The sequence below is a fragment of the Dasypus novemcinctus genome, chromosome X (genome assembly GCF_030445035.2).
Source record: "Dasypus novemcinctus isolate mDasNov1 chromosome X, mDasNov1.1.hap2, whole genome shotgun sequence".
In the NCBI taxonomy this organism is placed as follows: Eukaryota; Metazoa; Chordata; class Mammalia; order Cingulata; family Dasypodidae; genus Dasypus; species Dasypus novemcinctus.
This window is the reverse complement of record NC_080704.1, coordinates 153488315-153632493: the sequence shown is the minus strand read 5'-3', so window position 1 is coordinate 153632493 and position 144179 is coordinate 153488315. Positions and strand designations below refer to the sequence as shown.

Here is a 144179-nt window from a genome sequence, read left to right as displayed (position 1 = left end):
GCTGCCTTTTCACCCATTTGACAAAGTCCTGTGACATGCAAAAGTGATTACTTTTGAGGAGGTCCCCTTTATCTGTATTTTCTTTTATTGCATGTGTTTTGGGTGTAAGGTCCAAGAAACCACCACCTACTACAAAGTCTTGAAGATGTGTCCCTACAATTTCTTCTAGTAGTTTTATGGTCCTGGCTTTTATATTAAGGTCTTTGATCCATTTTGAGTTGATTCTTGTATAGGGAGTGAGATAGGGGTCCTCTTTCATTCTTTTGGTTATAGATATCCAGTTGTCCCAGCACCATTTGTTGAAGAGACTGTTTTGTCCCGTTAACATTAACTTTGTAGGTTTGGAAAAAAACAGTTGACTCTATAGATGAGGGTTTAATTCTGAATTCTCAATTTTATTCCACTGATTGATGTGTCTATCTTTATGCCAGTACCATGCTGTTTTGACCAAGGTAGCTTTGTAATATGTTTCAAGGTCAGGCAGTGAAATTCCTCTCACATCACTTTTCTTTTTTAGAATGCTTTTGGCTATTTGGGTGCATTTTCCCTTTCAAATGAATTTGGTAATTACATTTTCTCATTCTGTAAAGCAAGCTGTTGGGATTTTGATTGGTATTGCATTGAAATTATAAATCAGTTTGGGTAAGATTGACATTGTCACAATATTTATTCTTCAAATCCCTGAACATGGAATGTCTTTCCACTTGTTTTGGTCTTTTTAAATTTCTTTTTAGCATTGTTTTGTACTTTTCTGTATATAGGTCCTGTACTTCTTTGCTGAAATTAATTCCTAGATATTTGAGTCTTTTTGTTGCTATTGTAAATGGAATTTTCCCCATGATTTCCTTCTTAGATTGTTCAGTACTAGTGTACAAAAACATTACTGATTTTTGCTTGTCAATCTTGTATCCTGCCACTTTGCTCAAGTCATTTATTAGTTCAAATAGCTTTGTTATGGATATTCCAGAATTTTCTAATTACAGGATCATGTCATGCACAGACAGTGAGAATTTTACTTCCTCTTTTTCTATTTGGATGCCTTTAATTTTTTTTTCTTGTCTAATTGCTCTAGCTAGAACTTCTTGTGCAATAATGAATAACAATGGTAACAGTGGGCAACCTTGTCTTGTTCCTGATCTTAGAGGGAAAGCTTTCAACTTTCCCCATTGAGTATGATGTTGGCTGTGGGTTTTTCATATATGCCTTTTATCATATTGTGGAATTTTCCTTCTATTCCTAACTTTTGAAGTGTTTTTATCAAAAAAGGATGCTGGATTTTGTTGAATGCCTTTTCTGTGTCAATTGAGATTATCATGTGTTTTTTTTCCCTTCAATTTGTTAATGTGGTGTATTATGTTGATTGATTTTTTATGTTGACCCAACCTTCCATGCCAGGAATAAATCCCACTTGTTTGTGATATATAAGCCTTTTGATTTGCTGTTGAATTCTATTTGTAAATATTTTGTTGAGAACTTTTGCATCTATGTTCATTAGACAGATTGGTCTCTAGTTTTCTAGTAGCACTTTTATCTGACTTTGGTGTTAGCATGATGTTGGCTTCACAAAATGTGTTGGGTAATTTTCCCTCCTCTTCAGTTTTTGGGAAGAGTTTAAACAGGATTTGGTGTTAATTTTCTTCAAAATTCTTGGTAGAATTCACCTGTGAAGCCATCTGGTCCTGGACTTTTATTTGCTGTAAGATTTTTGATGGCAGATTCAATTTCTGTAAATGTGACTGGTTAAGTTCTTGTATTTCTTATAGTGTCAGTGTAGGTTCTTTGTGCATTTCTAGGAATTTGTCCATTTCATTTAGATTGTCTAGTTTGGCATACAGTTTCTTATAATATCCTCATATGATTCTTTTTATTTCTGTGGAGTCAGTTGTAACTTCCCCCTTTTCATTTCTGATTGTACTTATTTGCATCTTATCTCTTTTTTTCTTTGTTAGTCTAGCTAGGGGTTTGTCAATTTTATTGAAGTTCTCAAAGAACCAGCTTTTGTGTTTTTTTAATTTTCTCTATTGTTTTTTCTTCTCAATTTCACTTCTTTCTGCTGTAATCTTAATTAATTCTTTCTTACTGCTTGCTTTGGGATTGGTTTGCTGTTCTTTTTCCAGTTTTTCTAGTTGTTCAGTTAAATATTTCTTCTTTTTTAATATAGACATTTATGACTATAAAGTTCCCTCTCAAGCCTACCTTCACTGTATCCCATAAGTTTTTTATTATCTCTTTTCTCTCTTCATTTTTTTAAGTGTTACATTCAAAAAAGATAAGAAGTACCCATATAGCCCCCACCCCCCTCACTCCACTCCTCCCACATCAACAAACTCTTTCATCATCATGGGATATTCATTGCATTTTGTGAATACATTTTTAAAAAGATACATAGCTCACACAAAATGTTACATTAAAAAATATAAGCAGTTCCCATATACCCATTCCCCACACCCCCCACTCCTCCCACATCAACATCTTTCACGAGGGTGGTACATTCATTGTGTTTGATGAAGACATTTTGGAGCACTGCTACACAGCATGGATTATAGTTTATGATGTACTTTACACTCTCCCTCAGTCCATTCGGGGGGTTATGACAGGATATATAATGTCCTGCATCTGTCTCTGCAATATCATTCAGGACTACTCCAAGTCCCTAAAATGCCCCCATATCACACTTTTTTCCCTCTCCCTGCCTTCAGCAACTCCCACGGCCATTGTCTCTACATCAATGATATAATTTCTTCCATTGCTAGAGTCACAATAATTCTATAGTAGAATACCAGTAAGTCCACTCTAATCCATATTTTATTCCTCCATCCTGAGGATCCTGGGATGGTGATGCCCACTCTACCTCTAAATTCAGAGGGGGCTTAGATCCCACATGGCTGATGGATGTGATTCTCCCACCTGCAGTTGTGGACTCTCTAGGTTCCTTGGTGTGGTGGTTGATCATCCTCACCTCCTTGTTAGCAGACCTGGGTAAGTCTAATGAACTGGAGAGTACATTTTGCACCTCTGCTGAGGCTCCGGTCCCAACTGGCACATGGACAGTCCAGACTTTCAAGTGTCCTGGGCATACACCAACCCCAGCACCAACCACCAGTTCAGTAAAAGTGACAGAAGAGCAGAAGAGGTATGTGTAGAGAAGTCACATCTGAGTCCAATTCCATCACACTCAGGAGCACAAATTCCAAATTAGGGTACACTGGCAAGGCACTGAGCTCCAGAGCTATCTGCCATTACCATAGGACCTACGTGTCTCTGTAGCCCTCAGGAGTACCACTACCTTGGGTTGTATCTGCTTTGGTTGTCTCTGAGTTCCTGCTGAGATGTGCATAAGTGCGACTCCTCTGATAACCTCTCAACTCATTTTGAAGTCTTTTAGCCATATAAGTTCGTTTGTCTTTACCACTTCCCCCTTTTATTCAAGATCTTTTTATAGTTGCATCACCAGCTGGTGCTTGGTTGTAATCCCTTGGCACCAGGGAGGCTCATCCCCAGGAGTCATGTCCCATGCTGGGGGGAAAGTGATGCATTTATTTGCTGAGTTTGGCTTAGAGAGTGGCCACATTTGAGCAACATGGAGGCTCTCAGGAGGTAACTCTTAGGCACCCTGAAGCTCTAGGCCAAGTTGAAATTTTAAGCACACAGGCTCATAAGCACAGTCATCAGTATCAAGGGCCCATCATTGGACCATCCTTCTTCACTGGTCTTTGCCCTTACACTTGGGGATTCTTGCTGTTCCATATGGGAATGCTACAGAGCTATGCAGGATGGGACCTCAGCACTCCCTCAGTTGTCATGTGAAACTCTACTCACTATGTCAATACCCAATGAACATACGAGCATGGATGCCATGGAAAACTCCTACCCATGCATCCCCCATCAATGACAACCCACACCAATGTTCTTCCCCTGCCATAATGAACCCTGCTGTGATCTGAAACTTCTTAAAAAATGAAGCCTAATATATTATCAAATGCAATTAATGGGAAAATGAAATAGTAATGATAGGTTTAAAGATTAGAAATAAAATATGAAATAATTTAGAAAAGTTAAAATAAAGCAAAAAATAAATTGGGGTATTAAAAAATGAAAAATATCATAAATTTTTTGATGTTTTGCCTTTCATTACTGTAATAGGTGTTGCCCCGTATGTACAGTGGCAAAGCAATCTCTTCCATTTCTTCCTCAGTGTCTTACATCTTTCTTTTTATGTCTTCAAAAAAGTTTTGTTCACAGTAAAGTCACATGTAGAATACAGGGTCTCCCATACACCCAACATCCTCCCCCTCCTCCCCACTCCCCAGCAATGATCTTTTTACATGTGGATGTTACATTTGCTACAGCCAATGTACAAATATTGAAACATAGCTACCAACCATGGTTACATTATGGTTTACGTTATGGTTTACATTTTAGACTGTACACCTTTATAAATTTTGTTAGTACATTATGGTTTACATTTTAGACCATCCATAAGTTTTGGTAAGCTGTGTTCTCGTTTTCATCTGTCTCAATATATTTACTGATTTCACTTGCAATTTTTTCTTTGACCCACTGATTATTTAGGAGTGTATTGTTCACTCTCCACACAGTTGTGCATTTACTTTTTTCCTGTCTATTATTGATTTACAGTTTCATTCCATTATGATCTGAGAAGGTGCTTTGTATAATTTCAATCTTTTTATATTTATTGAGAGCTGCATTGTGCCTTTTCATGTAGTTTATCTTGAAAAAGATCCATGGGCACTTGAGAAGAACATATAATCCACTGAGTTTGGATGCAGTGTTCTGTGTATGTCTGTTAGGTCTAACTCATTTATCATATTGTTCAAGTTCTCTGTTTCCTTGTTGATCTTCTGTCTAGCTGTTCTATCTAATGATGTGAGTGGGGTGTTGAATTCTCCAATGATTATTGCAGAGATATCTATTTCTCTCTTCAGTTTTCCCAGAGTTTGTGTCATGTATTTTGGGGCAACCTCTTTAGGTACACAGGCATTTATGATTGTTGTATCTTCCTGGTGGATTGTCCCTTTTATTTATATATGGCTTTCTGTATCTCTCATAACTTTTTTGCATTTAAAGTCTATTTTGGGAAGTGGAAGTGGCTCAAGCAATTGGGATCCCATGTATCATATAGGAGGTCCAGGGTTGGATAACCAGGGCCTCTGGTGATGGCAAGCTGGCCTGTGTGATGAGCTGGCCCATGCCGAGTGCTGCCCCATGCAGGAGTGCTGCCCCATCCAGGGAGAGCTGTCCCATGCAGGACTGCTGGCTCACTCAGATAGCTGATGATGCAAAAAAAAAGAGAGACACGGAGGAGAGATAATAAGAGATGCAGCAGACCAGGGAGCTGAGGTGGTGCAAGAGAATTAAAACTGCTCTCCCACTCTTTTTTTTTTAAAGATTTATTTTTATTTACTTCTCTCCCTTCCCCCCACTGTCTGCTCTCTGTTTCCTTTCACTGTGTGTTCTGTGTCTGCCTGCACCCTCGGTGGCACTTGGTGTCTCCTTTTTGTTGTGTCATTTTGGTGCGTCAGCTCTCCATGTGTGCGGTGCTATTATTGGGCTGGCTGCACTTTCTTTGGGCAGGGTGGCTCTCTTGAAGGGCGCACTCCTCATTCATGGGGCACCCCCATGTGGGGATGCCCTGCTTGGCACAGCACTCCGTGCGTGTGGCAGCTCTGAGCATGGATCAGCTCACCACACAGGTCAGGAGGCCCTGGGTCTCTAACCCTGGACCCTCCCATATGGTAAGCAGACACTCTACCAGTTGAGCCATGTCCACTTCCCACTCTCCCACTCTAGAAGGTCCCAGGATCGGTTCCAGGAGCCTCCCACTGAGAATAAAAGCAGACATAGAAGAACACACAGAGAACAGACAATAGAGGGAGTGGGGAGAAATAAATAAATTAATTAAATCTTTTTTTAAAAGTCTGTTTTGTCTGATATTAGTATAGCTACCCCTGCTCTCTTTTGGTTATTATTTGTGCTGAGTAACTTTGTCCAACCTTTCACTTTAAGCTGTATTGTATCCTTGGGTCTAAGGTGAGTTTCTCATAAGCAGCATGTGGATGGCTCATGTTTTTAAAATCCATTCTCTCATCCTATATCTTTTGATGGGGAAGTTTAATCCATTCACATTCAATGCTATTACATTAAATGCACTGTTAACTTCCTCTATTTTATTCTTTGGCTTTCATATGTTGAATTATATTTTTGTATGTTTTTTACTATTTTTTAAAAAATTTTGATTGTCTTTTTTTAAAGAAACATAGATCACAAAAGCGTTACATTAAAAAATATAAGATATTCCCATATATGGCACACCCCACCCCATCCCATTCCTCCCACATCAACACCTCTTTCATCAGTGTGGCACATTCATTGCATTTGGTGAATACATTTTGGAGCACTGCTGCACCACATGGATTATACTTTGCATTGCAGTTTACACTCTCCCCCAGTCCATTCAGGGGGTTATGGCAGGATATATAATGTTCAGCATCTGTCCCTGTAATATCATTTAGGACAGTTCCAAGTCCTGAAAATGCCCCCACATCACATCTTTTCTTCCCTCTTCTGCCCTCAGCAACTATTGTGGCCACTGTTTCCATATCAATAATTCAATTTCTTCCACTGCTAGAGTCACAATAGCTCTATAGTAGAATACCAATAAGAACACTCTAATCCATATTTTATTCCTCCATCCTATGGACCCTGGGATGGTGATGTCCACTCCACCTCTAAATTGAAAGGGGGCCTAGATCCCACATGGCTGATGGATGTGATTCTCCTGCTTGCAGTTGTAGGCACACTAAGTTCTCTGGTGTGGTGGTTGAACCATCTTCTCCTCCCTGTTAGCTGACCTGGGTAAGTCCAATGAACCGGCGAGTAGGTGTTGCAACTCTGCTGAGGCTCAGGGCCCAGCTGTCACATGGCCAGTCCAGAGATTCAAGTCTCCTGAGTATACACCAACCCCAGCACCAACCACAGGCTCAGTAAAAGTGACAGAAGAGGCATATATAGAAGGTAACATCTGAGTCCAACTCCATCACACTCAGGAACACAAATTCCAAAGTAGGGCTCACTGACAAGGCACTGAGCTCCAGAGCCACCTGCCATGACCGTAGAACCTGTGTGTCTCTGTAGCCCTCAGGAGCACCAGTATCTGGTATTGTATCTACTTTGGCTGTCTCTGGGATCCCGCTGAGGCATGCATAAACGGAACCCCTCTGATGACCTCCCACCTCATTTTGAAGTCTTTTAGCCATATAAACTCATTTTTCTTTACCATTTCCCCCTTTTATTCAATATATTTTTATAGTTGCATCAACAGCTGGTAATTGGTAATAACCCCTCAGCACCAGAGAGGCTTATCCCTGGAAGTCATGTCCCACACTGGGAGGAAGCTAATGCATTTACATTTTGAGTTTGTCTTAGAGAGTGGCCACATTTGAGCAACATGGAGGCTTTCAAGAGGTAACTGTTAAGCACCTTGCATCTCTAGGCCTAGTTGAAACTTCAGGCACACAGGCTCATAAGCATAGTCATCAGTATCAAGGGCACATCATTGGACCATCCTTCTTCACTGGTCTTTGCCCTTGCACTTGGGGGATTTTTGCTGTTCCATTGGGAAATGTGACAGAGCTCCCCTGGCTAGTAACTCAGCACTGCCTCAGTTGTCATTTGTAACTCTACCTACTATAACAATACCCAACGAATATCTGAAAATTTTCATATACCCTATATGCATGCCCTGGAGAACTCCCTGCCAACCATGTGTCCCCCATCAATGGTTATCATTATTGCTATTCTTTCTTCTATATGCTCCTGCAAGACTCTGTCTCCTGTCTTTTTATTTCTGGTTTTAAGGCTTCCTTTAATATTTCCTGCAAAGGTGGATTCTTTTTTGCAAACTCTCTTAGTTTCTGTTTGTTTGTGAATATTTTAAACTCATCTGCATATTTGAAGGATAATTTTGCTGGATAAAGAATTCTTGGCTGGCAGTTTTTCTGTTTCAGTATCCTAATTATTTCATATCACTGTCTTCTCACCACCATGGTTTCTGAAGAGAAATCTGTATTAAGTCTTACTGGGCATTCCTTGTATGTGATGGTTTGCTTCTACCTTGCTGCTCTGAGAATTTTCTCCTTATCTTTGACATTTGTCATTCTGAGCAGTATGTGTCTTGGAGTAGGTCTATTTGCATTTATTCTGATTGGGGTACAGTGTCCTTTTTGTACATGTAAGTTCATTTCTTTTGTGAGAGTTGGGAATTTTCTGCTATTATTTCCTCAAATAGTCTTTCTGCTCCTTTTCCCTTGTCTTCTCCTTCGGGAACTCCCATAACAAATACATTGTTGTGTTTCAACTCTCTGAGTCCCTGCAATTTTTTACATTCTGTTCTCTCTCCAATTTCAGCTGTTCTGTTTTCTGTACCACTTATTCTTTCTTCTATCATTTTGAGTTTGCTCTTATATTCTTCTAATGAGTTTTTGCTCTCATCTACTGTGTCTTTCTTTCCCATGTGCTCTGTTATTTTTCTGTTCAGGATTTTAAATTCTTCCTTGCACTCATTCAGTGTCTTCTAGATGTCATTGATCTCTTTTTTTTCCCTTTTCTGTCCTTTTTTTTAATGTTACAATTAAAAAAATATGAGGTCCCCATATACCCCCCACCCCCTCACTCCACTCCTCCCCTCATAACAACAACCTCCTCAATCATCATGAGACATTCATTGATCTCTTTAACCATAATGTCTTTCAACTCATTTCTTTGATGTTGGAAATTTGTGCACATCTCACTGATTAGTTCCTGCATCTTTTCTGGGGTTTTGATATATTCCTTTTCTTGGGTCATGTCTTCTATTTTCTTAGTATGGGTCATAATACTAGGCATCTGATTAGGATGTAGTTTACTCAGAAGCTCAATTTATTTTTCTTTTCCAGGGATTTAGTGGAAGGAGGCTGTGTGTTGCCACTACTCAGTGATTCTTGGCTCGAACTGGATCGTTAGGATTGTCCCTTCTAATTGCACAAAACAGGCACTGGACCCAGGAATTGGTTGTAGACTCACTTCATAGGGTCTTGGAGAGGGGGACTATGGTGCTCCTTGGCAGCTCTCAGCCCAATGTCCGGTCTAGTGTATTAGTTGCAACACAGACCAGATCAATGTGATAGAGCCTCCTCCTGGATTCTAGGAGCCTTGTAATTCAAACTTTCTCTGAGACAGCTCTCCAACCTTCTCTGGCAGCCCCCTCCCTTATCCTGGCTAGGAAATGTTTCCATTCCCCTCTGAGTCCTCAACCATTAGTCTAGGTTAGTAAAGAAGGAAATTGGGAGGGTCATGTATCTTTTTTTCCCTTATTTTTTGTTGGTTTTATATCTTTAGCTCCTTGCAGGCTCCCAAAGCAAACAATGGTGTGGCCCCACCTGGCCCCACCAGGCCTGGAAGGGCTCCTGGGACACAGCAGACCAAATATGTGAGTCAAACGTTGAATCAGCCTTGGGCTGTGTTCCTCTATCTCCCCTTTCCTGGGGTGGTAGATCCCTTGAGCCCCCTTTGTCTGTAGTTGCAGTCCCAGAAGCCTGAGAATTTTAATGAATCTTTAGTGTGGGGGATGGTGCCAGTAGCAGCAGCCACTGATTTCAACTCAGAGTTCTGTTGTTGGGACTCCTCTCCTTTGTCCCTCTCTCCTCTGGGTGGTGTCCAACCTTCACCTGGTGTCCTAAACCCTAGAAGATATTTTTCTGGGCCATTTCAGCCTGTTCTCTAGCTATTTTTCTGGAGTGGAGAGGCCCATGTCTTTCTAGTCTGCCATCCTTGCGGAAGTTCAGCACTTGTATTTTAAAGAACAAAGAACAAAAAGTCATTCTTCAAAGGGGGATATGTAAATATTCCCTCTGCAAATACACCTTGTTAAATCATCATCTTTGGGATGATTTAACAGCTTTCTTAAAATAATGACAAATTTTAGGATAGATTCTGATGCCTTCTTAGCAGATTGGGTTTTCTGGTTTTCATGTGGTCAGTGATATCATTATGCCCCCTGTGTGGATGCTAAAAGTCAGTGAATGGGAAGCGGATTTGGCTCAACTGATAGAGCATCTGCCTACCATATGGGAGGTCCAGGGTTCAAACCCAGAGCCTCCTGACCTGTGTGGTGAGCTGGCCCATGTGCAGTTCTGATGCACTCAAGGAGTGCCATGCCACGCAGGGGTGTCCCCTGCATAGGAGTGCCCCACGTGCAAGGAGTGTGCCCTGCAAGGACAACCACCCCACGCAAAAAAAGCGCTGCCTGCCCAGGAGTGGCGCTGCCCACACAGAGAGCTGATGCAGCAAGATGACGCAACAAAAAGAGACAGATTCCCAGTGCTGCTGACAAGAATGCAAGAGGACCAAGAAGAACACACAGGGAATGCACACAGAGAGCAGACAACTGGGGAGGGGGAGGGGGAAAGGGAGAGAAATAAAAAATAAAATAAAATAAATCTTAAAAAAAAATCAATGAATGCTTTGTGCATATTACACATTCATTGACTTTTTTTTAAAGATTTATTTTTCATTTATTTCTCTCTCTTCCGCCCCCCCCCCCCGCCAGTTGTCTGCTCTCTGTGTCCATTTGCTGTGTGTTTTTCTGTGACCGCTTCTATCCTTATCAGCAGCACCGGGAATCTGTGTTTCTTTTTGTTGCATCATCTTGTTGTGTCAGCTCTCCATGTGTGTGGTGCCATTCTTGGGCAGGCTGCACTTTCTTCTGTGCTGGGCAGCTCTCCTTATGGGGTGCACTTCTTGCGCATGGGGCTCCCCTACGCGGGGGACACGCACTCCATGCGCGCATCAGCACTGCACATGGGCCAGCTCCACACAGGTCAAAGAGGCCCGGGGTTTGAACCATGGACCTCCCATGTGGTAGGTGGACGCCCTATCCCTTGGGCCAAGTCCGCTTCCTTCATTGACTTTCATGAGAACCAAATTTGGTATTTAATTTTTCATTATTTATGTACTTTTTTGGGGAACTTATGCCAAAAGTATTGATAACCAAATTTTAAAAAGTAATACTAAAAATAAGAAAGAAAGAAAAAATGCAATACCAGGGAATGGATGTGGCTCAGGCAATTGGGTGCCCTCCTCTCACATGGGAGGTCCCGGGCTTGGTTCTCCATGCTCTCTAAAGAAGACAAACAACAAGCAGACAACAAGCAAAAACTAATGAGCAAGAAAATGAGCAAACAAGCAGTGAGCAAAAATGAAACAAGAAGAGAGCAGATGTGGCTCAAGCAGTTGGGTGCCCACCTCCCACAAGGGAGGTCTTGGGTTTGGTTTCTGGTGCCTCCTAAAGAAGAAACAGACAATGAGCAAAAATGACTCAGCAGACAACAAGCAAAAAAAAGCAATGAGCAAATAGATGAGGGAGTCATCTCAGGGCAAGGGACAAGGAGCAAATGTCCTTTATTATGAGCTCCTTTTGAAAAAAAAAAAAGCAATACCAGAGGAGTAGATGTAGCTCAAGTGGTTGAGTGCCTGCTTCCCACGTACAAGGTCCCAGATTCGATCCCTAATACCTTCTAAAAAACAAACAAAGCAAACAAAAAAACCTGCTCTCATTAGGGAGTGGATGTAGCTCAGTGGTTGAGAGCCTGCTTCCCATGTACGAGGTCCTGGGTTCAACCCCTGGTCCTTCTAAAAACATAAACATAAAAAGCATTACCAAATAATAAAATACATGTAGGGTTGTAGACTTGTACAATATAATGACATAACCACTGTAGCAAGGACATCCTGACAACCCACCATATGTTCTATGACAGAACCAACTATTCAGCCTCTATTTCTTGAATATAGGTTACATGCATGAAAATACATAATTTCCTAAATCCACTGCCCTATGCACTGGTGGTATAGCAGTTTCAGGTCTCTTGCAGGCTGTGACGTGGGTACAACTTGGCTCACATGCTGAGTGTCCACAAGGGATACAGTGGTGACTACCCCTCCCCCTCCCCACCGGGGATTGGAATGAGTTAGCTTAGCTGCTCCTAATCCCTAGTGTCTGAGTATACTTCTTTGGTTATCAGTGAATGTCCTGCACGCCATTCTTGAGAGGGAGGTGTTAGGTACTTTGCATCTGGAAAAGATTAGGGAGAAAGAGAAGGGTTGGTACTGGTTGTCTTTTAGATTTAACCCAGTGTGTTAATGTGACAACTTGGTTCTCTGTACATGAATCTCACGAGCTGGTAGATGAGACTAAGGAAGACAGGGGAATTCTAAAATGGTGCTCTAACAGGCCAACCCAGTTTATTTCAATGCAGCTATTAGCACATATGTTTTATTTGATAGCAAAAAATCTGGGACAAATGCTGAATTAGACAGAATTCCAGGACAACAGACATAAACAGGGACTGTCCAGGGCAAACTGGGCTGTCTAGTCCCCTACAATGGTATAAGGCCAGGCTGGGGGACTCTTTCCAACGCTGCTCATGGCAGGTTTTAAACTGTAGCTTTTAAACTTCCAATCTTTCACCACGATTTTCTTCCTCTCTAGGTCTGGCCAGCCATTCTGCCAGTGGAAATGAATAATTAAATGAAGGAATGAAAATGTTTAAAGCCCTCCCTTGACACTGCATCTCCCTCTTGCTACAGCCCTAGATTCTTGAGTTGTCCATACTGGTTCTCTCTATTTCCTCACTTCCCCTTTCCTCATCAAACTCATTGTAGTCTGACTTCTACACTCCCCACTGCACTGAAGTAATTTTGACAAAGGACACCATTGACTGTCATTTTGTAAAATCCAATGGATACTTTTTTGGCCTTGTATGACTAGCCTTTCTATTGCATTTGATACTATTTATCACTTGGTTCTTGAATCGATGTCTTTGCCTTCTGAGACACAGCCCTCCTGATTTCGCTTTCTTTTGCTTCTTCTTGGTGTCTTTCTCTTGTAAACTTTTTAGTATACCCTTCCTAGATTCCTCAAATGTTAACATCAAAATGTAACCCACAGTACAATGTTCAAAATCAGAAGATTAACATTGATACAACTGTATTAACTAATCTAGATCCCTTATTCAAACTTCACCAATTGTCCCATTAATGTCCTTTTCCTGGACCAGGATCTAAGTTCACATTTTGCATTTCATTTTCAAGTCTCCTTAGTCTCTTTATTCTGGAATAGTTCCTCACGATCTTGACATTTTTTGAAGTGTCCTGGCAAGTTATTCTGTAGAATGTCGCTCAGTTTAGGTTTGTCTGATGTTCCATGTGACTACATTTCAGGAGTTCCATTTTGGGCAGAAATACCACAGTTGTAACAGTGTTTCCTTCACAGTGCTTCATAAGAGGAGGTACATTATGTTGATTTTTTGCATTATTGGTAATGTCAATTTTGATCCCTTGGTTACAGCAGTTTCTGCCAGGTTTCTTCACTGTAAAGTTACTATTTTTCCCTTTGTGATTAATACGTAATTTGAGGAATGACCCTTTGAGACTAAGTGAATTTGTTCATCTGAATATTAATATAAGTCAAAGCTGAGGCTACTTTGGGTTCTCAGGCATATGTATTCTGATCTGACATCTTGTTTTGTTTGCTCTTTTCCAGGATCAGGCCCCAAATCCAGAAACTGGCCAAGTGTCGTATACCCATAACCATTTTTAGGGCTCTCCTAAAATGGCCACTAGCACCAAAGCCTTGCTCCCTCATCTCCTGACCCACAATGTGGCATCGCAAGCAAAGGGGGAGGATGTTTGAAATAATTAAATATGATAGGTATACTTTATATGTTCTTTTTTTTTAAGATATATTTATTTATCCCCCCCCCCCCCCGTTGTCTGTTCTCTGTCTATTTGCTGCGTCTTGTTTCTTTGTCCTCTTCTGTTGTTGTCAGTGGCACAGGAAGTATGGGCGGCACCATTCCTAGGCAGGCTGCACTTTCTTTCGCGCTGGGAGGCTCTCCTTACGGGGTGCACTCCTTGTGCGTGGGGCTCCCCTACGTGGGGGACACCCCTGTGTGGCAGGGCACTCCTTGCGCGCATCAGCACTGCGCATGGGCCAGCTCCACACAGGTCAAGGAGGCCCGGGGTTTGAAACGTGGACCTTCCATGTGGTAGATAGACGCCCTAACCACTGGGCCAAGTCCGTTTCCCTCTAATTTTATTTATTGCATTTTCTCTTTTTTTTTCTTTGTTAGTCTAGCTAGGGATTTGTCAATTTTATTGATCTCGAAGAGCAAGCTTTTGGTTTTGTTGATTTTCTCTATTTTTTTTATTATCAATTTCATTTATTTCTGCTCTAACTTTTTTGTTTTGTTTTGTTTTGTACTTTGTGTCTTATTTCTTTCACCTAGCACAATGGGGTTTTTTGGCCTGATATTAACATCTTGTAATATTAACATATATAACATTTGTTCAGTTTCAAAGAAAAACAGTCGTATATATGCAATATTACCCATTTTCATATTTCAGATGAGGTTTCATGATGCTATATAATCCCATGTTATGTTTTTTAACTTTCCTTTTAATAATATACATGACTTTAGACTTTCTCTTTCAATAGCACTGCCTTGTTACAAACATTATGTTCCTCTTTCACCTTTTCTATTCATTTCCAAAGATTAACATACAAACTTTTTACCAGTTCTGCACAGGTTAACCCTAAGCTTTCCATTCTCTAACCTCATTCTAATTTCTGGTGAACCATATTCTAATTATTAATAACATGAGTTTACACAATGTATTTAGTTCATAATAGAACGCTTATACAGTACTTACTCTTAAAAATTTCAACATGTATTTTCTTAAAACAAGGATATTCTCTTACATAATTACATTACACTTATCAAAATCAGGAAATTAACACTGACACAATGTTTTCTAATATTCAGTCCATATTTACATTTATTCAATAGTCCCTAAAATGTCCTTCATAGCAAGATTTTTTTCTGAACCAGGATCCAATTCACAATTATGCATTACTTTTAGTTGTCATGTATCTTTAGTGACCTTTGATGTGAAATAGTTCCTCAAGCCTTTGTTTGGAAGACATTGACGTTTTTGAGCCAGTTGTTCTGTAGAATATCCTTCAATTTCGGATTCCCTGCTGTTTCTCAATGATTAGATCGGCATTGTTTGTAATGGCAAAATAATAGCAACAACAAAATCTGGAAACAATGTAACTTGTGATTGTTGGGGTCCCAGTTGGGCCCTTTAGTCAGAGTAGGTGAGTCACAGCAAAGAAGGCACATGGAGCTGCAGGGAGTTTATGCATATTGAGTTTTTGTTTGTTTTGTTTTGTTTTTGTTTGTTTTTACACTTTTTAAATTAAAGTTAATATATCATAAAGAATGTTACATTAAAAAACATAAAAAAAACATAAAAGACATAAGAGGTTCCCATATACCCCACTCCCCACCCCCCACCCCATCATTTCTGTAAATTGTATTTTTTTGAAGATATATACATCACACACAAATAGTTACATTTAAAAATATGAGGTTCCCGCATATTGAGTTTATTCTATGCTCTTGTTCTACTTTCCTCTGCTCTTTCTCTCTCTGCTCCTGCTCCTTTAAGCTTTCTTTGTTCTCTCTGTTCCTGTTAACATGGAAGCTGCTTTTATGTTTATATCAGAATATATGATTGACGCTTAAAGTGGCATACTTATCATATTACATATACTGATTAGCTGGCATATGCATCAGTTGGACCAAGTTCCCCGGAAGCTGAGTGCAGTTATGCTGTGTCACTGCATCCTAGATGTAGCAAAGAAGTATCCAGGAAACTTGGACTGTTTAACTATTGGGCTCTAGCTACCCCTACATTCCATTCCTTAAAGGGCTGGTGTTTTAGGGGCTTGTCGCTATAGGGCTGCACCTTAGATCTAAAGGCCATAGCAACAATATAAGGCACAACAAAACATAACTAAGAAAATTACAAAGCCAATGTTGATTAACACAACTCATTTCTAAGTGGATTTCAGATGTTCCTACTAATACCCTGTTCGACTATTGGCTACAGTACAATTACAAAGAAACTGGGGGGGAGGCTCCATTCCACTATTCTCTGGGAATCATTGGCACATTGCTCAACACAATGGGGTACTATTTCCCTTAATGTTACATGTTCATCTAGAAGCCACCCCCACCCATTATAGATAGCATAACCCACTGGGTGGCAGGTATTGTCCATATCTCTGTGGAGTAGTGCTTCTACTTGTCTTTGTGCTGTTTTCCATTCTGGGGTAGACTGGTCGGGTGTCTGAAACCATGTCCAATTAGCCTCAGTCGCCAGGGCAATGGTCCATGGAAGGCATTCTCCTTCTGCTGGCAGGTCAGCATGTACCCAGCACTGGGTCATGTTGTGAACATGGGCATAGGTATGAGCCCATAACAGTACAGTGTTGGCTGCTGACAACCTGGGTAGAAAGACAGTAGGACCAAAGATACCACGAGAGGTAAATTACATTCCTCAGGCAATAAACATGCAACCTGCTCATCTTGGGACAGAATGGTGGCAGGCACTGACGGCCGCCCTGGTCTGGAATACCATACCTTGTCTCCCTGCACTAAAGTCGACTACAAAGGGGATAGCTCCACTGGGAGCAATGGTATGGGCCACATTTGTAGACAAAACTTCCCCTTAGAAGGGTTCCCCCTGAGTTTTCATGCAGTGCAACTCGTACTTCAGACAGCCATTTACAGATCCATCATGTCACCGTCACTCCCCTCTTCACACTGTCTCCATATGGTAACAGGACAGCTCTCCAAGTGGGGACTTCAGTTACAACAGTCCATGGCCATGTCCACACCGCTGTTTGTCCTGATCCCAAGGCAGTGGGGGCAGGCAATACCAAAGTTCCATCTAAAACTTTAGGAAATGCAAGAGAGTCTGAGGTAGTCATTATTACACGTAAGGGTAAAGCACATCCCTGTACAATCAAGTCTAGGGGTGACTGCCCTGTTCGCTGTGGCTGCTCATTTAGAGGGCATACTGCCCATGGCAGACAGGTAGCCCACCCCTGCAAGGTTGGCTCCTTTGGAGATGTCATGAGTAATTTGTCCTTTAATAAACCATTCTACCATTCAATCATGCCTGCAGCCTGCGGTCGATATGGAACATGTGTCAATCAATGTCTTCATTTTTTGCACAGGTTTGCACTTTGGAACCTGTGAAATAGGTGCCTCTGTCATTCCACACTTCAAGGGGATGCCCATACTGGGCACTTAAAATATTCAATGCCACAATAGTACTCTTTAGGGGGCTATTCGGAATGGAAGGACAAAAACTAAACCTGTAATAGTATCCACTGCTGTGAATAGGAACTTTCATCCTTTATTAGAGGGCAGGGGTCTACTGTAATCTACCTGCCATACCTGTAGGAGTCTATCTCCTTGCTTTATGACCCCTTCTTTCATGGGCACCTGACATTTATGTGGGTATTGTTTAGCACATAATCCACAAGCTGTTACCATGTTCACTGAATTTGTAGTTGCTAATGGGATACTATATCACCTGGCTATCTGCAGGAGGGTTTGAGTCCCCATATGGTCCATGTGCCTATGTGACCAGGAAGCCCATCTGTCCATCAGGTGGTATAAAGCTCTTGTACTAGACTGGCTGCAGTGTCATTTCTTGGGCTTATGAGAGGTTTATGCCCTGTGACATGATAAACAGTTATACTGCACTCTTGTTCTTTGGACTACAAGTCTTTTCACAAACTTTGTCTTCAGAGAGGTCTTTTACAAATCATCTATTCTTGCTTCTCCCACTGGGCAGCCATAAAGTTAGTCTTTCGTACACAGCCTAACTGCCTGTACATACAGTAAGGGGGCCAGGTTCATGCATTATCACTAGCCACACGGCTCTCAGTTCACCCCACTGACTACTTTAATCAAATCTGGTTTCAAACCAGCTATCTTCTATATCCACTCAGATACCTACAGTGGTCCAAGACATCACCATGCTTTTACTGGATCTATCAGTATACCAGGCATCACCTGGTATAGTGCCTGTTCCATCTGTTTATGGGCTAAGCTCTAAAGTCTGGAACCAGGAAGCCCTCTGGCCGTGGGGTCAACTCGACACTCAACTGGTCCTAACACTTTCTGCAACTGGGCAGACAGGGGGCTAGTATTCAACATTGCCCACTGTTTCAGATATGCATCCCACTTAGCCAATGTGGGTGTCTGAGCCACCCCAGTCCTGAGTGCATTGTACTACAAATGTACCCATCCTGCCACAGGGAGGGAGGTTTGTATTAGGACTCGTTGTGGTCCTGTAAGCATTTCACATGCCTGAAGGGTAGCATACACTGCCGCTAAGTGGCGCTCAATGAGAGAATAGCAGTGTTCTGCCCTTTTCCATAGTTGAGACCAGAACACTATGGGCACCCTGTGTTTCCCATGTGTTTGCCAGAGGCCCCAGCCGTACCCAGCATCATGGCAAGTGACAGCAAGTTGGAAAGTGAGGAAATGGCCTGAGCCTGACCAACTGCCCACTGCAGCTTGAAAAGTATGTTCACGGGCACCAGTCCAATCCCAAACACTTTCCTTCTTCTGGAGGGCATGCAAGGGGCGGAGTATCTGTGCTAAATGAGGTATAAACACCCTCCAGTCTATCCTAATAGGCCAGTAAATGCCTGTAACTGTTTCACAGTAGTAGGTCGGGGGGTATGCTTGTACCTTATCTATGACTGCTTCAGGGATAACTTTTGTCTTACCCAACCAAACAACTCCCAAGAATTTGACAGATACTCCAGGCCCCTGGACCTTTGCTTCGTTGACTGCCCAACTTCATATTGTCAGCCTATCTCATAGGTCTTTGGCTGCTTCTTCTAAATCTGAAAGAGAATCAGAGGTTAGCATAACATAACAGAGGATTTATGCACCCAAGTAGAGAGATCCTGTGCAATCAAACCATGACAGTTGGTGGGATTATGAATATACTTTTGAGAAGCACCAGAAAAGTACACTGGCATCTTTACTACATAAAAGCAAATTGTTCTTGACTCTCTGGTACAATATCTACAGAGAAAAAAAAGCATTAGCCAAATCTAATACATAATGATATTGTCCCAACACATGTGATAGCTGAACCATGATCTCAGTTACTGATGGGACTGCTGCATGTAACGGTGGAGTCACTATTCAGTTCACAGTAATCTACCATCATGTGCCACATTCTGCCAGATTTCTGGGAAGGCCACTCAGGGGACTATGTGTGGCCTCTGGTCCTCTGACCTCCCTAATTGGGTTCCTTGGCCTACTTGTCAGTTTTCATGCTCATTGTCCTCTGGTTCTGCCTACAAAACATCTTGTAAATGAAGATGCCGCATTAGTGGGAGCTTCCCCGCCCCCCCACCGCCGCTGCAACTTTGTGTACTGCTGTTCTGGCATCAGCTCCTTCCAGAGAGCAAGCAGCACTTTATTAAGTTGCTCCTTTATCTTATCTGGATTCCCACTGGCAGCAATTAGGTCTGCCCACATTTGCAGCCAAGACACTTTCAGTGGCTTCAAGGACATGTTCTCCTGGGCCTGTGTTGGGCCAGTCCCTTGCCCCCCATATGGCCTCCTCCTCATGCTGCTCCAGAAGGGAACTCCATGGTCCCGCTTTATCCACATATGGGCTAAGAAGGCTGCTAAGGAACAAAAAGTACTTAGCGGAGCTGTAGCCAGAATCACGTCCTTCATACGGATAGAAGAGAGTTCACTGTCCGGGCCCATGTAATTTGCCTGGAACATCATTCAGTGCATTCTCATCTCACGTACAATCTGAACCAGGTCCATATAAGTGGCCCATTTACTAACAGTCTGTATTAGTCATCCAAAGGGGTGCTGATGCAAAATACCAGAAATTGGTTGGTTTTTATAAAGGGTATTTATTTGGGGTAGGACCTTACAGATACCAGGCCATAAAGTATAAGCTACTTTCCTCACCAAACTCTATTTTCACGTGTTGGAGCAAGACGGCTGCTGACATCTATGAGGGTTCAGGCTTCCCGGATTCCTCCCTTCCAGGGTCTTGCTTCTCTCTGGGTTCAGTGTTCCTCTTTTCCCAGGGCTTGCTTCTTTCTGGGCTCAGGGTTCCTCTCCTCCTGGGGCTGGCTTCTCTTTCCTCTGTGAGCTTACTTTCTGGGGCTCCAGTCTAAGGCTTCAGCATCAAACTCCAACATCAAAAGCTCTCAGCTCTGTTCTTTGCCATGCCTCTTTTTTTTTTTTCTTTTTTTTTATTGACTTTGTAATAATATTACATTAAAAATATATATGTGAGGTCCCATTCATCCCCACCCCCCCACCCCACCTCTCCCCCCCCCCCCCCCAGCAACACTCCCTCCCATCATCATGACACATCCATTGCATTTGGTAAGTACATCTTTGGGCACCTCTGCACCTCATAGTCAATGGTCCACATCATGGCCCATACTCTCCCCCATTCCATCCAGTGGGCCCTGTGAGGATATACAATGTCCAGTGATTGCCTCTGAAGCACCATCCAGGGCAGCTCCATGTCCCAAAGACGCCTCCACCTCTCATCTCTTCCTGCCTTTCCCCATACCCATCAGCCACCATGTCCACTTTTCCCAATCCAATGCCACCTCTTCTATGTGGACATTGGATTGGTTGTATCCATTGCACCTCTATGTCAAGAGGAGGCTCAGATTCCACATGGATGCTGGATGCAATCCTCCCGCTTTCAGTTGTAATCACTCTAGGCTCCATGGTGTGGTGGTTGTCCTTCTTCAACTCCATCTTAGCTGAGTGTGGTAAGTCCAATAAATCAGATTGTAGGTGCTGGAGTATGTTGAGGCTCAGGACCTATTTGCCATGCCTCTTATCTCCACCCCTTGGTGGGTGGGGACTCAATGCCCTAATGATGGGGCCCAATCAAAGCCCTAATCATAACTTAACCATGCCCAGGGACAGACCAGATTACAAACATAATCCAGTATCTATTTTTGGAATTCATAACCATGTCAAACTGCTACACAGTCTTTGGGATCTCCCCAGCATTGTGCCACATCATCCAAAACAGAGTCCTGGGGGTGGAGTGGGGACCCAGTCCGGGGCTCATCTTGAGTACTCATAGCACCATTGGCCTCCCCAAGAGCCATCTCTTCCTCCAACGCACTCAAGTGGGCCTCCAGTCCCTCCTGCCACCCTGTAAGTCTCTGAACATGGGCTTACACAGCCAAAATTTCCTTGTGCTGTTCCTGCAGCATCATCAGGAACAACCAGGGCACCTTCCCAGCCCATTCCTTCTGGGAAAGGGTTAGCATAGCTCCCAAAGATGCCAGTGCCTTTGCAATAAACTCTGGAGTGGGATGAACTATATCCCAGCTTTCCAGAGGGGCCCATTACTGAGAATCACTGCCACTGGATACCAAAATTCTGAAGGGGGCCACAGCCTGCCCCCAGCATGCACTGCTGGGTCCACCAGGGCTGGAGATACACTCACCATGCTTGGAAAATCTTGCCGACTATGCCAAATGTTGGGGTCCCAGCTGGGCCCCTCAGTCAGAGTGGGCTATTCAGGGCCATTAGCACAGTAGGCTCATGGAGCCGTGGGGAGTTTATACATACTGCTTTTATTCTACGCTCTTGTTTCACCTTTCTCTACTCTCTCTTTCTGCTCCTGCTTCTTTAAGCTTTCTTCATTCTCTCTGCTCCTGTTTATATGGGAACTGCTTTTATGTTACTACTATCAGTATATATGATTGGCTCTTATATTGGCATACCTATCATGTTATATATACTGATTAACTGGTGTATGGGTCAGTTGGACCAAGTTCATCCCCCAGAAACTGAGCGCAGTTATGCTGTGTCACTGTATCCTCGAAGATATTGGTTCCTTTGAGGGCTAAAGAGACCCATGGGAGTTATGGTCATGGCCGATGGGGTTAACTACCAGGGCAGATGGCCCCTCTTTGGAAATGGTGTTTATGTGGGATGAATCTGGACTCAGATGGGATCTCCCTTCATAAGACTTTCATGCTAATGTGCTGGAGGTGCAGTTAATGTTGGGGTTTAAGATATATTTAGGGGATTTGAATCTCTGGACTGACAATGTAATAGCCAGATCCTGAGCCTCAACAGACTCCAGCACCTACAATCTGATTTATTGGACTTACCACACTCAGCTAAGATGGAGGTGAAGAAGGACAACCACCACACCATGGAGCCTAGAGTGATTACAACTGAAAATGGGAGGATTGCATCCAGCATCCAGGTGGAATCTGAGCCTCCTCTCGACATAAAGGTGCAATGGACACAACCAATCCAGTGTCCACATAGAAGAGGTGGCATTGGATTGGGAAAAGTGGACATAATGGACAAAGGGTATGGGGAAAGGCAGGAAGAGATGAGAGGTGGAGGCGTCTTCGGGACATGGAGCTGCCCTGGATGGTGCTTCAGAGGTAATCACCGGACATTGTAAATCCTCACAGGGCCTACATGATGGAATAGAGGAGAGTATGGGCCATGATGTGAACCAATGTATATGAGGTGCAGAGGTGCCCAAAGATGTACTTACCAAATCCAATGGATGTGTCATGATGATGGGAACGAGTGTTGTTGGGGGGGGGGGAGAGGGGGGGTGGCGGGGTGGGGTTGAATGGGACCTCACATATATATTTTTAATGTAATATTATTACAAAGTCAATAAAAAATAAAAAAATTAAAAAAAAAAAAAAAAAAAAAGAAGTATCCAGGATGCTTAGGCCATTTAACTATTGGGCTCTGGCTACCCCTACAGTAATACATCCTCAAAATGGACTACTATGCAGCCAACAAGAATGATAGAGGGAAGCATCTGTGGCTCAAGCAATTGAGCTCCCATTTATCATATGGAGGACCCAGGTTTGATCCCTGGGACCTCCTGGTAAAAAAACAAACAAACAAAAAAATGGCATCCCAAACCTGCACAATGAAGCCCAGGCCCCTGCTCAGTGAAGTGACGCACCAAAAAGATGACACAACCAGATTTTTTTAAAAAGAATGATAGAATAGCCTGCCCAAGCAATATGGTGGAGTGAGCAATTTCAGAGTTCCATTCCCCCACAGAATCTTTGAATAATCAACAAGAACTAGTAGAAACATCTTTTCAGAATCCAGGAAACAGGTAAAGGACTGCAGTAACAGGGCAAAATTTGAATCAAGAAAAACAGTACTTACAAGTGGTAGGATCAGGATTAGTGAGGCAGAGCGCTCACTTCTTACCCAGAAAAAATAGCAAGTTGACAGGCAGAAACTGTCCAGAAAACTGTTCTAGGGCTTAGCACACCAGGGGAAGGCTAGACACCACCCAGAAGAGATTGGGGTGAAGGAAAGGAGACTCGGATGACTGGAACGATCCCATGAGTAAAGCTGCAGCAGCAGCTGCTGGCACCCATTCCTCCACACTTGGAATAGACAGCACTGGGTCCTGTGGCCCCTGGTCAGCAGCTACAGACTGAAAGGGTTGCAGGGGTCTTTTTCCCCAGGAAAGGAGAAAGGGAGGGACACAGCCTACAGCAAATTCAGGTTTTGGCCAGTGAACTTGATCTGCTATGTCCCAGGGGTCACATACTTCCAGGTTGGGTGGGGCCATGACATTGCCCTAAAAGCTAGCAGGGAGCTAAAGAGAAATGTCTTCTCAAGCTTCCTCCCTACTGACCTGGACTGATTGCTGATAAAACAGAGGGAGAGGCTGTGGTTGGCCAAGGATGGAGAGCAACTTCAGAGAAAGTTTGAATTTGGAGGCTTGGCATGCACTGAGTACACTGCTTTTTTTTTTTATTGATTTTGTAATAATATTACATTAAAAATATATATGTAAGGTCCCATTCAACCCCACCCCCCCACCCCACCTCTCCCCCCCCCCCCCCCAGCAACACTCGTTCCCATCATCATGACACATCCATTGGATTTGGTAGGTACATCTTTGGGCACCACTGCACCTCATAGTCAATGGTCCACATCATGGCCCATACTCTCCTCCAGTATACACTGCTTTTGCAGGCCGGGTTAAGGTGATTGATTGCATTCCCCCCTAATGTCTGGGATCTGAGCTGAGATGTCTGCCAAAGACTGCCATCTGATGGCAGACCAGGAAAGTGCACACAAAGGGAAAATACTAAATGAAAGAGGCAACTGGAGACTTTACTATCCCCCTCTCCAAGGTCCTTGGAAACTGGGCTGTACCTTATTACTGGCATGGCACACTGATGCAATAAGATGACACAACAAAGAGCCACAACAAGGAAACACAATAAGAGACACAACAATTGGGAGCAGAGGTGGCTCAATCCATTGGTTGCCACACCCCCAGATGGGAGGTCCTGGGTTCAGTTCCCAGTGCCTCCTTACAAAAAAAGAATACAAGCACACAACAAACAGACACAGAAAACAGACAGCAAGTGCAAAAAAACAAGGGGGGGGCAGATAAATAAATTAATAAACATTTTTTAAAAAGTACAATGGTAGGAGAGCAGATGTGGTTCAGTCCCCAGTACTTCCTAAAAACAAACTACATAAGGTACTCAAGATTCATCCATGTTATCACGTGTGTTTGTAGTGTATTTGTTCTTAAAGCTGATTAGTATTCCATTGTATGTATATATCACATTTTATTGATCCACTCATCTGTTGATGGGCATTTGGGTTGATTCCAACTTTTGGCGATAGTGAACAATGCTGCTATGAACATTGATGTGCATATATTGGTTTGTGTCCTTGTTTTCAGTTCTGCTGGGTATATACCAAGCAGTGGTATTGCTGGGTCATATGGCAAATCTATGGTTAGTTTTTTGAGAAACCACCAAACTGTCCTCCAGAATGGTTGGATCCTTCTGCATTCCCACCATCAGTGGATGAGTGTTCCCATTTCTTCACACCCTCTCCAGCGTTTGTATTCTTCTGTTTTTTTCATAGCTGCCAATCTTATGGGAGTAAGATGGTATCTCATTGTAGTTTTGATTTGCATTTCCCTGACAGCTAGAGATTTGGATCATTTTTTCATGTGCTTTTTAGCCATTTGTATTTCTTCTTTGGAGAAGTGTCTGTTTAAATCTTTTTCCCATTTTTTAAATGGGTTGTTTATCTTTTTATTTTCAAGATATAGGAGTTCTTTATATATGCAAGTTATAAGTCTCTTATCAGATATATGGTTGCCAAATATTTTCTCCCATTGTGTAGGTTCCCTTTTTACTTTCTTGACAAACTCCTTTGAGGTGCAGAAGGCTTTACTTTTGAGGAAGTTCCATTTATCTATTTGTTCTTTTGTTGGTCGTGCTTTTGGTGTGATATTCATGAAGCCATTTCCTATTACGAGGTCCTGTAGATGTTTCCCTACACTGTTTTCCAAGGTCTTTATGATCTTGGCTCTTATATTTAGGTCTTTGATCCATCTTGAGTTGATCTTTGTATAAGGTGTGAGATGGTAATCCTCTTTCATTCTTCTACATATGGATCTCCAGTTCTCCAGGCACCATTTGTTGGAATAGGCCATTCTCTCCCAGTTGAGAGGGTTTGGTGGCTTTATCGAATATTATATGGCTATATATATGAGGTTCTATATCAGAACTTTCAATTCGATTCCATTGGTCTGTGTGTCTCTCCTTATGCCAATACCATGCTGTTTTCACTACTGTAGCTTTGTGGTATGTGTCCAGGGTGCATGGAAATGTTTGGATATACTCATAGTGGAAACAATTAAAAACAACAGCTGGGGGGGTACTGGGTTACTGGCCGGGGGGAGGCTCTGTCATGGTCCCTAGGGGAGCAGCGGCAGTCCTCCAGGTGCAGCGGTAAGGACCAGGAAGGAAAGAGGGTCCAACAGTGAGCCCCTGATACTAATGACTATGCTTGTGAGCCTATACACCTGAAATAAGAACAAGGCCTAGAGCAGCACTGTGCCTAAGAGTTCCCTCCTGACAGCCTCCGTGTTACTCAAATGTGGCCAGTCTCGAAGCCAAACTCAGCATGTAAATGCAATGCCTTCCCCCCAGCGTGGGACATGACACCCAGGGTTGAGCCTCCCTGGCACAGAGGGATCACTACCAAGTACCAGCTGATGACGTAACTAGAAAATGACCTTAAATTAAAGGTTCAACGCGGACCAGCAGAATATCCCTGTCTACATATAATAATAGGAGTTAAAAATGCTGTTTGACCTAAAGTAAGGGGGAAATGGAAAAGACAAATGAGTTCATATGGCTATGAGTTTCTGAAAAAGGAGTCTGGAGGTTGTCAAAAGGATTGCCCTTATGCACACTTGAGCAGAGTCTCAGAGACAGATAAAGTAGATACAACCCCAGGTATTGGTCCTTTCGAGGGCTAAAGAGACCCACAGGTTATATGGTCATGGCAGATGGGGTTCACTGCCATGCCAGTTGGCCCTTCTTTGGAGCTGGTGTTTCTGCGTGAAGGAGCTGGACTCAGATGGATCTCTTTTCACAAGACTTTCATGCTACTTTATTGGAATTGTAGTTGGTGCTGGGGCTTAAGATATATCTAGGGGATTTGAATCTCTGGACTGACAATATGATAGCCAGGCCCTGAGCCTCAACAAACTTCAGCTCCTACACTCTGATTTATTGGACTTACTCCACTCAGCTAACATGGAGTTGAAGAATGTCAACCACCACACCATGGAGCCTAGAGTGCCTACAACTGAAAGCAGAAGGATTGCATCCAATATCCATGTGGAATCTAAACCCCCTCTTGACATAGATGTGGAATGGACACAACCAAGCCAAGGTCAACAGGAATGAGGAATACAGTAAGGATCAGAGTGGACTTAATGATATTCTATTCATGAACTATTGTGGTTAATAATCGAGAAAATGTGGCATTGATGTGGAAAAAGTGGCTATGGTGGCTGCTGGGTGTGGGTAAGGGGAGGAAGAGAAGAGATGTGGAGGCATTCTCGGGACTTGGAGTTGTCCTGGGTGGTGCCCCAGGGACAATTGCCAGATGTTGTATGTCCTCCCATGGCCCATTGGATGGAACATGGGAAAGTGTGGGCTATGGTGTGGAAAGCGGGACATGGGGTGCAGCGATGCCCGGAGATGTACTCACCAGACACAAAGGATGTGACATGATGATGGGGGAGAGTGTTACTGGGGGGGAGTGGTGGGGTGGGGGTGGTGGGGGCGAATGGGGACCTCATATATTTTTAATGTAATATCTTTTTAAAAAAATGAATAAATTGAGTAGAATTTGGAAAAACAAAACAAAACAAAACAAAAAACCACACAAACTACAACAACAAAAACAAACAACAAGCAAATGAAAAAACCAACTCAGAGGAGCTGATGTGACTCAGTGGTTGAGTGCTGGCTTCCCACAAACAAGGTCCTGGGTTCAACCCCTAGCCTTGGTACCTCAAAAAATATAAAATTTTAAAAATAAAGAAAGAAAATAAAAAGAACAGTGGTAGCACACAACTACTTAACAGTAAATCCCTAGGCAAAAAAGAAAAATTGACCATCAGAATAAACTGACCATTGTGATCAGATGCCTAGAAATCAGCAAAAATTTATAAGCCATTCTCAGAAAAAGGAAGATATGGCTCAGGCAAAGGAATAAATAAAAGTTTCAGATGAGACATAGGACTTGAAACAACTAATGATGTTCACACAAATCTCCTAAATCAAATCATGGAGTTGAAGGGCATGTCTAAAGAAATAAAAGACATTAAGAAGATACTGGGTGAGCACAAAGAAGAATTTGAACACTTGAATAGAAAAAAAACAGAGCTTATAGGAAATGAAAAACACAATAAATAAGATTAAAAATACAGTAGAGGCATATAACAGCAGATTTGAAACCACAGAACAAAGAATCAATGCTGTAGAGGACAGAACAGTTGAAATTGAAAAGAAAGAGAGAAAGAAAAGAATGGAAAAAGTTGAGCAGGGGCTCAGGGAGTTGAATGATAGCATGAAGTGCACCAACATATATGTCATGGGAGTTCCAGAAGGAGAAGAGAATGGAAAGGAGCAGAAAGAGTATTTGAGGAAATAATGGCTGAAAAATTTCCCAGCTCTCATGAACAATGTGAACATACATGTCCAAGAAGCACAGCATACTCCAATGAGAATAAATCTGAATAGACCTACTCCAAGACATATAGTACTCAGAATGTCAAATGACAAAAATAAAGAGAAAATTCTGAAAGCAGCAAGGGAGAACTGAAACATGACATACAAGGTACACCTAGTAAGACTTAGTGTGGATTTCACTTCAGAAACCATTGAGGTGAGAAGGCAGTGATATGATATAATTAAGATACTGGAAAAGAAAAATTGCCAGTCAAGAATTCCTTATCTGGCAAACTGTCTTTCAAATATGATGTTGAGTTTAAAACACTCACAGATAAAAAGAAACTAAGAGAATTCATAAATAAGAATCTGTCCTGGCAGGAAATACTAAAGGGAGTTCTGCTGCCAAAAAAGGAAAAGACACTAGACAGTGGTTTGGAGGAGTGTGGAAGTGAAGACTAACAGAAAGGACAACCAAAGGGTAAAAAGGGAGGCAAAAATAAGATATGACATATGAAAGCCAAAGAATAAAATGGTTGAAGTAACTAATGTCTTATAGTAATAACAATGCATGTTATGGGATTAAATTTCCCCAATCAAAAGACATAGGCTAATAGAATGGATAAAAAACATGAGCTATCCATATGCTGTCTGTAGGAGACTTACCTTAGGCCCAAGGATGTAAATAGGCTCAAATTGAATAGCTAGAATTTAAGTCACCAGAAAATAGAACATGGTTAGAGAATGGAAAACTGAGGGTTAATCTGTTCAGAATTGGTAAAAAGGTTGTAAATGTTTGGAAATGAAAAGAAATGGTGAAAGTACTGTATAGGGTTTGTAATTAGTGTAATTAGTATTGCTAATATGATAATTGTAAGTCTAAGGATATATATATACCTCTAGAAGGAAAGCTAAAAAATGAAACATGGGACTGTATAGGATAGCAAACCCTCTTGTGAAAAATAAGTATGGTTAATAGTAAATATATAAGAATACTTTTCCCTGAAACAGAACAAATGTACAGCAGTGTTACAAGAAGTTAATACCAGGGTGATATTTGGGGGAAAAAAATCCCAAAACAAGCATGGACAGTAATGTATAGTAATATAATAATAATCTTCCATCAATGGTTAAAAAAAAAAAAGGAAATATGCTAAGTGAAAGAAACTAGAAAAAAAGAGCTACATATTGTTTGACTCCATCCATGCAAAATGTAAATACAAATATATTACAGAGATGGAAATAGATTAGCAGTTATATATAGCAGGGGATGGATAGAGATATTGAGACATGATTAAGGGGTAGGATTTTTTTTAGTGGTTTTTTTTTGGTTTGTGTTGTTTTTCTTTGTAATTTTTGTTTTCTTTTGTTGTTTTTTTGTCTTTTTGTTTTTCTCCTTTTTGTGTGTATGTTTTTGTTTTTTATCTTTTCCTTTTTTTTTTTGGAGTAATGAAAATGCTCTAATGTTGATTGAATTGATAAATGCACACTGCTGTGATTATACCAAATGCCAATGATTGTGCACTCTAGATGAATTGTATGGTTTATGAATGTTTCAATAAAATTGTTTTTTTTAAAAAAAAGTGGTAGGATCTCTTGGTGTCTAGGCTGATCCCTCCCCCACCCTCTCACTGGCTCAATGTAAAGCCAGCCTGGGCTCCCAAAGTGAATCTCTTGTTCCAGAACTGGAGGGAGCAGAGTAACACTTGTGCACATTTTGGGAGCCTATATATCTGGCCTACTCTCTGGTGGTGACCTGACAGACTTAACCAGGATGATCATTGCAGGCTTGTTCCAGAACTTGCCCTGTACACATAAAGTACTACAAAGAGCTCTCTTATAGAACACTGTGGAAGAGCAGTCAGGTCATGGCATCCTGAGGCAAGGGATTGCTGGCTGTAGGACATATAATGCAGTACCTGGGACAGTGAGGAAACTTTTTACTAAAGATGAGGGGCCATTATATCCCTGTAAAAGGAAAAATCCCTAGGGTTACATATGCATTCCCAAGAAAAGATACAGGCCAGAAGGGATCAGGAAGGCCCCTACACTTTGGCTTGGAGCTATTCCCTAACTATATAGGTAAACTCTGAAGGAGAGCACTTACATAGGTCAATTTGCAAAGACTTGGAAAAGTATTTTCTTCCTTCTTTTCCTCTTTTTTTTTTTTAGCTCCTGACATTCAAAGAAAGCTCTGTCACAGCACTAGTTGGATACAAGTTTAAGGACCAGACACCCAGAGTATAAATTCCTGTGATAACAAAAACAGCAAAATGACCAGGTTCCAACAAAATATTACAAAACATACAAAGAAACAAGAAGTGATGGCCCAGGCAAAGGAGACAATTAAAGCATTAGAAACCATCAATGAGTTGAGCAGACCTAGGACATACTAGGCAATGACTTTTTTAAAAGGTCCTAAACATGCTCAAAGAGCTAAAGGAAAAATGTGGAGAAAGAACTAAAAGAAATGAGGAGTACAATAGATGGACATAAGGAGAATATGAATAGAGAGATGAAAATTTGAAAAGGAACTAAACAGAGTTGAAGACCATAGTAACAGAAATTTAAAATTCCCTAGAGAGGTACAACAGAGAGGAGCTGGCAGAAGAATCAGTGAACATGAGGAGTAGAAAGAATGCCTGAGGAGCAGAAAGAAAGAGTGAAGAAAAGTGAACAGAGCCTGAGCAACCTGTGAGACACCATCAAACATACAAATACACACATTGTGGGAGTACCAGAAGGAGAAGAGAGAATGGAACAGAGAGAATATTCAAAGAAATAATAGCTAAAAACATCCTAAATTTAATGAAGACATGAATATACACATCTAAGACGCTCAACAAACTCCAAACAGGATAAACTCAAATAGACCCATGCCACTGCATATTATAATAAAACTGTCAGATGCCAAAGAAAGAGAATTCTGAAAGCCTGGAAACAAACAACATGTCATTGTATAAGGGGCCCTCAATCTAGATTAAGTGTTGATCTCTCACTGGAAACCATGGAGTCAGGAAGGCAGTAGGATGACATACTTGAAGTGCTGAAAGCAAAAAAGTGCCAACCAAGAATTCTATCTTTGGCAAAATTGCCTTTCAAAAATGAGGGACATAGATGGCGGCTGAGTGAACTTCCCGGTTACTAGCTCCTGGAGGGAATCGGCTGGGAGGCATCGGAGACTCTTTGGGACCGGGCTGTTTCGGGATTTTTCCTGGTCCCAAGGTGTTTGGACATCGATTTGGAGGGAAGGTAACAGAGAGGATCTGTCTGTGAGGAGGATTCCCTCCTTGGGTAGGCAGAGCCGAGGCAGCTAGCACCGCGCCGAGCCCCGGCAGGTGGCGGCCAGGGTAGCCTAGCTGGGCCGCAGTGGGCAGCGGGCGGGGGATCCGAGCCACGCCGCGGTGGGCGGTGGGCGGGAGAGCCGAGCCGCGCTGTGCCGCGGCGGGCGGCGGGCAGGAGAGCCGAGCCGCGCTGTGCCGTAGCGGGCGGTGGGCAAGGGAGCTGAGCCCAGCCGAGCCTAGCCGCGCCGCGGCGGGCGGCGGGTGGCAGGCGGGGAAGCCGAGCCCAGCTGAGCCCAGCTGAGCCGCGGAGGGCGAGGGGGCTGAGCCCAGCCGAGCTCAGTCGAGCCCAGCCGCGCCGCGGAGGGCGGCGAGTGGGAGAGCCGAGTCGCGCTGCGCCACGGCGGGTGGCGGGCGGGGAAGCCGAACCCAGCCGGGCCCGGCCGAGCCCAGCCGAGCCGCGGCGGGCGAGGGAGCCAAGCCCAGACGAGCTCGGCCGAGCCCAGCCGTGCCGTGCCGGGCGGGAGAGCTGAGCCGCGCTGCGCCGAGGTGGCGGCGGGCGGGAAAGCCGAGCCCAGCCGAGCCCAGCCGAGCCGCGACGGGTGGGGGACCCGAGCCCAGCCGAGCCTAGCCAAGCCCAGCCGAGACGCGGAGGGCGGGGGACCGGAGCCCAGCCGAGCCCAGCTGAGTCCAGCCGAGCCTGGCAGCGGGGTTTCTGTTCTTTGTTTTATGTTTTTTTTTTTAATTTTTAATTTAATTTTATTTTTCTTGTTGTTGTTGTTGTTTTTAATCCTCTCTTTCCTGTCCCCAATATGCTTCTTATACTATTTTATCTTAACAATGCAATAGGTCCTACAGGAAATACCTCACATTTGCTGGGTTTCCTCACCCTCCACTGCCTCATTTCTCTGTGAATAGATTTAGCCTATCTACACTATCCCCTTTCCCCTACAACTTGATATCCTCCACCATCTGCTATCTCTCCTATATTCCATCTCCCTTTCTTTGATCCACAAAGTGTCTAACTCTTAATTTCTAATACCTTTGTTTAGTTTTCCATCTGGTATTCGTCCCTGAAACTATTACCTTTCTTTTCTCTTTCTCTCTCTCACGAAAACAATAGCCTCTTAGTACGTACCACATTCCTCCCATATTCAGTCGTCTACCTCATTATAGGTACTTTCCTACTACTATAACTCTACACAATTTACATGATCTAACCTCCATCCTCCCAGAACTCATATTGTTGCTTTGTTAACATATATCACCAATACTACTTCACACTTTTTCCTCCCTTACACAATTGCCTTTCCCCAGCACTAATACTTTCCTTTAAAATGAGCTTAACTAGCAATAAGAAATTGGAATAAGAAGAACAAAGTGACAAAGAGAAGATATAACACTTACGCAAAAACAACAGCTAATTAATCTCCAAGACTAGACAAAGAAGCTAAGGAACTGATTAAACCCATCAGGAAAAAATGTTGACAAGACAGCAACAAAAATCTACAAACCAAACCAGTAATCAGGAAAACATGGCTGAATCCAATCAGGAAGGGGGGCAGGACTTCGCACAAGCAATGAAAGATCTCAGAACATTTATCACCGAGAAATTTGATGAAGTAATGAAAGAGGTTAACAGCATGAAGACAACACTTGGAGGGGAAATTGCAGACATGCGCAAAAAAATAACAGATATGATGGAAATGAACACCACAATTCAAGAAATCAAAAATACACTTGCAGCAAATATCAGCAGACTAGAAGAGGCAGAGCAGAGAATTAGTGATGTGGAAGACAGTGCATTGGAAATCAAACAGATAGTAGAAGTGGTCAATAAAAAGGTAGAAAAAATCCAGATAGGACTTAGGGACCTGAATGATAACGCAAAACGCTCAAACATACGTATTATAGGCAATCCAGAAGGAGAAGAGAAGGGAAAGGGGTCAGAAGGAGTGTTGCAGGAAATAATGAATGAAAACTTCCCAAATCTACTGAAAGAGACAGATGTACATATCCAAGAAGCACAGCGCACTCCACTGGTCATAAACCCCAACAGGCCCACCCCAAGACATATACTTGTCAAATTATCCAATGCTCAAGACAAAGAAAAAATTCTAAAAGCAGCAAGAGAAAAGAAAACCATCACATACAAGGGAAACTCCATAAGATTAAGTGCTGATTTCTCATCTGAAACGATGGAGGCAAGAAGGCAGTGGTATGATATAGTCAAGGTACTAAAGGAAAAAAATTTCCAACCAAGAATACTCTATCCAGCTAAACTAGCATTCAAAAATGATGGAGAGTTCAAAATATTCACAGATAAACAGAAACTGAAAGAGTATATCAACAAGAAACCTCCCCTTCAAGAAATTCTTAAGGGAGTTCTGCAGGAAGAAAGGAAAAAACAGGACAGTCAGAGATGGAGGAGAGTGTAAAAGCAACAAGAAAGACAAAAATAGAAGGGGAAAATAAAATAATACAAACAAAATATAACAAACACAAATCCAACCAAAATATGGCTACCATAAATAACTCTCTAAACGTAATAACACTGAATGTCAACGGATTAAACTCACCTATCAAAAGATTCAGACTGGGACACTGGATAAGGAAATACGACCCATCTATATGCTGCCTACAAGAGACACATCTTAGACCCAGAGACTCAGGGAGGTTGAAAGTGAATGGCTGGAAAACAATCATACAAGCAAACAACAACCAAAAAAAGGCAGGAGTAGCTATATTAATATCAGACAAAATAGACTTTAAATGCGAAACAATTGTGAGAGACAAAGAAGGATACTATATTTTAGTGAAAGGGACAATCTGTCAAGAAGATCGAACAATCATAAATATTTATGCTCCTAACCAGGGCGCCTCTAAATATGTGAGGCAAATGCTGGAAAAACTAAGGGAAAGAATAGATGCATCTACAATTATAGTGGGGGATTTTAATACACCACTATCAACTCTGGACAGAACATCTCAAAAGAGAATCACTAAAGAAACAAAACATTTGAACAGTATATTAGAAGAGCTGGATCTAATAGACATATATAGATCATTACACCCAAACACAGCAGGATATACATTTTTCTCAAGCGCACATGGAACATTCTCCAAGATTGACCATATGCTAGGCCACAAAGAAAGGCTTAATGAATTCAGAAAGATCGAAATCATACAAAACAATATCTCTGACCACAGTGGAGTGAAGCTCGAAATTTGCAAGGGACAGAGACCCAGACTCCACACGACAATTTGGAAATTAAACAGCACACTCTTAGAAAAACAGTGGGTCAAAGAGGAAATCTCAAAAGAAATCAATGACTACCTTAAAACAAATGATAATGATAACACAATATACCAAAATTTATGGGATGCAGCAAAAGCAGTACTGAGAGGGAAATTTATAGCCATAAATTCATATATCAAAAAAGAAGAGCAAAAATTGGAGAACTAACTGCACTTTTGACAGAATTAGAAAAACAACAACAAAGTAACCCAACAGGAAGAAGAAGGAAGGAAATAACAAAGATAAGAGCAGAACTAAATGAAATAGAAAATAAGAAAGCACTTGAAAAAATAAACAAGACCAAGAGCTGGTTTTATGAGAAGATCAACAAAATTGACAAACCTTTAGCGAGACTAACAAAGAAAAAAAGAGAAAAGATGCAAATACACAAAATAAGAAATGAGAAAGGTGATATCACCACTGACCCCACAGAAATAAAGACCATCATAAGAGGATACTTTGAAAAACTATATTCCAACAAAAATGACAATTTAGAGGAAATGGACAAATTCCTAGAAACTCATAAGCAGCCCATACTGACGAAAGAAGAAATTGATGATCTTAACAAACCAATCACAAGCAAAGAGATAGAATCAGTCATTAAAAATCTCCCAACTAAGAAGAGCCCAGGGCCAGATGGCTTCACAGGTGAATTCTACAAAACATTCCGGAAAGAACTAACACCAATCCTGTTGAAACTATTCCAAAAAATCGAAACAGAAGGAACACTGCCTAATTCCTTCTATGATGCCAACATTACCCTAGTACCAAAGCCAAACAAAGACACCACAAAAAAGGAAAATTACAGACCAATTTCTCTAATGAACCTAGACGCAAAAATACTTAACAAAATACTTGCTAATCGTATTCAACAACACATTAAACGAATTATACACCATGACCAAGTGGGATTTATTCCAGGTATGAAAGGATGGTTCAACATAAGAAAATCAATCAATGTAATACACCATATAAACAGATTGAGAGAAAAAAACCACATGATTATATCTATAGATGCAGAAAAGGCATTTGACAAAATACAGCACCCCTTCCTGATAAAAACACTCCAAAAGATCGGAATACAAGGAAACTTTTTGAACATGATAAAGAGTATATATGAAAAACCGAAAGCCAATATTGTTTACAATGGCGAAATCCTGAAATCCTTCCCTCTAAACTCAGAAACAAGACAAGGATGCCCATTGTCTCCGCTCCTATTTAACATTGTCTTGGAAGTACTTGCTCGAGCACTGAGACAAGAACCAGATATAAAAGGCATTCAAATTGGAAGGGAAGAAGTAAAAATTTCATTATTTGCAGATGACAGGATCCTATATATAGAAAACCCTGAGAGATCTACAACAAAGCTCCTAGAACTCATAAATGAGTTTAGCAAAGTCGCAGGTTATAAGATCAATGCGCAAAAATCAGTAGCATTTCTGTACACCAATAATGAGCAAGATCAGGAGGAAATCAAGAAACAAATACCATCCACAATAGTAAATAAAAAAATCAAATACTTAGGAATAAATTTAACTAAAGAGGTAAAAAACTTATACATCGAGAACTATACAAGATTGTTCAAGGAAATCAAAGAAGACCTAAATAAATGGAAGAATATTCCCTGTTCATGGATAGGAAGACTGAATATTATTAAGATGTCTATCCTACCAAAACTGATCTACACATTCAATGCAATCCCAATAAAAATCAACACAGCCTTCTTTAAGGAACTAGGAAAACTAACTATGAAATTTATTTGGAATAGAAAGAGGCCCCGAATAGCCAAAGACATATTGAAAAAGAAAAACGAAATAGGAGGAATCACACTTCCTGACTTCAAAACATACTACAAAGCTACAGTAGTGAAAACAGCATGGTACTGGCATAAGGAGAGACACACAGACCAATGGAATCAAATTGAAAGTTCAGATATAGAACCTCATGTATATAGCCATATAATATTCAATAAAGCCACCAAACCCTCTCAACTGGGAGAGAATGGCCTATTCAACAAATGGTGCCTGGAGAACTGGATAGCCATATGTAGAAGAATGAAAGAGGATTACCATCTCACACCTTATACAAAGATCAACTCAAGATGGATCAAAGACCTAAATATAAGAGCCAAGACCATAAAGACCTTAGAAAGCAGTGTAGGGAAACATCTACAGGACCTTGTAATAGGAAATGGCTTCATGAATATTACACCAAAAGCACGAGCAGCAAAAGAACAAATAGATAAATGGGACTACCTCAAAATTAAAGCCTTCTGCACCTCAAAGGAGTTTGTCAAGAAAGTAAAAAGGGAACCCACACAATGGGAGAAAATATTTGGCAACCATATATCTGATAAGAGACTTATAACTTGCATATATAAAGAACTCATATATCTTGAAAACAAAAAGATAAACAACCCATTTAAAAAATGGGAAAAAGATTTAAACAGTCACTTCTCCAAAGAAGAAATACAAATGGCTAAAAAGCACATGAAAAAATGCTCCAAATCTCTAGCTATCAGGGAAATGCAAATCAAAACTACAATGAGATACCATCTTACTCCCATAAGATTGGCAGCCATGAAAAAAACAGTAGAATACAAATGCTGGAGAGGATGTGAAGAAAGGGGAACACTCATCCACTGCTGGTGGGAATGCAGAAGGATCCAACCATTCTGGAGGACAGTTTGGTGGTTTCTCAAAAAATTATCCATAGATTTGCCATATGACCCAGCAATACCACTGCTGGGTATATACCCATCAGATCTGAAAACAAGGACACAAACCAATATATGTACACCAATGTCCATAGCAGCATTGTTCACTATCGCCAAAAGATGGAATCAATCCAAATGTCCATCAACAGATGAGTGGATCAATAAAATGTGGTATATACACACAATGGAATACTACTCAGCTATAAGAACCAATACACTAAATTCGCACGTGATAACATGGATGAACCTTGAGAATCTTATGTTGAGTGAAGCAACCCAGGCATTGAAGGACAAATACTATATGACCTCAATGATATGAAATAAGTTAACTGCCTCAGAGAGCTAGAGTCTGGAAAAGTGGCTTACAGGAAATCGGGGGGTGGAGGAAGGATGTGAGTTAATGTCTGCAGGGGTGGAATCTGTGATGAGCTGGCGGTAAGTATGAGCACAAAGAAGGGACAAAATGGGGGCAAGGGGTTACCTTCGGGTGGGGTTTTCTGGGTTTGAGGGGGGCTGGGGATGGGAAGAGGGGTAATATTGTCCAAGAAATAGGTGGGAGGGAGGGGCAACATACAAATATGGGAGATTGTCAGAAGTTCGTTGAGAACTAAATGTTGAGTAAAACGTATCAAAGTATAAGTAGGAGGGTTACCTGGTTAGGACGCTCAGGGGGTATGGTCTGATGCGTGACGGACTCTGGAGGGAATAGCTGAAGGCTCATTTTGCCAAGGTGGGTTCTACCATTGGGTGGGGTGGACCCATATCCTGGGGAAGACTAATGCCGTCGAATAGAGAGAACTGTATCTCTCATGAGAAAGGACGGCTCCCAGGGTATTAGATTGGCAGGCATTGTGGGCCCTAAGGGGAGGGGAAAATGGATGTGGAATGGATGGAACAAAGGTAAATAAGGGGGCAAAAGAGGAGTTATGTGAGAGTACACGAGGATGAATATAAAACAGCTAATATTACACCAAAAACATATAGGGGACGACAGACTAATAATGAAAACCATAAGACAAAACATAGGATAACTAAAAAATTTAGAAAACTGTACAGCCTAAAATATGGACCACATAGTAAGCACAAATGTCACCTTGTTTGAAAACTATAGTTTTGGAATCTGTACATCAGTTTCAGGAAATATGATATGAATAAGTTAAAAGATTATTGCTGTGCAAGGGAAAAGGTTTTATGGTGAATCTGGGGAAATACTGTATATTGTATATATGAATTTTGGTGATCTAAGACTCTTCTGAAGCTGACATTATGTTGGGATTCACTTTACGGGAAGTTTTGGATCACAGAGTGGTTCAACAATGGCAGCGGAGGAATACTGATATGGGACGTTATTGACAGGATATATATGGTTGACAGGGAGTTATACAGGGCATATGCCCAGGGTATATGGTAATGTCTATATATACTCATAGTGGAAACAAAAACAACAGCTGGGGGGGTACTGGGCTCCTGTCCGGGGGGTCACTGTTGTGGGCCGTGGGAGCGCAGCGGCAATCCTCCAGGTGCAACGGCAAGAACCAGGAAGGAAGGAGGGCCCAACAGTGGGCTCGTGATACTAATGGTTACACTTTTGAGCCTATACACCTGCAATAAGAACAAGGCCTAGAGTAGCATTGTGCCTGGGGGTTTCCTCCTGACAGCCTTTATGTTACTCAAATGTGGCCACTCTCACAGCCAAACTCAGCGTGTAGATGCGATGCATTCCCCCCAGCGTGGGACACAATACCCGGGGATGAGCCTCCCTGGCACCGAGGGATCACTACCACATACCAGCTGAAGAAGCAACTAGAAAATGACCTTGAATTAAAGATTCAATGCGGAACAGCAGAATATACCTGTCTACATATAATAACATGACTTCGGGAAGCTGTTTGACCTAATGTAAGGGAGAAATGGAAAGGAGAAATGAGAATATAAGGCTGTGAGTCTCTAAAAAAGAGTCTGGAGGTTGTCAGAAGGAATACCCCTATGTACAACTGAACAGAGTCTAAGAGACAGATAAGGTAGATACAACCCCAGGTATTGGTTCTTTTGAGGGATAAAGAGACCCACGGGTTCTACGGTCATGGCAGAAGGGGTTCACTGCCATGACAGATAGCCCTTCTTTGGAGCTGGTGTTTCTGCGTGATGGAATTGGACTCAGAGGGGATCTCTTTTCACAAGACTTGCATGCTACTTTATTGGAATTGTAGTTGGTGCTGGGTTTAAGATATATGTAGGGGATTTGAATCTCTGGACTGATAATATGACACCCAGGCCCAGAGCCTCAACAGACTTCAGCTCCTACACTTTGATTTATTGGACTTACTCCACTCAGCTAACATGGAGTTGAAGAAGGTCAACCACCACAACATGGAGCCTAGAGTGTCTACAACTGGAAGCGGGAGGAGTGCATCCAGTACTCATGTGGAATCTAAGCCCTCACTTGACATTGATGTGCAATGGACACAACCAATCCAATGTCCACAGAGAAAATGTGGAATGGGTGTGGGAACGGTAGCCATGGTGGCTGCTGGGTGTGGGGAACGGGAGGAAGAGATGAGATGTGGAGGTGTTTTCGGGACGTGGAGTTGTCCTGGATAGTGCTTCACGGACAATTACGGGACATTATAGATCCCCCCAGGGCCCACCGGATGGAACGTGAGAGAGTCTGGGCTATGATGTGGACCCCATTGACTATGGGGTGCAGTGATGCTCAGAGATGAACTTACCAGGTGCAATGGATGTGTCATGATGATGGGAGAGAGTGTTGCTGTGGGGGGAGTGGGGGGCGGGGGCGGTGGGGTTGAATGGGACCTCATATTTTTCATAATGTAATTTTTAAAAAAAATAATAATTAAAAAAAATAAAGTATGGGATTGCCACTGAAACTGATAATGTTACAAAGCAAAATATGCATGACATTTGGGGTCAGTAAATCTGAGTTCAAATTGGAGTACTGTCACTTAATAAATGTATGACTTAATGTCACTTGAAAAAAAAAATGAGGGACAGATTAAGGCATCTCCAGATAAACAAAAGCTGAGGGACTGTGTCACTGCTAGACAGGTCATACAAGTGATGCTAAAGAGTGTTCTGAAGTTTGAAAGGAAAGGACAAATGAAATAAGGGTCACCAGTAAGAGTGGCAAAGGGTAAATATGAATGCCAGTACTATTATATTTTTGGTTTGTAACTCCATTTTTCACTTCCTACTTCTAAAATGCAAATGCATACAATATAATGATAAAGGAGAAACTTCAGGAATATGGCATCAGAGCAGGCAGGCAGGGCTCAATTCCTTCACACACACACACACACACACACACACACACACACACACACACACACACAGTGGAGAAAGGGCAAAAAGCTGTCTGAGGGATGTGCTTTGAGGGTCAGTAGACCAGGACAGTGCTATGCAACCTCCAGGAGGGCAGGGACAGAGAGACAAAGAACCCCAAACAAGAAACTGAATTACTAAAACCCCATGGCAGCCAGGAAGGGCATTCATTCACCACCCTCAAGATATGCAACCTGGATAAAACCCTTGGCTCACTGTAGCCAACTGAGAGGGGAACAGACATCTTCCTCCCCAGGAAGAGGGAGGGTGTGTCAGAGGGTGAGAGTGTTTTCTCTGCAGTGAATTAGGCCAGCAGAACCTGCTTTGAATCTTGGCTTGGCACAGATCAGAAACACCAGCAAAGAGGGTGAAAGAAACACCTCCGAGGAAAGTTTTGCCAACAAGCATCATCTGCTGGCCAGCCAGGAAACTACAAGGTCTCTCAGAACCCAAACCCCATGGGAGAAAATCTATGCCGTATTAGTGAGTCCATGGACCAATTTTCTTTTTGAGGTACCAGGGGCCCAGGATTGAATCTGGGACCTCACATGTGGGAAGCCGGTGCTCAATCACTGAGTCACATTGGCTCCCGTGAGTTGGTTTTTTGTTTGCTTTGCTTATTTTTTTTTTTTTTCAGAAGTCACAGGGAACTGAACCTGGGGTTTCTCATGTGGAAGGTGGGAGCTCAACTGCTTGAGCCACATCCATTCCCTGTGGTGCAATTTTGATAATTTAAGCTGGGCAATTTTAAAGACACAGAATATGCTGAACCAAAAGTTAAAGAAGAGCCATGAAAAAAAAAAAACCCACAAGGCAAAGAAGAGTAACTGACCATCAGAGTAAATTCAACAACATATTAAGATGCTAGACATCAGCAAAAAATTACAAACCATACTAGGAAACAGGAAAAGATGGTCCAGCCAAAGGAATAAGCCAAATAACCTGTTGAGATACAGGATTTAAGACAACTAATCAATGATAATCCCACAAATTTCATAAGTCAATTCAAGAATTGAAAGAAAATATGGTTAAAGATAAAAAGGATATTATAAAAACAGTGGGTGGAATAAGAAAAATTTGAAAGCCTGTAAAGAAAAGTAAAGGAGATATGGGAATAAAAGACACAATGGATGAGATTAAAAATACACTAGAGGCACATAATAGCAGATTTGAATTGTTAAAAGACAGAATTAGTGATTTCAAGGACAGAACATCTGAACTAGAAGACAGGATAAAAGAAGGAGAAAAGAATGGAAAAAATCACTATTATACCCACTATATATATTAATTATACTCATTATATTACCATTTTAGCAGTTTGATCTTATTGATGAATTCCAAAAAGAAATATTGGACTATGTTTGTAAACTGATCTTTTCCTCTGAGCATATTAGATTATATTGGATTCATAGGTTTACTTGATTAAGTAATTATGTAAACCTCTTGTGCCAGTAGGATGTTGAGTCTCCACCCTTTGGTGGGTGGGGGCTCACAGATAAAAGGCATGGCAAAGGACAGAGTTAAGGGTTTTTGATGTTGGAGTTTTGATATTGGAGTTTGATGCTGAAGCCTTAAGCTGGAACCCCAGGAAGAGGGGAACCCTGAACCCAGAGAAAAGCAAGACCCAGGAAGAGAGGAACCCAGGAAGCCTGAACCCTCGCAGATGTCAGCAGCCATCTTGTTCCAATATGCAAAAATAGACTTTGGTGAGGGAAGTAACTTATGCTTTATGGTCTGGTATCTGTAAGCTCCTATCCCAAATAAATACCCTTTATAAAAACCAACCTATTTTGCATCAGCACCCCTTTGGCTGACTAATACAACCATCAATTCTATTCATTTCCACACATTTACAATAAACACTGTTAAAATTTTACATACATTAAGCTTCAGCTCCCATTCTCAATCCATATTCTATTTCCTAGGGGTGTATAAGTGGATATGGGATTTCTCTTTTTGGAGTAATGAAAATCTAAAACTGAGGTGATGACAGCACATCTCTGTGATGAATATGAGAGCTACTCAAACTCAGCATGCAAATGCATTACCTTCCCCCCAGTGTGGGATTTGACTCCCAGGGATGAGCCTCCCTGGTGCTGAGGGATTACTACCAATCACTAACTGGTGATGCAACTAGAAAGAGACCTTGAATAACAGGGTCAACTCAGACAAGCAGAATATCTCAGCCTACATGTAGGATCATGTGTTAAAAACTCCTTTTTGACCTTGAATAAAAGGGGGAAATGGCAAAGACAAAGAGTTTATATGGCTAACAGTCTTCAAAAAAGAGTCAGGAGGTCATCAGAGGGGTCGTGCTTACACACGCCTCAGCAGGACCCCAGAAACATCCAAAGTAGATACAACCCTAGGTACTGGTTCTCCTGAAGGCTACAGAGACCCACAGGGCATATGGTCATGGCAGATGGATTTGGAGTTCTATGCCATGTCAGTGGGTCCTACTTTGGAATTCGTGCTCCTGAGTGTGGTGATGGAGCTGGGCTCAGATGTGACCTTTCTACACATGCCTCTTCTCTCACTTTTACTGAACCTGTGGTTGGTGCTAGGGATGGTGTATACTCTGGGGACTTGAATCTCTGGACTGACCATGTGCCAGCTGGGCCCTGAGCCTCAGCAGAGTTGCACCTGCTACTCTCTGCTTCGTTGGACTTACCCAGGTCAGCTAACAGGGAGGTGAAGATGGTCAACCACCACACCAGGGAATCAAGAGTGCCTACAACTGCAAACAGAAGAACTGCATCCATCATCCATGGGGAATCAAAGCCCCCTCTTGATCTAGAGGTGGAGAGGACATCACCCTCCCAGGGTCCAGAGAATGGAGGAATAAAATGTGGATTAGAGTGGACTTACTGATATTCTACTATAAAACTATTGTGACTAGTAATAGAAGAAATTGTAGCATTGATGTGGAGAAATTTGCCATGGTAGTTGCTGAGGGCAGGGAGAGGGAAGAAGAGATGTGATTTGGGGGCATTTTTGGGACTTGGAGTTGTCCTAAATGATATCACAGCCTCAAATCCTGTACTTTATATATCCTGCCATAACCCATTGAATGTACTGGCGGAGAGTGTGAACTACAGAGTAAACTATTATCCATGTGGTGCAGCAGTGCTCCAAAATGTGTTTGCTGAGTGCAATGAGTGTGCCACAATGATGGGGAAGGGTTGTTGGTGAGGGAGGAGTGAGGTGGGGGAGGGGGGTATATGGGAACCTCATGTTTTTTAATATAACATTTTTTGTGATGTACATATCTTCAAAAAATACAATTTACAAAAATGATGGGAATGGAGGGTGGGGAGTGGGTTATATGGGAACTTTTTATGTTTTTCAATGTAATGTTCTGTGTGATCTGTTACCTTTAATTTTTTAAATGTGTAAAAAATATGAGAGCTACTGAGTGTTCATTTTGAATGGATTTTGCAAACCATGAGACTGTATAACTAAATGAATCATTTAGTGGAAGATAGACTGTGGTTAAATAAATAAATATTAGAATATTCTTTCATGAACTATAGCAAGTATATAATATTATACAGGGTGTCAGTTTAACCAGGTAGTTTGGGGAAAAATACACCTAATGTAAGATATTGGCTATAGGTAGTAGTAATGTTTTGATGATGATCTTTCATACTTTGTAACAATTGTTTCACAATAGTGCAAGGTATTGGTGGTGGGGTAATGTATGGTAGGCCTGTATGATGGTATGCATGTTTGTTTTGTAGGTTAATAACTTTTACTATACACTTATTGTTTATGGATGATAAACTTCAATTTTAAAAAGTTAAAAAAAATGTAACAGGGTCTCATGGATTTCAATGACAATGTGAAATGCACAAACATATGCTTTTTTGGTGTCCCAGAAGGAGAAGAGATTGGAAAGGGGGCAGAGAGAATATTTAAGGAAATAATGACTGAAAACTTCCCAGCGCTTATGAAAGACATAAATATCAATCTCCAAGAAGGACAATGCACCTCAAACAGAATAAATCCAAATAGGACCCACTCCAAGACTCATATTACTCAGAATGTCAAGTATCAGAGAGAAAAAGAGGATTCTGAAAGTAGCAAGAGAAAAGCAAAGCATCACATACAAGGGAAACTCGATAAGATTAAGTGCCGACCTCTTATCAGAAACCATGAAGGAGAGAAGAAAGTGGTATGATGTATATAAGGTACTGACTGAAAGAGAAAAACTGCCAGCCAAGAAGTCTGTATCCAGCAAAACTGTCTTTCAAAAATGAGCATGAGTTTAAAGTCTTCACAGACAAAGAAAAACTGAGAGTATGTCACCAAAAGATCAGAATTTCAAGAGACACTAAAGGGAATGTGCAACCTGAAAAGAAAAAACAAGAGCAAGAGACTTGGAGAAGAGTGTAGAAATGAAGACTATTAGGAAGAGTAAATTGAAGGGTAAAAAAGACAGACAATAGTAAGATATGACAACGGATAGTCAAAGGATAAAATGGACAAAGCAATGCCTTTACAGTAATAACATTGAATGATAATGGCTTGAACTCCCCAATCAAAAGCCATAGACTAATAGAATGGATAAAAAATATGAGCCATCTATATGCTGTCAACAAGAAACTCACCTCAGATATAAGGACACAACCAGATTGAAAGTGAAAGTTTGGAAAAAGAATTTCCATGCAAATAGTAATCAAAAAAGATCTGGTGTAGTGATAATATATTGGACAAAATAGATTTCAAATGCAAAACTGTTACAAGGGATGAAGAAGGTCATTATATATTAATAAAAGGGGCACTTCTCCAAAAGGAAATAACTAAATAAATATTTATGCACCTAACCTGGGTGCCCCAAGATAGATGAGGCACACACTGGCAAAACTAAAGTTTCTACAATAATATTTGGAGGCTTCAATACACCATTCTCAGTATTAGATAAAACATCTGGATAGGGGATAAATAAACAGAGAAATTGAATGATATGATAAATAAACTAGACCTAACAGACATTTTAAAAAGTATTACACCCCAAAACAGCAGGATATACATTCTTTTCAAGTGCCCATGGACCTTTCTCCAGGATAGACCATATGTTGGGTTACAAGACAGGTCTCAATAAATTTTAAAAGAATGAAATTACACAATACACTCTCTTTTATCATAATAGAATGAGGCTGGAAATAATGGACAGAAAAAATAAAAATTCATAAATGTATGGCGATTAAACAACAAACTCCTAAATAATCAGTGGGTAAAAGAAGAAATTGCAAGAGAATTCAGTAAATATCTTGAGACAAATGAAAATGAGAACACAATATATCAAAACCTATGGGAAACCATAAAGGCAGTGCTGAGGGGGTAATTTGTAGCCTTCAATGGTTACATTTTAAAAAACCCAGAAAGAGTTAAAATTCAATATCTAATGGCACACCTGGAGGAACTAGAAAAAGAATAGCAAATTAATCCCTAACCAAGCCAAAGGAAAGAAATAGTAGAGATCAGAGCAGAAATAAATGAAATCAAGAACAAAAAACCAATAGAGAGAATCAACAAAACCAAAAGTTAGCCTTTTGAGAGGATCAGAAAAACCGACAAATCCTTAGCTAGATTGACAAAGAAAAAAAGAGAGAAGATGCAAATAAATGAAATCAGAAATGAGAAGGATGACATTACCACTGATCCCACAGAAATAAGAGAGATCATAAAAGGATACTAGGAACAACTGTACCCCAAAAAGCTAGACAGTGTAGACAAGATGCACAAATTTCTAGAATGACACAAAAAATCTACACTGACCATAGAAGAAATAGAAGACTTAAGCAAACCAATCACAAATAAAGAGATTGAAAGAGTCATCCAAAACCAATCACAAATAAAGAGATTGAAAGAGTCATCCAAAAGCTCTTGACCAGATGGCCTCCAGGGGAATTCTACCAATCATTCAAAGACGATCTAATACCAATCTTGCCCAAGCTCTTCCAAAAACTGACATGAAAGAATGCTACCAACCTCATTCTCTGAAGCCAACATCACCATAATACCAAAGCCAGATAAAGATATTATGAAAATAAGAAAATTACAGACCAATTTCTTTAATGAATATAGATCCAAAAATCCTCAAAAAATACCTGCAAACTGAATCAAAAAGCACATTAAAAGAACTATATACCATAATCAAGTGGGTTTTATCCCAGGTATGAAAGGGTGGTTCAACACAAGAAAATTAGTGTTAAAAACCACATTAATTGAAGAAGAAAAATCACATGGTCCTCTTAATTGGTTCAGAAAAGGCATTTGACAAAATACCACATGCTTTTTGGGTAAAAAAAAAAAAACACTCCAAAAAGTAGGAATAGAAGGAAGCTTTCTCAATATAGTAAAGTGCATATATGAACAGCCTATAGCTAGCATTGTACTCAACAGTGAAAGACTGAAAGATTTCCTGCTGAGATCAGGAAAAAGACAAAGCTGCTTGCAGTACCACTGTTATTCAATATTGTGCTGGAAGGTCTAGCTAGAGCAATTAGGTTAGATAAAGAAATAAAAGGCACCCAAATAGTAAAGTAAGAAGTAAAACTTGCACTATTCACTGATGACATGATTTTTAAAAAAGATTTATTTATTTCTCCCCCACCCCTCTTGTCTGCTCTCTGTCCATTCGCTGTGTGTTCTTCTGTGTCTGCTTGTCTTCTCTTTAGGTGGCACTGGGAACCAATCCTGGGACCTTCTGGGGCAGGAGAGAGGCGCTCAATTGCTTGTACCACCTCAGATCCCTGCTCTGTTGTGTCTCTTATTGTCTCTCCTCTGTGTCTCTTTTTTTGTTGCATCATCTTGCTGCACCACCTCTCCACTTGGGCCAGCTTGCCACATAGGCCAGTAGTCCTTCATGGGCCAGCTCTCCACTCGGGCCCACTTGCAGTATGGACCAGACTGCCTTCACTAGGAGGCCCCAGGAATTGAGCCCTGGACCTCCCATATGGTAGATAGGAACCCAATTGCTTGAGCCATATCTGCTTCCCTGATATGATCTTATATCTAGAATCTCCTGAAAAATCCACATCAAAGCTATTAGAACTAATAGATGAGTTCAGCAACGTGGCGGGATACAAGATTAATACACAAAAATCAATAGCTTTTCTATACATTACTGATGAACATTCTGAGGAGATCAGAAAAAAAATTCCATTTACAATAGTGACTAAAAAATCAAATATTTAGGAATAAACTTAAACAGAACATAAAGGCCTATATTCAGAAAATGACAAAACATTGCTAAAAGAAATAAAAGACTTAAATAAATGGAAGGACATTCTGTGTTCATGGACTGGAAGACTAAATATCATTAATATGTCAATTATACCCCAACTGATTTACAAATTCAATGCAATCCCAATAAAAATCCTAACAACTTTTCTGGTAGAAATGGAAAAGTCAATTTTCAAATTTATTTGGAAGGGTAAGTGGCCCTGAATAGACAAAATGACTTTAAAAAGAATGAAGTTGTAGGAATCTCACTTCCTGACTTTAAATCACATTACTTAGCTACAGTGGTAAAAACAGCATTGTACTGGCATAAAGACAGATTGAGCAATGGAGTTCAATCAAGAACTCAGAAATAGACCCTCACATCTATGATCAAGTGGTCTTTGACAAGGCTTTCAAGCCCTCCCAGTTGGGCCAGAAGAGTCTATTCAATAAATGGTGCTGGGAGAACTGTATATCCATATCCAAAAGAAAGAGGACCCCTATCTCACACCTTATACAAAAATTAACTCAAAATGGATTAAGGAACTAAATATAAGAGCTACAAACAAAACCCCTAGTAGAAAATGTAGGAAAACATTTTAAAGATCTTGAGGTAGGTGGTAGTTTCTTAAAACTTACATCCAAGTCTTGAGCAGCAACAGAAAAAATGGATAAATGGGTCCTTGTCAAAATTAAACTATTTTGTACCTCAAAGGACTTTGTTAAAAGGGTTAAAAGGCAGCCAACTTAAAGGGAGAAAATATTTGGAAATCACATATCTGTAAAGGTTTAATATCCATGATATATAGAGATACTACAGTACACAATAAAAAGACCAATGACCTTACTAAAAAATGGGCAAAAGGCTTGAATAGACATTTGTCCAAAGAAGAAATACAAATGGCAATAAAAAACAAAACAACACATGAAAAAATGTTCAATATCAGTAGCGATTAGGGAAATGTAAATCAAAACTACAATAATGTATTTCACATCTATTAGAATGGCCACTATTAAAAGTTGGAAAACTGCAAGTGTTGGAGAGGATGTAGAGAGATATAGAGAGATGATGAGTTACTGATTGGTACAGCCACTTTGGAGGACTATTTGGCAGTTCCTAAGGAAGTTGAATATAGACTTGCCATGTGACCTGGAAATAACACTACTAGTTATATACCCAGAAGAACTGAGACCAGTGACAGGAACAGACATCTGTATACCAATGTTCATAATAGTGTTATTCACAATTGCCAAAAGATGGGAACAACTCAGGTGTTCACCAACTGATAGATGGATAAACAAAGTGTGGTGTATACACATGATGGAATATTATGCAGATGTAAGAAAAAATGAAGTCATGAAGCATATGACAACATGGATGAACTTGGAGGATGTTACACTGAGTAAAGCAAGCCATATGCAAAAGGATAAATAGTGTATGATTGCACTATTATGAGTTAAATATATTCTGTTAACTCATGGAGTTAATAATTAGAATATAGGTCACCAGAACACGGAATGAGGGTAGAGAATGGGAAGCTGAGGGTTAATCTATGCAGAATTGATAATAAGTTTGTTTGTAACTTTGGAAATGAATAGAAAATGTGAAAGCACACCATAGTGTTTATAACTAGCAGTGTTATACGGGTATGACAGTGGTTGAAAGGAAAAGTCTAAGGACATGTTTATTAGTCAGCCAAAGGAGTGCTGATGTAAAGTACCAGAAATCTGTTTATAAAGGGTATTTATTTGGGGTAAAAGCTTACAGTTACAAGGCCCTAAATAGTTCAACTCAAGGCTACTTTTCTCACCAAAGTCTGTTGTCACGTGTTGAAACAAGATGGTGGGTCAGGGAGATAGGGTGTGGGGTATATGGGAACCTCTTATCTTTTTTAATGTAATATTTTTTGTGATCTATGTATCTTTAAAAAAAAAGACAAATAAAAATTTAGAAATTTTAAAATTAGAAAAAAAAGGTGGCAGGTGATGTCTGTGAGGGTTCAGCCTACCTCTTCCTCTTAAGGCTCTGTGGGCCCAGCTTCTTCCAATTTCAGTTGTAGGCTGGAGGACTTGTTTCTTTCCAGGTCTTCTTAGTTGCTCAGGGCTCTGGTCTCTTCAGCTTCAAACTATCAGGCAAATGGGCTCATCTCTCTCCAGGGCCCCAGGATCAAGTTCTCTCCTCTGCCATGTCTATGGAGCTCTCTATTCCTGTGTCTGCTTCTTTTGTGTGTGTCCTTTTATACAGCCCACCAATAGGGTGGGGACTCAACCCTGAATCACCCTAATGATGTGTTTGGATCAAAGTCCTAATCTTGATTTACTCAAGTAAACATAAACCCCTTGAATTTAACACAAAGGGTATCACTCCCAGAGGAACAGACCAGTTTACAAACATACTCTGTATCTCTTTTTGGAATTCATAAATAATACCAAACTGCCCCAACATATATTACTAGAAGCAAACCTAAAAAATATAACATGGGACTGTATAACATACTGAGACCCCATGTGAAATATGAGTAATATGGCATATATGACTGTTTTTACAAAACATAAAACAAATAAACTAGAGACACAGAAACAGAATAGCAGCTATGTACAGCAGGGAACTAGTAAAAATTTTGTATACCTATGTAAGTGAATTTTTTTAGGAGGTACCAGGGACTGAACCTGAGACGTCGTAAATGGGAAGCAGGTGCTCAAACCACTGAGCCACACCCGCTCCCTATGCAAGTGCTTTTTTGCTTAAAACTTTGAGCTGTCTTTACTACCTGGCATTTTTCACAAACAATTTGGTTTATCACCTTCATTACATCTTGACACTACTGGCCTCAACTTCCCACTTCTCTCAACTCTCTTCCACCTTTTTTTTTTTGTTTCTATCTCTGTGGTGCCTATCATTTACTCCACCCTTAAATCTGGGGGGGGGGGGGGTGCCTTTCCTGTGCTAAGTGTGGTGGTTTGAAAATATATACTATATATGCCCCAGAAAGGAATGTTATTAAAGTTAACTCATTCCTGTGGGTGTGGAACTATTGTGAGTAGGAAATTTTGATGAGGCTACTTCAGTTAAGGTGTGAACCACCTCATTCAGGATGGGTCTTAATCCTCTTACTGGAGTCCTTTAAAACAGGATGAATACACAGAGAAAGAAAGCCACAGAAGAAAGAAGATGAAAGCAAAAAATCCGGAAGAGAAGGGAGAGACCAGCAGACACTGCCACATGCCTTGTCATGTGATAAAGGACCCAAAGATTGCCAGCAGCCAGTTTTGAGGAAAAAAGCATTGTCTTGAGGATGACTTGATTTGGATATTTTTCTCAGCCTCTCCACTATATGCTAATAAATTTCCCTTGTGAAAATCCAACCCATTTTACAGTATCTGCTTTCAGCAGCTTAGCAAACTGAAAAGGATTTGATGCCAGAAGTAGGGTGCTGCTATTGCAAATATCGAAAATGTGGAAATGGCTTTGTAATTTGGTAATTGGTAGAGGCTGGAGGAATTGTGAGTTGCTTGGTAGAAAAGGCTTAGATTGCATTGAAGATATTGTAGGTAGAAATATGGACGCTAAAACTACTTCGAATGAGGCTTTAGAAAGTGTCATTGCAAACTGGAAGAAAGATGATCCTTGTTTTAAAATTGCAGAGAACTTGGCAAAATTGAGCTCTGATGACAGACGGAAGGCAGAATTTGACCATGATTACATTGGATATTTAGCTGAGGATATTTAGAAGCTAAGTGTTGAAAGTGCAGCCTGGCTTCTCCTTGCAGCTTATAGTAAAACGTGAGGGGAAAGAGGTAAGTTGAGAACTGAACTCCTGGGCACAAAGAAACCAGAAACTGATGGTTTGGAAAATTCTGAGTTTCTAGAAAGTGAGTCCTCAGAGAATAGTTCTCCATATGAGGGTTTAACTGAACGTGGAACCACTCAACCATTTCAGTGCAAATCAGGATTGGAAGTGAAGTTATCCAGAAAGGATTTTGTCTGTTGGTTTGGACCCATGTGAAACTGATAAGGTATTTTCTTCAAGATCTGTATGAATGGAACCACTGCCAGCCTGGAGTAAAAGGGACAGACTGAAGGAAAAAATGACTTCAAAGCCAGAATCATGGAAGCTGAGGTCTGCACCAATGACAACTTCTCAGACTAGATAGTGAGACCACCCATATGTGTGGAAATGATTATTCCCCAGCACTTGGAGAGGGTGGGCCTTCTGACCCGTTGTTCAGGAAGAGTATTACCATCCGTTTTCTCAGCTGCCTGGGGCATTGTGGAGGCTGGCCACCACCCCAATGTTTGACAAGGGTGGAGTCGAGTCTTGCCACCATCCTGATGCTTAACCGGGATGGAACTTCCACCCCAGTATTTGGGGGAGGGCATGGCCACTGCACAAGCATAAGGGGTGGGGCTGCTGCTCCATCAGGTCCAGAGGAGAAAACATCATTCAATAGAAGACTCTCAAAACTTAAGAGCTAATGGAGTTTGCCCTGCAGGGTTTCGGAATCGTTTGGGACCAGTGGTCCCTGTTTTTCTTACAATTTCTCCCTATGGGAATGGGAATGTTTATCCTACGACTGTCCTTCCCTTGTATATTAGAAGCAAATAACTTGTTCTCTGGGTTTCACAGGTCCACAGCCAGAGGGGAATTGTGCCCCAGGACAGACCACCTATAACCCATTTTGATGAAACTTTGTATTTAGAAAGTTAAGGAAATCACTTAAAGCTTTTGGGATAGTGTTATGGAATGAATGTATTTGTATATGGAAAGAACATGTCTTTTTGGGATCCACAGGATGGCGTGTCATGGTTTGAAACTGTATGTACCCCAGAAAGGCACGTTCTTAAAGTTAATCCATTCCTGTGGGTGTGGACCCATTTTAAGTAGGAAATCTTGAGGAGGCTACTTCAATTAAGGTGTGACCACCTCATTCAGGATGGGTCTTCATCCTCTTACTGGAGTCTTTTATAAACAGGATTAACACAGAGAGAGTGAGCGAGAGGGCGAGCCATGGAAGCAAGAAGTTGAAAGCAAGGAAACCCGTAAGAGAAGGAAAAGACCAGCAGATACTGCTATGTGCCTTGCCATGTGGCAGAGGACCAAATGACCACTGGCAGTCAGCCTTACAACTCTAAGCTAATAAATTCCCATTGGCCACGAAAGGATAAATACTGGATGACTGCACTATTATGAACTAAATACATTGTGTAAACTCATGGAGTTAGTCATTAGAATATAGGTCACCAGAAAATAGGAGGGTAATGGAAAGCTGAGGGTTAATCTGTGCAGAACTGGTTAAAAGGTTGTTTGTAAATTTTTGGAAGTGAATAGAAATTGTGAAAGCATACCATGCTGCTTATAACTAGTAGTGTTCTTATTGGTATGACAGTGGTTGAAAGGGAAAGTCTAAAGTCATGTATATTACTAGAAGGAAAACTAAAACCTATAACATGGGACTGTGTCATAGTACAACCTCGCGTAAAACATGAATTCGGGTGTTATTGCATATGTAATGCTTTTTTACAAAATATAAATACAAGTATACTAGAGAGAAGGAAAAAGAATATCAGCTATGTACGGCAGGGGAAGCATAGAGGGATTGAGAGGTGATGAGTTTTCTGTCAATTATGGAAATGAAAGTGCTCTAAGAATGATTAAAGTGATGAATGCACAAATATGTGAATACACTAAATACCACTGATTGTACACTTTGGATGGATTTATGCTTTATTAATATGTAACAATAAAACTGATTTGTTAAAAAAATTCCCATGGGTAAAAGCCAACCTAATTGAAAGTGGCGTGATGTATGGGAACCCTGTTGATGTTATGTATGTTTGTTTTGTAAGTTCACAACTTCTACTATACGCTTATTGTTTATGTATGAATGATATACTTCAAAAATTTAAGATTTTATTTATTCCCACCCCCCTTGTTTTTGCACTTGCTGTCTGCTCTGTGTCCATTCATTGTGTGCTTTCCATGTCTGCTTTTCTCTTTAGGAGGCACCAGGAACCAATCCTGGGACCTCTGGTGTGGGAGAGAGGCACTCAATCACTTGAGCCACTTCATCTCCCCAGTCTGCTGCGTCTCTCAGTGTCTCTCCTCTCTCCTCTGCATCTTGCTTTGTTGCATTATTTTGCTGTGCCAGCTCTCTGCAGCACAGGCTGGCGTGTGGGCCAGCTTACCTTCACCAGGAGGCCCTGGGAATCGAACCCAGGGCCTCCCATATGGTAGATGGGAGCCCAATTGTTTGAGCCACATCTGCTTCCCAATACTTTTTTAAATTTTTTTATTTTTTACAGGATACATAGATCATACAAAACCAATAATTTTTTAAAATGGAAAAAAAAGCAAAGTACATACATATGCTTTTGTCTACAAATACTTGTTGGCTCATTTCTACCACTAAGCGTAGAGAAAATAATTTTTGTAGATGATGCCATTATTCATGTTATTACCTTTGTCATGAAAGAAGACAATGAAATCAAATATACCATTGTACTTCCTCTCACACGTTATGACTTGAGAGCTTGAATAAAGGTTCATGATCAGTCACAGATTTCTATACTGTTTGCATGAAAATGTTGTTTTTGATAAATTACACTGTAACAACAGAAATTAAATTTAAAATGTTAAAAAAAAAGCCAATCCATTTTATGGTATCTGCTTTCAGCAGCCTAGCAAACTAAAACACCAAGACAAGACTAGTTTTTGTGTTGCTCCCTCTCAAATCTCTACTGGTGGAGATGGGGATAGATAGTCCATGTAGAGTCCCAGTAGACTGAAAGACTTTCAATCTTGGCCTGTTATTTAATATGTCACTCCTACTCCTGGGTCATCTGCAAAAACAGATTAACAGAAAATCCTGTGACAATGCTTGGACTGTTAGGAACATACAGTCAAGAAGTCAAGTATGACCAGAAGTGAAAACACCGTTTGGCTTTAGCGACAGTCACTGGTGAATGTTGCTGGAGCAGTTTTCATGTAGGTGAGAGTAGAGTGGTGTGGACAGAAGCAAGTGCAGTGGGTAGGGCAAGGAGCAATAGAAATATAGAAATGGAGACAAGGAGTGAGGACCTGACTTTCAAGAAAATTAAATGAGAAAAGGAGAGAAATAGGGTAAAAGCTAGAAAGGGGCACAAGTTCAATGGACAGTGTATTGGGGAATGGGAGAGTCTTGAGCATGGTTACAGGATGATGGGAGAAACTAAGTAAAGTGGGAGGGGTTGGAGAGAGAGGTGCGAGGAAATTATTTTTCAATGAGATGATGGATGTGAAAAGATTAGAGGTACAGAGGTACAAAGGGCCTTGAACATGCAGAGACTGGAAACAAGTGTGCAGATACTTGGGGGACAGGGGCCAGAAACTGAAGTAATTCATATCCAATGCCTCAATTTTCTCTATAAAACAGTGAGTTCATTATCATATTGGTCAAAATTGACTCAGTGCTCACCCTGTGCCACCTCTCCTTTAATCCTTACAAGTCTATAAGTGCAAGTAATATTTTTATCTACATTTAAAAGATAACAGAGGCTGAGAGAGGTTCAGTAACTTGGAATCCAAGGTTTCATGGGTATTTGAACCCAGGCCACCACAACCTAGAATCCAGATGATTATGTTTGGAATCATCTCTATGTATAAAGGGAAAGACAAGTAAGTAAAAGGATTGAAGAATGATGTGAAGAACCTAAGACTGAACACCAAAAATCTGTGGTGGCATCAATCTGTATTGTTGCCACCACAACAAGCCATCTTCCCCAGTGTGGAGAGAAGTGAAGGCAGAGGGGAAGTGTATTAGTCAACCAAAGGGGTGCTGATGCCAAATACCAGAAATGGGTTGGTTTTTTACAAAGGGTACTTATTTGGGGTAGAAGCTTAGTTACCAGGTCATAAAGCATAAGTTACTTCCCTCTAAAGTCTACTGTCACGTGTTGGAGCAAGATGGCTGTTGACATCTGCCAAGGTTCAGGCTTCCTGGGTTCCTCCCTTCCTGGGGCTTGCTTCTCTTCCAGCTCAGCTCCTCTGTTATCTCCACAAGGCTAGTTGTAGACTCTCAGGTGAATGGCCTGTCTCTCTTCCCAGGGCGTTTTCTCTTTCCTCATGACCAAGCTCCTCTGTGCACTTATTTCCCAAGGATACAGCTCAAGACTCCAGCATCAAAACTCCAACTCTGTCCTTTGCCATGTCTTTTATCTATGAGGCCCCACCCACTAAGGGGGCAGGGACTCAACACCCTATTGACGTGGCCCAATGAAAGCCCTAATCATAATTTAGTCATGCCCAGGTACAGACTAGTTTACAAATACAATCTAATATCTGTTTTTGGAATTCAAGAAGCATATCAAACTGCTATAGGAAGTAAAAAGGTGGAGGAGAATTGAGAGAAGTGGGAAGTTGAGGCCAGCGGTGTCAAAATGCAGTGGAGGTGATTAAACACCTTATCCAGACTGAGGAGTTAAGGAAGTGAGGCCAAGAAATGCCTGGTGAAAAAAACAAAGGGACTGAAAGTCTGATGAACATGGGCATACAGTGGTAGCATAAGTTAGGAATCTAGGCAAAAAATGTTTTGTTTTTGTTTTTTAAAGTAGAATCCAAAGTGACTAGCACAGTAAAATGGACAGGATGGATTCAAAAGACAGAGTGGGGAAGCAGATGTGGCTCAGGCAACTGAGCTCCTGCCTACCACACGGAAGGTCTGTGGTTCGGTTCCCAGTGCCTCCTAAAGACAGTGAGCTAGCACAATGGGCAGGAGTGGCGAGCTGACACACCAAGGTAACACAACAAGAGACACAAGAAGAAAAACATGAGAGACAAAAACAAAGCAGGGAGCAGGGGTTTCTGGTGCCTCCTAAAGAAAACGAGCAAGACAGCAACCTGATGTGACGGCCACATGCGGTAAGCTGATGCAACGAGAGACCCAAGAAGGAAAAACATGAGAGACACAAAAAAGCAGGGAGAAGAGGTGGCTCAAGCAATTACGCACCTCCCTCCCACATCAGAGAGGGTTCAGTTCCCAGTACCTCCTAAAGACAGCACACAGCAACTGCAAACAACGAGGGGGTGGGGAGAAATAAATAAATAAACTCTAAAAAACACACACACACAAGTCAAAGGACAGAGAGATTCTCAGGGATTCAGCAAGTGGCTGGATCTGGAAAACAAAGCAGACCAATTGTGACTTTATTGACTGATGGTGTGATTAACAATGATAAATAGATAAATTCAGGTCCGGATAATTTAGTTTGAGTGGTCAGCAGATTGTGGAGAGGGATTGAGACTCATGAGCAGAACACAGAGGTGACAGCTGTAGTAGATTGTGGTGACAAGTGAGAATAACACAAGATGACAAAGACTAGAACGCTTACTTTAGGGGTAGGGAGAAGGGTCAGAAAAGGAGTGGTCTTGAAGAGGTGGGACAGATACGGAAATTAAGGTAAGAAAGCTTCCAGGAGAATGCCAAAGTGTGTGTGTGTGGGGGGGGGGGGTAGAGGTGCATGCTGCAGGTTTTGTGTCAGTCTACAAAGCAACCAACAAATGCTGCTGCATATCCAAGTTTCATGGAAAGAACCAGTCCCAGACATTAATTGCTCCAAAGACCATAGTAAAGGCTGTCTCCCCTGCCCTGCCTCCTTTAGGGAAGAAAGACTATCTGTGAAGGCTTTTTCTTAAGCAACATATGTTTTCTTTAACCCTGTCTCTGCACCCTATTCCACAGCACCTCCACCCCATCATACTGGTTGACTGCCCTAAGCGGTTTGGGTGCATTGGATAGGTTGAAATGCTTAATTACAAATCTTCTAAGGGCTGTCCAGAAAAAATGTTGTATTTGAGGAGAAAGCCAAAATTCCAGCTCTCTGATCTGCAAACTTTCAGAAACTGCTTATCTTTTGTGCTTGCTCTCTAACCAAGAACATATGAGACCAGGGTCCAAAGAATTACTGCTTCCTGGTAATACTAAATCAATACTAAATATAGAACATAAGCCTATTGGACTGAAGAATCAGGAATGTTTGAAAATAAGCCTTTGTATTAAATTGTCTGGCTAGCCTGGGAAATGAAAATAATGGCAGTCTCCAGGACCAGCAGTTGTAAGTTATAAACAAACTCTCTAATGTAGTCATCCTATTTTGCTGCTTAATAAATAGCATGTTTAATAAACACAAAAAAAGGAAAGGGAAAAGAATTAAAATTTGGGTTAATGGCACACCATCAAATTTTTTTTAAACATTATACATCTGACTTAAGTCTTTTGAAAGAAAATAGTTGTTTGGCCAATGTTATAAATACTTAATTAGCTCAAAATGTGATTCTGAGATTAGAAAAAAAATAATTTTCATGATGTAACATCAATTCATCCTTGACTGTGCTCAATTTATTCTTCACTTAGACACTTCCATGTTGACTGGTCAGCATAACTGAGTATCCATGTTTTTTTTTTTTACCAACCATTTATTTTCAGACATTCGGGTAAATGTTGCTTGAAATTACTAAATGAAAAAAAAAATCATTTTCTAGCAAAAAGCATTATGTGTAAATCCAGTAAGTTTTTCTAGTTAGTCTTAGGTTTATCCGTAGAAGGACAGAACAATTAGTTGAAAAGGGAAAAGTTCAAGTGGCTTTATCTTCTTTTTTATGTAATTGCCCAGTCGTTAGACACACAATCATGGTTTTGGGAATAAGAACTTTCACACAACAGATAAAGGTCACAGGAGCTCTTCAACAAAACAGCACCTAACGGCCTCACACTGAATGGAACCACATATGACCCTGCACAGAGAGAAGCAGCCACATCTGGCAATGAGCAACCTGTTACTTTTCAGAAAGTAGGTGAAAGGGAAATGATTCACCGACTACTATTGTTAATAATGCACGTGAAACAAAACCTTGGACTTAACCTTTCCACAAAAAGTGTCCAGTTTCCCAAAGATACTTCATATTTCACTTGAAACTTTAAAAGAAATTGAGGTGAAAGTCACTCAACACAAAATTAACCATTGTAAAGTGTACAATTCAGTGGCCTTCAGTCCATTCACTATTTTTTTGCAACCACCACCTTTACCAAGTTTCAAAACATTTTCATCACCCCAAAAGGAAACCCCGATTCCATTAAGGAGTCACTCCCCATTCCTTCCTCCCCCCAACCCCTGGCAACCACCAATCTTTTCCTGTCTCCATGGATTTACCCATTCTGGGAAGCTCATGTACATGGAATCACACAATAGATGACATTCTATGTCTGGCTTCTTTCACTTAGCATGTTTTTTAGGTTCTCCCACACAGTCACGTGTATTCCTTCATATGGCTGAATAATATTCCATTGTACATATATACAATGTGTATCCTTTCATCTGTCCATAGGCATTTGGGTTGTTTCATTTCCACCCATGCTCCTATGAACAAGAGTGCATACAAGTATTTGTTTGAGTACTTGTTTTCAATTCTTTTGGATCTATACCTTGGAGTATACTCCACTTTGAGATATAGTTTATATGGGCTGCAAAACAAAAACAAAGCTTCACAGAAATTTCTATAGAGTGTATATGATTTTAAAAAAAAGGTACCATAGCTGTTTTCATTAAAAATTACTCTTCTGGAGTGGAGAAGGCAGGCACACTCAATCCCTGTAGATGAGCTTTTAAATCGGTACAAATTTTTTGGACGGCAATTTTTATCAGAGCTTTAAATGTACCTACTCTTTACTTATCACTTCCACTTCTGGAAATTTAGCCTAAGAAATTACTTGCATAGGAACAATTCCAGTTCATCCATACAATGAAATATTGAGTTGCTAAAGATGTGAGAAATCTAGATGTACTGACATCTTGGAATGCTATTCAAGTGGAAAAAAAAAAAGTTGTAGAACTATAGGTATAGCATGAATCATCCTACTTAGGCTAAAAAATGAGAAGTGTATATATTTTATATGTACAGAAGTACCTAGAAGGATACACACATATCAAATAATTCTGGAAAGTATGACTGTGGAGGAGGGATTTTAACATTTTGCTTTACCTACTTTTGCCCAGTTTCAATTTTATAGAACGATCATGCTTTTTTATTGAAGTAAAATTCACATAACAAAGATTTACCCTTTTAAAATATACAAGGTTTTTAGTATATTCACATTGTTGTGCAAACACCACCACTATCTAAACATTTTTAACACCCCCCAAAGAAACCCATTAGCAGTCACTCCCCATTCCCTATTCCCTGTCTCTTGTAACTACTAATCTGCTTTCTGTCTCTGTGGACTTACCGATTTCAGGTATTTCATATAAATGGAATTATACAATGTATGATGGCCTTTTGTGTCTAGCTTCTTAGCATGTTTTTAAGGTTCATCCACATTGTAGCATGTTTTCAGTACTTTGTTCCTTTTTATGGCTGTATGTTACTTCCATAAATAAAACAATCTGTAAATAATTCTGACCTAAAGAAATACTCAGAAATAGAAATCCTTATCCTTTTGTATAAATCACTATTATAGAATCAAAATGACAGCTCTAAATCCAGGGTCCATATTAAAGTACATATTTCTGTCTCCACCCCCCCCATACTTCCTTGACTATCTAGTCCTCTCGAGTCCTATTTCAAAGGTGATCCACTATGTCCTGGTTTGAGTCTTCTGTGGACCCCAGAAAATTATTTTTTTATGCTAACCCATTCTTGTGCATGTAAGCCTATTTTATGTGGGAACCTTTTGGTTAGATTCAGTTAAGGGACCTTTTGATTAGCTCGCTTTAGGGCCTTTGACTGAACTATATCAGTGAGGTTTGACCTCTTGCTGGAGTCATCTTATATAAGAGGAGAACTGAAAGGAGAAACACACAGAGAAAGATAGCAGCGATTTTTACCGGGCCATGTGAGAGAGGACTCCAGGATCTCCTACAGCTGCAGAAAAGACAGAGAAATCCCAAGAGGCTGAGAGAAAGGCCGAAGGCTGGAATCATGGCGCTCGAAGCTGAAGAGATCAGCCAGAGGAGAGCCATTGTGCCTGATTGTCCACAGCTGAGCTCAGAGAGAAAGTGAGCCTGGAGGAGAAAGCAGAGAAGAGACCTGCAGACCCACCATTGTGCCTTGCCACGTGGCAGGAGTCCAGGATCCAGCAGCTGACCACAGCATCTCTGCTGATGCCTTGATTTGGACATTTTCACAGCCTCGGAACTGTCAGCTTTTACCCTAATATGTTTCAGTTATAAAAGTCAACCCATTTCTGGTATTTTTTGCATTGGCAGCATTTAGCAAACTAAAACACCCCCAACATTATTTTTCACATAAGCCTCTTTATTAGGTTCTGTCATTCACACAACAGATCTAGTTAACTCCTTGCCCATCTACACCATCCTTATGTCCCCACCACTGCTTTCACCACAATATAAAAACACTTATAGTCAGAAAGAAGTGTAGAAAAAACTATAATTTGGCTGTTTATGGACCCAGGTCTAGTAGATTGACTTCAGTACTCTGACCACCTTTTGCAGAATATGTCTGCTACAGTGTAACACTTTAAAGTGTCACTATTATCTTTCATGGGAACTGGTATTTTATAGTTTTCATCTTCTGAATAAAAAACAAGTATAAATTTTTGCCTTCTGTCTTTAAATGTCCAGTTACTTCCTTATCTGAAAAAAGGCAAAATTACATAACACTGGCCAATAAATAAAGCAGCATTTTGCCTTCACATCCAAGGAATCAAAGACATAAATGTAAGAGGGTATGGGGTTTTCTCTTTAAAAAAAAAAAAGGACTGGCCATTCATTGGTCAGATATTTTTTTTTCTAGAAAATTCTACCAGGTTTATGCTTTGGAATAACCTCAGCAATTACTGATGACAGCAGCTAAAGAAAAACAGCTGTCAGTAGTCTCAATTAACTAAAGAAAACCACATAATTCTCCCTCCGCACATTTTTATTGCAGTAATTAAAATGAGACTAAATAATGGATTTTAAACACACACTCATACACACACAAACCCCAGGCAGTACTAGATAACATCTGTACTAAAGCAAATTCTACATTCTATAGTTAGGGCATTAATCAGAACCAGTTATTTGACTCTTTTTTTCTCTGAACAGGAATGCAGGTTAGGAACTATGTGTATGGAATAAGCATATTCCACTAATTAAAATTTTGGATTCTGCCCTGGATATGAACACCTGAAAATATGAGCGGTATACCAAGTAAGCTGCCCATGGTAATGGGGATAAATTTAAATCCATATGGTAGAAGTCCTATATTACAAGGATATTAGGCTTGACTTCCTATTACCAATCAGATAAATTTACTAGGCATTTTGGAGTTAGTTTATTTTCAAAATCACCTTCTAACTAGGTTCCAGAGAACCCAATTTAATCTTTGGATACCTGAGCCATTTAATAAAATGAATGAAGACATAATTAGTTAGTTCTGTTGTACTTAAAAATTTGATTGCTGTTTCTTTCCATGAAAAACTTTTATTGTGAAACTTTGAAATGAACTGAAATTCAGTTTTCTTTCTCTGATACACTTGTTTAACTAGTTATTAAGCAAACTAGGCCCTTCACCCTTAAGTAAAGCAAGACTAAAAGAAACACAGCAATTGCTATTATCAAATCAACTTCATTATGTTTTCACAAAAAAGACATACAAATATATGAAAGTCATAACTCATTTATTGAATGAATAGTATATGCAAGAATACCAATAAAAGAAAACTAATACTACAAACTACAATTCTGAAAATAAAGCCAATATAACAGTAACAAAATATACATAACATGAGAGGAATGTTTGATTTTGACCCATAATGCATTCCTTATCTTTACACTTAACCTAAATTGTCTGTTAGAACAAAATTGTATACCTTGGTCTAACTTAAGTGCTTTTTAAAAAAAGCAACAACAACATCCAGGATACTTATTGTTTTGCTTTGCAGTATTTCATGTTTCACACATATGTTCAAGTACATAGATTCTGATTCAACAGTAGATCTATATAACTTGTCATTCTCTTAATATCTTGAGTAGCAGGTACTCCTGAGCAAGTACTATCTGAAATTCTAAAATTGCTGACCTTTGAAATAAAATTTTCTTCAGTCGTGGGTTTTTAATAAAGTGAGATGAAAATAAAATTCATACCCCCACCCCCACCCCAGGAACAAAGAGCTCTTATTAAAGTATAGAAACTCAAGTCTATCTTTCTACACTAAAGAACATTTCTTACTAACATTTCTGGTAAGGCAATAAATGCTCCAGAATAATCTTCAATATACGCTTGCAAAGATTACACTGTTTAATATTAATAACAAAAAAAGAAAGAAAAAAAAGGAAAAAAGGAAAGGACGCTTCAAAATTTCAAGCTAAAATATGCATAAAAGACAGTAATGGCAGTATTTTTTGAAATGATGTAAATGTTATATACTCATCAAATAATGTCATGCTTATTAAAACTACAGTTAAGGACTTAAGAGATGTACAGTAAATACACTGCTGAGGTACGTTTTCCTAAATATTGATACCACAATGTAATTACTACCCAGATGATGATGATGCTACTTGGGAACATAAGTACTGTACAATTTTTACATTGTAAGGCACTTTTACTCAGCATGTGACAAAAAAATGGATAGAGAATCAAAATATTGGAGGTTTACAATGTGATTTTTCATGTGACTTCAAATTACATTTCAGTTTTTAAGGAAAGATTGTTCAGCCAATCACACCACAGTGAGAGAAATAGGTAGCCAGCCACTTATCTAGCCAACCAAAAGGTAAAGTGCTATTCTGGTGGCCAGTGGCAGAGAAAGGGTTGAAGAAACCCATACAAAGTCATACATTTTACTATATAACAAATTCATCAACTGACAACTATATAGTTTTTGAAGTCTTTTACATAATTGTTGACTGGCCATTATTACCCCAGCACCTTCCATTTTTCCTAAAAAAAAAAAAAATCATTACAGTAGTTGTCCAAAAATGAAGGTGCTCTGTCGTTCCAGGGGTAAGCCTATGGCACACAATGTAAAAAAGATCAAGACACAGTGATATAAGATTTAAAATAATGGTTTTCAAGCTGTTGTAAGGAAATAAAGTACAGATCCTTTGGGAAAAGTCACATAGCTTGGTAAACAAACATCTAGATCTGTCCTTGCACTTCAAGTCATGATGAATTTTGAAAGTTAATCACATACACACACACAAAAACCAATGATATATTAAGAGCAAAAAGAGAAAACACATAGGGCAACCCACTACTAAAGCTAGTTTCCTTTTAAAAGTAACAATAAAAGACGGTTAAAATAAAAGAATCATTGAGTCCCTTGATTTAAGTAAATGTGTGCATACACACTTGACAAACAGGACATTAAGGGACTAGCAGTTTTGTTTTTTTAAAAAAATCAGTCATTAAGCACAGTGTAATTTTCCACCAATACATTTTAGAAATGCTTTTCAAATAGCTGCAGAATCTCTTGATGTATTATCAGTGATATATAATCACAAGTTAACATGATTTCTTGTTTGCTAATTTGTTTTAATGTGGTAGGTTAACTAATAATTCAGAAATCAGAATCCCTACCCTTGATATTGAGGTGCTATGGTAATACCAGGCAGACCACAACTAAAGTTTTTTTGGTTTTGCCATAAAGAAATATATAAATGTGCTTCAGTAGGTAAGCGGAAGAAAAAAATCACTAGCTAGAAATGCCAGTGTGAAAATTATTTCTAAAAAGCTGGACTCTTAGGCTTTGAGCAACAAATCTGAAGACTATCAATAAAACAACACCAAGCCCTATCCGAAGAAAATGAGGGCATAAAAGCCTATTTCATAGATAACTAAAGCAATGAATGAAAACATTAAAAATATTAAATAAAGTTTCTAAAATAGTGGTCACAAAATTAAAAATAAATACTGTTTTATGAAAAGACTGTTTTTCACTCCTATAGCACATGAGACCTCTTTACATACTTTGGGCCAAAATGTGAAGTGTTCCATAGAACACGGCACTTGAGAGGAAAGGGTTTCAGATGTGGTGGCTAAAGTCCTTAGTGAGTGGTAACCCTTTAAATCTTCAATAGGTTTAATCTGCTGATATTAATTCTTAGGTTAAACTTTAAAGGATTCAATCACTTTGCCAGAAGCTCTTTGTATGACATGGAAAGAGAAGAGATATATTGTCGAAAGAATTTTGGCATAAGTTCTAGAGCTCAGTTGCCTGAGTTCATGCTGGTCAGTGAGAACAACTTTAACAGGAATCAAATAAAAAGCTTTTGCACACTTTTTTGGAAGAGATTTTTAGCATGTGCTAAAAAAGCCAAGAGAAAAAAAAGGTTCTCTTCATTTCTAGCCTCCATGACTTGAGTGTAAAAAAAAAAAAATCACAAATTACTGTATGCTGCCACCAGAAGCATGTTTGCATTGTAAAGTAAAATCTGTGTATGCTTTCTCTTGAGTACGAATCCACTAAACAAACTTAAACATTCTAAACAGAACTTTGTTCAGTCCAGAAATATAGCTTACTTCATTTCAATCTGCTTTAACTGTTGACACTGTACACAGGGTTAATAGTGTTTCATTTGCTTTCCAGAAACTGAAAACTACAGCTATGTAATATCAACATGTCAAACTCTGCCATCTAACGAAGGCTCATAAAACAAACAGGACATTTTTAGGCAGTTCAATGAAGGATCTAAGAGTTGGGCAGTAAAAAGTTACAAACCCTTCTTGATTTTAGAAAACAGTGAAAGAAGAAAAGTAGTTATGGATGTCTTATTCATTCTCAGTTTTCTAACTCTGTCCCATGAACCTGTTCAAGAGATGATAAAAAAAATGTAAAATATGATGGGTTGAGGGGAAAACAACAAATGTAATACGTTTTCGAGGAGTGAGCCTATCTTATTGCTTTGACATTACACCTACTTATTGATAAAGTAGATAGATTTTTTTTGTACAGTTAGAAAATCAGTAAGCTAAAAAAACCTATACAAGTGACACAATCCTCTGCATTCTGATAACATGTTCTTAACTAAACATAGCATAATTAAAACATCTTATTACTGCATACCATTATATTACCACAGATTAGTGTGTACTATGTCCTGACAACAAATCTGATTTGATTAACTTCCATACCTAGTTTCCATTAAGTTGCTGCTGAATTAGTTGTTGCTGATCAATTTCTACTTTTCCCCGGCTTTTGCTCTCTCGTTCCTCATCTTCTTCATCTCTCTCATCATTTCCACTATGATTTTTACAATATAGTCTACAATGAGGAAAGACAAAAATCTCAAAATGTTTTGTGATGGTTAATCAGAATACATGTCATTATCATTGGAGGATAAGGTCTGGTACCCATTTAAAATATGGGTTCCCTCAGCCACACTTACAGGTACATTTCTATTCAAAAGACCAGAAAGCACCCTATTATTGAGATAATACAAGTTCATCTGAAATAAAATCTCTGGTTCAGGATGACAGTTAAATTATCACATATGGGGAAGTGGGTGTCGCTCAGTGGTTGAGCACTTGCTTCACATGTATGAAGGTCCCGGTTTCAATCCCTGGTACCTCCTAAAAAAATTTTTTTAAACTACCACAAACAGCCTCAAATAAGGCAATTCCTCATTCTGACCAATGAGACTAAAAAGTTTTTGGCCAGTGTGAAAATATCAACTTTCAGGTTATATAGACAAAATAATTAAATGTTTTTAATTTTGATACACATAATTTAAGTCATATTTTGGGAACTAAAACACATTGTATCTATTACTGCTTCTTTGCATTCACATTTCTTGAAACAATTTTATTCAAATTCTTTGCATGCTGGCCTTCACTGGAATGCCTTTGAGTCACCTAATAGTCTCCCAGGTACTGCATTTGGCTCTGTCTCACTTGTCTAGACTGGTTTCTCCAACTTTTCATGATATTGACTTTTTGGGAAGAGACCTGATCAGTTCTTGACCTTGTCAATGATACCATGTTTTGGACGTGTCTGCTTTTTTATTTGTTTCCCTCTCACCCTGTATTTCCTATATACTGAAAGTAAGGTCTAAGGACTTTGGTTAGCTTCAGCTTCAACTTTCCTTTTTTTTTTGTCAAGGACACTTTGTAGGTGGATCCTGCATTCTTTGGGGGACACGGAATTTTAGACTGTCCCACTATTAATGATGTTAGCTGGTGGTGACTGCCAGATTTCTCCACAGTAAAGGTAGGGATTCTTCTTTGCAATAAGTAAGTAATCTCCAAATATCATGTTATTTCAATAATCTTATATATTTAGGTACATACATGCTATACATTTGAAAATCATTCAGTTTCTAATGAAAATAATGATGTAGGTGATTTTGGATAAGGATTTAGGCTGCTTTAATGTATATATATCAACTATATATTTTATGGTTAACCACTCCTACTCAAATCAAAGAAGGGTAGTATGTTGATCTGAGCAGTTTTTGGTCAATTTAGCACAAGATAACCAAGTAGAAGGCATAAAAATGTTCAGTGGGTGCCCTCTTGTGGTCAGCACAAAGAGATGATGTAAACTAGGTTTAATGTGAGAGGTTTCTAACATTCTGAATTAAATAAAAGGCAGGGGTGGGTTGGGGGGACAACAATGACAACTGATTTCCAACCTAGGTTTGTTCGTTATTTTTCTTTTTATTCTCAAAACATTTTCAGTAACTTTCAAAGAGCTATGGGGAGTTTGTACTCTCAAATGCTGAACATAGGAAACCACATTTTTGTTAAGATAATGAGTTCAGAAAACAAATGAAAATTTTAAAAATAAACAAAAAAAAGATAATGAGTTCAAATATTAAAATTAAGATTCCTACATAGCACTACCTATTCTTAAAAAGTATAACCTAAATCTAATTAAGCATTTGAGCCAACTTTAGTTTATAGGAAATATGGGGGTATAGGAACATGTTAAATGGCATCATGAAAAACAAATAGATACATCTAGAATGTGGGATTTCTACAGAATAATTTTTGGGTTCTTCAATAAGGAAGGGGTGAGTGGCGATTGCTTCATATTAAGAGAGACCTAAGAGGCATATCTATCGAACGCAATGTATGGACCTCATATGTATCCAGATTTGAACAAATCAACTCTAAAAAGGTAACACAAATGGGGAAATGTGAAAGTTGACTGGGTATGAGATGATACTAAGAAACTGTTAATTTCAGAAAGCATGATAATGGCATAGTGATTTTATAAGAAACACCGTATTTTAAGGAAATGTATACTGAAGTATATAGGGATAAAATAACGAGGCCTGGGATTCTGCTTTAACATTATCGGGAAAAAAGACAAACAACTGTGAAAATAACTTGGTAATTGCTGATATGAAGATTTGTTAAATTATTCCACTTTTGTGTATATTTGACCTTTTTATTTTTTTAAGGACGTACCAGGGACTGAACCAGGACCCTGTACATGCGAAGCAGGTTCTCAACCAGCCACTCCCCTATTTGAACATTTTTTATAATAGAACATTTTATTTTTAAAAGATGAGTCTTTGTTATTGGAACAAATGTAATCTTTTTATGGGATTATTTTTCTTCAAGGAATATTTCTCATAGGCCCATTATGTGAAATTATGTGATCTAGGCACCGAGATCAGACGTGTCAATCAGTCACACAAGGTCCCTGAATTTCACAGAACTTATATTTTTATGGTGGGAGATGGACAATTTTTTAAAATATAAAACTTTAAATAGTTTAAAATACAATAAAGACAATAAAACAGGATAAACAGAATCAGTATGTAATCTTCCCTCCACTCCTCTTTATAATATGAATATATTCTGTATCCATAAGGAAGGAGAGTCAAATTTAGGGAAATGGGGAAACTACTTCATTCAGAAAGATTTCTCCTTTCATTTTCTATTTGCCCATTTTTCTCTTCCCAAATTACTTGCATATGGACTCTCATTTGAATTCAATGCTCTCTATGAAAAAATAATCTTGAATCCACATATTTGTAATCAGATATTAGAAACAAATTTCCAATATGAAAACAGAAAAAGAGCAATTCAAATCATCATGGATCCTAATGCAACTCTTTTTGTTTAGGTATGGTCACTGCAGCATGGTGTCATAATAGCTAAAAAGTAAAAGCTACCTAAATGTTTAAAAAATGAACTGATTAAATAAATTTATACACCCATATGTATATTTTTAATTCTTTTTTATATACCCATATATTGAAATACTATGTAACTATTAAAATGGTGGTGCAGAACTATGTTTAATATAGAAAAATGTCCCAAATATAGTAAATGGAAAAAAAGTTTATAAAAAATGTGTAAGAAAAGCTTGTAGTTATAAATACACACATATACACAGTCACATAAAAGTCTAGAAGAAATTATTCCAAAAGATTTTAAAAACTGTTATCTCTGGGTAGTAGAAAGTTGTCTCTTCTCCTCTACCCTCTATGCACCTAATGAGATTGGTAACCACTGTTAAGTTTGATGCATATACTTCTAGAAATTTTTTTATGTATACAAAAACATATACATACATTTGTGTATTTGTGTATACATATGCTTTCCATTTGCTACAAAAGGATTATTATACTTACTGCACTACAACTTGCTTTACCCCCTTACTTTATCATAGAAACACCTTTCCCTGACTTTATACCTGGATCTATTTCATTCTTTAATTGCTGCAAAGTACTCTACTATATGCATGTACTAAAATTTAGTTATCAAATATCCTGATGGACATTCCGGTTATTTTTTTTCTCCTTTTTTTGCTATTGTGGGTAAAATGTTAGCAAAAAAAATCTTCTCCCATTCTACATGAAATCTGACATTTGGTTAACTCTCTAGCTCTGTTCCCCTGGTACCTTATTAAAAACTGGTATGTCAACTATGTTACTATGCTGATTAGTACACTGTATTTGGATTGGGTGAATTATAAATATTCTGATAGAAAGCCACATCTTTGGGCTTCTCTCAGTTCGGTATAACCAACATGGCCCTTGTGGGCTCCCTGAAAACTATGTGTATATCTATATTACAAGAGGTACAGGTTCCTATGGGATATGAGGCTTTTAAGCCAGGGTGGATCTCATGCCTACCTGATGCAGATCATATCTTATTGGACTTGAGCTGTACTGCTATACTGACTGCTGCAAGGACCCCCAGAGAGGAGGGTTATTTGATGTTGTCCCACTGGCAAGCTGCAGTTTCTGTCTACCCTTCTTGTGTAGACTGATGCCACCTGTGGTAATCTTCTGAGTCCAAAAGGATAGACAAGTCTAAGAAGATGCTCTAGAGGGTACTACAGCTATCATTAACAACAATGTAATGAAACATCTTACACACTACACATCTTTGTACTATTGTGTGCTTACTACCCTGAGATAAATCCTCAAAAGTAGATTAGTAGAGCAAAAGATACACACTATCTAAGGTTTTCATCCCCAATGATATATTGCTCTCCAAAAAACTTATACCAGTTTATGTTCTACCTTAACATTGAATGACAGTGTCCCAGTCCCCATAACATAGCTAATATTAAATAGTATGAATCCTATTAATCTTTGCCCATCTAACAGGCAAAATTTGATAGCTCCTAGTTTTAAATTTGTATTTCCTTCATTACTAGTAAAGGTGAACTTTTTTTCACGTGCTTATTGCCCATGGCTATTTCTTCCTCTGTAAATTACCTGTTTTAAGTTCTATGCCCATTTTTTAAATTGGGTTGTTTTTCTCTTAACAATTTGAAGTTCTCTTTATGTGGTCAAATAAAAATCAAGTTTCTGTTATGCTTAGAAAGGCCTTCTATACTCAAGATTATAGAAAATTCTCCTACATTATCTACTTAGTTTTATTTTTGTTTAGATTTTTAATCCATCTAGAACTTACTTTTGGGTATAGTCTGAGGTAAGTATTCAAATTATTTTTTCTAAATGGAGAGCCAATTGTATAGATACTATGTATTGAATAATCAAGCCTGTCTCCAGATATAAAATGCCACTATACTCATAAAATTCCAACAAAGACTTTCATGGGTCTATTTCCAGACTTGCTATTCTATTCCTGTCATCTTTGCTGTTGTGCTAGTATTACACTATTTTAATTACTATGAGTGGTTTTGATATTTAGTAGGGGGAAATTTTCTCTTTCAATAACATAAAAATTTTTCTTGGTTGCATATGGTAGACTACTAGTTGACTATTCCAGTATCGATTTTCTCCCCATCCCTAAGTAGTACTAAACCAGTTTTGTTTTTTGGGGGGGAGGTGGGGTGGGGAATAGCAATGTGTCCGCTAAGACCACATTTCCCAGTCTCCCTTAGACATGTGACTAAATTCTGGCAAATGAGATACTGAGTAAAATCTGTGTGTGAAACTTCCAGGAAGGCTGATAAAGACCAACTCAGCTGGGAGGAATAGCCACTTTATCCTTCCATTTTTCTTTCCTCCTGCTTCCTCCTGCTGCAGGCATCTTGAACCATGAAGTACCACTGAATGTGGAGGAGCCCTAAGGTTAGGAGAGCAGAAAGACAATAGCCTGGGTCCCTGAAGACACTGAGAAGCTGCCTATTACAACTGCACTGCTTTCCGCTGGACTTCTTTTTAGGTGAAAAACAAATTTCTCTTTTTTAAACAACTTTTTTCCCTTGTCATATGAGATGAACCTAATCATTACATATGGAAAATTATACTGCTCTTCTAGTGCTTTTATTATTAAACAAGGTTTGGGAAATTTTATAATACAAAATTAGTTCCTTATGCAATCACCCAAATATACTAGACCCTACTAAAGTCATTGGTTTATTGCATACTAGGCATGTGAGAGTGAGGAACAACTCTCAAAGGCAAATCAGTATATATTAGTGTATCAACTTATACTCCACTCTACCGTACAAATTGAACCATTACAGATTTACATCGACACCATTAGCCTCAAGCAGAAGAGATGAATGAAAATCCCTATAGAAGAGATAGTAACATAATCTCAAGTCCCCAAATTTAATTCTTTTGTCATCTTTCAAGAGAATCTTGTCACTTCTATCTTCACAGCCACCTCCTATTCTAAGCTATCAACAATTCTCACTTGGACGGTCAGCAATAGCCTCCTAACTCATCTATTTCCACCCCTGCTTCCATCCCACCTTAGTGTCCTGCACAAGCTACTTCCTCTGCTAGTCCACTTTGCCTCCACCCACATTCATCATTTTGTTCCTTCCTATCTCAGCTTAAGCACTATTCCTAAAGGAAATTCCCTAAACACCCTCCCTACCACTACAATACCACTACAGACTAAGTTAGCTTCTCCTTGTTTTATGCTCTCATAGCACTTTGTAACTTATCATTTATAGCATTTAGTTTGTAATTGTATATTTACCTGTGTGGCCATTCAATTAATATATGTCTCTCCCACTAGACTGTCAGCTCCATGAGGACATGATCTGTTTTGATCACTGTTACGTGCTCAGTTCTAGCACAGTGAATGCCTAGCACATAGTAAGCATAATAAATATTGATGGAATGAATGCTAATCCAGGAATATGCAGGCAGAGGAAAATGCAATTGCAGTATCAATTCCTTATATAATTCCTTAGTATTCTATACCAGATGAAACATCACATAAGAATAGTGATCAAGTAACCTATGTCATCTATTTAAGGCATGTTTAGGAAAATGAACAAGGATTATTTACTTGTAAATTCCTCGTGACATATTTTCAATGTACTTAGCTTTGTCTTGTACTCCACAGTGGTAATGGTAAGTCTTAACACAGGCTTTTATTTCACATCCAATAGTAGCACCAGGCTGACTGCAAAGTGTACATTTCTGTTTAAAGGAAGAAAAGAAAAACCATAAACAGTATTTCAACCTTTATGCAATTCTTGTTTATTCCATTTAGCCATATTTCATGCAAACATTTCAGTACACCAAAGAAAACAACAGCCTCATTTTCTAATGAAAGAGTACACAGGATTTATATGTAGCATATATAGTAAATGCTGCCATTTAAACCATCCATTGATAAAATTGCTAATATTAAGTCATCCCCTGACATTTCCATTATTTGACATTTGCTAAGCTGCCTGTTTGTTAGAAAACTATACTAACCATCAGAGATCTGACACCTAATCATAGATAAGACACTCTTTAATATTGTCAAACACAAAGAAGAATACTTTTTATCACAGTGGTTGATGTCTCCCCTATCACCCTACCCCAAGAGCAGATTATGACAGGGGAAAGAATTAGAAAACAAGAAAGCAATCCCCTTAGAGAGGGATTGCTACTAAGCAGTGGAAAGGGCAGAGGGAGACTAAAGGGGCTGAAATCTTTTCAAGTCTCTTCAATTTAGCCCAGATCATCCTTGCCTAAAGAATGTTCTAAGAATAAAAGGTGCCTGGTTTAAAAAAAAAAAAAAAGGTATCATGGTTAGTTTGAGAAATGCTAGGTTAAGCAGACTGCTTTATTGAATAACTTCTCACAACCTTTTCTCGGGGGGGGGGGGGTGCGTAGAATAAACAGTTCCCAAATTTACTGAACTCCAGAAGCCCTTTTATCCTTTTATTTTGGTGATGGGGGGTGGGTTGAGGGGAGAGCATCCTGATAGACTAATTTCCTTTGGAGCACACTTGGTGAAATGCTAGGTTAGTATTTATCTTAAACTTCAATAGTACAGAGCTAAATAAAAAGTTCATCCAGAGATTATTATCCTAGTCAACTACTTGGACTTCTATCTGTCTAGCATAAGAATATTAGTCCACATGATATGACAGAATAATTTTTCCCTTATTATTTTCTTTTTAGCACTACATGCACTGTTATAAAGGAGTTTAATTTTTAAGAGAGTAAACAAAGTAACAACTGAATGGGACCTAAAGTGAACAGATAACATCAATAATTTTCACACTACTAGCCTCCCAGGTATCTTAATCAAATTCCTAACAGAACCATTTTAATGTTTTTCTGCACCTTCAAAAATGCAGTTTAGCAAAGATAAGGTCATTTCTAATGGATTCACACAAGGGTCATCAGTGTCTGAAATCAACAGAAGAAAAGAATGAAGGGGAACTTCAGAATGGAGGATCAGACATTATGACTTGTCTGATATGATAAAATATGGATGATGTAGTGCCTCCTGTGAAGTATTCTTACCTCCCTCAAAAAAAACTGAAACTGAATCTAAGTCTTTATATATAACATCCATTTTAATAAAATATGGGGGACAAAGAAACAAGTTAAATGGCATCATGGAAAAATTAAGAGGCAAATAAAAAATGTGGGTCATTCTACAGGATAATTAACCCATTCTCTTGAACAAGTCAGCAGCATACATAAATAAATAAAAATAGGGAGGGAATGCCTTAGAATACTTGAGACATAACAACCAAATGTAATGCATGGTCCTCATTTGCATCGTGATTCACACAAATCAACCTCAAAAATATAGTTTTGAGACAATTAGGGAAATATGAATATGACTTGGGTATTATATAACATAGGAATTATTGTTAATTTATAAGGTGCCATGGTATTGTGGTTAGGTAAGAAAAAGTCTAATTTTTTGGTGATGCATACTGAAATATGTAGAGGTGAAAGGATATGGAGTCTGAGATCTGCTTTAAAATATTTCAGCAACAGCAATAAAAGGCAACCACAGGAATAACAATTTATTAAATGCAATATATGATCCTGGGCTGGGATCTGATAATGGAGGAAGAAAACGCTTTTTAAAAAAAGGCTCAAAAGGACATTATTAAAACATAGGAGAAAATTGGAATAGGGACTGTAAGTTTAATATCAATGCTAAATTTCTTGAATTTGTTATCTGGCCTTAATGTAGGTACATAAGTAATTATCCTTGTTTTTAGGAAATGCACATGGAAGTATTAAGTGTTCAAGAAGCATGATGTATACAACTCATTGTCAAATGTTTAGAAAACAGATAATAGATTAGATTAGATTAGACAGAATCATACAGCAAATGTGGTAAAATGTTAACAGTTAGTGGATCTTGGTATCTGGGTGTGGGTGTATGTTGGAGTACTCTGTATGAGTTTTATAATATTTTTCCAACTGTCCTGTAAATTTGAACTTATTTTGAAAGAAAAAGAAAAAAAATTAGTCATTTCTAGAGGCAATTACTATCTTAAAGAAAATAATTTGCATTCTGCTGACATTTTGGAATATTCATAAACTCTAAAGAAGTGATCGGTAAAGACAGCAATATTTTTAAAGCTACTTAGTAGTAATAATTCAGTATGTTTAAAAACATGAGACTAAGGCAAATTGTGTAAAGGAAACTTTAAAGCTCTGATAAACATTTTAAGAGATGTAACTATATATGTGTACCTTAAACGAAGAAAAGGCCCTGAAAAACATCCTTTACTTTTATTTAAAACAAAATACCAGAAAAAATCACGGGAGGATCTCAATGCTATATTAAAGTTATATGATTTTTTTTAAGCAAGCTTAAACAATTAAGTGTAAAATTTTAAACTTAATAAGGCCTGTCATATTCACATCTTCATTTATTTTATTAGGAGACTCTCAAATACCCTGAAATATAAATCTTCACAGTATGATAATTCTCTTACATAATGAAGTTACATAGGAAAAGGAAATATGTGGTCAATAACATGAGCATCCTTTATTATATTGCAAATAAATAAAAAATACTTTGCTTTAACATAGCTACCTTATGTTAAATTTTCTGATGATTGATAAACTTATGATGTTCTCAATTTAAAGCAGAAAGTCAAAAGAGTAACGTTTTATAATCTAAAACATAAAACTACAGACCATTCTTTTTCCTCGCTTAATCTCCTGAAGTACAGTTTTAATATCAAAATCTCCAAATTCTGCTCTTGATGTTGTTGTGAGTTGGACTGTGCCAGAAGAAAACAACTAGAGGAGAAAAATGCAGGAATATTAACATTTGGAATCTTTGTGAGAAAAAAATTAAAAGTCATAATAACCAATGTGCTATATTATGTTAATTGCCTAGGAAAGATGATTTTTTTCCTTAATAATCAAGTATCAAGTCAAATATTTTTAATATATTCACATCTGATTAAAATGCAACCCAAAATAAAAATGATGTGAAACCATGATTGCCAGAGAAGAGCTAACATTAAATTCCTTGCTTCAAACAAAGATGATTTCAACAGTGTCACCCTTGTTTTACATTTCTGCAATTAAAAAAAATGGTTTTAATTGGCAAATCTCAACCAGAGATGCAGATGAGAGTCACCTGGGTTCCCCCCCCCACCCCCAAAGTAGACAAGACTGGGATTTACGTCACAGGGTATGTGAGAGCATATACTTTAGATAAAAAAAGCTCCTCACGAAACTCTAATATGCACCTCTGGTTAATATTATTTATATTATTATAAATAATAATAAACATTAAAAAATGAGATGAGTAATTAAATATAATTTAATTTAAAAATATTTATGTGTGCCTACTATATGTCAGGCCTGGATCTAAGGATGCAAAGATAAGTTATAGTTCTTGTCCTCAAGGAATTTAAGAATCTACTAGCAGAGAAAGGAACATAAATGACTAAATACAATGTAGTGTTTTAAGTACAACAGAGGCATTTATGGTTATAGTAGAGGCCTAAAATATCCTTCATAACATGTTTATAAAGTTGAAATATTCAGTTATAAAATAGTTAATTAGGGGGCATTTTCAGGGCTTGAAGTTGTCCTGGGTGGTACTACAGGGATAGATGCTGGACATTGCATGTCCTGCCATGGCCCACTGGGTGGACTGGGGAGAGTGTAAACTACAATGTAAACCACTATCCATGTGGTGCAGGAGTGCTCCAAAATTTATTCACCAAATGCAATGAATGTCCCATGATGATCAAAGAGGTTGTTGATGTGGGAGGAGTGGGGTAGGGGGGAGGTTATGGGGACCTCTTATATTTTTTGAATGTAACATTTACAAAAAAAAATAGAGAAAAAAATAGTTAATTATCTGGACTATGGTAACACTATAATTAGGATTACTTAAAATTTTACTAAGGCATAAAGGCTATATTTTCAAAACTCTAACGTTTATTAAGATTTGAGATTACAGGATATGCTCTTCATAATTCTTATACACTCATTCTGGGGGAAAATGCTATATTTGGTTACTAGCTGAATTATTTTCAAAATACCTTGGGTTTTTAAAAGCACATAAACAGAACCAGGCTTACCATGCACTTATAATGTGCAGCTGCCTTCTTAGCATTAAATATATGCAGTTTTCCTCTTGCTTCATTTTCTTCCTCACCTACATGGCAAAATCCACACTTAGGTCTGGTGTCACTAGGGCTGCTTCTGTGTGGAGACCTATCTCTCTGCAAAAGTAAAAGAAAAAAACAAAATATTTCCATGAAAATGTGCTATTAGTACCTCACACTTATTTAATATTTCAAATGATGAGCTTTACTCATATACACAGTTTAAATGAAATACTCGTGGTGCTACAGAAAGTAAGATATCAACATTTTTCCACTTACATAGGAACTACTTTCCATTTCATCTGTTCCATGGGAGGATGTGGACCTGGTATCTTCCGATAGGCCTTTAAAATTAGTTTTCCTTGGCCTTCCTTTGCGACTTTTCTTTTTACTTTTAGGTGATGAGGGCTCCAGTTCATGTTCATTAAAACTTTCTTCTAAATCAGCTGCTTAAAAATTAACAAAAGCTTATATGGACCATTCTTAAACTTAGCATTAGTTCATGGGTCTCTAGAACGTATGTTTCTCCTTAGAATGAAATCGCCTTCAGAAATGAGGAGAAATGGTCTCTGGAACATTCAATGTAACAATCTAATGTTTCATATAAATGTAACAACGCAAAAATTAAATAAAAAAATAGTTTTACTTACAATCTTAATTATTTCCTTTGACTCTGTAATGCTGTGAAAATGAGTTCTGTGATGTTGCCTCTGCACATAATCCAGTAAATATTTTCAAACTCAAATTAATTGTTAGAATTATCTCTTGTACTATTACTTTTTAACCATAGTTTTCCGAGTTTTACCACACACTGTTGGTGAAATTAGAACACTTCCCTGGAAAATAAACTTACTATAATTTGGGAAACTAAGATGATAATAAAGTACGTATCTCTCTGCTGTCCAAGAGAATAGCCACTAGAGACTTTTAAAATTTTAAGTCAATTATAATTAAACTTAAAACTTCAGTTTCTCAGTCATACTAACTAACCACATTTCAACAGCTTATTAGCCACATGTAGCTGGTGGCAGGTGTACTGGACAGCACAGAGAACATTTCCATTACTGCACAAAGTACTATTGGACAACACTGATCTAGACAGCTCCTCAAACCATCATGAAAACTGCATGATTAAACTCAACAAGGAAATCATCTACAAATGAATAACCAATTGAACAAACCAAATAAGCTAACCTTAAGTACAAAAGGGATTTCTAAGATAAGCAGTAGAAAAGCTATGTTGTAAGCTAATTGTGTATAGTTTAGAGGATTAAACAAAATTTATATGGAAATTTTAGAACTGCATTTCCCAGCAATTTGAAAACAAAGTCTACCATTACTAGAAGAGGTGTTTCAGTTAGTTATTCACTACAAATAATTTACTTATTGAGGGTCTACTGCACACAAGACAATGTATTTAGTGTCCAAAAAGGTACAAAATAAAATGTTCATTTGCCTTAGGGTCAAACTACAGAAAATTTTAGGCACAGCTTTGATAGCTTCATTTTTTTCCTTTACCATGTTACTGATTATAATTATAGAGACTACTTTCTCAATGAGAAAGCATATAAATCCCTATTCTCAGATGCTAATATCTTTCCTAATACTTTAAATGCTTTTAAGAAATAAAAGCATATTAAAATAAGAGACAAGTAATCCAATTAGTGTACCTGAATATGTAAACTTAAGGAACTATAAGCATCAGATTGTTTGCAAAGCTGGTAATAATTTTTTTTAAGGAGGTACAGGGGATTGAACCTGGCACCTCATACACGCAAAGCAGATGCTCAAGCACTGAGCTACACCGGCTCCCCAAGGACAATGTATTAGAGTTTTTTTTTAAGGAGGTACCAGAGATTGAACCCAGGACCTCAAACATCGAAAGCAGGTGCTCAACCACTGAGCTACACCAGGTCTGGTAATAACAATTTATATGAATGCAAATTAACATAACTATGGTAGGATTTGAAGGAGGAAAAAAGGTAAGTGTTAATCAAGAATGTTTTACAGGCTAACAAGACAAATTCATGTGAAAAGCTCACTCTGCAGTCAGAGTAAGTCAATTAAAGATGCCTTCTTCTGGCCTTAACACTGTAAGAAATTTCCTCTCAGGACATATTATCTACTTTAAATATTCAAAATGACAATTGTTAAGACTTGGAATTTCATTAAAGCTGTCAGAATCACTTCCACTTGCCATAAATGAAAGATGAAAAATCATAACCAAATATTTCAATCATTCTGATATATATATATATAACATTCAGTTATTTAGAACGAAAACAAATTATCACTAACACCATAATAAAATTGCATTATTAAACATTTATAAAGAAATTACTTAAGAACTGAGTTCATTTATCAGGTCAACATGACTAGTTTTCCACATGGCCTAGTTGTCCTAAATAAAGAATCATTCAGTATAAAATTATAGGGGACTTTAACAGCAAAAGTAAAAATCACAGAGGAATTGTAGATTTAACTACAATTGACTTTCAAACTTCAGAAAGTAAAAAAAAGCAGTAAAATTAAAAGGCAAACAAAATGGAAAAACATCTGCTGTACCTGTGACAGAGGATTAATCATTATATGATATGACAAGTCCATACAAAGATTAAGACCCCAACAGAAAAATGTATTGAGAATATGATTAGGTAATTTATAGAAGAGAAGTACTTAAACATATTTTAAAGAAAAAATTCTCTAGAATCAAAGCAGTGAAATTAAGTGAAATATCATTTTCACCAATCAAAACAGGAGACTTTAAGTAGTTATAAAAAAGGTACAATAAGCCCAACAAAGAATGTGTTAGAGATTAAAACAAAAGATGCCATCCCAAATGGAGAGACAGAACATGTTTCTAAATAAACAGAATCGAAATTATAATATATCAGTTCTTGCTAGCCTAATTTAATAAAGTCCCAATAAAATGGAACTTAAAGTTGACTCTATGGAATTTTTGGAAGAACAAATAAGACAAGAAGGTTCAAGAGTATCTCTTTTAAAAGACATCAAAATATACTATAAAACAACAGCAGTTAAAATACTGGCACACGAATAGACAAATATCAGCAAAAGAGAATAGCAAGTTTGAAAACAGACCCCATATATCTAGGAATTTGCAGTATCATAATGGCAAAATTTCAAATGAGCTGGGGGGGAGGGGAGACACCACGGCATATTTGACTATCCATTTTAACATATACAGACAGAGAATTAATATTTATATAGAAAGCGCCAATGAACCAATTAAAAAAAAAACAAACCACAAGAGAAAAATGGGGAAAGATTACAAATGGGCAAGTCACAGAAGAAATATAATTGGCTAAAAAAACATGAACAGAAGCCTAACTTTGCTAGTGATGAGAAATGAAAATTAAATGAGATAATCAAATTGGCAAAAATTAAAAAGACTGCTAATATCCAGCGTAGGTGTAGGAACATAAACTGGGTAAATGATTTTGGAGGCAATGTCACTATACTTATTCACAGTGTTAAATGCGCAGATCCTGTGACCTGGCAACCCCATTTCTAGGATATTATCTTGACAGGATTACTTGCATACACATATATGAGGAAGATTGTTGCCGTAATATTTGCAATCTTGAAAAAATAGGTATAAATGATTTTTATTTATAGAGAAATACTGAAACTATGGTTCTATTTTTTCTATGGAATATAACATGACTGCTAAAAAGAATGAGGTTGATCGGCCTGTGCTGGCAGGGAAGGAGGTCATGCTATATCACAGAACGAAAAAGGAAAGTTGCATTGATTTTAAAAAGTGTGCATATGTATATTCATGGAAGTGTTTATGCATGTAAAAAAAGACTCTAGAAAGATAGATACTAAGTGCTTACTATTAGTAATTACTAGGGAATGTGATTTGGGGGTCCGGAGAGGGCTTTTTCTACTACTTTAATAGTACTATTTTAACTCTTTAAACAATGGGCAATGTGCTACTCTTGTAATGAAAAGAATTTATAGCATCCAAGTTGGCAAAAGGGCCATGCTCATCCATTGTGATGGGAATATAACTTGGCACAATCTTTCTCAAAAGTAATATGGCAACATGTAGTAAGAACCTTAAAAAGTCTGTTCCTTTTGACCCAGTAATTTCATTTCTAGGAATTTATCTTAAGGAAAAAATTGAAAATGCACATAAAAATCGCAGTACAAAGGTAATGAGGGCACCTTTGTTTGGTAAGGAAAAAAATCAAATCATATCAGTTGCATTAAGTGTTCCTTTCCATCCTCTAATTCTACCTGCTCTGCTCTCCCAACAGACTCCCTCTAGCTTATTTGCTTCTCTCTGTCTTTTATTCCCTCCCTCCATTCCTCCCTCCTGAGGTAACCACCATTAATTGCTTCTTTTCTCAATCTTAATGGTTAAAAGCATGGGGTTGAATCCTGGCTCTGTCACAAACTCTATGGCCTTGGACCTGAGAACTACACGCTCTCAATAAATTCAGCTATTATTTTTTCTGTGTGTCCAAACAAATGGATGTCTAAACACACTGTCTTGTATTTTGCTTTTCCCACTTAATAGATCTTTAATACCTTTCCATGACATATAAATTTACCTCATTCTTGTTAAGACTAATAGTATTCCAGTGTATTTAACCAGTCCCCTATTATATGATCTATATGTTGTTTCCTTTTTTTTTGCTGTAACAAATACTGTAGTAAACATCCTTCTCAATTTCTCTTTGCTCAACTGTACAATACCTTAACAGCTTTCCATTGTTATAATTATATATATATGAAATATTCAAAATATTAAGAGGTAACATTTGAGCTTTTGAGTTTTTTCCCTATATAGATGTGCTATGCACCTTATACGCATTATTTCATTTGAGCCTCACAATCCCATGAGACTGTATCAAACATCAGCTCCCCTTCTCCTCATTTTACAGATAAGGAAACTGAAGTTCAGAAAGGTTAAATAATTTTGGCCAAGGTCACAAAATTAAAGAGTAGCTGAGCAGGGATAAACATATGTTGGGAAGTTATTGCAGGTATGCTTTTAAAAAGTAATACTCATTGCCACAACAGAAACATACATTCTCATATATGTGTTCCTGGAAGTTACAGAAACGACAGTTAAACATATGCTTATGTATACATAGAATTGTCCTGGAAGATACTAAAGAAAATGAAGAGTATTTGCTCTAAAGTGGAAAACTGAGATACAAGGGTAAGGGTGGGAGAAATCTTACTTTATAGTATATACTTTTTTTTTTGTCTTTATTTTTTTAATGATACATTAAAAAAATATGAGGTCCCCACATACCCCCCACCCCCCTCACCCCACTCCTCCCCCCATAACAACAACCTCCTCCATCATCATGAGACATTCATTGCACTTGGTGAATACATCTCTGAGCACCGCTGCACCTCATGGTCAATGGTCCACACCTTAGCCCACACTCTCCCACAGTCCACCCAGTGGGCCATGGGAGGACATACAATGTCCGGTAACTGTCCCTGTAGCACCACCCAGGACAACTCCAATTCCCAAAAATGTCCCCACATCACACCTCTTCCTCCCACTCCCTACCCCCAGCAGCCACCATGGCCACTTTCTCCACACCAATGCCACTTTTCTTCGATTACTAATCACAATAGTTCATGAATAGAATATCAGTAAGTCCACTCTAATCCATATTCTATTGCTCCATCCTGTAGACCTTGGAATGGTTGTGTCCACTCCACATCTATATCAAGAGGGGGCTTAGATTCCACATGGATGCTGGATGCAATCCTCCTGCTTTCAGTTGTAGGCACTCTTGGCTCCCTGGTGTGGCGGTTGATCTTCTTCACCTCCATGTTAGCTGAGTGGGGTAAGTCCAATAAACTAGAGTGTAGGAGTTGCAAGTCTGTTGAGGCTCAGGGCCTGGCTATCACATGGTCAGTCCAGAGATTCAGGTCCCCTGGGTATAGGCTAAACCCCAGCGCCAACTACAGATCCGGTAAAAGTAACCGGAGACTTTTTGGTACAATGTGCATGTACAAATTTGAACAAATGAATACAATAAAAAATAAAATATTACTCTTAAATTCGCAGCTGCAATTTCTAAAAATTCAGGTTATGTGATAAAATAAGATTGTCTTCCCTGTGCCACCAAACATTCCCAATCTCTTATGAGCACAGTCCCTAGATGTCTATAGCATCTTCAAACAGCCAGGCTAACTTGCCCTCTCTGTTACCCTTCTATTTGCCTCTGGTATGGCCCCTATGGGGCAAGGGTCCCCCACAAAATACTGTAGGTAAGTGACCACTTTACCAGGAGAGCAAGTTCCCTCCTCCTAGTATTGTTAAGCCCTGTCCCTTTACCTATTCTCTTCTCTTTCCTAAATCACTGTTCTCCTCATCTTACATCTTCCTGGTTTATATTGTTTCCTTTCCCCTCTTGAGTTCTTATATTAGTTAACAGTAAGAAGTAGAAAGGACTCCTGGACAGACAGCCTGAAGATGCCACTTACTAGGTCTTAACTTGGTAAAGTTACTCAACATTTGTGAGGCAAAGTCCTTATGTATCAAACAGGACTAATGATAATAACTTCCTTTACAAGGCTGCTTTAAGAAAATGTTTGTGAAAAATGCTTTGTAAACTATAAAATTCCACTCAGTTGTTAGTTATATTACTCATCATACCTTGTGTAGATTCTACAGGGAGATTCTTTGCTAAATTCCCCAAGGTACCCCACACAAAGCAGGCACTCAATAAGAAAAGACAGAAGAAAACAAAAAGCAGCAAGGTTAGAGTAAGTATTACCACATCTGCTTTGAAGCTTTATGGTTGCTACAAAAGGAAATCAGAAGTCTACTTGTCCTGCCTGTCTTTCAGTGTAATTGTGATGTGCATTTGTTCCACAGGCTCTGTGTCACTAGTGAACTCTGCTTTTTCAGTAAAAGAAACAGGTAAATGATTTGTTTTATGCATATATGTATTAAGTGTGCTAAAATGAGAAGATATGTCTGGGATTGACTTCAAAATAATCCAGATGGAGGAAGGAGGAAGGAGGTGGGGCTACAGATGAATCAAGATTGGTTAAGAGCTAATGGTTGCTGAAGCTGAGTGATGGGTACATGAGGCTGATTATGCTATTGTACTTTTGCGTGTGTTTGTTTGAAATTTCCTGGAATGAAAGTTTTGAAAGTGTGCTAAATCAAAGATAAGCATATACAATGCTTAGCACAGTACTTTGCACAGGGGTGTTAAGTAAATCTGGTTAATCAAAGAAAAAAAATGGAGTCAGTTCTACATGGTGCAAAGAATATATCATTAAAATTTTCCAAATTAAATTACCAATGCAATTTAAAATCTATCATCTTCCAAGGAAGATGACATGAAAAGATGAATGGTTATGAGGTATATAGAGTTTCAAAGGTATAATAAAAATGACGATGATGATACTGCTAAGAGCTTTACATGCATTTTTTATTTAACCCTTACAAATAATCCTGTGAGGCACATACCATTTTTTTTAAAACGCCCATTTTGTAGATGGAATATCAAAGGTTCTGAGAGATATTAAATAACTTTCCCAAATCATGTGACTAGTAAGTGGCAAATTCAAATAAAAATCTGATTTCAACGCCCATACTCTTAACCAGTATACTATACTATACTACATTGTCTTTCCAGTACTTAAGGGTTTTTAAATGACTTTAATACCACTTACAAGTCTCCCAAAACTGTTATTAAAGTAATGAGGACTGGAAATTACAACATATTCTAGTGAAAAAGAGCAAGAGAAAGAAAAACTAAATGAATACAGAAGCAGGAAAAAGCTTCAAAGGTCTACATAAATTATTATGATTACTCACTCTCAACTTCTAATGTAACTACAATGACTATTTCCTGAAACATAAATTGAGGTATATGAGCTTAAAATATTAATTTTCAGAACTATTGATTAGAGAATCTACCAGGTCCCTGATAAAATCAAGACAACAGGGAAGCAGATTTGGCTCAACTGATAGAGCATCGGCCTACCACATGGGAGGTCCAGGTTCAAACCCAAGGCCTCCTGATTTGTGTGGTGAGCTGGCCCATGCGCAGTGCTGATGTGTGCAAGGAGTGCTGTGCCATGCAGGGGAGCCCCATGCGCAAGGAGTATGCCCTGTATGGAGAGCCGCCCCGCACGGAAAAATTGCAGCCTGCCCAAAAGTGGTGCCACACACACAGAGAGCTGATGCAACAAGATGATGCAATGAAAAGAGACAGATTCCCGGTGCTGCTGACAAGAATACAAGCAGACACAGAAGAACACACAGTGAATGGACAGAGAGAGCAGACAACTGGGGTGGGAGTGGGAAGGGGGAGAAATAAAAAATTTTAAAAAAGACTACAGCCTCCAAGGATTGGCACAAAGGATTCCCTTATACCATCTCACAAAACTTGGGATTTTATGGTCACTGTAATTCTGGCAATTATCACTACTCTATCTTTTAATTTCAGACTTATAAAAAAAAGTTGTAAAAATAATACAAAGAATTTCTAAACACTCTTCACTCAGATTTCACAAATGTTACTATGTAACATTTGCTTGTCATTCATTCTCTCTCCATATATACATTTTTTCTGAAAAGCTTCAGAGTAAGATGTAGATATGATGCATGTTTATCTCTAAATACTTCCATGTATCACCACTATATTTTAATCAGTTAGTCACATATCTGTCACTAAATTGTGTCTTCTCCTGGCTCCCCGAACTGAGTCAGTGTATTATTAATTCATCTTGCTCTACTAACATCTGGCACAAGAGAAGCTAAAGGAGAAGTATCATCCAAAAATAAATGACACATTACCGTGCTTAGTTTCAAGCCAAAGAAACTGAACAGGTTACAAATATTTCTTGAACACCGAATCCATGCAAGACATTAAATATAGGGCAATTTAAGAAAAATAATAAACCACAAGTTTGGTTCCTTACAATTCTAACAACCTAAGCTTAGCTGAGGTTATTTTTGTGACCATGACTTACATTTCACACACTCTTGCTGTGAGTAACTGATACCCAGCATCTACTCTAGATACCTTTATCTATCTCATCATAGATTATTTTACTCAATATAAATTTTAAATTCAAAGGCCTTAACTTCTTAATGAAAATGATTTTTTTAAAAACACCTGTCATGCCTCCTCTTCACAGTTCCTTATAGGTACTCAAATGTTTAGTGATGGCAAGCTGCCTTATCAAAGTACTACTACCAAATGGAACTTGAATCAGGACAAGTTACAGCAGTTGCTATTAGCAGTATTTGACATTTTTGAAATACTGCTTTTTTAAAAAAGGTAAAGAATATAGTTATTATGCAGACATGTAGCGCAAAGGGGAAAACATAAGTTGTAAGACTTAATTCTGGTTATTCTTGCCCATTTTTAAAGTATAAACTTATTTTAAAAACAGAAAGGCAATGCACCATGCTGCCTCTCAAGTTTACTTAGTGTTATTTGAAAATATTTCTCTACATTGGAACTGGCTGAAAGCCCTGCAGAAATTGTTTTCACATAGGCACAAGCAGTACAGTGGAAAAGACACTGGATTGGGCAGGTGGGAGGTTGTTAGAAGAGCTTGGGGCTTACTTTTGGTACCTTAGTAGCTGTGTAACTTTGGGCAAGTTCTTTAATCATACAGAGCCTCAGTTTTGTTGTTTTTCTCCCCTATCTATACCTTTCACTGAATTTTTGTGAGGATTAATGAAAATAGTTTGTAAACTGTAGACCTCATTATTATTTCTGGTGCTGCTCCAGGGTTATGTGTTATATAGAAATTTGCCTCAGATAAACTTACCAATTATACATGTTATCCAGTTTCATTATACAGAAGGTGTTCAATAAATGAGAGGAGTTATTACCACTGTTCATTTTACAGATTTGTTCACTTTCAAAATGTTTACTCAAAATGACATGGCTCCATGTAGGACTGCACTATTTTGAGTTTTGCTTATATATCTAGAGCATCTTTTCTAGGCAGCAATTTTATTCTTGTGAAACAGTAAGGATGTGTTGGGGATTGAATCACATCCCCCACAAAAGGCAGGTTCAGGTCCCAATCCCTAGTCCTGTGGGTGAGAACCCATTTATAAACAGGAGTCTGAAGATGTTATTAGTTAAGGTATGTGCCCAAACCAAATAAGGGTGAGCCTTCATCTAAAATTGCAGAAGTCCTTATAAACAAGGGAAATTGGACACGGAAAGAGAAGCCACAGGGAGCAGCCAAAAGCTAGAAGTCAATAGAACCAGGAACAGAAAGGAGAAGATGCCACCACATGCATTGCCATGCAAGAGAAACCCCAAAGATTGCTGGCCAGCCAGAAGATACCAACCCCAGGAAGACACATGCGTTCTAGCCTCTGAAAACGTAAGCCAATACATTCCTATTATAAGCCAACCCATTCATTGTACAGAATTTGTTTTAGTAGCCAGGAAACTAAATCAGGACCAAAATCACTTTTAAACTCATGGTTTATCTTAGTATGCTGGGAATTACAAGGATGTAGAGATCGTGAAACCCTTACACATTGATAATGGGAATGTAAAATGGTAGAGCAACTTTGAAAACAGTCTGGTAGTTCCTCACAAAGTTAAAACAGATTTACCATGACCCAGCAACTCCATTCTTAGGTATGTATCTAAGAGAATCAAAAAATATACATTCACACAAAAACTTGTACATGAATGCTTATAGTAGCATTATTCATAACAGTCAAAAGGTGGAGACAGCCCAAATGTCCACCAACTTTTGAATGGATACACAAAATGTGGTATATCCATACAATGGAGTATTATTGGGCAATAACAAGAAAGGAAGTACATACAACAATGTGGATGAACCTCGGGGACATTATGTTAAGCCAAAGAGTCAGTCACAAAAGGCCACATTTTGTTGATTCCTTTTTGATGAAATGTCCATAATAACAAATCTATATAGAAAGTAAATTAGGGCCAGGGTAGGGGATGTGGAAATGATTACTAATGTTTATGGTGAATTTCTTTTAGGGGTAATGAAAATATTCAAGAATTAGATAGTGGTAACGATTGCACAACCCTGTGAATAAACTAAAACCCACTAAAAATTGTACACTTAAGGAAAAAAAAAACTAGGAAAAAAGTAAACAACCTAAGTGGAGCATAATATTTAAATAAAGTAGCCTACATCCATTCAATGGAACATTATGTGATTAAAACAGATGCTACAATTAGAAATTAGAACACTTTCTAGTTATAATTATGATATATCTGGAGATTTACTTTAAAATAGTTAGAGATATAATTAGATGGGTGTAAAGATGAAACAAAATTGACTATAATTTGATAATTGTTGAAGTTGGGTGATAGGTACATGGAGGCTTATTATACTATTCTATTTGTGTACACCTATGAAATTCTGTATAATAAAAAGTTTTTTATAAAAAAGAATATAAGGCTCATTCCCAGTGCTAAGTAAAAATGTGAAGTAGGGCAGTATCTGATTCTGGCATCCTCAAACCTCTTTTTGAATACCATTCTATCCCCAGATTCTCTCACTGTGTCATCATGACCTGGCAAAGCTAAGCTTAAATCCCAATATTAATTAATTGTGTGATTTTGATCAAGTTACTTAACTTTCCTGGGCTTCAGTTAATTTATCTATGAAATGGGCATAATGCCTACCTTATAGGATTGTCAAGATGATGAAATGTGACAATGTCTTAGGTGCAGTGCAAGTTCAGACCTTACACCCTATGTTATCCCCATCCCTGTCTTAAATGAAACTTAAAAATACAAAAACTCCCTTATGTTCTCAACTTCTCCAAACATTCCCTCTACTTTGCTTTTAATGAAATCTGTAGCCTTCTCAAGTAGGGGCTGTTTATTTCCACTTACCATGTATGATGATGGTGGGGAGGTGTTATTGTACTTGCTACTTAGTGCTCCTTCTAGACCTGTACTGTCCACTATGGTAGCTGTTAACCACATGTGGCTATACAAATGAATTAAAATTAAGTAAAATTCAAAATTCTGTTTTCCTCAATCACACAAACCATATTTCAAGTGTTCAATAACCACACGTGGCTAGTGGTTACCATATAGGATGGTGCTGATATAGAACATTTTCACCATCACAGAAAGTTCTAACAAGTGGTTGATGAGCCATTAGTTCTCTATACCCCTGAAAAAGTCCTGCACCTCTGAGGTCTATGCCACTCAGCTAAACTACTGCTTCTCAAACAATTTACCTGGGGATCCTGTTAAACTGCAGATTCTTATTTAGTAGGTAAGGGGTGGGGCTTGAGAGTCTGCAGGTCAAATAAGCTCCCAGATGATGCCAATTCTGCTGGCCCACAAACTACACTTTGAGAAGAAAAAAGCTATACTATCCTCTTCCCCTCCTTGTTGTTAATTATCACCAACTTCTCTTCCCTCATGTTTCAGACTTTCTTTAGCACACACCTCACAACCTTTTTCTTCATCTCAACTCCTGTCGTCATCCTGGGTGATTCCAACTATCCATATGGACAATTCAACAACACCTAGCCACTCAGTTCCTTGATCATTAATGATCTTCTCCATTGACTACCCAATCCCTGTAATCGCACCCAGTCACCTTATGATCACATAAAATAGTTTTACTTCTGAAATCATTATATCACATTTTGGACCAAAAATGCTTGCTTTCTCAAGTATTCACATTATCGTTGTTCTTCATCCTGATCAGGACCTCCAGTCAACTGATCCCTTTCTACTGCTTCTTATTCTCCTGCCTTCACTTCCCTATTTAGCATAGATTTCTCTCTGGCAAATATTCTAAACTCCCTATCCCTTTACCTATTTGCTAACTTGACAAAATCCCAATACTGAATTAACCAACTATCAACTTTCTCTATGCTACATCCAGGATCCTGAATTGCTGGAGGAAAAAGTCATACAACCTGGCTGATGGGTACCACTATATAAATTCATAGTTACCAACCTCAACTGGACCCTCAATCCAGTTTGGAAACCTTCCATTCCTCTAGGCATACTTACTCTCCCATTCTTCACAACTATTCTTTCATACCTTCCCTTCTGTCCTCAAACTTCCACCCTCACACCTCTCCCTACATTCTCCTTCACAGAGGAAACAGACTAGTCAGGAGCCACCTCTCCTCTTCCTTCCTTCTTATTACAGTGCAAATGCCCTCCTATCACAGGCCAATCATTCCAATTGTGCTCTGAATCCTCTTTTCCCTATACCTTCAATTTCTTCCTATCATGTCCTTTCTCAAAAGTACTTATATATCAACGAATTCCTCCTTACCTCCTACCCCACAAAAAGCCATCCTTTAATCTTTAACCTCCTTCCAACTTTCTCCTACCCCTTTAACAAGCAAATGTATTATAAGACTTACCTATGACCCTTGTTTCTAATTCTTCACCTCCCATTTGCTCTGAAGTGCACATCAATATAGATTCTACCCCTACTATTCCACCCAAACCACTTTCTCTGAGGTCACCAATGGCACCACTGCCACTAAATCCAATAGATACTTTTCAGTCTTCATTTTGTTTGGCCCTCTAAAAGCATACCAAGATGACCATTTGATTTCTTCTTGAAACACTTTTTCCCTTTGTTTCTAGGACTTAACACTAAACTGACCTTCATCCTACCTCTCGGGCCATTCCTCCTGTTTCTCTTTGAAGGTTCATCCCAGCCATTAATTGCTAAAGTTCTTCAAGGCACAGCTCTAGGCCCTGTCCTCTTCTGAACTCTCTCCCTAGGAGGTTTTCCTCCACTCACAGAGATTCAATTACCTATACTTCCATCTGGCAAATTTCTATGAGGTCTGTACTCTAAGATCGAGAACCATATAATCCATCTGTTTATTTGATAACCCCACTTGGAAAACTCACAGGTATCTCAACAAACTCGATCCTGTAAAACAACTCATCAGCTTTTCCTATAAGCGTATTCCACCTCTAAGGTTCTCTAAGTAAATGGCACAATCAATCATGATCAGTCAGTCACTCATTTGCTTGCACCAGAAATTCTGGAGTCATTTCCAATACCTTCTTCTTCCTCACCTCTACATCCTCAAGTCCTATAAACACTATCTATAAAAACTCTCTCAAATCCATCTACTTCTGGCTCATTCCTATAGTCAAAACTCTAGTCCAAGCCTTCACCCACCAGGATTCCTGTAACACGCCATTCTCCCTTGCTTAAAATCTTCAATTACCTTCTGTTGTTCTTGGGATATTACACAAAACAATTACCATGATCTTGCCCATGCATTCTTCCCCAAACTTCATCATGTACCACTCCATCCTTTACTTTCATAGCTTTCTATCAATTACTTGATAGCATTAAGTCCCTTCCTGCTTCAGAGTCTCTAAGGATTCTGTTTCTTCTGCATAGGATGCTCCTCCAATCCTCTTGAGTCTTTTATGTTTTCATTTAAATGAAACTTCCTTGTGTAAGTCTTCCCTCTAACCCCCTAAATAGGTCGGTCTCCCAAACATGCTCTCATGGTACCCTATATTTCTCACTCATGCTATTTATCACAACTGTAATCAATTAATTGTACAATTATTTGTTTATATATCTCTCAAATTAGACTTCAAGCTCTTTGGAGGTAGAGACCCACCTAGTTTCCCCCTATATCCCCAATTACCTAACAGGCTTGGCACAGAGTAAGCAAAATTAATTTACCAACCTGTGTATAAATCCAGAAAGACTCTGTCCTAAGTTAGCTGCCATCATCAAAGGGAAAGTACTTTTACCTGAAGTGCTTCTCTGCACATTTCAAATAATGTCATAGGCAGCCTATATAAGGCCACTACCACTAACACATAAATACATATAGTTCCTGGAAATGACATTTTAATAATCTTGTGATACAGGGGCAGTTCAAAACTGCTTCCAAATGGCTAAATACTTTGGGCTATAGATTGAAGAAAATATATTATGCAAACTCATTGTCCATTCTTTTTTTTCAGAAATGAAACTGCTGGCATGGGTTTTAGATATATAATATTCAACAATATTTTACTTTAAGAAGATGGGGAAATAAATTGCTGTGTTATGTAATTATTCTCAAATTCAGTATTTCAAAACACAGTTCATGGTATATCAAACTAACAAGATAGGCTGAATTATACAGTGTTTATCATTTTAAGTAGGTGTTTACGCAAAGATGGTAAATGATCAAGAAATTGCCACAGGTATTAACTTCTCTTTGCTCTAGAGACTAGTGCAGTAAAATTCTAAAACATAGATAGCCCCTGAAATTACAATCCTATAAATACCTGAAATAAATCACAATCATAGAGAACATGTTTCCTATTAGAACAATGAAATAACTGAAAGTTGTTACTGACAAAGGATTCCATATCAATTCAAGCTAGATGAATGTGATAAACAAAATTCAATAAATATAAACTCTGTAATATTTATGCTTCAAGTTCTACAATATGAGTATAAACATTACATATACCAATAATATGAGGGGTCTCAATATGCTGCAAAAGTATACATTGATTGCCAACATTCAAATCAATTGAATCAGGAATATGAATTGCAGTAATCCTGCCAGTTACACTAAAAGAAAAGTCGCTCTGAAAAGTATGAATTTAAATCTCTCTCTCAATAATAAGCTTCTCAGGACAAAAAGTTGGTCAAAATTACAAGGCAGGAAGAGATGAGAGGTGGAGGCGTCTTTGGGACATGGAGCTGCCCTGGATGGTGCTTCAGGGGCAATCACCGGACATTGTAAATCCTCACAGGGCCCACTGGATGGAATGGGAGAGAGTATGGGCCATGATGTGGACCATTGACCATGAGGTGCAGAGGTGCCCAAAGATGTACTTACCAAATGCAATCGATGTGTCATGATGATGGGAATGAGTGTTGCTGGGGGGGGGGGGAGAGGTGGGGTGGGGGTGGTGGGGTTGAATATGACCTCATATATATATATATATATTTTTAATGTAATATTATTACAAAGTCAATAAAAAAAAATTACATTATAATGTGCAATTACTTTACTCGACCACTAGATGGTGCCGGTAGCCTCAGAAATCTAGGTAATAGGGGTGGGGGATTATATGTACCAATATTGCCATACTTCTCAAATTATATGGGGCAGCCCTACCTCTCAAATATTCTGTCCAAGTATGCTTATATACTTGTATTTTTCAGAACATAAGTCTCAATCCTTGGCTTAACATAAATGGCCACTACAATTTTAAAGAGAATTGAATAAATACACTTAAAATCTGAAGCAGAGAGGTGGGAAAAACATACTCTTATCCTTTTAACAAAAGATCTTTGAATTAGATTTTAGAATTAAGTGTGGAAAAAGCTGAAGAAAAGCACTATAAAGGTTTATCAGATGCACTTCACCCATCACCTAAAAAACATTCAGTTCTTTATTCTGAAGTCCAGAACTAAGTGCAAACAATACTATCTTGAATTATAAAAGATAGAATCTAAGGCATCAAAAAAAAGGGCCAAGATTTCAACATGTTAAACATTGGCAAAGGTAAAGTCTTTATAAAAGGAACAATTTACTAAGACAACAGTGTTGAAAACCATTCTAAGTGTAAGTGACATGTTCCTAGAAGCTAACAAAAGCTTTTTTAAGATCACTAACCTAAATGGAGGGATACACCAATATCAGGTTAAATCTAAGCCTTTTTAATTGCTAGTGAAAGTATCAAAACCATCTGTTTGAAACAGTTTGAAACAAAACAGAATTCAATTTGAGAACTTCCCCATACCTTTTAAGGACCAAGAACAACTTAGTTAACTATATACAAACATGACTAACCAGGTTTTGTGTAAACATAAGAGACTATAAAATAATTCTTAAAGTTTATATTTTAAAATTGGTTACTTCTTATGGACGTGTCTGTATTTTTTTTAAAGGCACTACAAGGTGAATAAAATTAAATAGGAACTCTGGTAATCAAAAAATATACTAGTATTCTCGAGTTCACATTATCTATAATACATGAAAATAGCAAGGTTACAATTATTATCTTTACATAGCCACTAACATACTTACCTGAACACAGAAATTCACCATGACAAACATTTTTCCCTAAGGATAAATATATTTTTGATATACTCTTTACAAGAACTTTGGAGCAAAAGTTTCTTAAAAATTCAGATCTTTTCACTATGTATAGTAGTTCTATCCTAATGCTTTTCTTAATTTTTCTAAATATATTTAACACTGAGATACGTATTAGGATAAAAATTACTGTAATATAATTCATATTTTAAGCAAATTTCTATTTGAAACTGCTAAGTGGATGAATAAATGTTTACCTTCAGAGTTATGTGCAGTTTTCTTGTGTTTTCGGCAATAAACCCTATAAAAAATGAAGAAATTAAGAATTATCAAGTAAGCAAAATATATCAAACTTATTTTTCAAATTAAGAAAATGGGCACTACACTTTGCCCCATTCACAAGTTGGATTCCTATGCCATTTCTCAAAGCATTAAATTCCATATAAAAAACAACCTGTGGAAAAGAAAAAAACAAAAACAAAACACCCTGTGCAATGACAACGAAATGCTTTGAAATAAGGAACATTTTTACAAATGCCAAAAGCAAGATTGTTTAAAAAAAAAAACCTTAAAAAGAAGTTAAGTAATTACATGTAAATTCCTTGTGAAGGTTTCTCTCTTATTTGAGCTTTGTCATGCAATGCACAGTGGTAGTGGTATGTCCTGTGACATGTTTTCACATCACAACCAATTGTTGCTCCAGGACAATGGCACAAAGAACACATCTACAGCAAAACAACAAAATATTATCATTAGCATACAACTTTGCTAAGGCCATGATATCAGGTTAGAAGCATATCAGATCAATCTGTCATGAAAAAAGTTGGATATTGATAACATTAGTTAATAATGCTATTTTTCTTGTTTTTTTCCCTCAAATTATGGACATTAATTTGAATAAAATTCTACGGGTATGTGTATTTTTCCCCATGTTAACCAAAGATAAAATTATCATATTATTAACATCTGTTGTTTCATTGTGATCAAGAGAAAATGTGAAATAATGCAAATCAGGAGTGTGAGTTATCTACAACATTATAGAAGAATGAGACCTTCCTTTTGCAACCCAGATCTTCCTGGATATCTATAAAAGCTATGAGTAACTGGGGAAATATCTTAAATCAGAAAAAAAATTTCTTCCATATATCCACTTAATCAGTGAGAACTTGGGGGGGGAACCTCACATAATAATTGGGAATCTGGTAAGATCAGTTTATAGTGAAGTAAGGAGAGAGGATAAAAGAATTAAGTAACATTTTAATATCTCAAGCTCTAAATACATGTTGTGATGTCAAGCTGATTGTATAGTGAAAATATGCTCATCAACTTCAATTTAATCTGTGTTATCTCTTGCATTATGAATTCAGCCAAATGGGGGAAAATGATTCTTTCAAGATGTTTATTTTTTTATTTTTTGTATTTTTTTAATATTACATTAAAAAAATATGAGGTCTCCATATACCTCCCACCCCCTCACCCCACTCCTCCCCCCATAGCAACAACCTCCTCCATCATCATGAGACATTCCTTGCATTTGGTGACTACATCTCTGAGCACTGCTGCACCTCGTGGTCAGTGGTCCACATCATAGCCCACACTCTCCCACGTTCCACCCAGTGGGCCATGGGAGGACATACAATGTCCGGTAACTGTCCCTGCAGCACCACCCAGGACAACTTCAAGTCCCGAAAACGCCTCCACATCTCATCTCTTCCTCCCATTCCCCACACCCAGCAGCCACCATGGCCACTTTCTCCACACCAATGCCACATTTTCTTCGAATACTAATCATTATAGTTCATGAATAGAATATCAGTAAGTCCACTCTAATCCATATTCTATTCCTCCATCCTGTGGACCTTGGAATGGTTGTGTCCACTCCACATCTATATCAAGAGGGGGCTTAGATTCCACATGGATGCTGGATGTAATTCTCCTGCTTCCAGTTGTAGGCACTCTTGGCTCCATGGTGTGGTGGTTGACCTTCTTCAACTCCTTGTTAGCTAAGCGGGGTAAGTCCAATAAACCAGAGTGTAGGAGCTGAAGATTGTTGAGGCTCAGGGCCTGGCTATCATATGGTTAGTCCAGAAATTCAGATCCCCTGGGTATATATTAAACCCCAGCACCAGCTACAGTTCTGGTAAAAGTAACAGGAGAGGCTTGTGAACAAAGATCACATCTAAGTCAGCTCCATCACACAGAAACACAAACTCCAAAGAAGGGCCAAGTGACATGGCACTGAACTCCATCTGCCATGACCATAGAACCTGTGGGTCTCTGTAGCCCTCAGAAGAACCAATACCCGGGGTTGTATCTACTTTATCTGTCTTGGGACTCTACCGAGGTGTGCTAAGATGTTTTAATTTACCTTACCTTCTGACTTTATTGAATAATTCATATTAACTATCTCATGCTCTAGATTTAGAAAAAAAATCTTTTAAAAATTATACAAATTGTTAGCTTTTGATTAACATATCATAGTGTACAGCTATCTGTACTTATTCTATCTCCTAAGCCATAAATACATGCCAAAATAAATTCAAAACTATTCAAAAAATTTTAAAATCCTTCATTTGTTCCCTGGTTGCTACATACCGTGTCCTGGACAATTTTCATTCCTCTTTCTTAATTTTATCATAAAGAATACTTACCCTCTTAACTTTTGGATTATTTGGCCCCAAAGAAGTTTGGCATATCATGAGGCTAATATAAATTCCAATAAAATATCTTACATTTCTCTAAGCAAGTCAAACATTCACACTCTCATTCAACCTATCATTTAAAAAATACTCATCTATAAGTTAGAAGCAGAAACATTTTCAATGCCCAGAATATATGAGAATTGGTAGAAATGCCGTTTCTTTAAATAAATATAGGAACTTCAAAGCATTACTGTAAAAAGAAAATACTAGGCCAAATTATGAGGCAGGGAAAGCTGTTGATACTTTTGGATAGCTTATAAATTCTTGAGGAGGTGAAACATTGGTATTGCAGCTTATGAGCTTATATCATTTTAGCAAATGACATTTCTGATTTTTTAAAAAAACACAATTAAAGAAACCTTGGAAAACATAAAAGACACAAAGAAAATTTTTAAATCACTCATCCTTACTAAGCAGAGATGCCCTATAGTCTTACGAAACTTACCTGAAGTATTTTTCCTATGTAATTCCTAATTTTTTTAGGTTAGAAAAATTGAACATTCATTAAGAACTCTATCGCAAATAGTTTATCTTGAATGTACATCTCAAACGGGTTTGTATAAGTACATTTTGAAAAGAAATTATTGAATTCAATTAGCAAACAAAAATGAAAGGGGAGGTACTACTAAAACCACTATACTGGGTTCAACACTGGCAAAGACATAATGAGATGGGCATTTTCACATACTGCTGGAAATTGGTATGCTCTCTCTGGAAAGCAGTTGGCTATATTTAACAAAGAGCTTTTATATTCTCTGATATACTAATTCTATTTCTATACATATAATCAATCATGATCACTGCAGAATTACTGAGAATAGCCCAAAATGTGAAACAATCTATGGGGAAAACTGAAAAATATTTAAACAAATTATGGTATAGCCATATGGAGGAATATTTTACAGCCACTATTTTTTGGTTTCTATTTTTAAATAATAAACTTTTAGAACAGTTTTAGGTTTACAAAAAAATTGCACAAAAGGTACAGAGAGTTCCCATATTACTTCCTCCCATACATACATACACGCACACATTTTACTAGAGTAGGAAAAGGTTTATGTATAATGTTAAGTGAAAAAATGAAGCAGGATACAAAATTGCATGTGTATTATGATCCCAATTATGTTCATAATATATTTTTAGAAAGTAGGTAGAAGTAAATACAGCAAAATGCTGAGTGGCTATCTCTGGGTGGTAGGATTAGAAATGATCTTTATTTTCTTCTTCATAATTTAGTGTGTTTTCTAAGTTTGCTACAATAAGCAAAAATATTTTTACATCAAAAACTATTTTGAAAAACATCTTGTCAACACTCTAGGAAATGCTTTAAAAATCCATCTTGCAGTTCAATGAGAATGAAACCAAAAACTGAAAATCCAAAATACATCAAAAGGTTCTTCAGCTAGTTATAAATTCAAATCTGTCCCAAGTTACTGATTTAAATAAATTTATTTTGCAAATGCATTTGCAATTTATGACAGCTAATTTTTTGTAAGTGTAGAAAATACTTAACATCATTTTTATTTTGTCATTTTCTCTCAAGGAAGATTTACTAATAAAAATGTTTTCAGAATAGAAAAGTTTTTCAAGGTTAGAAAAAGGAATTGTGCTCAATTTTAATTTATACCACATTCATACATAAGCAGCCAAATTTCTAGTAAAGTTGCAAAGAGAACAGAAAAATTATCCATAATAAAACTAAAATACAAAATTTACATTTGCTTACATACCTATGAACGCAAAAAAGGGAAAAGAACTGATATCTTTAAGTATACTATAATATATTCCAACCCCTACAGCAATCCTTCTTCCTGGAATTCCTAAGAGACTTATATATATATACTGCTCAAGCTGGCACTTACTACTTTATTCCCTTATATGGCTAATTATCTTAATAAATGTATAGTTTTTATCCATCAGTCACTTCTAGACAGATTTTTTTAAAGTCTCTGGGAATTTACTGTGCCTTACAAAGTAATGCTTAATAAATCTGTTTATTGTAATCTTATTTTGCTGTTGAAGATTTTAGTATCTTATGGCATATTTTTTCTCAATCACGTTTTAAATACCTGCTGATTTAACATAATCATCTTTAGATGCTTCTAAAAATATTTAAACATTCTGATCTAGGATTTGGAAAGGTGAAACTAGGGAGGAACAATTCAGTTAAAGGGGGCCCAGAATGAGCAGAGGCAGGAATAAACAAGGAGTATCTGGGGAGAAAGACTAGGTCAGCCCTGCTGGAAACAAGGTCGAGAATCAGGAAGAGATAAAAAGAAAAATTAAAGAAGTTGGGAAACTAGATATGTGGCCAGTGCAATTTTTTAAAAATGTCATGGGAAATAAAACAAAACAAAGAGGCCATCCTGGGGGGAAAAATGGGCCCCCCACCACAGGAAGTCACTAGCTGGTTGGACTCAAGTAATGGTATACCCCTTTTCACAAAACATTTGCTCTCCAATTTGCCACAGCCCCTACTAAGCCCTCAGCAGAATGACTGTCAGCTGCCTTTTATCATCATGCCTGCACTGTATCAATGGTCTCGCAAATGTGGGGAAATGAAAGTTAACCTGACAGGAACATGTTTTTCAAGAACAAATAGTAGACCCCCTCCTCCTCCAATAAAAGGCTAGACCCACATATCAAATATTCGGAGGGCTAATTTCCTGCCTCAATACAGGTATAAATGCCAATTCTCTGCTTACCCTGCTCGTATCCTGATGTCAAGTTCTTGGTGAAAATGGAGGTGAAAAATTCTTTGTTGAAAATGCTTTTTCCTTTACTCTTACTTCCTATGCAGTTTGCTACTGAGGAAGCCTAGTAAACCTTAATAATTAATTACTACCTCCAAATTGGAGACAATGGTAAGAGGCCCCATCTTATCAGAGATATTTGCACGGTATTGCTATAGTATGGTTAGAAACTATACTACCTTAAGGTTATGCTGTGCCACATAGACAGAGTCTCAAGGAGCTGACCCACAGATGAAAGAGGAACTAAGTCACGCATGAGAAGAAACAACAGGAACTAAAAGGACTATGACTTAAGAGTCTGATAGGATCCAAAGCTGGGACATACCTGCTCCTCAGTCAACTGAACTAGGCCAGGAATGAAATTCAATTTGCAAAAGGAAGGAGGCTTGAGGAACAAAAGGAAAAACACTGCTTTCTCAGTAGCTATGGGGGAAGTTCAGGGAAATGATAACCAAGACCACAGATGCATACGAAAGTGCAACTAAAATGAGACTGCCAACTTCTAGGACAGGCACAATAAGGAGGCTCTTAGGGAAAAGCTAGATTTTGATGACTAGATAGAGCCACCACCTGGACCCAAGGGACAAAGAGCTCTCTACGACTTAGCTTTGTCCAGCTTAATTGCTATATATCTACCACGCAGTTCAGTAACTGATTATCACCAGCACATAGATATAAATTCTCATAGTGTCTTACTACACTCAAGACACCTGTTCCAAGAAAACTGCTATGAGTGTACAAAGGATGCAAAGGAAGGTACATACAAAAAGAGGCCATATTCTAGAGTCTGCAGGCAAAGAAGAAATTCCAAAAGCGCTTGGAGAAGGCAACAGCGTATCTCAGGAGATACAAACCAAAATAAAGTGAAAGCAGGTCACCTTACACTGGTGTTTTTCTTTTATTAACAGATAATACCCATCTCCAATAAAAATTAAGCAGAAACAGTGCAACTAGGGTTTTCAGAGCTGCCTCAAAAATGTTCCTTAACTCAGTTCATTGTTCTACTTACAGTAATACCTCACATATCCACCACAGAACTCAGAGTGGCCTCTGAATTATCTGGTTAACTGACACTTGTCCAATTTATTTATTAAAAACTCTTAAAAAGAATGCTACTGCATGGGAGAGTAGAACATAAACTCAAAATGATTTACTGGTTAATCATATAACAACTACGCTTTTTAAAAATACAGCATTTTGAAGGAGGCCTAATGAAAAACAAAACTTAAGGTGTAAATGGAAAACAAAAAGCAAAAATGAAATCTGAAAGCTTTCCAAGTCACTGAAAAGCAGCAGATTACTTGAAAAATAGACCAGGACCTTAAACTGCAGGTGCTTCTAAAAAAACAGGGCCACTGAAAAGTACTTAAGTATTTACTAGAGTAACAGACTAAATCTAAGCCAAGTTACTGAATAATTTCAGAAATTTTTTTCAGAAATTGGAGGGAAAGGAACCAGGCCTATTAAGTTCTTCACCCTAATCTCCTGACTTTGCTCCGAATACCACTTACTCCAACTCCATCCAGCTACTTTATGAATTCTCACTGAGGAACATAAATTCCTATATTAACTTCAAGGTTTCTTTTTGTTATGTGAAAGATTCAGACATATACTAAGTTAAGTCTTTATGTTTAGGCTCTTTTCGTGTATGTGTCTTTCCAGTTGAAGGAACTCGGAACTGCCATTCTGCTTGTTGTATTTATTCCATAAAGAATTACAAATCCAAGTACCAAGATGTGCCTCAAAACCAGACACAACTTACTTTATATTACCAGTTTTGGTCATATTCCATTAACACAAACAAATGAGGATTTATATAATGATACAAATTTTAAGTATTCCCAATTACAAAAAAGTATTAACTGAAGGCAAAGGAGAAAAATAGTTGTGAATTTTTAAAACATAGATTCAGTAATAGCCAAAGACCTAATGTTCTCCACTAACAGACTTCAAGTTTCTCTTTGGCCTTATACCCATTCTCCTTAGCCACGTCCTCAGAAGTAAAGCAAAGTTCATTTCAACATAAATGACAGATAAAAATATCTACTTATATTCCAATTAATCTGTGCATACACACTGAGCTTTTTTTAAAAATTCACATTTATGTGAATACATTCACAATGCATGGTATACTTAGTTGCCTGGGTGATAATGAGGCCACCTGACAAATCTTCAGAAAGACAATTTACCTGTTTTCCCCCAAAATACTCTAAGGCAGAGGTCCTACAGGCCAAATGCAGCCCACTACCCACTTCTATAAATAAGTTTATTGGAACACAGCCATGCTCATTTCTCTGTGCATTGTCTTTTGACTGCAACAGAGATCATATGGCTTGCGAAGCTTAAAATATTTATTATCTGGCCGTTTACAGAAAAAGTTTGCTGATTCCTGTCCTAAGGCAATGATCCAGTCCTTAATCAAGGGTGTTCATCAAATATCCTCACTTGGAAACCTTTTTCACAAGATACCTGTCTGAATTCCCCTCTCTCCCCAACTTCTGATTTAGCAGATCTGGTTCAGAATTACTGCTCTAAGGATTTAGTAGCTCTAATAGTCACTTGTCATATTGTTTCTTTGTATGCAAAAGCAAAGTGGTGGCATTCTGTAGTGTAACAATGTAAGTGCTCCATTTGTCCTTATCAAATGCTAAATGAGCCACACTGTATTAAATAGCACAGGCATTTAATACTTATTTAATACTTCTGACCACTTCTTCCTCTTTGAAACTTTCCTCCCTTTGGTTTCCATTGCATCACTCTCCTTGTGGAACACATTTCAAATGTCACTTTCTATGAAGCCTTCTAACTTCTCAGGTAAAATTATGGTCCTCTTTTCCAGCGATCCTGTGGCAGTTTTAACATACTTCTAAGGCTAGACCATATTCATTCATGTTTGTGTCCAAACTGTCTAGTATTGTGCTTGGTACAAAGTAGGCACCCCATAAGCATTTGATAAGTGGACAAACAGAATAATTCTAGACACTATACTATAAGAAAGCCATGACAATTATAATGCTGAAAGAACAAAATGACACCATACGTTAGAGTGGTTTAGGAAACATGAAAACCCTCATGTTTGAGCTCTCCACCTTCTTGAGCAAAAACCTGATTTTTCCCTTTAGATTCCTTTCCTCTATCTTCAAACTGCAACACTCTTCAGCTGCAAGCAACTCCCTCTTCAGCTGCAAGCAACACTGAACACTGACTAAGCAAAACAGGAATTTTATGCTATACTATTCCTTCCCTAGTCAATTTACACTTAGCTCATCATTAAGTCTTCTCACCATTATCCAGTTGAAGCTCTTCTTTCCTTCAAATTCAACCACTGATTAATGCATGCCTACCTATTTATTAGAACATTACTGAGCACAAATGAAATATTAAGCACCGTTCTGTTTTCCACACATTACCCCCACTTAATCCTATGCTAGGCAAAGAGAATCCAGTCTCTTCCAGAGTTCACAATAGAGTGGGGAAGAAAGGCTTGCACATATGTCACAAACACAATGCATATTGTGTTAAAGTCTATAACAGGGGTAATGTCTGAAGTTTGAGTTGGACTTCAAAAATAGAAAGAACTTTTGAGAAGCACCTGGGATGATAAGGGAACTGCAAGCAGAGATAAAACGATATCAGTACAGGCAAACCAGTGGGGATAAACAGAGCGTGTTCAGGAAACCCAGAGGAGACTACTAAGTCTGGAGTTGGAGGATGTCTGGAATGGACAGAGAGGGGTAGGAACAACATAAGGATGGAAAAGGTGGGTTAAGATACAACTTCTGAATGGTTGAGACCTTTGGATATTATCTTGTATGCAGTATGGAAACATTAAAGCAGGGGTTCTTAACCTTTTTTGTTCCATGGAGCCCTTTGCCACTCAGGTGAAAACCACAGACCCCTTACTAAATCCACACTATACTGTGCATTATTTAATAAATATGTCACACCCGTACCAACATGTCCCCACAAGAATGTTTGTTTGCATTTCAATTCAAGCCCATGGACCCCTTGTTAAGAACCCCTGCATTAAAGGTTTTGAGTCAGGGAGTCATTAAAGGGAAAGACATTAGCTTTTTTAAAATTTATTTTTATTAGGGAAGTTGTAGGTTTACAGAAAGATGCAGGAAATACAGAGTTCCCTTATCCTGTCCCCATTTTTAACATTTTGCATTAGTGTGGTACCTTTGTTAAAACTGATGAGAAAATATTACTTTAATTGTACTGTTAACTATAGTCTGTAGTTAACATTAGGGTTGTTTGTGTTATAAAAGCAGAGGTCAAGTAATCACCAGCAGTCTATAGGAAGGACTGGAATGGGAAGACTTGATATAGAGTAGCATTAAGAAAGAAAAAAAAAGGCAAAGACATTTCAGAAATTAGAATCAACGTGACTGATGTGGAAGAAGAGTTGAAGGTAAAGGATTCTGAAAGAGAATCAGGTTTCAAGGTAGGGAGATGTAGCAGTTTGATATTGTTTATGAATTCCAAAAGAGATACTGGATTATGTTTGTAAACTGGTCTGTTCCTCTGGGCATATTAGATTGTATTAACTTCAGAGGTTTTACTTTTACCTTATTAAATAATGACTAGGGCTTTGATTGAACCACGTCAGTAGGCCCTTGGTAGGCAGAGACTCACAGCAAAAAGGACAGGACAGAGGAGAGAGTTGGAGTATTGATGCTGGAGCCCCAGGAAGTAAACACACAGGAGAAGAACATCAAGGAATAGAGATGGCTCCATAGACGAGGCAGAGGCCCCAGGAAGAGAGAACCTGAAAGTCTACAGCTGACTTTGTGGAGGGACCAGAGCAGCTGAGCCCAGAGAGAGACAAGCCTTATGCTAACCTACAGCTGAGAAAGGAAGGAGCTGGGACTATGGAGCCTTAGGAGGAAGAGGAAGGCTGAACCCTTGCAGAGACTGGCAGCCATCTTGTTCCAGCATGTGGCAACGGACTTTGGTGAGGGAAGTAACTTATGCTTTATGGCCTTGTGACAATAACCTTCTACCCCAACATAAAAGCCAACAGATTTCTGATACTTTGCACAAGCACCCCTTTGGCTAACACAGGAGATGATGAATAATGGTTTAGGAGATGATGAATAATGGTTTAGACAGGCCAAGTTTAAGATGCCTGCAGGACATCTATGCAGAGCAAATAAATATGCTGCCATCAGTACATTTCACTCCCCACAGTGACTATTGACTATCTGAGAAAGCTTCCTTTGCCCTATAATCCCCTCCTCTCAAAGCTGAAATTCCTATCTTAAGGCTAAATATCCTCCAATTGTCCCACCTTACTCAACTCTGAATCTATTACTGCCAGTCTCAATGACCCATTTTGGTATGGCTAACCTATTTCCTGAATCATCCCATTTTTTAAGATCTTATCATCTCTAGGAAGCAGAACTAACCACATAAATAGTTAAGATTCCTCCTAAAAGAAGGATAAAAAGGTGTATACTATAAATTGTCTCACATGCAGATTCCTGGTTTGTCCAGTATTTAGATCATAAACTCTCAAAATTAGACACCTTGCTTCTCTGGGGTGCCAAGCACACCACTGGCATAGAGTAAATAACAAAGTGAAGACTATGCAGATTTGGTCTTTTCATTTTCAGAGGCAACAAAAAAATATCTTCAGGGTAACGGAACCTTAAAACATTCTTACATAGGGTACATACAGAGTGTTTGTCCTATAAACTAACAAAATAATGCTACTAACAATGTATTAATAGGAGTCTGAGTATGCCCTAAATTCCTTTTGGTTGGGAGTGAGTGTAGCTCAGCAGTTGAGTGCCTGCTTCACATGTACTAGGCTCCAGGTACCTCTTTGAAAAATAAAACAAAACAAACAACAAGAACAACAACAAAAACACCAGTCTAGTATAACCTAGTGATTAGGAGTTCTTGTTTTAGAGTCAACCTGCTTTGGATTCAAATCCCAGCTCGGCCATTTACAAGGTTTGTGACCACAGTAATTTCTGTGTTTCAGTTTCCTCATCTGTGAGAATAAGTACCTTCCTACGTTATAAAATTATTGTGAGATTTAAATAGGATCATGTATTTAAATTACTTAGCCCAGTGCCTAGTATATATTAAATGTTCAAGAAATGTTAGCTATTTCTGCTGCTAGAAAAAAAATCAAGAAAAATGTTCTGAGGATTTCATAAGACATTTAAAAATTAATTAATTTGAAAAAGGAAAAGCTCAGGACAGTCTAGTATATGAAGGACTTTTTTTTAATGAGAAAGAAGAAATAAACAAATACTTTCCTTAATGGAAGAGAGAGACCTAGAATAAATGGCTTAAACTGAGAGATATTTTAGTTATATGTAAGAATGAACTTCTTAGTTCTGAAGAGTATTCTATAATGCTGGTCCTGTTTCAGGTTATTTGGGTAGACTGAAAAATAAGGAAGACAAACTCTTATCTTGGATTGCTTGTAGGTAATCTTGCTTAGAAGTAGGCCTTCTGTACTCCTTCCCCTCTTGGAGCCTATAATTCTGACACAAATACCGATTAGAACTGTAACTATACAACACAGATCTTCTTAATGATCTTACCACCTAGCTTTACCTAGAAAGAATATGTTTTTCAAATGTTCTACTCTCTAGTGTCACCTTAAACAAATCAGGAAGAAAAAAAAAAGGTTACAACTCCTGTAACAATTTTACTCAGAAATTCCCATTTCTTGATTAGATGGCTGGAAAATAAGAGTAGATGGTACAGATGCAGTGTCTCCAGATAGCTTCAAAAGGAACTGAAAATCATTCTTGAAAAACATTTACCTGTCCAAACTGCAAAATCAGGGCATTTAAAATTATAAAAGCCTCAGTACTCTGGCTAATTTTTCCTGGTCAATCTTGGTGCCATGTACTTAAAGATGAAGTAAAAGGGATGAACATGTTCATGCAAAATAGCTTTCCTCCCGGATCGTGTGGCTGACATGAAAACCTCAGAAAACTGCCTATAGCAGCAAGAACATAGAAATTACACATGTGTACTCCTCTTCCACTGAGACCTCGCATCTTCACAAGACTCTGACCAATCTGGCCACTATATATGCTTTCACCTCAAGCCCCAGCCTCTTCTTTCCATACTTTTCTCTGGGGCAAGTAAGCACCATTGGCACCAACATCAGGTACAGACTAGAATCTCTTGAAAGGACTCAAGGACCAGTACTCCTGGTTTTGATTATTTTCAGTGGGTATTCATGACCTACTTTTAACCTAGAAATCCAGATGAACAGGAGCCAGAGCAAACAGGCTCAGAGGATAAAATGCCTAAAATAGTCAATTAGAAAAGATGATTATCTAGTTTGTATCTAGTTTATCAGTTCATAAAGCTCTTCATTTTTTTCTCCATTATTTGATTTATGGCCTCTTCACTGCTTAGATAAATCTACACAGGAAAAAGTAAAGAGGAAAACTAAATTTTGAAATTTTGGTTACTTGATAGCACTTCGCATAAAAACGATCTAATGGAAAGAGCAAAGCTAAAGACAAAGAGGAGACAGAAATTATTTCAAAGTTGAACACTCGATGCGACCCTCCTATCCCCAATATGAATAATTTAAATTATGACATTTTGGGGGAAGGAAAGGGAATAAAATGATATACCCAGGCTCAAAAGTTCTTCCCTTCTATCACTATTCTTCCACTAGATGACCAAAGCCTCAAAACAGCTTCTGAAACACCTTTTCTAAGGTAGCTCTTTATATCTTTTATAGCACCATTGTTGAGTAAGCAGTGACCAAGCACTATCTCTAGTTTACAGTTGGAGAAGAGACAAATAAGCTCATGACTTGTCCAAGGTCACATAATGATGTTTAAGTGGCAGAGGTATTATTTTAAAAGCAGCCCTCAGGGTGGCGGACTTGGCCCAGTGGTTAGGGCGTCCGTCTACCACATGGGAGGTCCGTGGTTCAAACCCCGGGCCTCCTTGACCCGTGTGGAGCTGGTCTATGCGCAGTGCTGATGTGCACAAGGAGTGCCGTGCCACGCAGGGGTGTCCCCTGGGTAGGGGAGCCCCATGCGCAAGGAGTGTGCCCCATAAGGAGAGCTGCCCAGTGCGAAAGAAAAGTGCAGCCTGCCCAGGAACGGCGCTGCACACATGGAGAGCTGACACAGCAAGATGATGCAACAAAAAAAGAAACACAGATTCCCGTGCCGCTGACAACAGAAGCAGACAAAAAAAGATGCAGCAAATAGACGCAGAGAACAGACAACCGGGGTGGGGGGGGGAGAAATAAATAAATAAATCTTTTAAAAAACACACAAAAAACAAAACAGGCCTCAGGAAGCCAATTTGGCTCAATTGACAATCTGCCAACCATATGGGAGGTCCAGGGTTCAAACCCAGGGCCTCCTGACCTGTATGGTGAGCTGGCCCACACACAGTGCTGATGTGCACAATGAGTGCCGTGCCACGCAGAGGTGTCCCCCGTGTAGGGGAGCCCCACACACAAGGAGTGAGCCCTGCAAGGAGAATTGCCCCACATGAAAAAAGCACAGCCTGCCCAGAGTGGCACCGCACACACAAAGAGCTGATGCAGCAAGACACAGATTCCCAGTGCACTGACAATAATGCAAGCGGACTCAGAAGAACACACACTGAATGACAATGGAGACAATGGGGCGGGGGGAAGGGGAGAGAAATAAATCTAAAAAGAATAAAGACATTAAAAACAAAACAAAACAGGTCTCATCAGTAGCCACTGGAAGTTCTGAGGGCAGGGAGAGGGAAAAACAGGTGTAATGCAGGGGTATTTCTGGGACTTGGGAATTGCCCTGAATGATACTGCAATGATAGATACAGCCCATTATATATCTTGCCATAACCTACAAAATTGGGTGGGAAAGAGTGTAAACTACAATGTAAACTTTAATCCATGTTTAGTCGCAATGCTCTAAAACGTGTTCATCAATTGCCACGAATGTACCACACTAATGAAGGATGTTGTTAACGTAGGAAAATGTAGGAGGTGTGGGGAGCATGGCATATGGGAATCTCCTATATATTTTTTTATGTAACATTTATGTAACCTAAGTATCTTTAAAAAAAAATAAGTATAACACGGTGGCATTTTTGGGACATTGGAATTGTCCTGAATGATGTTGCAGTGACGGATACAGGCCATTATATATCTTGTCATAACTTACAAAAATGTGTAGGAGAGAGATTAAACTATAATGTAAACTATAATCCACTTAGTGGCAATGCTCCAATATGTGTTCATCAATTTTAACATGTACCACACTAATGAAGGATGTTGTTAATGTGGGAAGGTGTGGGAGGGGGAGGGAGTGGGGCATATGGGAATTCCCTACACTTTTTATGTAACACTTATGTAATCTAAGTATCTTTTTAAAAAATACAAATAAATTAATAAAAAAAGGCTTCATGATTTCTCAACCCAGCATGCTTTTCATTAGCCCACGATAATATCAGCAGGATCTTATTATTACTTATGAAGAAAAACAACAATAACTACAATGGTGGTTATGATTTATCAAGTCCTAACTAGGTGCCAGGCATCATGCTAAGTCCCATATGTTATCTCTTTTAATCCTAGCAACAACCCTGTATGGCAAGTACTGTCATTATCCCTTCTATAGGTGAGGAAAACATGGTGTAAAGAAGTAAATGTATTTAAAAACAAAGGTAAATAATTTGTCTGGGGTCACTCAGCTAGTAAGACAGCTAGGGATGCAAACCCCCCAATTCTATCACTTCCTGGATAAAGGAACAATTTAATTACTTATAACACAAATATATCAAAATTTAAAACTTTTGCACTTGAAAGGAGGTTGTCAAGAAAGTGAAAAGGTAGTCTAGTCAATGGAAGAAAATATTTGGAAACCATCTATCCAATAAGGGCCTAATTTCCAGCATATATAAATAAATCTTACATCTCAAAAATGAAAAGACAACCCATTTTAAAAAATGGGCAAGAGACTTGAATAGAAACTTCTCCAAACAAGAAATACAAATGGCTAAAATATACATGAAAAGATGCTCAACATCAATAGCTATTAGGGAAATGCAAATCAAAACTACAATGAAGCATCATCTTGTACCTATTAGACTGGTGGCTACTAAAAAACAGAGGATGTCAAGTGTTGTAAAGGATGTGGAGGAAAGGGAACCCTCATCCACTGCTGGTGGGAATGTAGAATGGTGCAGCCATTGTGGAGAACAGTTTGGCAGTTCCTCAGGAAGCTAACTATAGAACTGCCATATGATCCAGCAATCCCACTGCTTTCAGAAAGACTGAAAGCAGGGACATGAACACATACATGCACACCATATTCATAGCAGCATTACCCGCTATTACCAAAATCTGGAAGCAACCCAAGTGTCTATCAAAGGATGAATGGATAAGTAAAATGTGGGATAGCCATACAATTGAATATTACTCAGCTGTAAGAAGGAATGAAGTATTGACATATCGGACAACATGGATGAATCCTGAAGACTTTATGTTGAGTGAAGCAAGTCAGTCACTAAAGGATGAATATTACATGATGTCACTGATATAACTTTAGGAAATTGAGCAGACTCACAGAGTGTGGAATAGAGGTTAACAGGAGACAGAATGGGAGTAGAGGGTGGTGAGCCAATGCCCATATGGGCAGAATCTATGATAAGGTGGAAGGCAGTGGATGGGGGTGAGAGTGGTACAGTGGTGTGACTGGGTTTCATGGTGCTGGTCTGTGATGAGTAGCATGGTGGGGTGGTTGGACTATCCATTGAACTAGGGGGAGGGTTGAAGGAAAGAGCAGGTAAACTCTGGGGAATTGCAGGTCTGTGGTTAAAACTACAATGGTGCAAATGTTCTTTAAGCAAATATGGCAGTGGAGGGTTTCTGGTGTAAGGCATCGGGTATGGATGGATATGTTGGGTAGGGCACACATGGGGCATGCCTTTATGGAATATATGTGTTCATCCTATCATAGTGTATTATCTCAGTGGGTAGAGACTAACGCAATAAACAAGAAATATTAAACTGCCAACCTGGAGAGTCCTGGTGTATTCTCAGTGAAAGGAACTTGAGAACATAGGCAGTGCCCAATAAAACAAAACAGACCAATATGTCAAGCCCTCAATATTAGTGCAATTAACTATGAACCTTATTCTTCAAAAATGGACAGTTAGTAGTTACCACAAGTTCTGAGGGGGGGGGGAGGGAAGACTAGAATAGATGGAACATAGGACATTAGAATTGTTCTGCATGATCTTGCAATAATGGATACAGGCCACTTTTAAATTTTGTTGAAACCCATAAAAGTGTACGGTGCAAAATGTAAACCATAATGTAAACCATTGGCCATGCTTAGTAACAATGCTTCAGTACTTGTACATCAATTGTAACAAAATGTATCATCCACACATAAAATGCTATCAATGGGGAGAGTGGAAGAGGGGGAGGGCGTTGGGTATATGGGAATCCTCTGTATTTTTCACGTAACTTTTACGTAACCTAAAGCTTCTTTCAAGATAAAATGAAAAAACTAAGACACTAGGGGAACATACGGAAGTAAGTGTCACTGTACATACAAGATAACAGATCTTACAGTGATGGAAGATATGTTGTATAAAACATTTCTACTTTATTTCCATTTTTCTCTATTTTTTATTTTTATATTCCATTTGATTTTTAAATTATTTATTATTTTGTTATTAATTTTATTTGGTTATTTTTTTGGCTTCATTTTTGGAGAGGTTTTGGATGACAGAAGGGTCATTCATAACTGTGGCAGGGCTCTCCGCCCCCAGCATGGGACATGACTCCTGGGGATGAGCCCCCATGGCACCAAGGGATTATTACCAAGTGCCAACTAGTAATGGCTCTGGAAAAAGATCTTGACCAAAATGGGGAAATATTAAACACAATTGAGTTTTTATGGCTAAGAGATTTCAAAGTGAGTCAGGAGGTCATTACAGAGGTTATGCTTATACATGTCTCAGCAGGATCTCACTGACTACTACAGTAAACAGTGCCTCTAACAGTGGGGCTCCTGAGGGCTCTAGAGACATCTAGACCCAATAAGCAGGGCAGACAGGCTCGGGAATTTGGCACCTTGTCAGTGGGCCTTACCTTGGAGTTTATGCTCCCAAGTGTAACAGAACTAAAACTCATTTATAGTTTCCCTACATGTGGCTCTTCTGCCCCTTTTACTTGAACCTATCATTAGCATTATACTTGTTAAATATATGTCCCAGAGACTTAAATCTTTGGTTTATTCATGGGCCAGTTGAGCCCTGAATCTCAGTAGAGTTGTAACACCTACTCTCCAGTTCACTGGACCCACCCAGGACAACTAACAAGGAGATGATGATGGTCAATACCCATCCCAAGTAACAGAGAGTATCTGCAACTGCAAGCAAGACAGTTCCATCTATCTGCTCCATGGGATTTAAGCCCCCTCTCAATTAGATACAGAGTGGGCATCACCATCCCCAAATCCTCAAGATTGGGGAATGAACAATGGATTAAAATAGACTTATTATTATTCTATTACAGACTTATTATTATTCTACCAATGGAAGAACTTGCATCACTGATATAAAGGCAGTGGCTACCAGAGGTTCTGAGAGGACGGAGAGGGAAGAAGAGATGTAACATGAGGCATTTTCCGGAACATTAGAATTGTCCTGCATGACATGGCAATGACTGATACAGGCCATTATACATTTTGCCAAAACCTATAAAATCATGTGGGGCAGAGAGAAAACTATAATGTCAATTATATCCCATGGTTAGTAGCAATGCTTCTATATGTGCTTATCAATTGTAACAAATGTATCGCTCATGAAACATGTTAACGGGAAAAATTATGTGTGTGGGAGATGAGGTACATGGGAATCCCCTATATTTCTGACATAAAATTTATGTAATCTAAAGCTTCTTTTTAAAAAAATCCAAATATTTTAAAACAAAAACTCTTGTAAAATTCACCAAAAGTTACCCAAAGTCATAGCTGGACAGCAATAAAATACTTCGTTCAGCAAGTGCTAATATTTTCCTGTTGAAATTGTACTATCATTGCATTGGTCATAACCATTATTTCTTTATGACGGAAGGTGAAAACCTATCAGAATTGAATTATGAAAAAATATACTTGAATGTAGACTTTAAAGCAGATACATTCTAAGCAACCTGCATTTTCTAAGTAAACACAGTCTCCAAGATTTTAACTCTTTCTGAAAAAAAAAAACTGAATATGAATATCAGTGCTCTCTTTTTTTGCTGAGTGGTTAAAAAGTTAAACCCAGCTTTGTATTTTGCTGCTTCAGAAAAAAGACTGCAATTTAAAATTAAACATAGTTAATAATGTAATACACTCTAAAATACGCAATTTTTTCCTTAGTGAGTTTAAAATAATTTTTATTCTCAAGAGGCAGAAATACCAACTTACCAGCTTCGTGCCCCTTTTAATTTCCTTTTGGACATCTTCAATAGAAAATCCACCAAGACTTTCGTTATCAGAATGTGATGATACCAAAGCAGATGAAAAGAGCTATAAATTACATTAAAGAAATTAAGGTTCATGCATAAAGAAATTACAGTAAAACAGTGCATAAGATGTTGAATTTAAAAGTAAACTTTCTAGTTAAAATGGCATAGAATTAGTGAGAAACCATTTCTTTAAAAAATTAACTGAGCTCTTGTTTTTAGTATTCAGGAATACTTGTCTGTTATTAAGATTCTAGAGAATGGTTTAAGTCTCTTGGGGGCCGTCCATATACTTACCATACATTTATGGTGTGCTGCCACCTTCTGGTTTTCAGATATTAGTAACTGTCCACATTCCTTGTCTCTATTTGACTTACAAAAGCCACATTTGCGCTGTCTTGTAGGCCCTTTTTTCTGTTCAACTGAGCTTGACATGATTTTTAAATTGCCTTTAGAATGCCACTTTAGGCCTCGAAAAACACTATAGAGAATAAGAAGGGCAATAAAATAGTTAATTTTGTTTTAAAATCAATTTACACAGACTCATGTGAATTGTTTAATATATGACCTAATTTTTAATACACACATTTTTGAACAGCTATTTAGTGTAGACCAATTAATATCAAAACCCAAGATGCCTTCGTAATAAGAACAAATATATAAAGATGACTAAATGAAGTTTAGAGTAATTGAGAAAATCAAATTGTTCCCTAACTAGGAGAAATGAGAAATTTCTCATTTCTGTGTGGATAAATTTTTAAAATGAACAATGTTTGATATTAAATCATCATCTGCTGATAATACTGCAAACTATTGTTGCCCCTTCAAGGAGAAAAAATATTATATATCTAAGGGCAGAGCAAAAACTATTTAAAAATTACACAATAGCCAGAGTGAACAGAATTCTATAATTGACAATTTCTTAAAGTTCACATATTGATAAACCAAAAAAAAAGTGAAATGAATTTACTTTTCTTAACCATGACGTTGAAACACTTCTTTTTAAAACCTAAATTATTTCCCATTTAAAAACTCACATATATATCTTTAATAAATTAGTTTTTGCTATTATATTCCCTTTTCAAGTAAAGAAAAAACTAAGCCTATAACAGTCAATTCAAAAATGCAGATTTTAAGACATAATTATATATAAAACGCTATCATCTTGTGCTGAGATTTACTCCAAAAATCTGCTTATTAGTTAAAGGTGCAAACTGACACTGGTAAGTGTAGAGAAAGGAAAAATTTTCTTAATTACCCTTAAATTTAGTCAAATCATAATTACAAGTAGTATAGTCAAGCACAAAAACGAGAGGAAGAAAAGCTCTAACATGGAAGGCATTGGATTAAGATCATCAATCTCAATCTAGACTCTTCAGAAGAATACTTAACAAACTTAAATTTGGTGTTTTGATTTGTGTAATTTCCCCAAATCAACCACTGACTAAGTTCAGGACCCAAGTTGCCACAACAAACAGCACAATGCACAAAATCTCAAATTTTGTCTTAAAATCACTTTACTAAATTCTTTCCATTTCTATATACTTGGACATTTTCATAACACTATCCGAGAAGCACTTGGTCACCCACAAGAACAGCAGCAGCTGGCTGCCAGTAAGGTAATAACTACAAACCAGAGTGTTCCAATATAAAAGTTGGAATACTTAATCAAAATTAAAAGTGATGTCATGAAGAAACATGTCTTCTCATCAATTTATATCTAGGTTTTTCTTTTTAACTTGAAACTTCAAAGGTCCTCTTGAGAGTCTCTGCTTTGATAGGTTTAACAAACTCTTAATGTTATCTACATTTTAAATACCTCAGTCTTCCAAATGGTACTCTATAATAGTAATGTATTCATAGCATTGGCTATAAACCATGAAACTGATAGAAAACAGGCAGCAGATACTTTTAGGATTAAAGAAAAGAAGGACAGAGAAACAAAAGAAACAAAAGGGGAAGTGTGTTTGCAATTGCTCAGGCAAGTATGTTTTCGGCTGTTTTATCAAGAGTGTAGCTGCCAAAATCTGTAGAATTAACTATGCAAAATACCGAAATTCATGAACAGCACCAAAATCTGCTATTTGAGTTCTAAATTAGTTTTCTTTACTATTATGCAATAAATAGTAGGCACTCCACTGTAATGTATTCATTTCTCCCCAGTCATTCTGGTCAGTTGAAAGGATGGCACGTTATAAATCTAATCTGTACAGACATCTTTAATGTTCAATTGTTATACAATCCCACCACTGGCTATGAAAGTGGCTTAAGAGAAAGAAAATTTCCAGAATGGAAAAATCACTTTTTATTTTTTAAATTAATTCTGAAAATGGTATCCCCAAAATTCTATCCATTTTTAATTCTGCCTCTTTCAATCTGTTAACAGGCAAATTTTCTCACCCTAATTTTGAGAATCTGCTTCTCTAGCTATCAAAGACCCCAAAATCCAAAAACAAAAAAAAGGTACACATTTTTCCTTCAAAAATGTTTGTGTATTTTTTCCAGAATCAGTTTAAATTTCTTTTGTAAAGTGAACAGTCACACAAAAAACTGCACCAAACCAATTAAAAACTTTCCCCAATGTGCAATGACTAAATGGATTTTTCCACTAAAATTCAAATAATGCATCTGTGCATATCTTGCTAAATTTTTTTGCAGTCTCCTTGTAAAACATGAAGTAGAGAACAGCATGGAAACAATGACTCCTAGCAAAAATGCCTTTATCATAAAAACAGATTTTTATCTAATGCTGTCACATTTGTGATTGCTAGTTAAGTAGAGTAAGGGCATTCCAAGGACCAATATTAGGGGGTTCATAATGTTCCACAGCTAGATGGCATTTTAATTTTGGCCTAAAAGGTTTTTCTAGGCATGCGGAGATCAAAGTTTGATGCTTTCACAAGGTTTCAACAATGAAACCTTTTTCTTAAAGGAAACAACATTATCCATAATGTTATAAAGCAGAAATAAAGAGGCAAAGGTAACAGAGAGAAAACACACACACACACAATTCAAATGTCTGAAAAATACATAAGGGCCAGATTAGTTAGGCTGAAGCAGTCAATGCGTTTCTGATTTTTCAAGATGCTCTGAAGCACCAAGGTAGAAATAACCCGAAACATCAGGGAGAGCATTCAAGAACCGACTCGTGAGCTCACTCAATGACTGGTATCTGAAAGATCATTTTCACAGAAAAAAAAACACAAAAAACAAACAAAACCCCCCTGCAGTTCCGGAAGAATTTTAAAAATTCCACACATAAGCAAGTCGAAATATACAGATCAAAGTATATAAATGTGAACCCCCAAAGTAGTAGTATTTCCGTCAGGAAAGTTATAGTTGTGAGAAATAAACGATTAAGATATACCGGAAGGGCACCTGAATTTGGTTGCACGATATTATTACATGCTTCGCACTGCTTTTTGCGGTTATTCAAAAGGAAACTGAAGGAATTTTCCAGTTGTTTCAAGCCCTAGGGTCGAGAAATAATTTGAACTGTATGAATAAGACCTAACATTACGTAGTAAGCTCATGAAAATAAAAGATTTTTCAAAGTAGAAGCATAATTAAGTTCTACGCAAAACACTGCAACGAAGAGAAATTTCAAAAGAATACCGTACTGTTCGTCTATATAATAAAGGATGATACAAATAACGTATCGGACCCTCTCCGTTATTTATTCCTCAGTACATACCAGGCTGCAACATCTTCCTCTAATCAAGCGCTAGATAAACTCGCAAACTATCTCCCTCTAAAACACTTTAGCAGGTTCCTTTCAGTCCTAAAATCAGGGTCCCTTAATTGTCTTTTTCCAAGTCCCCCCGAATCAGGAAAATATCACCCTACCACTTTCTCTTTAAACCGCCCCCCCCACCTCGATTTCACCCTCGAACAGGCTTCGTTGAAAGCTTCGCCTCTTATCTCAGTTTCACCCCTAACTCCCCCCACCCCGGAGTTTTTCCTCATTTCGTCAGGCTAACCCCTTTAGCCATCCTAACAATTCTTCCTCTTACTCTTCACAAACCGGGACTTTCCCTTCTTTCCAAATATGTCCTAAGCAACCGCAAAGACTAAAAATTCCCTTTTTTTCCTCCTCCGAAATGTTGTGCCCCCTCCCCCGAAGTCTAGGCTTAAGCTTAAAGCTTAATCTCTCCCCCAGCACCCCAAAGCACTTTCTCAGCAGCCTCTTTCCCAAGCGCCTTCAATGAGCCACCGAGCGGCGCTTCTGGGGTCCCTGACAATAAAGCGAGACCACCAGGAGTCCCCCTTAACAACGGGCAGGGGCGGCGGCCTGGCCACCGCCATCCTCGTCTTCTCCCGCCGGCAGAGAATGGGGGGTCTCAGGGTTTCGTGGGGACTCACCGGCGGGGCCCAAGGCGGTCGGCAGGAGACAAGCGCCAATGAGGGAAAAGAGAAAGAAGTCGGTCTCGGTTCTCCGACAGCGCCTGAGAGCGGGGCTCTGTCGCCGGAGGTTGTTTCCTTTCATTCGAGGAGACGGGCTCGCGGAGCGCCCTTACGTCGCCCCCCTCGCACGCACACGACTCACAGGCGTTGCTACGTCCCGAGCGCGCCGCGGGGCCTGATTGGCCGCTGCGACGGGCTACTGAAGCCGCAGGGCCATGGAGCATGTGCAGAGGCCGCTCCCAGTACGGATCAGGGAGACAGGTCCCGCCTCCTGCTCGCGCGCGTACCTTCCATTCTCCGCTCCGCCAAGTGTTTGGGGGCAGGATCGGAGGAGATGGAGAAAGAGATTCAAAGCTGTCGCTGAGGGTTGGGCAGAGAGGGAGCAGGTTTGGGACTAGAAGTCGTCGGACGGGACCCTGGGTAACCGGTTTTCAACAGTGGTTCAAGTGGTAGGCCACATCCCCTGCACTTGTTCACCGAGGCCTTTGCACATCCTTTATTTCATTGTACTCTGGTGGCATCCCTCTGAGGTCAGGAAGACCTCGGTTCTCGTTTTACTACCAGGAATAACTGAGAGGCTCCTAGTGGAGTCAGACTGCCTGGATTTAAATCCTTGGGAGAATCATTTCGACCTCTGTGCCTGAAATTTTTTCGTCTTTAAAATGGGGATAAAAATACTACCTCATAGGATTATTGTGAGGAAGAAATGAGATAATGCAAGGGAAGTGTGTATTAGAGTCCCTGGCATATATATTATATACACATATAACAGGCCCTCTATAAATGCTGGGATTTTTATTATCAGAAAAGATAAGTGATTTTCCTTATAACCCACACAGGTAAACCCACACTAACAAGCGCTGTTGGCTCCCAGGTCCCCCACTTCTTAGCTCTGTGACCTTGAGCACTTTGCTTTACCTTTCTGTGCCTGTTTCACGTCCAAAAATGGAGATTATAATGGTATCCATCTCATAGGGTGGTTGTGTAAATCTCTTAAAGTAATGTCTGGTCTATGGTATGCCCTATGTAAGCATCAGCTTTTGTTATTTTCTACTAGGCCAGTCTTTAAAAAAAAAAGGAAAGAAAAGAAAGAAAAATCCCTAACAGACGAATGAATACCTTAAAGATACCCCTTCAAGTAGCTGTTTTTCCTCTAGTGGTGGGTGCTACTGTCTTGATCCAATACTGTTTCTATATTGTATCATCGGTCTTTAAATGTTTCTCTGCAATGTCAACCTTAAATTGTAATCCCCAAGAAAACAGTGACCATGTTGGTGTAACACTGTATTCCATGCAAACAGGTACCTAATAAGGGTGGACAAATCAGTCATTTAGTTGATAGGCCCTTTCACCCAGGCCCTGTCCTCTGAAATGGAATGGCTAGAGACTTGTCTAAGATCCAGAATGTGTACTGCAAACATTTATAATGTATTTGAAAACAGATCCCAGACCCAGGTACCCCAGCACTATTACTCACAGATGTCAGGATAAAACTGATGGTTGTGTAATTGACAAAATGCAGTGCCTATGCAGCACTCCTCCTCCCATCTTCACTTTTTGCTAGCTTTTATTCATTCTGTCATCCATGCATTCCTTTCAACAAAATTTGATTCATTTGTTTAACATTTGCAACCCTACGAAGTTCTAAACACAAGGAAAACTGATCAACACAATTCAGTCTCTGCCTTGAGCTCATGGTCTAAAAGGAGAGATACAACCAAATACATACAGTATGATATGATAAATGCTGTGTTAGATGTGTGTGCCTGGTACAGACATCCTCTACCTATTATGTACAAAGCATTATGCTAAGGTACAATACAACGGCCAGTAAGACACAACCCTTGCCCTCAACTGTTTTACAATCTAGTAAGGAAAAGACAAATAGCTATGATAGGAATTGGACTGTCGTGAGTGCCATAAGATTTGGAAAGAAGTGCCGGGTTCAGGACAGGACGAGATCAGTTACTCCAGTTAGTTTCAGCCCCCAGATCTGGTAGCCAGTCCCTGTTACCATGACTGATAGACACAGCCTGTTAATTCTGGGACTGCGGAAAGGATTCAGTTTGTAATAATGTGCTCTTGACAATGCTTGAGGAAGGAGAGTGGGATCTATTAATCTCATTGATTCACCAGTACTCTAGCCACCGACACTCTTCCTGTCTTTTTCTTTAGGCTCCAGAGCCCACGTTTTGTACCTCATTCTCAGCAAAAGCCTTACCTTGCTGACTTATTTAGAAAAGAACTGTCTACACTAATTACTTTATCTTGTACATCCATCCTCTCGTGAGTCCTTCAAGACTCCAAGAAAGAGTTGTCCTTCATACTTTCTAAAGCTAAACCTGTGCTTTTAATCACATCCTTTCTGTGCGCTGGAGGAACTGATTTCCTCCTTAAACCCTCTCTCCAGCAGGAACAATCGTCATGCTCTCATTTGCCTTCAAATGTTTAGAATTCATCTACCTTCCCTGCCAGACTGTGCTTTCTGCCTCCAATTCCTCTTCAATCACTCATTCAGCGGACATTTGCAGAGGCCTTCTGTAAGCTAGGTATTGTGCCAGACACTAGAGATTTGAAAAGGAATAACACAAAGTTCCTGCCTTCAAGGAATTCTGAGTCTAACAAGCATGAAAAACAAATAAACAAACAAACAAAAACAGGTTAACAGAATTTCAGTATGTTAGGTTAACTGCTTTAATAGAATTACATGCCACAAGGATTGATGTGCTCTGCCCAAGGGAGTCAGGAACTACCTCACTGGGGAGGCAGTATTTTGGTTGGGTCTTGAAGGACAGGTTGGCCCAGAAAAATTTGGATTCTGTCTTTACAACTTCACTGAAAGTCCGCACATGATCTTTTTCTCATTTTCAAGGACTCTTCTCCATCTGCATTCTCGGCATCTGTTACTTTTGATGCTCTTGGCCATCTACTTGTTCTTCAGCTCTCACCTTCCTTGGCTCGGGCTCTCTGGCTGCTATCTCTTTTGTAGGTTTCCCTTCCTCTCAGTTCATAATGCGGGCATTTCTCTAGACAAAATCTTAGACCCTCTGCTGGTCTACTGCTCTTCCAGCCCAGCAGGTCTTAAACTTTAGAAGTGAGATTTATCTGGGAAGCCTGTTAAAAATGCAGGGTTTGTGTGTGTGTGTGTGTGTGTTTTTTGTTGTTGTTGTTGTTTGCTTGTTTGTTTGTTTGGCACCATTCCCTGGGAGTACTACAGGTCTGGGTCCAGGAATCTGCCTTCTTAAATTCCCAAGATGATTCTGATGCAAATCTACTGAAGATCACACAGTAAGAAATCACCTTAGGGAAACGGACTTTGGCCCAGTGGTTAGGGTGTCCATCTACCACTGGGCCTCCTTGACCCGTGTGGGGCTGGCCCATGCGCAGTGCTGATGCACGCAGGGAGTGCCGTGCCACGCAGGGGTGTCCCCCGCATAGGGGAGCCCCACGCGCAAGGAGTGCACCCCATAAGGAGAGCCGCCCAGCGCGAAAGAAAGTGCAGCCTGCCCAGGAATGGCGCCTCCCACACTTCCCTTGCGCTGACGACAACAGAAGCGGACAAAGAAACAAGAAGCAGCGAAAAGACACAGAGAGCAGACAACCGGGGGAGGGGGGCGGGCACTAAATAAATAAATAAATCTTTAAAAAAAAAAAGAAATCACCTTACACTCTCTCTCTCTCTTTTTTTGAGAATTAATATGCTTTCCTCACTTCCATTACCTAGTAAACAACCACTTAGCAACTGCATCTGCTCTGCTTAGATCAGTCTTGATGCTTTTGACATGAAATCACCAAGTCCAGTATGAGCAAATTCACCACCTTCAGCAACTAAAAAATAATGGCTTTTCCCATCTTTAGTGTTACTGTATACATTCCCCGTAGTATTTCTGCTCCTGACTAAAATCAAAGGCTAAATTCACCTATATGTCCATGACCTAGCTAATGGCTAGAATCGTTCATTCATTCATTCATTCATTCATCAAATACATACTGATTGCTCACTATGAGTTAGATGAAAATAGGCATGGTCCATGTTGGTGTAGTGATGGAGACAGACCTTAACCAAATAATCACAGAAGCAATTGTAAAACCAAAATTATGACAAGTGCAAAAAGAAGTAACTGTCACATGTGGACCTGAAGAAGTCTATTTTCATTTTGTATATTGAATACATTTTACATTTTTTATTCCTTATTTTTAATAAATGCTTATATGGAATAAGCATTTTAAATGTGTCTGTGGAAAAAAAATAAAGTGCTATTTATTTGTACATGAGGCACCATAAAAGTCAGATCTGGGTCTGAGTCCCTAGCCTGTCACCAAACAGCAGAGTAATCTTGCACTATTCATTTGGCTTCTCTGAGCCTTATTTTGCACATCAAAAAATTAGAATGATAGTACTTACAAGGTTGTTATAGGGCACAAGGAAAGATAATATACCTGAATGTTCTTGCCTCAGCAAATATGAAAGATAGATACTGATCAAAACATGAATTCTTCTGCTCAATGTACAGTATTACCCAATTCCTGAGACATGGGGGTTTCAAAGAAAAGATTTATTTGCTTTAGCATATCAAACGAGGTCAGTGGCCTAAAGTCTCCAAAATCTGCCTCCCCGAACTGCGGTAATCCTGATAGTTTTATAATATCCAGGTTTAGCAGTTTATGCTAATGAGTAATTGGGATGGGGCTGGCTCAGGTTCCTTCATTAATAAACATTAAGGGGCTGAACAGGAGGGGGGTGGGTACAAAACAGGTGTGAGTCACAGGGTTATTACAACACAAGCTAATCATCAGAGATCAAGGCATCGGAGGATGGAGGTACAGAACGGGTCAGAAGATTTTCCTTATGGATTTCAAACAGAGGAGGGTGGAGTTGGTTACCATTTCATTTGAAATGTTCATCTATATGGGTAAGATCAATCTGGAATAATCATCATAACAGCTGGTCTTAGAAACGACTATATACAAAGGTAAGATCTGTCTAGAATCATCATCACAATGGCAGGTTTTTAGTTGGAAATGGTCATATACAAAGAATGAGGTTGGTCTAGCCAGTTTCTCTAATTTCAGATGTTAAACTTTGGCTATTTTATAATGTACTGGAAGTGAAAAGGCATCTATGTAATAACTTAGTAATCATAATTATTTGTTAATTCTTAACCCTCAGTTACAATTCCTCCCTCTCTGCTTTGTACATTTCCCTCAAACTTGAGGGATATTTTTGGACAAAGACCACTCTGACTTCTTCATACGGAAAAAGGGGTGTCGATATTATGGGGAGGAAGAATGAAGCTGGTTGTCGTTCTTGAAGAGACTGGTACCTCTGGGTTTCAGGAATTATCTGGCATGGGAATAATTGAGAGGCTCTCTGAAAAATAAACTTAATTTTTTTTATTATAGTTTTTTTTATTGACTTTGTAATAATATTACATTAAAAATATATAAAAATATGGAACGCTTCACGAATTTGCGTGTCATCCTTGCGCAGGGGCCATGCTAATCTTCTCTGTATCGTTCCAATTTTAGTATATGTGCTGCCGAAGCGAGCACAATAAACTTAATTTATCACTAAACTATCTTACATTGCATATCCTGTTCCCCATATCAAAACTATAACTGGGTTTTGTGTGATCTATTTATCTTTTTTTAAAAAGACAATAAAAAGTTAAAATAAAAAAGTCACTACTGATTAAAAAATATATATAACTGGGAAAATAATATCCCAATTTATAGAGAAAACCCAAAGAAAATAGAAAGCTTAATTGCTCCAATCTGTAATTGGGCTGGTATTAAGGCCTTACAGAATACCTTGCTAACAGGAGATGAAGTGAAAATGGTAATTGAAGAAGCAGAGCAGGAAGCAGATAAGAAACAAAAAGACAAGATATACAAAAAAAAGTGAGAATTATGATTCAAATTAGTGAGTTTGATGTTTCTGTTTTGTGTGTCTAACTTTCTCTCTTTGAAACCCTGTGTCTCAGGAATTGGTTAATAAAATATGTCAGGCCAAAGAACCCATACTTGGTATCAGGAGAGTTATTTATTTTTTATGTATCCCTTGATTCGGCCCCTGTGCTGTTCTCCTTGGTTTTTGCTTTTTTTTTTTTTTTTAACTTTGATGTTATCTATCTTGTAGAGCTACTCAGGTATATATTGAGGTGCAGGGGGGCTTTGCTGGAATTTGTTGTTGCTACCTCATCCTTGTTTAGCTATTTGAGGCTAGGGATGATCTAGAGATTGTCCAGGAAACTGGCAACTGCGGCTGAGGGAAATGCTTTAGAGACAAAGGGACATGCCTAGCTCCTTGCTTGTTGATGGTTAACACAGAAGCTGAACTCCATGTAACTTTTCATTGGCAATATTGGAGAAGAAACTACATTTCCCAGTGCCTGTGCCTGCAAAATGAATTAACAGTTGTTTGTATACAATGTCGTAGGCACTTTAACTTCTTGCCTGAGTGTCATTTTTTTTCATTCTTAAATTGAGGGGTTAACTTGGGTGACTTCTAATGTCAATTCCAGCTCTATTACTTTTTCTGTTTATTTCAATATGCCTGAAACCTTTCATTGCATAAAGTAAATGTTAAAATCTAGAGAAAAATAAATGCAAATTATGTTGAAACAAAAAAACAACAACAATGTAGTAGGCACTGTGCTAAGTACTTTGTGTACATTATCTTATTACATTCTTACAACAACCTTGAGAGGCAGTTAATATTATTGGTCCCATTTTACAGAGGCAGAAATTGATGCACAATTAAGTAACTTGCAGGAGGGTACACAGCTAGGAAGAGGAAGAACAGGGCTGCAAGCCAGCTGTTAGATCTGTTTTGACTCCAGGGCCCAAGTTCAGAGCCCCACACTGCTGCTTGTTTATTTGTGTTTATCTGTTTCTTCACTTGAAAGAGCCCTCTGAGGGCAGAGGCTTTGTTTGATGTTTCTCTTTTGTGTGTCTAACTTTCTCTCTTTGAAACCCAGGTCTCATCTTCACTGCTCTATCCCCAGCCGGTAGAACTCTGTGCCTGGCCCATAGTAGGCACTGAATAACTATTTAATGAAGAAAAGGTGTAGAGAATGGGAAAGGAAAAGAGAGTAGAAGATGGAGAATGGGGAAAAGAATGGAATGAAGGAGGATAAGTGGAATGGGAATGGAATGAAATCATCTCAGGAATTTATTAATAATACAGCATACAAGTATAAGAATATTCTTTCATGAATTATAACTAATATTTGATACTGATATGAGGTGTTAACAGAATGGTATATGGAGAAAATACAGTAAAAAAGATTTAGTAAAGTAAAAAAATACATCTGATGTAAACTATGGATGATAGGTAGTAGTACTATTTTAATAATCTTTCATCAATTATAACAAAGGTAACTACTGTTTAAAAAATAGTACAATTATAAAAAAGTGCTGTCATCATCAATTGTAACAAGTGATCCACACCAATGCAAGGTATTGGTGATGGGGTGATATGTGGGAATCCTGTATTTTTTTTTTAAAGATTTATTTATTTATTTAATTCCCCTCCACCCCCACCCCGGTTGTCTGTTCTCTGTGTCTATTTGCTGCATCTTGTTTCTTTGTCCGCTTCTGTTGTCCTCAGCGGCACGGGAAGTGTGGGCGGCGCCATTCCTGGGCAGGCTGCTCTTTCTTTTCACGCTGGGCGGCTTTCCTCACGGGCGCACTCCTTGCGCGTGGGGCTCCCCTACGCGGGGGACACCCCTGCGTGGCACGGCACTCCTTGCGCGCATCAGCACTGCGCATGGCCAGCTCCACACGGGTCAAGGAGGCCCGGGGTTTGAACCACGGACCTCCCATGTGGTAGACGGACGCCCTAACCACTGGGCCAAGTCCGTTTCCCGGAATCCTGTATTTTATGCATGATTGTTCTGTAAACCCACATCACTAATTTAAAAAATTAGAAAATAACAATAAAGCAGCCCAAGCCCTACCTCAGTGGTTCTGGCTTAAGTGTGAAATGGGGTCCAGCAGCCGTATTTTTAACAAGCTCCCCAGGTGAGATGGCCATATACACAAATGTCTAAGGACCACTGACCTATAGGTATCCAAAGCTGGGGGAAAAAGACTTAAATACCTTGGACATTTTATCAATTACATTTCAATGCTTGAGAGTCTTTATTCTGATCAATATCATTCTTATGCATATATTTTAGTGAGGACACCCACTTACAACTGCCTTTGCCAATGGGTCCCAGGTGTTCTTGAGCATTTTTGTTCCTTTGACCATGTTTTGGCTGTTGGTTAAGAACATAATCAGACAGATGTACACAATTCTCAAGTATTATTTTAAATCTAAAAGCTAGAGGGATTACATATGGATAAGATTTCACACTGAGATATACTGGGAGGTGAAGGACACATCCTGGTTTCATGTTAACTTCTCAGTGCCTTAATTTCCTCATCAGTTAAGTAAGGATGATAGGAATATCTTTCTCAAGGTTTTTTGTGAGGACTTAGTGAGATAATCCACATAAAGCACTTAGCACAGTTCCTGGCCCCTAGAGCTCAATAAACAGAAGGAGTAGTATGAAATATATGGAATCTTTTTTCCTAAATTTTTATGTTGAAATAATTGCAAACTTACAGGACAGTTGCAAAAATAATACAAACTCCGTACAGAGGAAGTTAACATATACCATACCCCTAGATATCCAGATCCACCAATTTTAATATTTTGCTACTTTTGCCATATCATTCTTTCTATCAATATATCAATCTATCTATCAATTTATCAATCAACCAATCATCTGTCTATCATCATCATCTATTTTCTGAACATATGAGAGCAGGTTGCACACATGAGACTCTTGACTACATAATACATTGATATGTATTTCCCACGAACAAGGATATTCACTCAGGTAATCACCTTAAGTACAGTTAGCAAGTTCAAGAAATTTAACCTGATGTAAAACTTACAGTCTATATTCCAATTTTTTCTTATGTCCCAATAATGCCTTTTTGAGCCTTTTCTCCTCCATTCTTATATCCCATCTAGTATCACATTTTTTAAAGATTTATTTATTTCATTTCTCCCCACCCCCCACCTCAGTTGTCTGTTCTCTGTGTCTATTTGCTGCGTGTTCTTCTTTGTCCGCTTCTGTTGTTGTCAGCAGCACGGGAATCTGTGTTTCTTTTCATTGCATCATCTTGCTGTGTCAGCTCTCCGTGTGTGTGGCGCCATTCTTGGGCAGGCTGCACTTTCTTTCGCGCTGGGTGGCTCTCCTTACAGGGCACAGTCCTTGTGTGTGGGATTCCCCTATGCAGGGACACCCCTGCGTGGCAGGCACTCCTTGCGTGCATCAGCACTGCGCGTGGGCCAGTTACACACAGGTCAAGGAGGCCCGGAGTTTGAACCGCGGACCACCCATGTGGTAGGTGGAGGCCCTAACCATTGGGCCAAGTCCGCATCCCATATATTGCATTTAAATGTCTTTATCTCTTTAGTTTCTCCTTTCTTTTTAAATATGGAAACATAAATACAACATAAATCTTCCCATCGCAACCCCTCCCAAGCGAACCATTTGGTGGGAATAATCACATTCACAATGTGGTAGTACCTTTACCACCATCCATTGCTATAACTTTCCCTTTACCCCAAACAGAAACCAGACACTTATTTTGCATTAACACCACATTGTCAAAACCAAACTGATAGTTCAGAAACAGACCCTCACATCTATGGTCAAGTGATATTTGCCAAGCCTGTCAAACCCACACAGCTCGGGCAGGACAGTGCAATCAACAAATGGTGCTGAGAGAACTGGATAACCATAGCCAAAAGAAGGAAAGAGGACCCCTATCTCATACCTTATACAAAAATTAACTCAAAATGAATTAAGAACCTAAATAGAAAAGCAAGAACCATAAAGCTTCTAGAAGAAAATGTATGAAAATATCTTCAAGACCTAGTGGTGGGTAATGGATTCTTAAAGGAGATGAGGAGGACTGAGATGGACTACTGATATTTAACGTATGTAGAACTTTTAATTAGCTTTACTGTAAAAGTGTGGAAATGTATAGAGTTGATGGTAACACATTATAGTGAGTAACAGCTGGTTTATAAATGGGAATGTGGCTGAAAAGGGTAGTCTAGGGATGCAGATGCCAATTGAAAGAAAGTTAGAGAATAATCTAGGGACTGAATAACACAGTAAACCCAGAGGTGGATGAGAATTGTAGTTGATGGTACAGATGCAAGAGTGTCCTTTGTGAGCTAGAGCAGATGTATACTAGAATTGCAGGATGGTAAGAATGTGGACAAGCATGAGAAAAATACAACTGGAGTGACCTATGAACTGTGGTTAGCAGTAATAATGTAATGTTCATGCATCTAAGCCTAAGATGTACTTTGAAAATGGCGGAGTATGAAAAAATTGTGCCACATGTACACTATGGATCTGGTAATAGTCTGATGATATTATTTCATAATCTGTAATAAATGTTCCACCACAGTGTGTGGTGTGTTGATAGAGGGGTGTTATATGGGAATCCTGCACATATGCATGATTATTTTGTAAGTTTACAACTTCTGTCATAACAATATATTTAAAACATAATAATAGGATGAGTTGGGGGAAAATAAACCAAAGCTAAGTTAAGGACGATAGTAGTAGTAAGATTTTGATGCTATTCTTTCATCATTTGTAACAAATGTCTTACATCCATGTAAGGTGTTGGTAGTGGGTTGATGTATGGGACCCTTGTATGATGTTATGCATGTTTGCTTTTTAAGTTCACAACTTTTACTATATACTTATTGTTTATGTATGTTCATATATAAATGATACAATAATAGTAATAATAATAATAATAATAAAGTGGTTTGGGGAAAAATACACCAAATATAAGTTACTTTAGTTGGTAGTAATATTTTTAGGATGCTCTTTAATCATTAGTTAAAAATGTTTCACAACAATGCAAGGTATTGTTGGTAGGGTGAGGTATATTTCTGTGTGATGTTATATGTGTTTGTTTTCTAAGTTCACAACTAATACTATACACTTATTGTTTATGTATACTTATGTGTCTGTGATTGACTTCAATAAATTTTTTTAAATGCAAAAAAAACCCCACACAATGTCCCTATCCCCCACTCCTGGTAACCTATATTTTTCTTTCTGTCCCTATGCATTTGCATATTTTCAGACATTTTTCATTGTGATTAACATAGGGCTTAAATTTAGTGTCTTAAATCTATAAGAACAGTGATTGTTTTGATACCAACTTAACAACTTCAATAGCATACATAAACTATATTTCTATAGCCCTCTATCTCTTCACCCTTATGTAGTTCTTGTCACAAATTACCTTGAGTCCAACACCAATGATTCATCATTACATTTTATGCATTTGCCTTTTAGATCCTGTGGGAAGAAAGATGAAGTTACATTTCAAAAATATAATATTACCAGTATTTGTATTTACACATGTCATTTTCTTCACAGAGACCATTATTTTTTCATGTGGCTTCAGTCAACTGTCTAGGGTCTTTTCCTTTCAACCTGCGGAACTCTCTTTAGCATTTCTTGTAGAGCCAGTCTAGTGGTAACAAAGTCCCTCAGCTCTTGTTTATCAGGGAATGTCTTAATCACTCCCTCATTTTTGAAAGACACCTTTGCCAGATACAAAATTTTTGGTTAGCAATTTTTTTTTTTGCTTTCAGCACTTTAATTATGTTATTCCATTGCCTCCATGGTTTCCAATGAGAAATCAATGCTTAATCTTATTGCAGGTGCCTTGTGTGTTATACATTACATCACTTTTGCAGCTTTCAGAATTTTCTGTTTATCATTGACATTCAACAGTTTGATTATAAACATGACATAGTGTGGGTATTTTTGGGTTTATATTCTTAGGAGTTGAGCATCTTGGATGTGCATATTTATGCTTTTTTTTTTAATTTGAGAAGATTTAGCCATTATTTCTTTTAATATTCTCTCTTTCTTCTCCTTCTGGGTTCTCCCACAATACATACATTGGTACACTCAATGGTGTCCCACATGTTCCTCAGGCTCTGTTCACTTTTCTTCATTCTTTCTTCTTTTTGCTTCTCAGACTATATGATTTCAGTCATCTTATCTTCAAGGTCACTGATTATTTCTTCTACCAGCTCTAATCTGCTAATGAACCCCTCATCTTTGTTTACCATAGGGCTGCAGTACAATATACCAGAAATGTGTTGCCTTTTATAATGTGAATTTTATTAGGGGAAAATCTTATAGTTTCAAGGCTATGAAATGTCCAAATCAAGGCACAATCAGAGATGCTTTGTCACCAAATTCAGCTATAGGTGACCCTGGCATCCTATGGAAGATGGTGGCTGATCTCTGCTGAGGTCCCTCCCTTCCCCTCCAGGCTCAAAAATCTCCTCAAGCTCAGCTGTGGGCAATCAAGCATATGACTTGTCTCTCTCAGGGCTTTCTCTCTCAGGGCTTCCTCTCTCAGCCTTGGCCACTCTGCTTCCTCCCTGATTTCAGCTGTGGGCAATCAGGGATTTCTCCCTGGGCCTTGTCTCCTATTTTTGTTTGTTTGCTTGGAAAAAAAATTTTTATTAGAGAAGTTGTGAGCTTACAAAACAATTACGCATAATGTACAGAATTCCTATACATCACCCCTCCACAAACACCTTACATTGTTGTGGAACATTTGTTACAGATTATGAAAGAGCATCATCAGACCATTACCACTAACAATGGTCCGTAGAGTACACTTGGTATATGTTTTCCATATACCCCCTATTATTAACACTATGTATTAGTAATGTACATTTGTTATACTTCATGAGAGAACACTCTCATATTTGTACTGTTAACCACAGTCCAACTTGCACCACATGGTTCACTGTGTTATACAGTCCCATGCCTTGTACATTCTACCGAAGTGTACACTCGGTGGCTTTCATTTTTTGAAAGTGCATTCATCACCCCATTAAACCTTTGAACACTTTCCTTCATCCAAAAGAAAAAAATCCCATACCCCTTATTATTGACTCAGCATTGATATGGTACCTTCTTTGACATTGATGCAAGAATATTACATTATTACTGTTAACTATAGTCCATAAGTTACATTAATTGTATTTTCCAATGCATCACTATGTTTTTACTACCTTGTAATAGTGATGAACATTTGTTCTAGTTCATAGAAGAACATTCTTGTATTTGTATTATTAACCACAATCCTCATCCACCTCTGGGTTATTATGCTATTCATCCCTAGATTATTCTCTTTCAATTGACATTTACATCCCTAGACTACCCCTTTCGGCCACAATCCCATTTATTTATTTATTTTACAATTATTTAGAGAAATTGTAGGTTTACAGACCAATCATGCACAAAATACAGGGTTCTCACATACCATCAGCAAAGCCTTGCATTGGTATGGAACATTTTTTAAAACTGATGATAGCATTAATAATTGTACTAATTTTTTAAACAGTAGTTACTTTTGTTAAAATTGATGAAAAATTATTAAAATATTACTATTAACTATTGTTCATAGTTTACATTAGGTATATTTTTTCCTTATACCACCCCATTATTAATACCTTGTATTAGTGTGGTACATTTATTATAATTCATGAAAGAACATTTTTATACTTATAGTACTAACTAAAGTCCATTATCTACAATAGGGTTTGTAGTGTTACATGGTCCTATGTTTTATCTTTCAATTTTTATTCTAGTAACATATATGACCTTTTAACCATATTCACCTATATAATTCAATCCTGTTAATTACACTCACAATAATTTGCTACCATCACCACCATCCATTTCCAAATCTTAACAATCTACCTAAATAGAAATTGTGTTCAAAGTTAAGCATTAACTCCACATTCTCTAACCTCAACCTATCCCCTGGTAACCTATATTCTAGATTCTAATTCTATGAGTTTGCTTATTATAATTAGTTCATTTTAGTAAGATCATGCAATATTTGTCTTTTGTGTCTGACTTATTTCCTTCAGCATAATGTCCTCATAGTTCATCCATATTGTTGCATGCATCAGGACTACATTCCTTTTTTATGGCTGAATATTCCATTGTATGTATATACCACATTTTTTTTATCCGTTCACTGATTCATGGACACTAGGGTTGCTTCCATCTTTTGGCAATTGTAAATAATGCCACTATGAACATCAATGTGCAAATATCTGCTTAATTCACTGCTTTCAATTCTTCTGGGTATATTCCTAGTACAGGGATTGTTGGGTCATACAGCAGTTCTAAATTTAGCTTCCTAAGGAACTGCCAAACGTCTTCCGCAGAACCTGCACCATTCCACATTCCCACTAGCACTGAAAGAGTATTCCTATTTCTCCATATCCTTTCCAGCACTTGTTGTTTTCTGGTTTTTTAAAAGAATAGCCATTCTTTGAGCTGTGAGATGATCGCTCACTATAATTTTGATTTATATTTCCTAATATCTAGTGGTAGTAAACATCGTTTCATGTCCTTTACCGCCATTTGTATTTCCTCTTGGGAAAAATTTCTAAGTCTTTTACCTATTTTTAAATTGGATTGCTTGCTCTTTTATGATTGAGTTGTATGATTTCTTTATATAGCATGGAAAAAAAAACCCTTATTGGATATGTGGTATCCAAATATTTTCTTTCATTGAGAGGGCTGCCTCTTCACCTTCTTGACAAAGTCCTTTGGAACACAGAAGGTTTAAGTTTGAGGAGGTCCCATATATCCATTTTTTATTTTGTTGCTCTAGCTTTCAGTGTATATTTTAATAAACCACCACCTACTACGAGGTCTTTAAAATGTTTCCCTACATTTTCTTCTAGGTGGTTTATGGTTCTAGCTTTTATATTTAGGCCTTTGATCTATTTTGAGTTATATTTTGCATAAAGTATGAGATAGGAGATATGGGTCCACTTTCTTTCTTTTGGATATGGACATCCATTTCTGGCACTGTTTGTTGAATAGACTGTTATGCTCCAGCTGGGTGGACTTAATGGCCTTGTCAAAACTTACTTGACCACTAATATAAGAGTCTGTTTCTGAACCATCAATTTGGTTCCATTGGTCTACATGTTTATACTACGTCAGTACTGTGCTGTTTTACCACTGTAGCCAGGTAATATTATTTAAAGTCTGGAAGTGAGAGTCCTCCAATTTTATCATTCCTTTAAAAGATATTTCTCGCTATTTGGGGTCCCTTAGCCTTCCAAATAAAATTAATAATTGCAGTTTCCATCTGTTTAAAACATGCTGGTGGAATTTTTATCGGGATTGCATTTAATCTGTATATCAATTTGGGTAGAATTGACATCATAATGATGTTAGTCTTCTGGTCCTTACATAAGGAATGTTCTTTCATTTATCTGGGTTTACTTTGATTTCTTTAGGCAATGCATTGTTGTAGTTTTCTAAATACAGGTCATTTACATCCTTAGTTAAGTTTAATCCTAAATATTCAATTCTCTTAGTTGCTATTATAAATGGAATTTTTTCCAGACTTCCTCCTCAGATTGCTTGTTACTAGTGTATAGAAACACTACCAATTTTTTTTTAAAGGAGGTACCAGGGATTTAACCCAGGTACTCATACATGGGAAGCTCAACCACTGAGCTACAACTGCTCCCCAACACTACTGATTTTTGCATATTAATCTTGTATCCTAACCCTGCTGAACTTATTTATTAGCTCTAGTAGCTCTGTTATAGATTTTTCAGTACCTTCTAGGTATAGTATCATATCATATCATCTGCAAATAGTGAAAGTTTTAATTCTTCCTTTCTAGTTTGGATGCTTTTTATTTCTTTTTGCCTGATTGCTCTATCTAGAATATCAAGCACTATATTGAACAACAGTAGTAACATGGGCATCCTTGTCTTGTTCCTAATCTCAACAGGAAAGCTTTCAGTCTTTCACTATTGAGTACAATATTTGTTGTTGGTTTTTCATATATGCCCTTTATCATGATGAGGAAATTACCTTCAATTCCTATCTTTGGGAGTATTTTTATAAAGAAAAGATGCTGTATTTTGTCAGAAGCCTTTTCTGCATCAATCAAGATGATCTTTTGATTTTTCTTCTTCACTTTATTAATATGATGTATTACACTGATTGATTTTCTTGTGTTGTACCAACCTTGCATGACTGGGATTAAACCCAATTGATCATGATGAATAATTCTTTTAATGCGTTCTTGGATTCTATTAGCAAGTATTTTATTTTATTTATATATATATTTTATTGAAGTATATCATTCATACAAGAACACACATAAACAATAAGTGTATAGTAAAGATTGCAAACTTACAAAATAAACATACATAACATCACACAGGGGCCTCATAAATGACCCCTCCACTAACTCTTTGTATTAGCAAGTATTTTGCTGAGGATTTGTGCATTTATATTCATAAAGTACATGGGTCTGTAATTTTCTTTTTTTGTGCTATCTTTATCTGGCTTTGGTATTATGGTGATGTTTGAGTTAGAATGAGTTTGGTAGCATTCTTTCCTGTTCAATTTTTTAGAAGAGTTGGAGCAAGATTGTTATTAAATCTTCTTTGAATCCTTGGTAGAATCACCTGTGAAGCCATCTGGTTAAGGGCTTTTCATTTTGGGGAGGTTTTTGATGAATGTTTCAATTTCTTTTGTTTGGTTTGTTGAGGTCTTCTATTTCTTCTAGGGTCAATTAGGGTTAATTTTATGTTCCTAGGAATTTGTCCATTTCATCTACATTATCTAGTTTGTTGGCGTTCAGTTGTTCAGAGTATCCTCTTATTTTTTTTATTCATTTAAAAAAAATTACATTAAAAAAATATGAAGTCCCCATTCACCCCCACCGTCCCCACCCCACCATTCCCCCCACAGTAACACTCTCCCCCATCATCATGACACATCCATTGCATTTGGTGAGTACATCTCTGGGCATCGCTGCACCCCATGTCCATGTCCATGTCCAATGGTCCACACCATAGCCCACACTCTCCCACGTTCCCCAGTGGGCCATGGGAGGACATACAACGTCCGGTAATTGTCCCTGCAGCACCACCTAGGGCAACTCCAAGTCCATGATCTCTTCTTTTCTCTGGGGTCAGTAATAATGTCCTCATTTTCATTTCTGATTTTATTTGTTTGCTTGTTCTCTCTTTTTTTCTTTGTTATTCTAGCTAAGAGTTTGTCAATTTTCTCGAACTTCTCGAAGAACCAACTTTTGGTTTTTAAAATTCTCTCTATTGCTTTTTGTTCTAAATTTCATTTATTTCTGTTCTGATCTTTGTTATTTTATTCATTCTGCTTGCTTTAGGAATAGTTTTCTGTTCTTTAGTTCTTCTGGTTGTGTATTTGATTTTGGCTCTTTCTCTTTTTTTAATGTAAGCATTGAGGGCTATAAATTTCCCTCTCTGCACTGGTTTTGCTGAATCCCATAGGTTTTAATATGTTGTGTTCTCATTTTTATTCATCTTGAGATATTTATTGATTCTTATGCAATTTATTCTTTGACTCACTGATTATTTAAGTGTATGATGTTAAATTTCCATATATTTGTGAATCCCCCCCCCCTTTTTTTCCTCTTGTTGATTTCCAAATTCATTCCATTTTGATCAGAGAAAATGTGTTTGCATGATTTTGATCTTTTTAAATATATTGAGGTCTGTTTTGTGACCCAGGAGATGGTCTATCCTGGAGGAAGATCCACGAGCATTTGAGAATAATTCATATCCTGGTGTTTTGGGGTTCAGTATTCCATATATGTCTATTAGGTTTTGTTCATTTATCATATTATTCAAGCTCTCTGTTTCTTAATTGATCCTCTGCCCAGATGTTCTATCCAATGATGAAAGTGGTGTACATAAGTCTCTAACTGCTATTGTAGAGACATCTATTTCTCCCTTCAGTTTTGCCAGTGTTCACCTCATATAATTTGGGGCACCCTGGTTAGGTGCATAGACACTTATGATTGTTATTTCTTCCTGCTAACTGCCCCTTTTATTAATATATAGTGTCCTTCCTTGTCTCTAATAATAGCTTTGCTTTTAAAGTATATTTCATTTGATATAAGTATAGCTACTCCAGGTTTTTTTTTTGTTACTGCATGCATGGAATATCTTTTTCAGTCTCACATTTTCAATCTATTTGTATCCTTGGGTCTAAGGGAGACTTTTGCAGACAGTATATGAGATGGCTCATGGGGAAGCAGTTGTGGCTCAACTGATAGAGTGTCCGCCTCCATATGGAGGGTCCAGGTTTCGATACCCAGGTCCTCCTGATCCGTGTGGTGAGCTGGCCCATGTTCAGTGCTGCTGTGCACAAGGAGTGCCATGCCACACAGGGGAGTCCCCCGTGTAGGGGTGCCCCATGAGCAAGGAGTGTGCCCCAAAGAGAAAGCCACCCTGCACAAAAAAAGCACAGCCTGCCCAGGAGTGGCACCACACACACAGAGAGCTGACACTGCAATATGACACAACAAAAACAACAAAACACGACACAGTTTCCTGGTGCCTCATGACAAGAATGCACGCGAACAGAGAAGAACACACAGTGAATAAACACAGAGAGCAGACAACAAGTGGAAGGGGAGGGAAATAAATAAATCTTTAAACAAACAAAACAAAACACAAAAAAGAGATGGCTCATATCTTCTTATCCATTCCACCAGTCTGTTTCTTTTGATTGGGAATTTTAATCCATTAACATTCAATGGTATTACTGGAAAGGTAGTTTTTACTTCACTATTTTGATCTTGGGGTTTTATCTGTCATATCTTATTTTCTCCACTACTTTTATACTTTTACGGACATAATCTTCATTTCTAGACTCTCTTCCAAGCCTCTCTCTCTCTTTTCCTTTCAGGCTATAGTTCCTCCTTTTATTATTTCCTGCAAATCTGGTCTCTTGGTTAAAAACTCTCTCAGTTTCTGTTTATTTGTGCATATTATAAACACTCCCTCACTTTTGAAATTCAGTCTTGCTGATATAAGATTCTTTGCTGGCAATTTTTCTTTTGCAATATCTTAAGTATATCACATCACTGCCTTCTTGCTTTTATGGTTTCTGATGAGAAATCAGCAGTTAATCTTATTGGGCATCCCTTATATTTTGCTTGTCTTGCTGCTCTCAGTATTCTTTCTTTTTGACATTTTACATTCTGATTAGTATGTGTCTCAGAATAAGTCTATTTGTATTTATTTGGATGGGAGTATTTTGTACTTCTTGGACAAGACTTTTTATATCCTTCAATGGGGTTAGGAAATTTTTTACCATTATTTCCTCAAATGTTCCTTTTGCCCCTTTTACCTTCTCTTCTTCCAGGACACCCATTACTTGTATGTTTGCGAATCTCTTGCTGTCATTTTGTTCCCTGAGGCTCTGTTCAATTTTTTCCAGTCTTTATTTTTAACTGTTCTTATGTATATTTGCTTTTGAAGGCCCTGTCTTCAAGTTCACTGATCCTTTCTTCTGCCTCTTCAAATCTGCTGTTATATGCCTCCAGGGTATTTTAAATTTCATTATGCCTTTCATTCCTGTAAGATCTGCTATTTTTCTATGTATGCCTTCAAATTCTTCTTTGTGCTCACCCAATGTCTTCTTAATATCCTTAATATCTTTTGCCACCTCATTGGATTTATTAAGGAGATTTGTTTGAAAAACTGTGATTAGTTGTTTCAACTCCTTTAAGTCATCTGGAGGCTAAACTTGTTCCTTTGACTGGGCTATATCTTCCTGTTTCTTGGTATGGATTGTAATTTTGTGCATGTGTATCTTGGCATCTGATTTACTAGTTATATTTATTCCTGGCCTCTTTTCATTCTTTAGCTTAGGGCATTCTATTTGGCTGCCTTTGTGCTACAGCCCCTCTTTGATACTTGGTTCAACTTAATTTGGAACTTTATAGTGAACTGTGTTTAGCCATTCTGAGTTTTTCAGCTTTCTTTTCTTCTGTTTCTTGCCCCTTTTCCCTTGCTGGTTGTGGAATATGAGCTGAGGATGCAGTTCATACTGTAAACTGTGGAGGCTCAAGCTGCTCTAATCACCCCACCTCTCTCCCCTGCCATGGGTAGGTAAAGTGCCATAGCCATGTGCAGTAATCCATGCCATGCCAGCCAAAACCATCTGTAGTTTTCTGGAAAAACAGATTAAGCTTCACACCCTTTCCTCCCTTGCCTGGGGCAGGGATGGAGCCACAGGCATGGACATCAAATTAAACCATGAGAGTCAAAACTGACCACAGTGGCCCAGGTAGACTGTTGAAGCACCATTCCTCCTCTTCCCCTGCCAGGGGCAGTAATGGAGCCTCTGGTGTGCCCAGGAATATAGTCTATGTAGGCTGAAAGTAACTGCAGTTGCCCAGAGAAGGTGAGGGAGCACTGTCCCACCTCCTGCTCTGTCAGGGGCAGAGGTGAAGCCATGGATGTATCCAATAATCTAGTTTGTGCAGGCCAAAAGTGGCTGCACTTGCCTTCTTCCCTGTCAGGGGCAGGGATGGAATCACAGGAGTGCCCAACACATGAATCCATGTAGGCTGAAAGCACCTGCATTTGCCTGGAGACATTGAGGAAACACTGTCCCCTTCCTATCATACTGGGGGAGGAGATGTGTTTACAGGTTTGCCCACAAGTCTAATCCCTGTGGGTCAAAGGTGACTGCAGTTGCCTGGAGAAGTTGAGGGGACACTACCCCTTATTCTGCCCTGTCAGGGGCAGGGATGGAGCCAGAGATGTGTCCAACCATCCAGTTCATGTGGGCTGGCTGAAAGCATCTGCAATCGCCCAGAGATACCAGGGAAACCCTGCCCCAATCCTGTCCTTTTGGGGATGAGGATGGAATCACCACAATCTAGTTTGTTGGGGCTAAAAGCAGCTGCAATTGCCCTGAGAGTGGAAGGGAGCACTGTCCCTCCTCCTGCTCTCTCAGGGTTTGGGATGGAGCCACAGATGTGTCTAATCTAGTTTATGTGGGCCAAAAGTGCCTGCAGTTGCCTGGAGAGGTTGCTGCAGGTCCCTCCAGCTTCCTCCCTGCTAGAGGTGGGGCTGCAGCCTAGGCTAGGGCTACAGTCCAATCTGGATGGAATTGGACTGTAGGCCTGTCCCTACCTCACTGTGATTTTCAATCAGCCCCACTTTCCCTCATGCCAGGGGAAGAGTTAAAATGGAGGCTACCAGCCTCTTTCTGACTTGGACAAGTTCAAACTTTAGCTGGTATCCTAGGATTGAACTTTAGCCTACTGAATTTACTAATCCATAGCTGAAATTGGTACCCGGCCATCTCTTCCTCCCCTATTTTTTGGAAATGGAGCTTCCAACTCCAGCCAAGGAATAGCTCCCCAGGCAGCTTGCACTGCCAATGGGGGATGGGCACTAGCCTCCATGGTATGGCGTGCTCTACTCACAAATCTTCAGTACAGAGGGGCCATCTCCTCCTTCTGTTCTTCCAAAGATGTTGCAGGATGCTCTTCTGGTATCCTGAGCCCCGCCCTCCAAACTGGTGATTTAGATAGCTCTGGCTGATTACTAACTGCACTATAATGTGAGCTGACTCTTGGTGCATCTTACTCTGCCACCATCTTGCCTCATTTCTCTCATCTCCTTTTGACGCTCAGGCCTTCTCTGTCTTTCTGCAGCTGTAGCAAACCTGGAGTCCTCTCTCTGCATGGCAGGGTTAAAATAGCAAAACTCCCTTTCTCTGTTTCTCCTCTTTCTGTCCTCAGTTTATATAAGACCCAGCAAAAGAGCAGAGACCCAACCTGGGTCTCACCTCATTGACGTAGTCCAATCAAAAGCCCTAAAGTGATCTAATTGAAAGTGATCAAATCAAAAGTCCCATAACTGAATTTAATTCAATCAAAGGGCCCCACACCCACAGGAATCGATTAGTTCAAGAACACAATCTTATCTTGGATTGACAAATATCAAACTTTCATACTCATTATCGGTAATTTTTAATTTCTATTACTGTGATAGTCAGCTGTTTGGTTCCTTTTCATACTTTCCATCTCTCTTTTGATACTTCCCTTTGTGTTCACCTATTGTTTTCCTCATTCCAGTTAGTTCTTTGTCCACATCTTCCTTTAGCTCTTTGAGCATATTTAGGGACATTTTTAACAAGTCGTTTTCTGGAATGTCCCATGGCTGACCGTCCACATTGATGGTTTCTAATGCTTTAATTTTCTCCTTTGCCTGGGCTATCACTTCCTGTTCCTTTGTATGTTTGTCATTTTCTTTTGAAACCTGGGCATTCTGATATTTTAGTATATATCACTGGAATTTAGAATCTGAGGCATCTGTTCCTTAAACTTGTGTCCTGCCAGTGTTATGAAAGAGCTTTCCTTGAATGCTAGGAACTAACAAGGAGAAGGAGGAGGAGGAGGAGGAGGAGGAGGAAAAAAAGAAAATACAGATTGGCCTGTGTGAGTCCCTCCTTCAGGATTTATTCATAAAATGAGTTTGGAGAGTAGTTCGAGGCCAAACCATAGGGGAACTCCCTGGTCCCTTCTGCATATGTCTTATCTCTCACATCTTCATGTGGAATCTAGGAATTCCCCTATTTATGCAGATAGGAACGTCTCCTCTTCCCTAGGAAACAATCTCCTCACAGTCCCAGGTACTACACTGTATGTCCTACAGCCAATAAGCCCTTGCCCCAGGCAGCCACTTTTCTTCCCTCTGACAGTATTCTGTAGGAGAGCTCTGGGAGCTGCCTTCTACTTGAAGAGCAAGTTTTGGGAGTGAGTCACTCAGGCTATCAGATTAGGCCAGACATAACCGTTTTTGCTCCCTCTGGAACTAGGACCAGGGATCTGCAGTGGGAGTGCAGGCCAGCTCAGTGCTAAGCCAGTGAGGGGTAGAGGAGGGGCCAGCCAGGGCACCAGGAGATTCTCTTGCTTTTTTTTTTTCTAAGATTTATTTTATTTCTTTATTTCTCCCCACCTCCTTGTTGTTTGTATTTTGCTGTGTCTGTCTGTTGTGTGCTGGTCTTCTCTTTCTAGGAAGCACCAGTAAATGAGCCCAGGACCTCCCATATGTGTGGGAGGTGCCTACTCACCTGAGTCACCTCCACTCCCTTCTCCTGCTTTTAAGTCCTTTTTCTTAACTTACTCTTTTACTACAATCCTTTAACTGTTTTATGGAGATTTTAGAAAGATGTTTCTGTCAGTCTTGCTGGTTGTTCAATGCTTCTGTGTTGCGTTGGAGTCATTTTATCTTCTTTTATCTTAATTTTAAGACTAGCTAAATTATTTGCCTGCCTTTTTTTTTCTGATAAGTGGAATAAAGAGACAAAAGAAAATATGAAAAGAGGCCCTTGTTTCTTTGGTCATTTTCTTCCTACAGCTTTCTTGTAATGGCTAAAATCTATCAGCCTTCAAGATTCTGGTCAGCTGTTAACTCTTGGCTTTCCAGAAGCCTTACCTGATTCTTTGATCATGCTATGTTCCCACCCTTTTTCTTCCATAGCACCCTGGCCAGACTTTTATGTCATCATTTATCATATATACCTCTGTCTTTCCTACTAGATGGTGAGCTCCTTGGCAGAAGAAACCATGTCTTATTCTTTCTTATACCACTAAGGATCTAGCACAGTATTTGCCAAATAGTAGACACCCAATAAATGTTTGTTGGACTTTTTTCAAATGAACATATGAGGGGGCCAATAGCATAACTCTTGGAAGACTGTTTACTATCTAAGATTTCTGTCTTATACTCTGATCCCTGGTTCCTGTACCTCCCTGTTGCACTTAGAGTCATGCAATATGCAATTTAGCACTTAATTATATACTATATACCCTATACTATTCTCTAATTGCTTCATATGTTAATTCATTGCTTATTTCTTCTTCCCTAAGGCACTGAAAGAAGAAATGATTATAAATGGAAACTGACTGATCCAGTGGTGAGCCATACCCATACCCAAGGCGTTCGGAATGCTATTATTAGTCAATGGAGGTGAAGGCAAATGAAAAAGTAACATGATTTATTATGTGTTGAGTGTAACCTTCACATATTAGGCACTCAGTGAATATTTGTTGAATGAATGATGATTTAATAAAAGAGAGTAGTGCGCTTGGTTGGGCTAGAAATCAGGAGCTCTAGTCAGAGTTTTATAACTTCATTTTGACCTTGAAAACTCACTTCATCTTTCTGGGCCACACTTGTAAGTTTTATAAAATATGAAGGAATCAGACAAGATGATCTTTAAAGTCTCTTGCAATTTTAATATATAGTTCTTTCCTCCCAATAGTTTGAAAAGTTCTCAGGGATTAGCATGATATGCATTTCTTCATCTTTTCCACAGTGCCTAGCATAGTGCTGAGCACACAGGAAGACTTGACTTGATAAAACTTAAAAAGTCAAAATCCTTACCCTCCAGCCATTTTTTTATTTTTTAGAAGATTTATATTATTTATTTATTCCCCCCGCCCGATTGTTTGCACTCACTGTCTGTTCTCTGTGTCTGTTTATTGTGTGCTCTCTGTGTCTGATCACCTCCTTTTTAGGAGACACTAGGAACCGAACCCAGGACCTCCCTTGTGGGAGGGAGGCACCCAATCACTTGAGCCACCTCTGCTCCCTGCATGTTGTGTCTCTCATTGTGTCATCTTTTTGCATCAGCTTGCCACACCAGCCTGTCACATCAGCTCGCTGTCGTACTTGTCTTCTTTAGGAGGCACTGGGAACCAAACCTGGAACCTCATGTGTGGTAGGTGGGTACCCAACTGCTTGAGCCACATCCACATCCCTCTATAGTCATTCTTAATAAGAAAACAAAAACCAAACAAAAACAAAAACTTCAGACACTAAACTGCCATGAAACATGTCTCATCTCTAAAACAGGCCCTAAAGGAAAAGTAGAAAATATGGAAATCTCTTCTGATTATTGCATTTCATAGTCCTTAAAATATTTACAATTTAAAATCCTAGCTTAGGCTCCAGTTTACAATCAAGCAATTTCTTTAATCCAAGTGAAAATTGAATGCATGCAGAGTACAATCACAGCTTAATCTTAAACCCTCTCCTTTCTTTACTTTGGTCATCATCCATAACCATCACTTTATTTGCCACCACTGGGGCTTTTGAAACACTCATTTATCTCTCCAGGCCACACTCCTCTAGCCAACATCTCTCTTCTGAATTCTAGACCCGTATATCCAACTACCTATTTGAAATTGCTTAATCATCTCAAAGGTATCTCAAACTCAGCATGTCTGAAACAGAACCTATGACCTTCTCACTACAAAACTGGTACTGGTTAATTGTTTCCTACCTCTCTAAATGGCACCTCTGTCCACCCAGTTATGCAGACGAGAGACTAAGGAATCATTCTTAACACCTCCCTCTACATCATGCCATCATTAATCATTGTAATTTTTGCTTCTTTATCTCTCAAATCAGCCCACTCTTCATTATCTCCACCTTTTCTACCATCTCTAATCTGGACATCTATACTAGCTTACTGCTGGCCTATCCCAATTCAGTTTTTCCCTCTTCAATCTCTTCTCCACATGCATTCCAGTGTCATTAACTCATTTATTCATTAAAAAATACTGTTACTGTCTCGAAGCCAAACTCAGCATGTAAATGCAATGCCTTCCCCCCAGCGCGGGACATGACACCCGGGGATGAGCCTCCCTGGCAACGAGGGACCACTATCAACTACCAACTGATGATGCAACTGGAAAATGACTTTATACGGAAGGTTCAATGCGGATCAGCAGAATATCCATGTCTACATAAAATACCATGACTTTAAAATGCTGTTTGACCTAAAGTAAGGGGGAAATGGAAAGGAGAAATGAGTTTATATGGCTACGAGTTTCTAAAAAAGAGTCTGGAGGCTGGCAGAAGGTTTGCCCTCATGCACAACTGAGCAGAGTCAGAGAGACAGATAAAGCAGATACAACCCCCAGATATTGGTTCCTTTGAGGGCTAAAGAGACCCATGGGAGATATGGTCATGGCCGATGGGGTTAACTACCAGGGCAGATGGCCCCTCTTTGGAAATGGTGTTTATGTGTGATGAATCTGGACTCAGATGGGATCTCCCTTCATAAGACTTTCATGCTAATGTGCTGGAGGTGCAGTTAATGTTGGGGTTTAAGATATATTTAGGGGATTTGAATCTCTGGACTGACAATGTGATAGCCAGATCCTGAGCCTCAACAGACTCCAGCACCTACAATCTGATTTATTGGACTTACCACACTCAGCTAAGATGGAGTTGAAGAAGGACAACCACCACACCATGGAGCCTAGAGTGATTACAACTGAAAATGGGAGGATTGCATCCAGCATCCAGGTGGAATCTGACCCTCCTCTTGACATAGAGGTGCAATGGACACAACCAATCCAATGTCCACATAGAAGAGGTGGCATTGGATTGGGAAAAGTGGACATAATGGACAAAGGGTATGGGGAAAGGCAGGAAGAGATGAGAGGTGGAGGCGTCTTCGGGACATGGAGCTGCCCTGGATGGTGCTTCAGAGGTAATCACTGGACATTGTAAATCCTCACAGGGCCCACTTGATGGAATAGAAGAGAGTATGGGCCATGATGTGAACCAATGTATATGAGGTGCAGAGGTGCCCAAAGATGTACTTACCAAATCCAATGGATGTGTCATGATGATGGGAACGAGTGTTGTTGGGGGGGGGGAGAGGGGGGGTGGGGGGGTGGGGTTGAATGGGACCTCACATATATATTTTTAATGTAATATTATTACAAAGTCAATAAAAAATA

The 144179-nt window shown here is 38.7% G+C and overlaps 1 protein-coding gene and 1 non-coding gene across 9 annotated transcripts; both read right to left on the bottom strand.

Annotated features, from left to right (window-relative positions):
• Positions 1-62514: 62514 nt before the first annotated feature.
• PHF6 (PHD finger protein 6) lies at positions 62515-117638 on the bottom strand. 8 transcript variants are annotated; one of them, XM_012517941.3, is made up of 12 exons: positions 117405-117616; positions 116421-116514; positions 113340-113523; positions 113005-113106; positions 94720-94853; positions 94386-94429; positions 77358-77524; positions 77052-77195; positions 75646-75750; positions 72539-72672; positions 65990-66119; positions 62515-65663 (listed from the first exon to the last, which is right to left on the bottom strand). In XM_012517941.3, the coding sequence occupies exons 3-11, from the start codon at positions 113475-113477 to the stop codon at positions 65990-65992; spliced, it is 1098 nt and encodes a 365-aa protein (XP_012373395.1). In that variant the 5' UTR covers positions 113478-113523; positions 116421-116514; positions 117405-117616; the 3' UTR covers positions 62515-65663. The 8 variants fall into 8 exon arrangements, with proteins under 8 accessions (XP_012373395.1, XP_012373394.1, XP_004474366.1 ...); XM_012517940.4 differs by having other exon boundaries at positions 77358-77527; positions 116410-116514; positions 117405-117575; XM_004474309.4 differs by having other exon boundaries at positions 77358-77527; positions 117405-117567.
• Positions 117639-122892: 5254 nt separating this feature from the next.
• On the bottom strand, positions 122893-122999 carry LOC111759380 (U6 spliceosomal RNA). The gene has a single exon (XR_002793381.1). It is a non-coding gene; the product is annotated as a U6 spliceosomal RNA (small nuclear RNA).
• Positions 123000-144179: the final 21180 nt, after the last annotated feature.

Bases quoted from the DNA above. Each gene is read 5' to 3' on its own strand.
- PHF6 (XM_012517942.3), bottom strand. From the start codon at position 113,477: ATGTCAAGCTCAGTTGAACAGAAAAAAGGGCCTACAAGACAGCGCAAA. The intron at 94,854-113,004 runs GTAAGTTGGTAT...GTTTTGCTGTAG, and splicing joins TTAAAAGGGGCACGAAGCTG to ATGTGTTCTTTGTGCCATTG. The intron at 66,120-72,538 runs GTAAATAATCCT...TCCTCATTGTAG, and splicing joins ATGTCACGAGGAATTTACAA to ACTATATTGTAAAAATCATA.